Below are 114,635 nucleotides of genomic sequence, written 5' to 3'. Positions count from 1 at the left end.
ACCCCCTTCCTGTCTCCGTCCCGTCCTTCCTTCCCCCTCGGCACGACGCCCCCGGGGCCGCTGCAGTGCCGCCGGCAGGTGAGAGCTGAGGTGAGACCGAGGCGGGCCGTTGGGCCCTGGGGTCGGGTCTCATCGGGCCCGGCCCAGTCCAGTTTGAGTGCGGGAGTCGCTGCAGCGGGGCAGAGAGGGTCGCACCTCACCTCCCGCCCCGCCCCATCATACGTGTCGGACTGCGAGAGCGGCCTCCGCTTCCCCGGCAGCCCGTGGGTGCGGGAAGTGGGTGGCTGGGCCTGGTCACAGCCTTAGGACACCCCTTAGCCGCTTGCGGGGCCCGTCAGGGGGCTGCCCCAGCTGTCCAGGGTACGGTGCGGACTGGGGTCATCCTATCTCCTGGCTTGTGTGCGGGGTTCATGGCAGCGTTCTTGCTCCTGGGGAGTTGTGGGCACGCGGAGAGGGCGAGCCGGGTGTAGGTGGGTTTCGAGAGAGAGAGAAGGGGAATCAGTTTGTTGGTGGAAGAGGAAAACTTTAGATGCTATATGAATTTCATGCCCCTGGGACTTACTCCACGCCCTGACAATTACTGGTTTAAGTGTTACAATTTGTATTTTGCAGCTGGCTTTCTGTTCTCAAAACGTGGAAACGCTTTGGTGTTGTGTGACAAGCAGGTGTTGCATGTGGTATTCACAAACTAGAAGCAGTTCATGTGTTGCTTATAGTAGATCTTTGTTCAATCATTTTTTAACTGAAGCCCCCTTGCAGCCTTTTATCTTGCAACCTGAGTAGTTTCAATTTCTAATATGTGCATTTTTATACTTGGTGGAGCTGGTAAGAAGGAGCCCGTTAGTGGCACTAATTTGCAGTTAGTGTTTTTTTTATCGAAGTGTTGATTTTCTAGAAAAGGTAATGGAAGGATTCTTTTGTGGGGCTGAGGTAGGATGTCATTTGATCGCTGCAACTGCAAAACTAAACAACTGTCTGAATCATGTAGAAGTTTACTTCCATATAGAACCATAGAATTGTTTTGCTTGGAAAAGACCTTTAAGATTATGAAGTCCAATTGTATATGTACATGTCACTAAAATGTAAGGAATAAATAATACAGGAGAACAGTACACTGAAAAAAAAAAGGAATCTGAGGCATTATCTTGCTTCACTGTTCTGTTTTGGTAGCTAATTGAAACCATAATGGGAGACCATGCTTTGGCTATTCTGGAGACTCACAGAGCATTGAAGTGTTCTCTTTTATTTATGACAGGCAGAACTTACACTGACTAGAGTTAAAATTTGATGTATGTTTAAGGTGGGTTTACCCTGGTAGGGAAGGTTCTCAGTATTTCCTATCCTCTGTTCTACTCTGGTGTATGATTTGTGTGGATCTGTAGAATTAGAAGTCCAGAGTGGCAGGAGTGAAGGAGGGCAGGGTTTCAGGCTCAAATGCGTGTCAGAATATGGATCAAGCATGGGGTTTTTCCCATGTAGAACATCATCCAAAAAAATTGGTGGGGAGGAGGTTGTAAAACAAATGGTGAATTAATTTGGATTTTAATTATTTGGCTTTATGCAGTGCCTTCTGCATGGGTTTGTGAGATTGTTCATGCCTCTAGATAAGGTCATTAAGAGTTCCTAAGGCTATCAAGACAATATTTTTGCTGCTTCTAGCACTTAATAGTTTTAAGCAGCATTACCATGGTATGTAAGTTCGTATATGAGGTACAAACATAACTCCAGGATCATTAATGTGGTCAGACTGAGGTTCAGATTGTCTTAATCGAGACTGCACTACAAGATGAATTTAGTTTTCTTCTTGTTTAACCAGCAGAGCACATAAACTGCACTTACTCTTCTAGTCTATAATAAAAATATATTATCTACTGGGAAATAAGCTATTAAGTATGAAGGACATTTTCAGACATGAGCAGAGTTTGGACAGAACTGTGTGGGAAAACAGCACTTCTGCTCTATGGTCTTTCATATTCAAACGAACTCTAGAAAACTAAAGACATGTAAAGAAATTGTACTTCTTTCTTAGTTACTTCAAAAGAAATTTTGCATTGGTTAGTGAAAAACCTAACTTCATTCAGTGACAGCCCTGAATGAATTGTTTTTCTAAAGAAAAACTCTTACTTTACGTGTGTGGTTTTCCAAAGTAAAGTAATAGGTTATCCAGTGTAAAATGATCTAGATGATCTGGGTGATTCTGTGTCTCAGCCTTTCTGTCTTCATTTTATTTCCTCTGTCGTGGGAGCTGCTTACCTTATTACTTGCTTTAACTTAAATGTTTTATAACTTAGGAAATTGAAATACAATATAAATAGCCATCTCTATAATTTTTCTTATTGTGGTATGTGGCTGAACAGGTATAAAATGGTGAAAAACTTAATGAGATGAAGTCACATGTGATTATACTCAGTACTGTCAGACTCTGTTTAATTTTTTATGATTGGTTGTCTCCTTTTCTCACAGATGAATGAACTGCAGTATCACCTGTAGTTGCCAGCTATTTGAAATCCAATTTAGGTCTTTTTCTTATTTAAGCTGTATTAAGTATGTAACTTTCAGGATCACTATACTCACCAAGTTTGATTTCTTCTACATGTGCTCAGTGTTACTGTCTTTGTTTGCAGGATTTTTTTTTTTGTAAACAAAATGAAAGGGATTCTGTTTCTAGTTAGGTACAGCAGACTGAACAGCTTACTAGGTTTCAGTGGCTTATTATCAATATAAACTTGCACCATTTGTATAAGCTCATGTTTTAAAAAATTTCTCATCTTTGCAGTGGTAGATACAATCAGTGCATTATTGCAGGCAACAGTAAATATCAGCTGAGGAACCTTGTTTGGCTTCCTGAGTTTTATGTAGCAATCTTAGCTCTCTTTGCAGGGAAGATTGCTTTGTCTTCTGCTAGGCTGTATTCCTACTCTTGGTTAGATTTTGGAGAGCTAAAGACCTGGTTGTCATCAGAAGGGGGAGGTAGGGTTTTTTTACTTTAACAGAACTTGTAAAAGAAATGTTTTCTGAAAGCCTACTTCAGTTTCTTTAAGTGCAATGTCCAGCTCCTTTCACATCAATTAATGCATGCCAAACCTATTTTATTTTCAGGTATGTCAGAACACAACAGTGAATCCACAGTACTTGATGGATCTCATCCAGCTGCAGAAGAGGTCCAGTCTGACTCTGAGGTGACTGGATGATAGTTATATTAGTGAAAAATCAACCCATCCCAGCAACAGTCTCAGACTCCCAGGAATTCTGATATACATAGCACAATGAATTTAGTATGGGGAGATGAGTTCGTACACACTCTCTTGAGTGAGTGGAGTTGGTTTTGAGACACTGCTAAGAGCAACCCATTTAATTCATAACAAAGCATTATTTCAACCACTAGTGTATCAATGTGATATGATATTTGTTCTGTCGTTGAATAGATTTAGATGTGGTAGAATCTGAAAAAAAAAAGTGTGAGTGCTGCAGGAAGAAAGGGTTGGTTTTTAAAAGGCAGTAATCTTTGTGTAACTTCACTATAACAGGACATTCTATCTGCTGATGGAGTGGTGAATCTTTTTTTATCTTTTTTTCTTGGGAGTAGATATAGCTTGTACATTCTTTGTGGAGAAGTCTGTGACTTCTAAAAATTCCTCAAAATATGTAAGCAGTTGGACATGTTTGAGAGGCTGTTTTAGAAATATGAAGAGTAAAATTTCCATGAGTGTTCTAGACTAAGAATGAAAAAGGGTGATGCTGACTTTTATCACTGAGTTTCACATTTTATATCCAACTCTGATATTTGTAAACAAACATGTGTGAAGAAAATAGTGATTAACTTACTAAAGGTTGGTTTGTTTTTTTTTTTTTCCTAAATAAAATGTCCAGCTGAAACATTATGATTTTATGTAGTGCTTATGTCATGAATTCATGCCCAATAACATCAAGACAAATTTAGGAACTTCTTTGGATTTACTTTAGGATATACCTGTATACAATAATTTTTCTTTTGAGGATTCATTTTTTTATGTAGTTAGTAGCTGTGGGCTGTGCTTACTGAAGGAACACAGTCTGGCAATCATGCTTACTGTGGTAGTAGAAATACTATATGGTTTGTTGGGTTAGTTTTCTCTTAGGTCAGTAAGTCTGCCATGGTTGTGGGAGGCTGCAGGAACGTGCAGTGAGAGGTGAAGAGAAATGTCAGCTGGGTTTCTTGATGCATTATTAGCCCTCTGTTTCATAGGTACAGTTGTTGGAGCTGTGTGATGAATTGTTTTGGAGATCTGATTTGAGTGGAAAAATTACCTGTCCCTTTCTTGAGCATAGGTCACCTTCTTTTAATCTGTAGTGTTTCCACAGTCTTGTGTGCTGTACAAATACATTGTTCTGGCCCAGGGAAGAGTTTGGGGAATAGGGGAAGCTGATGAGGAGAACAGTTGGAGTAAAGGGCAGGAAAAAAGGGAAGAACTTGTTCTTGGCAGCAGTGCTGGTTTACTGTTGACTAAAATGCAGCTGGTGATTTCTTGTTATGGCTGAGCCAAATTAGCAATTTATCCCACTTCCCTTTTTCAGTTGCTCACTTCATGTGTTTGGTGCTTGTCTGACCTCATTGCAAACTGATTCAGTTCACTGAAACTGTGGAAAATTAACCTGGTGAAAAGGTCTGTTGCCAGGCCAGTGAGTTGAGTGTTTGCTGTGCAGTCAGGTGAGTAGCTGGGAGGTGGGACACTGTGGCTCACAGTAGGAACTGAAAAAGCAGAGTAGTGGAAACATCCTGCTTTCAGCAATGGAAAATGGTGTTTTATTTCAGACATAACATGAAACTGAAGTTAGCAAGTTGCTTTTTGCCTTCTCTGAACTTGATAGATAGGTTTGACTTAAGTAAGGAATGCTTAAAAAATGTGAATTGCTTCTGGGTTGTCTTGGGCTTGAAAAGCTGTCCGGAGAAGCTGATGAATTTTTGTTTTCAAACATGTATTTACTAGAGACACATATGCATATGTGTGAGCATGTATATCTGAATAAATGCATATGCTTGCATCATTGTACAATATTAGCAATACTATTGGAGATTCTGGATAAAAAGCACCCAAGCCAACTATTTGTTTTGCCTTTAACTAAATTTAGAGACGCAATTTTTTTGTGATCCCTGTCAAATGAAGCATATCCCCCCATGGTACAGGACTTCCCTGATTTATGACAATTTGTAGAAAGAATAGAAATAGCTATGGTAGCCTATGCTAATATTTCAGCATTATGCTGGTAGCTTTAAGAGGACAAGCATTTGGAAAAATACCTCACTTAACTGTGTCAAGTTCACTTCCTAGGGGTCTTGTAGTTTAAGCAGATGTGAGATTTAGAGCAAACTTAAGGAACTTGAGCTATTGGAGAGATTTCCTAAATTAAAGTCTAATATGAGAACATTTGATCTTCTGGTGCTGTATTAGCAGCTCTGTGAGGAATAGCGAGTTAGACTCCCTGATCCGTGTGGGTTCCTTCCAATTCAAGATATTCTGTTGTTTTTAAAGTATTCATAAATTAAACCTTTTGGTGTGCTTCAGTATTTTCATTTGCTTAAAGTCTGAGTTTTGAGTTTGTTGTATGAAGAATGACATTTCCCCCCCTTCTCCCCCCCCCCCCGAAAAAAAGCTGTTCTGTGTTCAAGCTGTGGGTAAAGTCAGTACTATACGGGGAATCAGATAAGCTTGGCCAATGTGACTATATGGAAAGTGACAATTCCTTTCTAGTGCTGAAAGGATGTTAAATGAGAGGGATTGATGAGGTAAGTTAGTGTGTTATAAAGTAACATTTTCTCAAATTTATAGCACACTTTTTTGCTGTAAATTATTTAAAATCTGTGCTCTGTATTTAGAGTTTGTTCAAAATCTGTACCAAAATGTTTAGCTTCTCTTTTCAGTGAAGTGTTTCTTAAAGCACCATTTTTGAAAGAGTAGCTTTTAACTTAGTTTTGCTGAGTTAGTTGTAGAGAAGGTTTTGGTCCTCAAAAGTAGAAAATATATCACTTTGGATATTACTTTTTTGGTATGCAACTCCTGGATTGTAGTTCATATGTATGGTTCTCAAGCATGGCTTGTTCTTGGCCTTTTTCTTTCTTTGTATGGGTAAAAGGCAGAATTTACTCAGAACTTGATGGGCTTCAATAGAGGTGAAGGCTCAGTAGTTTATAGTCTTTGGAAGTTGTGGCAACATAGCTTTGACAGTCATCAGGAGTTAGAGGAGCATGATAATTGGAGCCCACAGATAGTGACTTAGGAAAAAGATTGGAAGGCCTCAAAGCTTACAAAGGAGATCAGGGTTACTATTTTAACTACTCGATCCTGCTCTGGTAGGGGGATTGGACTAGATGATCTTTCAAGTTCCCTTCCAACCCCTAACATTACGTGATAAGTGAAGACCATAAGTGATGCGGGTGACGTATTAGCAATGGGGTGTGACAGAAGATGTTGCCAATTAAGAAGGATGCAGGCAACCCTGAGTAAATACCAGTAAAATCTCTGTGTTACGTGGATATCCTTTAAAAGCTACATGTGTGATTGAAGAAGCTGCTGGTGCTTCGACTAGGCCTCTTTCTGGCCCTTTGAAAAGAGCTGGTTCAGTTTGATTTAGGAGCTTTAGGGCAAGAAAGCACCTACTCTCAAGTACCTGTTGCTGGCATACCATATCTTGAATAGATAGGTACCTGGGTTGGCACTGAACAAATACTGCTTTGGTGGTATGTTGATTTTTCCATTGTTTACACTTTTTGTTGACTGATGAAGCTGTCACAGCAGAGTTGTCAGAGGGCTAACGTTTTTGGTGTCTTAGTTTTGGGTAGTAGTACAGAGCCATTCCCTCTTCAGGTGTTTGTAAGTGGTGTGCATTTCTTATAGAATCATAGAATCAGTCAGGGTTGGAAGGGACCACAAGGATCATCTAGTTCCAACCCCCCCTGCTGTGGGTAGGGACACCTCACACTACATCAGGCTGGCCAGAGCCTCATCCAGCCTGGCCTTAAACACCTCCAGGGATGGGGCCTCAACCACCTCCCTGGACAACCCATTCCAGGGTCTCACCACTCTCATGGTGAAGAACTTCTTCCTCACGTCCAGCCTGAATCTCCCCACTTCCAGCTTTATTCCATTCCCCCTAGTCCTATCACTACCTGATAGCCTAAGAAGTCCCTCCCCAGCTTTCTTGTAGGCCCCCTTCAGATACTGGAAAGCCACAGGAAGGTCACCTCAGAGCCTTCTCTTCCCCAGACTGAACAGCCCCAACTCATTCAGTCTCTCCTCACAGGAGAGCAGCTCCAGCCCTTTGATCATCCTGGTGGCCCTTCTCTGGATACCTTCCAGCATGTCCATATCCCTCTTGTAATAGGGGCTCCAGAACTGGACACAATACTCCAGGTGGGGTCTCACCAGAGCTGAGTAGAGGGGGAGAATCACCTCCCTTGATCTGCTGGCCACACTTCTCTTGATGGAACCCAGGATCTGGTTGGCTTTCTGGGCTGCAAGTACACATTGACAGCTCATGTTGAGCTTCTTGTCCACCAGCACCCCCAAGTCCCTCTCCTCAGAGCTGCTTTCTAGCCAGTCACTGCCCAGCCTGTATTTGTGCTTGGGATTGCCTCAACCCAGATGCAGGACCCTGCACTTGGTCTTGTTGAACCTCATGAGGTTGGCTTGTGCCCACCTCTCCAGCCTGTCCAGGTCCCTCTGGATGGCATCCCTTCCCTCCAGCGTGTCTGCTGCACCACACAGCTTGGTGTCATCAGCAGACTTGCTGAGGGTGCACTCAATGCCACTGTCCATGTCACCAACAAAGATGTTGAACAAGACTGGTCCCAGGAATGCCTCTTCTAGGTTATACTTGAGGTCATTCTTGAACACAGTCATTTTCCAGCTGCATTTTGAAACTGACTTGGATTATTGAATTGATGCTTTTAAGTTCTTGTTTCTGCATTTCACTTTACATTTATTGCTGTGGATGACATGGGAGTTGCATACCAGCAGTTTAGTCAGAAGGTGGCACTCTATTTTGATAAAACAAGAGGCAGTTACTATTTGTAACACATTTGCTTAAACTCATTGCCCTTCTCTAATACTTCTTATCATTAGCTAGTACAATATTTTTAATTTTTTTTTAAAACTAAGCTCACCTTTTTTATAGTTTGAGATACACAAACTTATTCTAAGGGTCATGTGCATAGAAAATATTTTGCTGGCCCCATGTCTCATTAGTGTCTTGACACCTTCCCACCCCCCGTTTCAATGGGTTAAATTTTAGTTTTCTTTTCTCTTGGATCTTGAAGCTTTAAGTTACTTTTGTCGGAGCTGTGCTAACATGTTAATGTGGTTTAGATATATGATTAAATATATACAGACCTAGCATATCAGGTATTACCAATAGGAGTTTGAAATAAAATCAACAGTTATGAAACCTATATATCCAAATATTTTCATGTAGGTCACTGATTGAATATTTAAGACAAATGCTAACCTGTTTCTTCTTATACTATAGGAAGGTGCAATGGCTCAAGAATCTCCAAAAAATTCTGCAGCAGAAATTCCTGTGACTAGCAATGGGCAGCTAGAAGATTCTCATGAGCACAGCTTTAACAGGGTAAGGATTTTCTTGACACCAACAAGGTACCATTATCGGAAATGCTAAAGTTGCAATGTGATGCAATACAGGCTTCACTTGACGTCATTTTCTAGAACTTTAATAGAAGAACTTATTTGAAGCTCAAAAATGTTGACTTAATATAATATGATGGCACATTGCAGTAACCTTTTTTGTGTAAAAGCACGTTAGTAGTGGCAAGTATTTCTGTAAAGAATTGGGTGCTCTGTAATGCATAATCAAGTGTATATGCTTCTACATTCTTGTCTCTGATCCTTGAGAATACTGATTTTATTTATTTACTTTTTTAATCCAGCTATTTTATTCATAAAGCACAACAACCACCACTTTTAAAATTTGAGACTTAACAGGTCCTGTGATTTCAGGCTGCTGTCATGTCCTACTTTGAAGTTGTAAACAGGAGAAAAGTAACTTTTCTTGTGTTGGAACTGAAAAGTTACTAGTGTATTGCTGTATGCTATGTAGGTGAGATGTGTCAGAATCCATCTTAATTGGTGTGTGTTGAAAAAAGTTGTACTTCCATAATCATCTGGGCCATTTTGAAGTCTTTCCTTTTAACCTTGATACGTTTTACTATCAATTCTTCTTCTATTTACGTGTCCAGCAGAGGGTGCTGTGGTATAGTTCATTGAATTTGGAGTTGGTTTTATTTTACTTTTCAGCTGAGGTTGACTACACTGAAGCAGATGCTGCACGTCGCAATAACTTTTTTGTTTGAAAGATATACTAGTAGTATACGTTTCTAGTTATTGATTCTAAACATTGAGGATACTGATTTTTTAATCCAACAATTTTATTAATAAAGCAGGAAATCAAGCATTTAAATATATAAAAATTATCATTTGAAATGTGTATTTATTCTATTATAAATGCATAAAGCTGTTCTAAATAAAAATGTTATTTAAATACTCAGAAGTATGTATTTTAAAATATTCAGACATAAAATACATGATGAGAACAGTGTCTGAGACCATTTGACTGTGATCACAGACTAGTTGTATAGTGAGCATGACTGTATAAAAAAGTATATAACTTCCTGAGGTGAAAACACATACATAATAGAGCTCTCACTAACAAAATACTGCCCTTATTATTAGGAATTTTTTTTCTATTTCTGCTGAATGGGCCATGATTTTTTTAGGAATAGCACTGCAGTGAGGGAGGACTTAGTTTCTTAAGATATGTCATTCCACTAAGATCTACCAGTAACAATGTAAAAATTAGGGCAACATTTAGTGAAACCAAGTTAAAGCTAAATTTTGCTAAAGATGTATCTCTGCTTAAGGGGCAAAACAGGAATAAACCTTGAAATGGTAATGAGTTTTGGTTCACGTGGAAGTAGAAAACCAGATTTACTATTTTTAAGCCTGATGACCTCGATGCTGCTGTGACTTGACTGTAAAGCTCTCTCTTCCTTAAATAATAATTGCTTCTTCAGTGTAGTGCATCTAATGCTTATAAATTAGTTATGGTAAATGGAACTTGTGCTGTTGTTGACTGGGTAGAGTCCTTGTGCAGTCAAAATATAATCACCATTTTCTATAGAAAGTGGAAATACCAAGGTAGTTTTTATCTGTGAACTCATATAAGAGCTGAAGTAGGTGTTTTCTGTCATGGTTATTATTTTGCTGGCCTGGAGTCAACTGTATTTTGAAACTGTCACAAAAATGAGTCAAATATTTGATGGAATTACAGAAAAAATATTCAACTCAAGCATAGATTATTGTGCTGCTATGTTTTTTTTTTCCCATAATGCTTATTCTGATATCAATGCAATGCATTTAAAAATTTTTTTCTTCTTTGAACTGTCTTGTACAAGTTCACACCTGCACGCGTTACCTAAACTCAGAATATGTTATAATTAAGACTTCTTATAAACAAAACAAAGAAAACAAACTCCTTGGAATTAACATCTAGCTCTCTTTACTAATCTGTTTGTCTCAAATTCTAAGGTTTAGCTTCTATTCATCTTGCTTTGTTTGTTATTTGTAGTGCTTAATGCTGTGCTTTCCCTTTTTTACCTTGCCAGGTAATTTTTTGTTTTATCCTAAAGCAGTATGCATTACACCACAAAATTTCGGTGCCAGGTATTCAGGGGTCTTTATTGACTTATGATAATGACAAGGCAAGTACTGATTTTGTAGGAGGTCAGTTCAGAAGGGGACGAGAAATCATTGCCACTTTGAGTTGTACTGCTGTCACAGTGTTCTGTAAGACTATGTGACCACAGCAGAGTTTAGAGCTCTTGCACTGCAATATACTGATTTCAATTGCAACTTCTTGGAAAAGTGCAATTTTAGTTTCTTGTTTTCTTCTTATGATCACGGAGCTGTTCATCTAGATGCTGTACAATTCAGATGTAAACAATGAAACATAATTTATCCTGTTGGTTTTTTTTTTGTGTGTGTGGCTTGGGTTTTTTTTTCTTCTACAGCTATTTTGCAGTAAACACTTGAGTAGCTTTGATAATAACTTTTGATAGACTAAGAGGTAGTTGTATAACCTTTTCTTCAGGGCTCTTTAATTGCAAAACTAAACTTTCCTCTGGACTCACTTTCTATTTAACACCTCACCTTATCACTAAGCTGCCCAAGCATGAAAATGCATATTTATTTTCCAGCAAATGCAGTATTTTTGCATACCCAAGCATGGGAAGTTTTTTATTTTGCAAGGCAATGCATTGCAAATGTGTTTACCTGCAAACAACAAATAGGGTTGCTCCTTCTTTGAAGAAAAATGCCTTTAGTTTTGCAGAACATCAGAAAAAAGATTGCCATAATGTCATTTCAGAAGGAAGGATATTAGCTTCATTCTTGTGGGAATGTAATGTATCACTACTCAATAAATCTTTTTGGTTCCTCATGTTGAAGAAAAAAACACAGCACTACATTCTGCCTTGTTTGTAATAATAAGAAATGCCTGTGGAATTCTGACAAGTTCTGTCCTGCCCATGTGATGGAAACTTTTTTTGACTAAAAGACTGTAGCTTCAGTCATCATTGGCTGAAACATCTAGTGTCCTTTTCATTAGAAAAAAAAGCTTGACTCGATGCTTTTAAGCTCTGTGTTCTGTTTAAACTCATTTAAGGCTTAAAAAACTAGTGTATAGAACCGTTTGCTGCCGATATTTGTCTTAACAGAGGACTTCAGCATTTCCTCATCAAATGTTTTTCTTCCTGCTTTATATAAGAAAACTCAGCATGCAAAACAGTTTTGCTGGTTTATATTCTTTGCTTATTTCAGTTATCCCTGAATTCTAGGAGAGTTTTCTTCCCATGCTATTACAATAACGTGATTAGAGTAGTGATGTTTTAATGTCACTGAGGGGACTGGAAGATGAGGACTACAGGAAAGAGTGAGGGAGTTTGTTACTGTTATTTCAGTAACATGCTGTATAGTGTGAAAGCTGCATGGGAATAAATTTAAACAAAAACACTGGTTGGTCTGCCTGTAAAGGTTTCTCAGGCAGCTGTAAGCTATTTGTTATGTTTAAACTATTGTACAAAAATCTATTAAAAGTTCTTATCAGACTTGAGTTTCTGAAATTGTTACAATTGTTTCTTTTCTTACTCATTATAAACTCTCTTCTCCTGGCCCTTTTTGTACTCTTAAGGGGACAAAACTGTTACTAAGCATGTATATAATACCACAAATAAACTTTAGGTTGCAAAAGATAAATTGAGTTTGTTGAGTCTTCCACTTACCTTACTAGAATCATGAAAAATCTCTGGGATCTGATTAATCAGAGTACATGTGCTCAGTGTCTTGTTCTGTAATTTAATTGCCAGACTGCACATATAATTAAGGTCTATACTTTTTTGTCTTTTTCCTTCTGGAAAAAAGTCCCCATCTTGTCATTCACATTCTACCTGAAGCATCTTCATCTCTTTTGCCATGTTTACTGCCATAGATAGATTTTTCACTTGGGGCTGTTATGTTTTAGGTAACTTAGGCTAATTTAAAATCTATTTCTGCATGTCAGTTCTAGAAAACTGTTTCCAGGAGGTGAAACAATTTAATAAAGCCTTCAGTTCTCTTCCCGTTTTTTTATGCCTTTGCTTCTTCGAGCCTTTAGCATGCTAAGTGGCAGAGAATGGGATAGATAGTCCAGCCTTTTGACTTGGTAATCTTCTGCGATGTAGGGGTTTTATACCTCTAGCTCTGGGTACAAGTGAAGTTGAAGTATGAAAATACTTCTGCTAGGTGATAATTGCATAAACATGCAATGGTTTTCAGCCTTACACAATTGAAAAATTATGAATTATGCTTTTGTGTGTGTGTGATGTGATCTCTTAACGGGTTTGTGGTTTTGAAACGTATCAACAGATTTTGATGAATTCGAAAGTCTTGATTTTCCTTTTACAAGTAAGAGAGGAAGTCACTAATGAGTTCGAAAGCAGATCTTCTGGTCATCAAAATCTTCCTTTAGCTAGAGGAACAATGTAGAGTCAAAAACTCAATTTCCGTGTTGTAATAATAAAACTACAAGAAAGGAGAACGATAAAGTGTTGCAGCGTTTTTACAACTCTAAAATGTAAATGCTGTTGTACAGTCTCTTAAATGTGAAGTTCTGTGCCCATCTTTTTTTCCTCTGTTTCCAAACTACCCTTTTTTGTAAATTATAGAAGGGATAAATTGCTTTGTAAACAATGAGAAGATAGTGTTTTGATGATCATTGAGTTTTTGATGACAAATCTGATCATGTAAAAATCAACAAATGGCAAATCATGTACAAGGGTATCTTTCTTCAGCAGGCTGTATTTCAACTGGTTAATTTAGGTGTTTAAAACCAGGTTGGAATGCAGTTCTTTACACCGAGCTTTGCCTTTTTGCCAATGAAAAAAATTGTAGATATCTTCAAATACTTGCCTGACTACATATACATATGTATATATTTATGTACCAAAAAAAAAAAAAAACCCTTATGTGTGTATATATACAGAATTATAGATCTCAATAATTTTCATTATTCAAATAACTTTTTATTTAAGAGAAAGATGTTTTACAATACTCTGGTTTATTCAACTCTGTTCACCCTATGTTTAGCTTCAAATTGGAATTGGTTTGAGTGTACAGCAGTAGTGTAGTTGTTTATATCTGAACTTTTATCTTCATGAAGCCCGTGTGCTGCGTTTTAACTTTAAATATAGATGATTGCTTAGACTGCTATTGCAAACATGCTTAAGCAGGTTGGCTGTCTGTGTTCATTCGGCTACAGATTCAGGTGTATTTCTGAAAACTCTGCAACATGCCATTGTGCCTTCAGGAAAAAAAAGAAAAAGAATACCATATCCTTTTTGTGAAATCAGTGCATCTTCTTTGCAATCTGTTTATCCTTTTTTCAAGTCTCTCTGCTACATTTTCAGTTAAATTGACTTTATTAGCTTAAACCAAGCTGAAGCAAAGGCTTTGCAGCATACCAACTGCAAATACTTAACATTGGTGCTTCCATTTAAGTCAGTTGCGAAGGCTGAAAACAGTGTGTATCCAATGTTGTAATATACTTAATTTACTTAATTTGTCAGATCAGGTTCTGCATGTGACAACTATTTGTTGTTCATGCTGTTTATCTATTGTTGTTACAATGCTTCAGACACACAAATATGGCATAATCTGTTACTAAATGTGAGTGGAAGTGTAGCCATAGGAATTGTTTACTCTGATTGCAGCAACATCCTGAGTTTTCAGTGTCACCAAGATTTCTGTTCTGCAATTCATCTGTTGATAGCTCTTCCTTTTTCCTTCTCCCAGGATTTTGTCTTAAACTAAAGACAATTATCTAAATCAGTGGAGAATGCAATCCAAAGCCACTTCTTGACAGCCTGAGCAGTATCTGAGGCAGTATCATTCTTGTGCTTTTGCTTGCATCTGGTTTATGGATCAAGCAACTACAGTAATAAGTCAAATATGGATTGGATTTTAGAGATTGTTTTCTTTGTAATTACAGGCATTGCATAGATCATAGTTTCTGCGCATGTCCAGACACCAACATCTTAAAGCTGTGTAGTTTTTCTCTGCAAGTTTCACTATTTCTTCTCCATACTTTTTCATCTCTTCTGCCACTCTGAGGAGGCAGAAGATGTGTAAAAGAGTACCTGACTCCAGAATCTGACTGTTTTCTGATTTCTTGATACTAAATTTTTTTATAAGCATGTTTTACCTTTTTGCTTTTACTTCCAGAAGAGCTATTCACTCACTTGTTACTTATGCAGATCAGTGGTTTTAAACTGCTTTGAATATCTGAATATTTTTTTAAGCACTAAATATATTCTCTTAGCAGCAGAGGCTGAAACTTAAATCATATAGCTGGAATCAACAGGGCAGAAAACCTTTGGGGGAGCTATTTGTAGAGGTCAGTAAAATAGCAAAAATGGGCAGTAACTGTGAATTATGGTGAATGAAGTCCTGGTTCAGTAACAGCCCTCCATTGGGTTTTTATGGATACTTCAGTTGATGAAAGTTGGTTGTAGTAGTTGAACTAGCTCTCAAACAAGGGCATCTCAGGCAATTTTAAATCAATGAAGTTCAAAAGCATAAAAGCTATTGAAGTAGGGTTTCTGGGTGTTTCATCCATGCCCAATATCAAAGAGATTTCCTCTACGATTTGTGGAAATTAAGAATGCCGTGAATTTGAATTTTGAGACTATTTCTTGTTTAATCTTTTTTTTATCCTTAACATTCTGATAGTTGCATCCATGTTTTTCTTTGTAAAATGTTGTCTGCTCATGGTCACAAGTCATTCTATATGCCTGACAGTTTTTAACTGGAAATACCATATAACTGATGTGGTTGGTTGTACCAGCTTTGGACCACATCACATGATGTTGTGGACCACATTTTTGGTAACTGCTGCTCTAAGAAATGGCATTCTAGTACATTAGTATAAAAAAAAATAGAATAAATACACAGGCTATACTTTCAGTGTTTCTCATTCATTTATGTTTTATTCGTGCATCAGAGTAAAATGATTTGACACCAATGAAGATATTCCAGCCTAAAAGCAGAATTGCTTGTCTGAGAACTGTTGAAACTGCATTATAATACTTTTGAGACACTTTTATCTTCTCTTTTTAAACATTAACTTTTCATTTTTATTCAAATATTTTTGAAGGACTTGAAACGCTCATTACCAGTTGGACTAGGACTTTCTGAAACCAAAATAACATCTCATGGGTTTGACAGCACCAAAGAGGGAGTTGTTGAGGCAGGACCATTTCCAGGTAAAGGTAAATGCTTTTTTTTTTTTTTTTTTTCCCCCTATTTCTTCATTTCAACTCTTTAGGGCTTTCCATCTGGTCAGAAACAGTGTTCTGTGTCTGCTTTGGTGTTAGTGTACACATTTGGATATGCATTAGCAACAACCTGTTTATCTTCTCTGGTAGCTGGCTTGTTAAAATAGAGAATATATGCCACGCTTTTGTAGCATCTCTCAGGGGACTAGAGGAAACTACTTACTGTTAAACTGATCTGCATTTAGAGGAAGAGAAGTCCTTGAGCACCTTGAAATAGTGTCAGACTGAAGAGTTTACATTGCATTGAAGTTTACTTCAATATTGCAGGTATTGTCCTGATGTGAAACATAACTGGAGGGTTGTTTATTTCTTGATACTATTGAACTCTTTCTTGATAGCTCACTCACCTGGAGCAAATTCATGAGTGGGATTCTCCTTTGTTGCCCCTGAGACTCATCTCTCTTTGGTTACAGCGCATACATTAAGGCATCGTCAGGAGTGATAATGCAGCGGGTCTTTTTATCAAGGTGCTACCTAATGAAAAAAGTGTTTGTTCTTGTATTTTCTCAGGCCAGAGTTGCTATTGTTCGTAGCAGAAGGTTTTCAGTTAATTGTTAATTCACTATGTAAATATTAATGCATGCTTTAGAGGATCTAAGCTAGTATTAGACAGTGAGAAATACAAAGTGATAAACTAGCCTGCAATGTCAGTATTTCCTATCTGTCTATAAACAAGAGTGCCACAATATAGTGACAGTGATATTTTTATTAATTATGTAGCTTTGACAGTTTCTGAATTTGAAAGGTTTGACATAATCTCAGATGAGCAGCTGTGAAAATCTCTTTGTAGTCATATATTTAATTTACATTTTGCTTCATTTCCTGTTTAGTAAAACTCTGCTTATGAAAACATTGATTTGCATGCTGTACTTTACATATATTACAAAGTAAATGCTGTGGGTTTGCTAAGTCTTTGAACTTAGCAAAATATGTAGCTAAGAACTGGGCAGATGGCAAACTGCTTGCCATTCTTCTGTTCTGTGTTCTGTTAGCAGGATAACTGTTGCAGCTGTTAAGTGCATTAGTCTGCAAGGGAGTTAGTGTCTTAAGTCACTGTTTCAAGCCACAGTAGTATGTCTGAAATACAAATCTTCTGTAGAAAATTATGTACACAAATGATGAGCTTTGGACACGTAATTTTTAACACTCCATACACCACAGTTTTTTCTAAGGATATTTTCTTCAGATTTTTCTTAATACTCTGACCAAATATGTGTGTGTGTGTGTGAGAAAGAGGTGGTAGGAACCTATACACCTTATGAAACTATAGACAAAAGTAGAATAACTGCCCTATTTCTGAAAAATTCTGTTTTCTGTTTGAGTGCCCTTATTAGGGATTCAATTTTTGAATGCCAAGTAGACAGTACTGGAGGAGGGAAGGGTTTCTAGGATTTGAGGGATGTTGAATGATGAAGCCTGCGTTAGGCTCTGTCAAATGATAAGGAATTCATTTTTTTTTTTTAGCTGCTTGTCTTGGCTTGCTTGCTGAAGTGATTCAGTCTTCAGGCCCTTAGCAGGATCTTGCAGTCAAACTTTTATGCCTGGCTGAATGCATTTGCAGCTCTTATGCAATGTGAGGACAAGTGAGCTTTCAATCTCATCTTCTCTGTGTCATTGGACCCAAACCATTGAATTCCTGTACCCCATGTGCTCTGTAGGATGTTTAAAAAGCAAAAACTAGTTGTTAATTCAGTTAAATTGTGTGATGGTTTCAGTGTTCCTGAGAACTAGATTTTGTGGAAAATATCTCAGAGTTATTCAGCAACAGCATTAATAAGGTCATTGTTCCCCCCCCCCCCCGCCCCATGATGGTTACTCATCACTACAGAGGAAAAAACTAGTTTGTTTGGGTTTTAAATCCTGAAAATTTCATAGGAGTTCTGCTTTAAATGATACAAAAGAGGGGGGTAAAGCTCTGAAAAGCATAATTGTAAACCAGCTTAGAGAGCACACATGGTAAAAGGTCATTTAAAGTTGTTAGTTGGGTTTTTTTTTAAAGAGAACAAGTGTGTGCTGTAAAATCTTTCTTTTGGGGTGGAGCCTGCACACCTTAACGGCTAATGGTTTGTCGGATATTCAGGACAGCTTATTGCTGAATGTTTACACAGACTTAAGAGCAGATGTTAATCAAGTGTATCTGAAACTGGCACAGATTTCAGAGCTTGCTTCACTCCTTACTGCTCTGAATACCATTCAGTGACAGTGCAGAATGAAATTTACTTAGACCTGAAAAAAAAGGTTTCAGCTGGGGAAGCCGCATAGAAGTCTTTCACAGGATTTTCTCTGGATAGTATCTACTTCACTGTTGAAGTTGTCAGTCATATTTTAATTAGTTTTACTGAGGAAAAAAAAAGGTTTGGCATCACAACCTAGAGAAAAAGATTAAATAATGAAAACTTGGAGTAGTTCACATGAACAGCTGCATCTCTTAAAAATCATTTCCATCAGAAATTCCAGCAACTTTTCCATGAATGCGTCTATTTAGAGTGTTGCTGAAGCAAATATTTTTGTTTTAAAAAACACTGTATAAAAGCGCATGTTGGCTTCTAAGGGAAGATGATGAATTTTCATTAAATGTGTCCCCTTTTCAGGTTCCTCAGCATCACCCAAATCATCTGTTATATCTCCTAGCAGTGCAGCAGCTAGCAGACTGGCTGGACAAGGTTGTGATTTAATTATTCCCACAGGTATCATAGCACTGAATGGATAATGCCCTTGTCTTCGCTGACACTGTACTAACTCCATGTCTCTAATGATTTGATTTATTGTTAGGTGGAAATACAACTTCTGGGGCTTCTTGATGGCTCTCATTTCTGCCTTTTAACAGTTGACAAAGTAACCTCTGCTTTCCTTTGTGTGCGCTGCATTTTGCTCCATAAAATTTTTAAAAATAGTTGTCAAATATCATTAATAACAAGCAGTAGCTAAAATGGGAGTAAGCAAAATCTTTTATTTAGGATAAAGCTGACTCTTTTGGCTTCTTTTCCAAAATGATGGTATATTCTAGCAGCATAGATTATGAGGTGTCCATTAGGAATTCACAACACCCAAACTAGGCTTTGCCACTTGACTCATTCTGTGCCTATGGGCAAATTACTTAACATCTTTGTCTGTTTCCTCCTATATAAAAGGAGAAAACCTACTCAGTTACCTCATAAGGGTGTTGAGAGGATTAATTACCAAATGTTTGCACAGCATTTTGAAGACGTAAAGAACATAGCAGAGCTTGATGCTAAAGGAGTATCTTGAGACATCTGCATATACTTTTTTCCAAAAACTTGTCTGCATAAATAATCTGGTAATGCTATAGTGACTGTAAGTAGCAGTAGAAACCAGAGTACCTGAATAAATGTTGCTTAAAAAGTGGTAGTGCTTTGCATTTTTTACTGTTTGGGACACTAGGAAATGTTCTTGCAAATTAAAATTTAGAATCCATGTGACATCCTATTCTAGCTTGAAAACGCTAAGTATTAGCAATTAATGTATGGTGGTTGACACTAGATATTTTAATTTGTTCATTGAGTCTTTCTTAGCTGCTGTTTCTACACTGGTGGTTTGTAGAAGTAATTATTTCTAATAAAGCTGAAATAAGTTAAATATTGGCTGAACATATCTTCTGGAAAGGATGACCTTCATTGGAAAAGATAAAAGAAAGCTGGTTTGAAGTATATTAGTTGTACTTTGTGACAATAGTTTTTGTGTCGATAATTTTCATTTAATGGTCACAGGCTTCAGCCAGACTTTTACATTGCATAAAGCCAAGAGAGTGTTCACTTGTTGGATTTTTAAAACATAGATTAAGGAATAAACATGTCTCAAAACCTGTTTTAAGTTTGATTAGTGAAACTGTGTGTTCAGGTAAGCTTTATTCGGCCTATTACTACATGAAACACTGAGATACATACATGCTTTGTGTCCATTTAAAAACAATTCTTTCTTTCTGGAATGTATTTTGAAAATCTGCTTATTCATCTTAAGCTCTTTCTAAGAGTCACCTTGCTCTGCTTCTTCATCTGCAGTTGCACAGATTTTTCCATACCTGCTATTAATCCCTTAAAACAAAAAAACCCCAAGGCCTTGAAGATTTGCTTTGTGTCTGACATAGGGGGCAGAGCGCAGCAGAGGAGTGGACCTGTTGTGTTAGCAGATGAAGTGAAAAACCCAGCAATGGAGAAACTGGAATTGGTGAGAAAATGGAGCCTAAACACCTACAAGGTATGCAAGTGTGTATGTATTCTAGAAATTTGCTACTAGATTGGACTGAAGTTTTCAAAGCATTGTACTACTGTATGAAAGGAACCTGTTGCAGTGAGGGTCACAAGAGGGTAACAGAGAATGCATGGGGAAGAATTAGTTTTCTTCCAAGTTATTCTTTGTAAGCTTTTTTAAATCCCTGATTTAGCGAAGTATAGACTGTTCCATTTCTCGTGTCCCCTTCAAAATACAGAATGTACATATTTCAGCATTAATGTTTTTAATTAAATCTTTTTGCTATCTTTGACTTGAGTGCTGACACAATAAATTCTTTTAGTTAACAGGGGAAAATGTCAGGCCCATCTAGAAGTTCCATACTTGTTCATCACTATTCTGATGTTTTTGCTCTGTCTTGGCTGATTTGTTTATTCTTAATGTTGGAACTGTTGCTTCCATTCATATGTCATCACGCTCATCATACTCTTGTATGGTGCTTCTTTGTGAACAATTGTGATTTGATAAAGTAGTAACAAAAGAATAAAGAAAAAGCACTTAAAGCACACCGGTTTCCAGAAGTGACTCTCAATAAAAAGCCATAGGATAAGGAACAATTGTCAGGGGATACATTGCTGTCAGAAGTTTTAAACAAAGGTAAGTTTTGAAAAATAGCTTTTATGTCTGCAACTCAAATCACAAAGGTGCAGACAGGTGGGTTGTACATCAGTAAGATGTACATCAGACCATGAAGAAATGAAGAATCTCTGGAAGAACTTCCCTTGTGAAGTACAGGTCTGAATCGCTCCAGCGTTCTTAAGTCCAGATAAGGACTTCTTTCCCAATGAGGATGGGAAACAGGGTTTGAGACATTCTGCAGTAAATGTTTATGCTGTTCTTTGTGTTATAATCAGAAATTGCTATCTCTTTTATGTCTAATGAAATGACTTCTAGAATTTTTACTTTTAATCTAAATTTTATAGCAACTGCAGAAGTCTGTCATCTATTCCTGGAATGCCTGGTGGTCTAACCAGAATATGTGCAATTCAGCTGAAGCTGTCCCTTAAAATTATCTGTTTAAGAAACATTGATGCTAGAGATTTAATCTGCAGTACCACAACTAAATAGAAAACTTGACCTTATTCTCTCTTTTTGGTGCCTTCACTTAGAAAACAAAACAAATTCCCATGACTTAATCGGAAACCCACTTACATGAAGTCATAGCCAGAGGACTAGTGAAAAATGCTGGGAAAAGTGATTGCAGAGCCTTGTTTAGAATATTATTTCTTCAGCAGTAGACTTTACAAAGCCTGGATTTTTAGATCTCTTTCTTGTCTTAAACTTCCCTCTCACTGAAATCCCACAGTTAGGGCATAGCAAACAGATTAGCACTTTCAGGAAACTAAATTAATCTTTTCATTAAGTCTATGATCTTGAAGTTATTTCATGGATATTCCTAAGGAGATGGGTCACTTTATGATCTTTCTAGAGAATCCTATACTTCTTGTATGGCTTTTTTTGAGGAATAGGATAATTCAAAGAGAGCTTATGAATTAATTCTGAGCTTCAGGGAGCATTATGCAAATGTCCCTGAAAATACTTTATATGTAGGCTACATACTAAAAGCATATTTTATTTGATTTAGCACAACATTTCAGTTAATGGACATACTGGCTTGCTTTGGTTCCCATTAGAATAGTTGTGGGAAGAAGTCTTCCTTATCTTGTAAGAGCTAACTGATCATAAGTTAGAAGATGCAGAAATAAAGGACAGGAATAAGTGGTTAGTGAGGGGAACTCAGCAGTTAAGTCTGAGCTGAAATCCATGCTATTGAATGTACCAGGCATTAATCTGCAAGTGGAGTTGGTGATGAAACTTGCTGCTAGGAGGCTCTTAAGGACTCTGACATGAGCAGTGCCTCTGTCACAGTATTAGTTGTGAAATTTGATTATTATTGAATGTGTTTCAAAAGCCATACCCATCTGTGAAGAGATGGTTAAGTATGCCTTCATAATCGTGGAATACCTTGCTTATTGTGTGTGAAACAATTGCTTTGATTACCTCCCATTTTTATTTCTGTTTTAAACTCCAGCTGAAAATCGGAGAAGGTTAAAGCTACTCTTCTGTCTAGCCAACCATAATTTTCATAGACGATATTTAACTTTTTTGTCACTTACAACCTGTTAAGATTATTCTGTTGCCTTTGTAGTATCCCTCTTTACTCTCTCCAACCTTGTGCTCGCTACTAATTGTGATTTTGCTTCAAAAGAAATTGCCCTACTGGAAAGAGCTTCCTGTTCTTTCCCTTTCCCCATCCCCTGCATCCCCTTTAGATGAGAAAAACATTTTCAGTTTAGCAAACAAGGCAGACACAAGAAAGTTGTGACTCCTCTTGACCTTGAGCAATTCTAATAAGAAGTGTATCTTTTTGTTTTCATACAGCTTCTCAAACTTGGAGGGGAATGAACTCAATATACCTGGTCTACAAGCCAAAATTTGCAAATTTTGCCTTGTGTGCCTTCTTTTTGAGGAGCACAGTCTTATTCAGAGTACCGTTCTTTATAGATATTTGTTTTGGAACAACACAAAATGAAATTTATGTGTGGCATTTTCTTTTTAACTGATGAGAATTTATAGCAACTTGTGTGTCTGTACTAGTGCACTTAGAACCATAGTAAATCAAAATACTTAGATGCATCTTCTTTCTCAGTTCTTGTTCAGCCACAGTTTTCAGCTGTAGCTACATCTCAGTTTAACAAAGTATGCAGTGTCTTTCCAATGATTACTTTTTCCTTGCTTGTCACTGCTGGAGTTTTTAGGTGTCTTACTGTAACTTCTGAAGCAAATACTCCTTGATTGAAAATATACATTCCTTCGTAATTTATTCTTGCTGCCAAACATTGAGGTGGGGAGAAGAGGGAGTATCTGATATTTCATTTTGGTTTTTTGTTTGTTTCGGTGGTTTTTGTTTGTTTCAGTGGTGTTTTTTTTTTTAATAAATAGCCAGACTTTGTCTATGATTCCATAGTTCCCAGTGATATGCTTACTGAACACTCTGATCACACTCATCACCAATATGTATCTGGCAATTTCTGTTGCAGACTAACAAGGTTGTATTTTGTGTTGGTATGATTTGTTATGCACTCTCAAATTTCTCAATCTTGACAGACATATGTCTCCTACATTAGCTGGGGTCTTTCTTGTTAATTGATTGAATCTAATTGAGCAACCCAAAGAGTCTGTAACTTCCAATCTAAACCTTATGAGTTACGACCATCTTGTCCTATCTGGTCATTCTTGCATTTTTTCTGTGTTTGTCTATTAAATGTGGAAAGGATATAAAGGTTCTGGCAGGTTTAAATGGTATCTCCTTTGGAAATAAGTAAAGACTAGATTAAAGTAGCTGAATTTGGAAACCCTGGGAAATCCAGTGCTGTCATATATTTGGGAATGTGATACAAGATAAGTTTGGGGATTGTTTCACCTAACTCAATAGCAGCTTTGTGCTTAGATTAAGTCCCTTCAGAGTAGTTGTGGGCTTGACTACTACCTTTGCATCCTTTTAATCCTGTTTCTAGCAGTAATTCTTCAGAGATATAACTTGGTTATCTCTTCAACTCTTGGGACCACAGATGAACTTGAAGTAACTTACTAAAACAATAAATTGTTTTTGCTTTGTGTAGAGGAAGTTGTATTGATTTGATACACATCTGCTTTCCAAATGGCTTCTCCTTTGTCTCAGTTAAGGGAAAGTCCAGTGTGCATCTTGGGAGGCTCACTGCCAAGTTGGGCTCAAATCTTTTAGAGAAGGTGTCACAGAAAAATGGAATGTGGTAGCAGCCTGAGCTGTCACAGTCAGTGACTGGGTGAAAGTGTCTGTAGCTTTTTCAGTTTTCTACTCGCTGTTTTCATGAACTGCAAATGTGTTCAGAATTTGACTTGGGACTGAAAAGAAAAAAATAAGCCATTCTGAGGCAGTCAGCTCTACTTTGCAGATGCATAAACAATGAGAAATGCGTTTTAATAGTTTAACATCTTTCTCAGTAAGAGTTCTTAGTTTCCCAGTCAGCTTTAAAATAACATCCTGAAACCCACCACATCTTTACCTTTTCCTTCCCCCCTCACCCTTCCTAAAAACCCCAAACAAATAACAAAAAACAAGGAACCAACCAAAACCCCCCAAAAAATAAAACCAAAAATAACATTCTTCTGAAGAGAAAATAACATGGATGGTCTGAGATTGGATGGTTGGTGGACAGAGAACCCAAAGATCACTAACTACTTTTATGCATAACCAGTAATACTCCCATTGACTGTCTTTCGTGCAGTGGGATAAATTGCTTCTTCTAATTTAATGAGATTCACCAAACTTAAAAAGAGATGTTTTCTTTTACTTGAGAAACAACTAGTTATGCTCTTGATTTGCTAACTTGAATATTCATCTTAGTAGGAGTTGAGACTTGTCCAACTGTTCTTGCTGAGTCCTGATAAACTTCTAAAGAGTGTGTTGTTTTTTCGGTTTGTTGTGCAAACTTATATTGGGAGGGGTTATTGTGAAAGAATTGTGTGTAATTATACGTCCCTTGAAGCTGAAAATGGGTGTATGCTCTGCTGTCCTGAATATGCTTGATTCTTTATAATTTAATTTTTTTTTCTCCAGTGTACACGTCAGATCATCTCTGAAAAACTGGGTCGTGGCTCAAGAACAGTAGATCTGGAACTAGAAGCTCAAATAGATATTTTGAGAGATAACAAAAAAAAATACGAAAATATCCTGAGACTGGCTCAGACACTGTCCACGCAACTCTTCCAGATGGTACATACCCAAAGGCAACTTGGAGATGCATTTGCTGACCTGAGTTTGAAATCATTGGAACTTCATGTAAGACTTTTATAGTGTTAAAAAATAAAATGGCAGAGATGAAGATAAAGCCTAATTGACTCATACAGGCTATACAGCAGTTAGCAGCTACTTTCCTAAACATTGTAGTTAAGTATATATTACATGCTGTTTGTGTTAAAAGCTTATGTAATTCACTTAAAAACTAGAAGAAATCATTGGAATTACTGTAGTTCTTTATTGTTTCTTAAATGCTTACCTGTAGTTGATGGCTGGACTCAAGAGCTGACACCTTTTCTTTGTATAGAAAATGCATTTTACTATAAATTTTCCTCCTGATGAAATGTCATCAGTGTTACAGAGTGTTATATCATTTCTTTGGGGAATATACATGAGAGTAAACAGTATAGGGCACATTACTTCACTTGTGCATATTGAATGTGAGCAAATTATTTTTTTGTAGCATGTTTAAGCATCAAGCTTTAATCTCAAAGTCCTTCTTGAAATACATTTTGCTGTTAATAGGACTAATCTGTACTCTTACGTTGTTTGTAGACTCTGAGCAAGAGAGGCAGTCTTTAGATATCAGCATTTGTCTTGTTAATGACTCCTTGGTTTAGAACTATATGTAACGCTGGCACATTTTGTGGCAAGTAATAAAACTGTCTGCTGTAAAGAGGGAGGAAGGTGTGCAATGAGCACAAAACATTGTAGCTGTCTTACTTCTGCACTGATTGTTCTGTATACCTCCAGAGTTAAAACAATTTGATACTGCTGCTGGTTCTTTGAAAAACCAATATTAAGGGGCTAAATAATTCCATAAAATGTAGCTGCTTGAAACAGCTCAAATTATCTTTGTGTGATTTAACTTAAAACCTCTTTCTGTTTATTCTTCCCTATTCATGATTGTCTATTCCCATTGAATTTTAAGGGAAGATGTACAGAGGAACCTTAACTAATAGCTAGTGGGAGCAGGGGAAATAAGAGACTTCTGCACTAGTGTGCAGGAATTCTAAATGTTACAGGCTGAAAGATCAAAATCTGTGAAAGTAAAGCACTTCTAGCAGCTAAGAAATTAAATCTGCTAAAAAGTTATTTTTCTATAATCAGTTTACCCTTGACACATATGGACATGTGGTTTGTGGCAGAACTTAGTAATTGTTATGAAGTATGTGCTGAAGCTGGATGTTTCTTCTGAAACTTGGATTAAATCTAGCATCATGTGTGTGTTTAATGATTCTTTTTCTTTCCCTTTTTTTTTCCCATGAGTAGCTTGTAACTTCTAATGGGAATACTGTTATTCCAGGTTATTTCAGCATCATATACTGATCTTGGAATTTGTTTCAGTCATTCATCTCTTGTGTGGATTACTGAATGGGGCTGTTGATGAAAATCAAATAAAGGTTTCTGCGGCTGTAATAAAAATTATCTAACTTTTGCCTCTTGGGAGACTTGCCTGGTTTGTCTCTTTCCTCTTTGTGTTTTCCCTTTGTTTAATCTGTCCTGTACTACCATCTGTAGCCTGGTCTATTCTTCTGGGATGTTTGGATAGCATTGTTGCCTCTGAAACTTGTGCAAGACTAAGACTGAGATTTCTGAAGCGTTAGTCTTTTAACGCTTAATGTGCTATCAGTATATACGTTTTAAAACAAAGGAAAAAAACCTCACAGTATTCTTAAATTTGTATTTCATATTTTATGCACGATAACAAAATAAGATCTCAATGGGATATCTGTGGAGGTATTACTGAATATAAATGTTTGGCTGTTTCTCTTTTGGATGCAAAGATAACTCCTGGTTCCAGGCTCATGTGCCTCCAATTATATAGACGGATGAATTCCAATTTTAATTGAGCTGTGCATTGAGTATGAACTGAGTGTAAACTCTTGATACAGAAAGGATTTATTGTCTCTTTCATAAGCGTTATCTGCAGAGGTCATGGACAAACTTCACAAGTTTTTAATATGAAACTGCATGAACCAGTAGAAGGACAGTTTTGGTGGCTAGCATTGTTTCTTTGTTAGTACTTCAGGCCACTGCAGAGCTGTCCTTCTTATCCTTCTCCTTTGAACTGGTAGTATTGCTCAGCCAGGTCTAGGATGATCTAGGTCAGAGGACCACCCAGAAAACATCGCAGTCTTGCTTGTGGGAGTGAAAAGAGATGGGACTAAGCATTGCTGAAGAGAGCAGTCCTGCTGTTGTCTTTGCCTATATGTTCTTATTTATTCCTTATTTTAGCACTTGTGTTACGGTGTTGCTGGCAATGTTAGAGCAAAACCATCTGAAAAATACTTCTTTTCAGCAAGATCTGTAGTGATTTGGCTGTCTGCTTTTGCCACCCAAGCAATGCAAAGCTGTCAGATCTTTAGTGGTGTTTGCAGGTCTTAGCTGGTGAAAACTTGCATTGAGTTCTCTTCCTTTTTTGTTCTTCAAATCATTCACTTCCACTACACCCCCCTTCTAGAAGATTCCTTCTTTACTATTGCGCATCACCCGTACTCTCATCAAGTCATTTATATGAAATATCATTTGGCTTTGGTGTGCATGTTCTAGACAGATGAAAGGAAACTAGAATACAGCACTTCTGAGTCAGTTGTTGGCAGTGTGCAAGCCTAAAAAGACCAAGCTTCAAATATGAACTTAGTGTTTTTCACAGCCATTGCCACCAGAGATTGTACTGTTTTGTGAGAACTCCCATCTGCAGGATACAAAGATGCCATATGGATGACATAAATGTAATAACTGAACTTGTTTGGCATCTGTGCATTAGAAAAGTCTTTGCAGACTTCGTCAGGGCTTACGCTGTTGCTAATAAAGAGACATGAACAAACGTATATCCAAATGTGACAGAAATGCTTTGGAAATAATTTCACGCTTGTTCCTTCAAAATTTATGGCTGAGCTAGATTATAATTTTTTATTTGCTGTCTATTATAATGCTCTGCTCTTCAATTATTTTCAGCCTATTGAACTGTGGTAGGTGTTTTTTTTTAATGGTTTTTTTTTTTTAGGTTTGGTTTGGGGCTTGTTTTTTGGTTGTTGTTTTTTTTTTTCCAGTAATCTTTTTCTGGAATGCAAGAAGAAAATTTCATAGCTAATTAATACTGTGTGCCCTTGTGAATTTACTTGTATTGCTGGATTTAATGTAGCAGTGTCTCTGATATTAAAGCATTAAATAGACAATCACATGAGAGATTCTGGATTGAAATCCTGCTGAATGACAATGGAAGGATTACATCAGTGCTTACTTCTTAAGTGACATTCAAGACTTCGAGTGCAGAAAAGTCCTGTTATAAATTAGGATTTAACATCACTTGGTAACAAAGTTGTAAACCGTGATTCACTGATACTAGATTTCCTAAAAACTGTGAACTGAATATCGTATTGAGGCTATGTTTAATCATAGTCATATCTGTGTGATTGGGTATTTTTTTTTTATATGTAGTTGCTGATGACTGTTATGATTTTAAATGATCTACAGTTTTGTTTTCTCTGCTTTTTGTTTGTAGGAGGAATTTGGCTACAATGCAGATACACAGAAACTTCTAGCTAAGAATGGAGAAACTCTACTTGGGGCTATTAACTTTTTTATTGCCAGTGTGACTACATTGGTGAATAAAACAATGGAAGACACGTTATTGACTGTGAAACAGTACGAAACTGCCAGGTAGCTATTCTGTATCCAGCTATTTTCATTACAAACTAATCTGCAGGAAACAGACTTTGTATGAGCTTATTCCTGGGATGTGAGTGACTAACCTGTCAGATAAAAACATTTTAACACAACTCTCATACAAATAGGATTACAGTTAACTGCCTCATTGCACATCACTTAATATTTTCTAAGTGTTCTGTGTAGACTTTATTCATTAGTTCTAGGAGTAATTATGGCTCATTTTTCCTGCGTAGTGGATTATGATGGCTTTCTTAGCAGCATGACATTGCAAAGTTAAGTCTTTTATCCAGGTGAAAGGTTATAAATAGGTAATAGGTGAAATAATCTCTTTGATTGAAAAACACTTATGCTTTCATTAATGGTCTATATGTGCAATTCACATTTCATTTTTTATGCAGAAGTTGCACACGTTTTTGGAAAGGGTAAAATAAAAAAAAAAGAAATTTTGTAGTAAGTGACATCTAGCAGTACATTGAGCTTTTATGCCCTGGAGAAGGTTACTTTTGGATATGGCATAGTACTCAGAAGCCTGGTTCCCTTTACCTGCTAGCGTTTGGACTTATGGTCATTTCTGGTGCTTGGTTCCATTATGATTTTTTTTTCCACTTAATAGTATGAAGTATATTAGTTTTAATTTGCCAAAGAAGGTAGTTCCTGCATGTTTTTTGTGTGTGGTTTTTTGTTTTTGTTGTAGCTTTTGTAAAAAAATTGCAAGCTGCTCGAGTTTTGAAGTTTTATCCCTCCTTTTTAATTGTTCTGTTCTAATGCTTATTTATAAGCAAAATAGCAAGTTATGGTTCTGATACTGAATTAAACTTTCAAAAGGTATGAAAGGCAGAATTAGTATGACTGTAACATACTGCTTTATTTTTGGCATGAAGGTATTTTTAAACATACCATCAGTTGACACGTTTTCCCGGTGTCTGTTGAAACTGTTTAAAATATCTGCCATGACTGCTCTTGCCAGTCATTTGGGGTATATGGCTCTTCTCTTATTAGATACCTTCATTACTTTGTTCATTAAAGTATTTTGCCATTTCAATAAGGCAAATAAATTACAGAAGTTCTTCACTTACCTAGCCAGTCCATCATTTTGCAATGTGAAAATAGGTGACATTTATTTCTGTGCTGCTTTGTCTCCAGTTGCACTTCAGTGTTCATCTGATCCCTTCTTCTATCAACTCTGTTTATTTCCTTCCTTGGAATTAAGTCACAAACTCTTTAAATAACACCTTAATCATATAGCAATGAAAATCATGGAGAGGCTCTCTGAATATTGCTCCTTTTACTTCAGTTATACCAACTGAAAAGTTGTAACAAATTTTGCATACTGATTTGTTTTCAGTTTGAGAAATGTCTGTGAGAAAGCATATTTTGGAAGTGAGGAATGGTCGGTTTGTTCCATTAAATGCAGCATCTCTCACATGCTCATGTGCTAGGTTCCCTTTTTTGAAAGCTACACAGAAGTATAGAAGGAAAAGGTGAAGCTTTGGGCCTTGGAGGGATTTCTGGCTCTTTCTGTTGCTTTACCTGGTCAAGTGCTAGATGGCTGTGAACAAATAGACACGTTTTGCATACTACTTTTGTATTATCCACTTGCAATAATGTCTTAAAATAAGATTTTACTGGCAAGGATCCAGTATTTGTTAGACTTATTTGTAATACTGGAAATCAGAAGATTAGTTTAGTGATACAATCTTCAAACTACTAACATTCCATAGGTGCCTTTCCCACTTAGGAATGCCGTGTTGATGATTAGAAAGCTTAACTTTTTAATCATCAGCATTGTTAGAAAACTTAAACTTTCTTTAATGGTTTTTAAGACAAAATTCAATGTGCTAGATTCTGTATTAAATAATTTTAAGACATTTTGTATTTTTACATTAAAATAAGAAAGAACATATGGTTTATTTATATTCATATATAATTAAATGGTGCAGTCTAATATAGAGGGATATCAAGGATGTTTATAGGGGGTTTTATATTTTTTTTGTCACAGTCATGGATGCTATCATGCAAGTATTTGCTTGTATTTACAAGCAAATCTACAATCTATGATGAAATGCAATGAATATGTACAAATACATACAATCAACAGAAAAGCACAACCAAGCTCCCTTTGCTTCCCCTGAGGGGACCTCCCAAGGGGCCTCCCCCCAGGCCACCCTGGCAGAAAGGAGAGAGATAGAAGCAGAGAAGCCTTTAACTTAGCTCGCCAAGGTCAGTGTGTTACTTCCAGCGAGAAGAGAAGCAGCAGCAGCAGCCAGACAGCCCAGCAAGTTGCCCCGACTGCCCCCAACCTTGTTTTGAGTAGTGGTTCTTGAACATTTCTATCTATTCAACGGAAGTGTTTAGAACAATCATTCTTTTGCTTTCTCGCACCCAATAGTGACTTGTTTACATTCTTTAGCTTTCTCTGCTTGAACTTTGTAAAGAAAAATTAAAAAGACGGTTTCAAACCATCACATTAATAAATAGTATATGTGGACTAGCTGGTTCAATTAGAACATTATCAGATATCTGTAGGCAAGAGCCTATACCATGACATCAATTCTGGTTTTGCTGTCAGTATTCAGGATAGGTAATTTGGAGAGAACAAGAATAAATTAGAAAATACTTTTAATCTGTCTTATCTAGAAGTAGGATATATACCTTTGGTATAAAGTTAGCTTAAATACATAGCCAGCCCTTAGTTTTAACTCTGTATTTCTCTGCCTTTATCTCCTTTAGTGGTGGTATTGATCCAGAATCTGACTTTCCTATGAAAATAAGATAGGCCCTCAGAAGAGTATAAATAATGCATCATTTTTTTGCAGCATGTTTATCCAGGGACAGACATGTTCTCACAAAACTACTTGTGGAAGGACTATGAAGTTGTTCCAGTGAATGCATGCAGAGAAGCCTAGAGCATGCTGAAAAAGCCTTGGGACAGAGCTTGGTAGAAATGAGCTGTTGCTCGGCTGCTTAAAGGAAATGTCTTGGTCTTGATGTTCTCTTGCTCTGAACATAAACTCTTCACTGAATTGAACAAGAGAAGAATAATGTGGAAAAAAGATCTACTAGGTTCATCTGAGTTAAGAAGCTAAGATATCTGAGCTAAGAACCTACGAAAAGCTCTGAGCACTGAAGCCACACAAAACAGAGGGTTGGGTGCACGTGGCTGAGACAGGGACAGAAGAAGGAGGGTATTTGTTGAGGCAGCTGTACTCTACTTACTGGTGGGTAATAGGAAGGGGGAAAGAGAGGAATCTTGCCCAGGTTTTTTATTTTTTACGTACTTCACTGTTTTGTTCATCTTCTGTTTTACTTGGCCTTCTCTATGAGGTCTGTTTTGAGACAGTCTGCCTTGAGGATTGTTTTTTCTTCCTCATTTTTCTTCTCAGAATTGAATATGATGCCTATCGAACAGACCTAGAAGAGTTGAATCTTGGCCCTCGTGATGCAAACACTCTGCCAAAGATTGAGCAATCACAACAACTGTTTCAAGTGCATAAAGAGAAATATGACAAAATGCGTAATGATGTATCTATCAAACTGAAATTTTTGGAAGAAAACAAGGTAAGTTACAACTTCTGATGTTACATTGAGGAGTTTTGTCCTGTAAGTTTCTGCATTGCTAGAAATACTTTTTAGATCTTAAAATATATTTTAAATTAAAAATAGAGTGTGTAAAGGGGGAAAAAAAGGCTTGATTTTTTCGCAGTTCTTGCTGTACCACTAGAAAACCCATTTTTAGAACAGGCAGCCTTGAAAGTCTGTAATCAGGCAGCTCCAGCTACAAATGGCAAACAGGGTACTAAATTTCTTGTTAATGTGGGAGGTTTCAAGTTCGGAAAAGGATTACTTTTTTCAGCTTCTTGCATATAATGATTAAATTAGTTGTACAGCTATTGATTTAAGATTGCTGGCAACACTTTCATCGCACAAAGATGAGAGAATTGTGAAGGAGCTTCTTGGGAATTTAAAATCATAACTCGACCTTAGAAAGACAACTTTCTATAATTAATGCGTTTATAGTTTCTTAAACCGGGCTCTTGAACTGTTGGTTTGAAGGATTTTTTTTTCCTCATCTGTTTCATCTATACCCTCTTAATGGACATTCTTATCCCTCTTACTGTTTGCCAGGCAGAAATAGATTTGCAATACAGAACACACTTTTAAACTGTGCTTTCTTTGGTAAACAAGTCCTTTTAAACTGCTTATAATCAGATCTTTAAAGACCTTAATTTTTGCATCTGATTTTTGCTTATACTCAGAGTAAAGGAAATGGTCATAATAATCTGTGACTATATTTCCCGTGTCTTCAGAGGGAGGAAAACGTTATCAAAACTTATGTCAAGATAGTGGTTTCTCAGTTTGTCTATGTCTACTAGTGGACAAACATTTTCAGTGTGGGTTAATTCATATATTTTAAAGATACGATGCAGGTAAAAACTGCTTGTTAGAGAACACAGAGGTGACCCTAAATGACAACAGTAACCAAGTATGCTCCTTGCATAGAAAGAGGAGACTTTGTAATGGAAAATCAAGGACACAAGCTAAACCAATTAAAACTGATTATTTATCTGAATTTTTGAATGCTACCACATAGGCAGTTGCTTCAGTTAATCAGAATAAGGATGAAAGGGAAGAAACATGAAGCATCAATAAATGAGAAGGAAAAAAAAGTGGAGAAAATCAGTAAATCTTTTGGTTTCAAGAACCATACATGCTTCAAATGTTGCTACTGAGCACTGTTTCTTCATACAGGCATTTGCGTTAGGACCAGGGGTCTGAATTGCATCACCATTAAGAGCTGATGAACCAGATCAACAGACGATTAAAAACTGGTATTGCTCTGGCTTCCATTTGTTGTTCTTGCTGAACTTGTAGCTCATTATCTTTCAAACTGAAAAAAATCCATGTTGAAATTAATTTTCTTGAACAAACTGAAGTCTGATTGAAATGCTGATGTTTAAGTTAACATTAGAAAATGGTGATAAGAATTGAGTTTTAAAAAAATATTAGGCTGAAAATGGATATACTAAAGGTGTCTTTTTTTTCTTCCCCTTTGTTTTCATTTTCTAGTAAGTTTTGTGCTGGTGATATAATGTACTACTTTTGAAATAATTGAATCCTTACCGCTCACACTCTATAGGAATTGTGATGCTTAAATTCAGATTGGTTGAAAACAGCACTTACCCTGCTTCCTCTTGGTTTTACATTAACTACATAGCAGACCAATCAGTTTGTTTATCCTGATAGGAAAGCTTCAGAGTGAAAGCATTGTATTTCCATCTTGTACAAAATTTTCCATATTTAAAAAAAAAAAAGTAATAAATTGAGTAATTTAGGGAGCATTAGCACTAGTTACAAGATGCTGTCTCTTCAGGTTCCCAGTACACCCTGAGTAGTCATCTACTCCAGAAGCATCTGCTGTGGCTGAAAGGGTGGTGTTTCCTAGGGAATGCCTAGTGTAAGCCTTGCTCGTCTCAACCCTGCTTATGTAACTTACACAAGAGGTACATTTGAAATGCTGGGAGAGCAGAGTGCTGCATCTCTGGTCATGAGATATCCCTTGCTTAGCTTGAGGGTAAAGTTCCTCTGTCTATTGTGCTCTAGTTCTCCCCATGGTTGACACAAAATACTTGCCTGGGAATCGCTTCTGAATTCCTCTGCTCAGTGCTCTAGACCTAAGCCTTTCCCCTCTGGGTCTGAGACCATTAGCACGGTCTTCCTAGTGACAGTCCTGAATTAGATCAAGCATCCTGTTAACAGTCACAGCCTACAAATCTTGTTTCTGAAAGAGATTGTTTTTCCCTTCCTGCCTTTTCTTTTAGATTAATAGTGGGGACTTTCACATGCTTAAGCCTTTTTATCACGGACTGACATTCCTCGGTTTTGACACTAGAGATGTCCAAATATTTACTTAAGAGTGTATTTAATTTTGTTCCCAAATAAGTCATAGAAAGGACTTCCTTTTCAGTCAAATACTGGCTTAAATAAAACTATCTACTGAGAGCTTTAGACTGGTAAGCTGTACTTTGGTCTTTTTGTTTGTTGTATAGGATTCTCCATAGTAAAGAACACGTAATCTTAATCCAAAATTTTTATTTCATTTCTTTTTTTTTCATCTGTCTCTGATAGGTTTTGTTCTTCTGTTACCCAGAATGCTTGCTGGGGTGTAGCCAGAGACAGTGATTGTTATCTCAGAGGTGATGGTCTTACTAGTCTGACATGTTTCTTTTTCTGGTGGCAGCCGTTTGTGTTTTTTTTTTTACTAATATCAGTGGAGGGGGAGCTTCTGTTAGACCTTGTACTTATCCTGCAGCTTGTATTAAGGTACTGGAATGTGCAATTGATTTGCCAAATAACTATATAATCATTATAAACATTACTTCTAATTTTTAGCTGCATACAGAGTGTGTGTGGCTGCTCTCAATTACATTTGATATTTTAAAGAGTTGTTAACTCAGTAAATATAGCATCACTAAGTATAGGAACTAGGTTTTAATTTCAGTTAGATTTAGTAATCCTGGATGTTCCACTTTTTTACAAAAGTGTATGATAACAATTGTGATCCATCATATTTTAAAGATTGTAAATGCAGCATGTGTGTGAAGGAAAAGGAAGAAAGAAGGAAGAACACAAAGGGAAGAAGCCAGCTGTATGACTATGTGTATAACTCAGCTGCTTCAGCTGCGGGAGTAGTGTACTGTTTAGGAGATGGCTTAAACCAGAGACCATATATGATGCTGAGTTCCCAAATGGAAGGATGATTTTGATATTGTTAAGCTGTTACTGTAGTCCCTGGGAGGAATTGTTATAAGAGCTTGTTTGTAGCTGGTTTTAGAAGCCTGTGTTGTTTCAGGCTTAATGCATAGAAGAGAAATGAGGGTTAGTATTTGAGCAGCTGTGTCAAGGTATGGCCTTACCAGACTCATGTTACAGCATACCAGAACTTGCAGATTCCTGATCATCAGCTTTATTAATACATATTGTCATGTTGCTGAATCCAGATGTGAATTAGTATTTTTTCTGAGGCTGAGAAGCCTTTTTAGGTAAGAAAATAATGCAGTAGCTCTATAATTTCTCTCTCTGGTAGACTATAAACCTTTGGGCTTCAAGCCTTGTATATATTGATACAGGCTGTAATACAGTGTGGTCTCAACCTTAGTTGTTATCACTTGTATGTTGAAAACAGAATTGTGTAATGAAGTCATTGCAAGGCAATTAAGCAATTTAGGGGTTAATTTTAGATTAGATAAATCAGTTCATGGTTATCTCCCAAAAATGATTTTACAGTCTGACCAGTATTTAAAAAAATGTAGTCAGACCAAAATGTAAATTTAATGTCAGAACAGAATCCTAGATATGCTTTTATAAACGTATCTGCACTAGATACACTCAGTTATGTTCTCACTGAAAAGTTTTGTCCCATATTTGGTTAAGCACGAGATGCAAGAAGAGCAGGGAAAACTGGGAGGTGATTCAAGCTGTCACTGCAAAGGAACTATAAAGGCAGTTTAACTGGTTGGTGGGCTCCAATTGGTCTGTGTTGCTGCAGGTGTCACCAAACAGCCATAATCTAGCTGGCCCTGTGTTGTGGGGGGAAAAAAGGTCTTATGTGGTTGCAATCTCGTTGTGCCTGTTCTCCTGGGTTCATGTTAATATTTTAATTTCAAGTCCCCCAAAGTTCAGAGAACTGCATTACAGTAAAGTTAGGATTACAATTTTCTCTGTGTAAAACCAAGATACACAAGATTGCTATTCACTTCGATTATACCATTTGATCTTGAAGTTAGAACTGATGTTGTTTGGTTGTTGTTTTCTGGGGGATTGTATTGGTGGTATCCCCAGGTGGTAGAGTTCTGTAGGAGTTTGTAGCATGGAGTAGTAAGAGTAGCTGCAGTCAACTCACAAATAGTTGGTGTTTTTGTTTGTTTTGTTTTGTTTGTTTGTTTAAAAAGGTGGTTGACCCATTCGTAGCTTAAAGTTTTCTGCCACTGAAAATTGATTGTTTTTAGGGTTTGGGGTTTTTTTTTGTGAAAGCATTGCCTTTATGAGAAAGGGGAAAAACTGTTACTTGTGTAGGTACTTGAGAAATGGCAAAGAGAATTCTGTGAACAGAAAGAAATTGAATGTTTGATGTTTAAATGCTTGCTACTACAAATGAAAGCAATATGCAATGTAATGGAAACCCAGATGACCAACTAACTTCAAATAAAGATAGCTAGAGGAAAGGGTTATGATAGTTGTAAGAAGGTAGAAACTGACAGAAAGATTGAAATGGGGATAGTCTTTGGTCATTGATGACTGAAACAATCTGATTGAGGAGAATGTAAACAAATCTGCACATTTGTGCCACAGAAAATACAGTGTCTAGAGGGAGGTGGGAGGAAGAGGACAATGTTTAAAAAGAGCAGCAGTGTTAAGAGCATCCAGAGGAAATGTGAAAGCTCAAATCCAACCCATAAAATCTTCTGTATATGCAAGTTAAGTCATCTGTTTAGGACATGCCTGTTCTTTTTGCTTATCCACAAAGTTTAGTTTTGGTTTGAGACTTGAAGTTTGTCACGTATGTTACAGAGTGCTTGCTCTGTTTGGAATTAGGAACAAAAAGGTGTATCTAGTTAATTAACAAGGAACAGTGATTTTTAAACTATGTTTAACTGTAATACATGATAGGCATGCTGGTCATATGTTGGGCCCTGTATTTTAGCAACATACCATGAACTTTCTTTGGTTGAAAGGCAGATCTTGAAATGCTCCTTTGCTGCAATAGGCACTACAGATTAATGTTCAAGAGTTGGCTTTTAGCACTGTAGTCTGGAAAAAGGTGATCCCTTCATCCTCTATGCCCCTACCATCACATTTCCTTCTCAGTTGTGTTTACAGAAGTGGTTTTGCAGCTGTGCAGAGAATCAGACTGGGGAACCAGTTCATGTTAACACAAATATGTTGTTGTCTCGTTAGTTTTAATCTAGATCTGTTCCCTGATTCAGCTGACTACATAACTTCATGAGAATTTTGCCAACAGAGTAGGGCTAAGGTGAAACAGTGTGGAAGTAAAAGTCAATGGCTGGATAGAGGAGTGAGTAAAGCTGAAATTCTTCCATGGGAAAAGTGGTTAGGTTTGAACTCGATTCTGTGTGAATACTTGTCCCGTTCTTAGCTGTGATTGCAGGTGCTTTTGCAGTTGACATCAGGTGATTTGAGATGTTACAGCTTTTTTCTCTTAGCTGGCTGCTGCTTCATAGTAGAGCTTTTTTGTACTGTGTCATGACAGTTTAAATGGCCTTTTCCTAAAAACTGAGTCTTTAAATTACCTGAATTAAGCTATGGATAAAAGAATCCCACCATTACTTCTGGAATTTACTTAACAATCTGCTTCTGAAAGAGGATAAGTTGTAACACCATGAACCTCAGCAACCAGCTTGATAATGATCACAAAATTTACACCACAGTGATCTGGCTTGGTGACAGAGCTTCATAAGATGAGTTAGCTCTGGTAAGTTAAAAAAAAACTCTACCAAAGTGCAACTTATTTTCATTCCAAATCATCTGCTTCTGCATGCGCATGTACACTTACTTGAGCTTAGGCCTGACTGAAATTATAAAATTGTCAGAAAAATTCAGGGCAGTTTACAGAAGCTTTGTGTTAAAAGCTAGCCTAACAAAGTACCAAATTGGGTCTCAAATTGATCAGTTTGGGCTGGGAAGGGTGTGTTAACTACCTGTTTGTGATGGTTTTAGCCTGGTTATTGTCGGTGTGGGGGGATTTCAGCTTTCACACTGTTACACTGTTTTGAGTTCCTATAAATAGTATGAATAAAACTCTTGTAGCATTTTGATATCCTAGAAGACTGAGTGCACAGTGAGAGACGGTAAATGCTAAATTTTTGTTCTTTAAACTTTTACAAGCTAAGCCTTCATGTTATTTTGGCATTTTCTACTGGTTTGACATGATATCTGGGAGATTAACATCATTAGATATTTTTTAAAAATGTGTCTATATGTGCATACTGAAAACAAACTGAAAGAGAGGCAGTCTTTTGTGACTCAGAAAAGCTGAACTATGTTTGTTAAACAAGTCTTGTTAACTAAATTCTGTCTCCTACATGTTAAAGTATTTAATTTTGTGAAGTCTATTGTAAATGAAAAAAGCAGTCTTAAGATATGATATGCATAGTGAACTCCTTTCTAGCCATACATACCTCTCATGTTTTTTCTTGGGAGAGTATTTTGACAGAAGCAAAAAGCCCATTCTTTTAACATGTATTTAGTTCAATTGTTCCAAATTACTAGGGAAGAAAATACAGGGATACTAGTTTTGGTCAAATAGCAACTTTGACCAAAATTTGGGTCACCAAACAGAACTTATCACTTAAGTAGGATACTAAAGTCTGTGCAGTTTATGGGCAAAACTTAATTCATGAAATGAGACTATTCAGATTGGGGGAAAAAAAATTTGTATACTCAAAAAGAAGTCTCAATTATCAGTGCTGAAACTGGTATATATAACTGAGTGTTTGCATGCGCACAGACTTGCTTAGCCCTTTTTCCTTAAAGTATTTTATTTTTAAAATATACTGCATTTCTGTGTAATAGTATAAAATGTTTCAGTTTTCTACTGTCTAACATATGTTAGGATTTTTTATTTTGGAATTTTTTCTTAAATGAAGGCAATAAAATATTTCCATACTGAGTAGCACATGTTTCAGAAAAGCATGTTAGGCAAATAACCTGTTAAAACAAGCATGGCCAATTGGTTGGCATGGACCAAATCTGGCCCAAAGACTATTTTGCTTCGCAGCATGACAGGAGTAGACTGTTCCTTGTGAACTGTGCTGAAAGATAAGGCACTGAGCCAAAATTTGAGTAGAGAAAGTTTAATCTGCTACCTACCGCATCTTCCCTATAGGTTTGGTCAGCCAACAGGCACAGGGCCACCATGTTAGGATTTGGATTTGAGCTCTAACACAAAAGTAAGGTTGTGCTAGGCTGAGAACACACTCAAGAACAATAAGAGCAGGTTTTGACTGCAGGAGGAGCTGGACAGATACCTTTTCAGCACACTACTGATCCTCATTCACAACGTCAGCCTTACTGGTGTACTGATACGGGAATGTAACGCTGTTTAGCTTCATCAGGGCTATAGACTTCATCAGTGCCATCATAGACTGGATTGGAAGACAAAAACAGTCATGCTTTCCAACTGCTCTTGTGGTTTCCTCCCCAAGTTTTGATTAGTGATATGATCTGTGTGTTCCATGATTTGCATAAATGTTATAATCAAGATATTGACCAAGTGCTTCTAAGTAGTCCTGAGTTACAGGAGATGGACATGAAATACTGCTGGGAAGAGAACATCAGTTTCATTTGACTTAGGTGTATATGAGCTGTAAAACTGCAAGGGGGAGGAGGGTGTGTGTGTGTGTAAACAAATGAACTGTATACTTAGATAATGCATTTGTCAGGAAAGTCCATTTGGCCTACAAGTAGGTGTCTTAGAGAGGTTTGGCATCTAATTACAGGGAATCAAGTACTTGTAGTCAAGTGTGTGGCATTATATGCTGTTCAGTGAATTGCTTTTGGTCTGTGCATACCAAGTTGGTATTGACTATTAAGCATACTTTATGAAAACTCTAAATCACTCCAATGTTAAAGAATTGTTTGGGTTTATTCAAAACAAAACAAAACAAAAAAAAACCTCAACACTTTTATTAAATAAACCTATATAAAATCTGAACATCTCAAATGCATCTTTTCTTTTTCAGTAACTGCTGTATGATGTTGTTAGCATCTGCTTCCTCCTTTTAATCTATCTCTATTCTTGCCGGCAGGTTAAGGTATTGCACAATCAGCTTGTTCTGTTCCACAATGCCATTGCAGCATACTTCTCCGGGAATCAAAAGCAGCTTGAACAGACTCTTAAAGAGTTCCACATCAAATTGAAAACTCCTGGAGCAGATGCCCCATCCTGGCTGGAAGAACAGTAATCAGATGAGAGGACCCAATGTTAACATGAAAACTTTAAATCTGATAATAATTCAAGGTTGGGGTTGAAAGACTGTTGTAGTGATTCTTGCACAGAGAGCTTTAATTAATCCCATCCCCACCCCCTGCCTTTTATAATACTGTACAACTGAGTTTGGTGGGAAAATGGATTACTTTAAGGTAACCAAACAATTTCTTTCCTTTCAAATACAGAGCACTCCTTTTGTATGTAAAAGTTGGTGGTTATTTCTGCAACCGGGATGGGGACAGTGGGGAGGGAAGGGAAACAAAACTTACAGATTTGCACTGACAAATGATGTTTGTGATTTCTGGTAATTTTGGTAGCTAGTCAAAATATTTGCAAATGAAGGTTTACATGATTTGTATCAACATCTGGTATTTTATTGATGAATATAGAAAACATCTTTAGTAATTTTCATATGTTTTTAAAAAGGAGAGAGTAAAAAGAACATTTTGCAGATTAATATAAGGCCTATATGTAATATCTGCATATAAGATAACAGTAGCAGTTGGCTCATTGACTAGTGGAATTGCAGGAAATGCCTTTTTAAAAGATGTACCTTTCCATCATACGTTCAAACAAACAAAAACACTAAAGCAAGAATCACTGTCAGTCTGAGGCTTCTAAGCACACGTTTTTGCTTTGCACCAAATGGTTGCTCAGTGAGGCCAACCATGAAATGTACTAATTTCATTTAAAATTTTACTTTCTCTATGAAACAAATACCGTACTAGCCTTAAATCACAGGTATGTGCCTTTTTATAAGATAATATTTTTTCCAGTGTACATAATCCAAAAATCCTTTCATGTAATGCTTTGTCAGTTCCCACCAAGGGGAAGGAGACTGTATAAATGGTGTTTCATTGTACACTTAGAGCAAGTTAAAGCTTTAGTTAACCTTCATGGACAGGTATGATTTGAGAGGTAAATGGGCCAGTATGGTTTTTCTTTCTGATTAAAAAGCATACTTAGGTAATGGGAGTAACATGGAGGATATTTTTTTTTAATTTCTCCATCAATCCTGTAGTCCTTAAATGTAAAATTGTATGTCTGTTTTACCATAGACATTTTAAATTCAATATATTTGCGTCCTCATTTGCACATATTACGTTGCTTTGTGTTCTCTTAAGTAAAATTAAATTCTTCAAATATGTTATTTACAACGGTGTGGATTGTATGATTTATGTACTGTATGTTTGAATGCCTTTCAGCTGACATTCTTAAAGTTTCAGTGCTTAACACAACTGTAATGTAACTGTAAATCAAACTTTTTAATCATTCCTCATTAAATTCTTGGCCTGACAAAGCCTTCTTTATGTTTTTGTTCCGTCAGATTCTCTCTTGTATTAGTTAATTTACGTTCCCCAGAATGTATATCCTATGTGAATGTTGTATTCATATTAAAGGTGTTTGCAGTCAAACTTCCTTGACTTGTGATGGTTCAGAGTAGAACTCAGCTTCTGCAGTGAACACTTAGTCCTGTTTTTCTGGGTTGCCATTGTTGCTGAAGCAGTACTAGGTGGTAACGCAGAGGCTATTTTGTTTCGGAATGATTTAAGAGTGTGTAAGTTCAACTTGAATGTAAATTCATAGTGAAACAAATCTTTCAGTTTGTATTTGTAATTGACTTAAACTTTTTAATGAAATTTCATTACAACTCTTATGAAGGCATTGATTTCCACTGTCTCTGACTCCTGCCATGTGTGGTATGATGGTGCAAGAAAGAAGCTGGCTTTATAACTATACAGTTGAGCTGGGAAATGCAGGTAGCATCGTTTATAGCAGGGCTGAAGAATGCAGACCTACTGACTACAGCTGAAATTGTCAGCTTTTAGAACACTAGAGGAAAAGAACATGTACTATTGTTTTCTCATGTGTCTCCTGCTGAGAACAGTTGCTGCCCAGTTAGAGCCGATCTGACGGAAACAGAGTGTAAACTTGAATCTGAAGTTGCTTTGTGCAGGGATGACCCATGTGTAACCCTCATGTTTTTGCAGTGGCTTAAAACTGCTAGAGCCTCTTCACCTGGAAGAAACGGTGGGACGACTGAGATGACTCTCTAAAATCTGTGTGATATTTAGTACTGGGAGAAGGAAGGATTACTTCCATTTTGTTCACCAAAGCAAATTTTGTTTTAATTGATCCAATTAATAGCCTCAGTGAGGAGGGTTCTGTGTTCAGCTGACTGACAAGATGTTGAACTCTTAGATTTCTTTGCCTCTATTCAAATGTGCTTACAAAATCATTTAAGCTCATATCTTATGTTCTAAATTAGCTCTTTAACCAAATTTAGAAACTTCTGCTTCTGGAGATCCTACAAGGAAGACACATCTGAAGTTTCTAATGGGAAGTAATTATGTTTATCAGGCATTCTGATACTGATAATAAAAAAAAAAGCTGTATCTTATGGTTGTAATGCTGGCATTTATCTAGGTATACAGTTGGCAGGGTGGATTTTTCTGTGAATAGGGGCCATACCCACCTGGTGGAGTCCTGCCTGTGAAAGATTTCATCTCTGTTACAAGTTACCACATTAGTCTTTTGTTGTGTGAGGTTTCTTGGGAAGAAGAATTTAAAGCAGTTAATAGTGTTTCAGAAATGCTATTGTAGCTGTTCCACCGGAGACCCAGGAAGCTGTTTCATTTCTCAGTGACTAAGTAATCTGCTGTCCTGGCTAATTTGACATTTGTAGCTCTTGTTGTTTTGTTTGCATGAATTCTCTTTTGCTCTAAAAATGTTCTTTGGTGTACTTCATCCTTTGTCAGTTCCTTACCAAATCTTTCTGGTTATAAAATATATCTATAGTTATATTTGAAGAGAGGTCTATGCAAGTACAGTAACATGCCAGTATCATTAAACTAACAGTTTGATCTCAATCTTCTGTGAACTGGTTTTCCCAACAACCTTATCTCTGTTCTGTGTCTGCTTCAAAGAAATTATCAAAGTAATATAAAGGGAAAGCTGAATGTTCTACTCAAATCTGTGTTGAACTGAACAGGGGGCAAAGTCAGTTTGTATTTTCTGCTTATCTGCTCTTGTTCCCTGTTGTGGTGGTACAAGTATAATAAGGTATTATAATTATTTAGCATTCCTCATCTGCAATTATCTTTAGAGTCACGTTTGGTTTGGTATTTTATTTTAGCCTGGTTATCTTTTCTGTGCTGTGTGCTTGATGTGGGGGGCTGTACTAGGCACAGATTTTTTAATTAGTAATTGTTTTTTTTTCATGTTTTGTGATTGCTTCCACCCCAAACTTATCCAACTACTGTCAGCTGTGTCAAATTGAAAATTTGGTGGGGGGGTGTTACTGATATTTTTTGGGCTTATTTTTGTTTTATTTATTTTGATGAGAAGATCCAGAGTTGACTGTTACTTGGCTTGTTTTTCTCTGTTCTTGGTACTTGGTCTTGGTAGTGGGTCTGGTACCTTTTTGTTCTTTCAGGCAGTTTTGGTGCTAATGCTAGTGATGCATAGAAAGCACAATTGTGTCTGTGAGAGCAGTCCTGTTCATGTCACTGCACCTATTTTCACCAAGGTCCATTCTCTTAATTTCTGTCAGTCTTCTATGGAAATCAAGTGGCCAGGTGGACTGGGGTGTGTTGACACTTTTTGTCATCATGGCAATGGTTAGAACTGAATTAAGGAAGTACTTTACCCTTTAACCTAAGTATAGCAAGTCGGATGGCTTGTTCCTGCATAAATTGATGGGAAAACAGTGGAGAAGAAAGGTGATGTGTTGCTGTGTTTCATCAAGAGTCCCTATACTAAAATGTAGAGGAGTATGTTACAAACCTTGCAGAGCCATGGCCTTGGACATAAAAGTTCAAATCTATGGTTTATGTATTTTTTGTTTCCTATGGCTGAGTGCTGGCACAAAAGCATTTCTTTTTGCATTTCACCTGCCTTTCTACAAAATCTTAGGGCAAGGCAAAATGTACCATGAAAGCCATTTTTCCCCTCTTATTTCTGAAATCTTCACTCCTATTTCTTTTTTCAGCTCCAACAATAATTATTATCACAAAATCAGCAAGAGGAACAACTCGAGAGGGGAATACATGGAATGCGAGTGAAGGTAGGGAGTTGTTTGACATCCCAAGTGTCCAGGCAGAAGTAATATGAGGACAACCACAAGATGACCCTGGAAGCAGTGACTTCAGTTCAGGTTTCAGGCTGCCTCTCCAGTGTTTCAGTTCATGACAGAGAATAAAGGGTTGACAAGTTTGAGGGCCAGCTCGTTTCAACTACATTGTCACCTGGGAAGGTTGTACCAGATGATCCTTGAGGTCCCTTCCAGCCTGGCCTTGTGTGATGCTTCTGCTTCACAGCTCAAGGAGTCATGACAAGGTCCCATTGCTGAAAAGGTTGTGTTAAATCAAGAAGTGAGACTATTGGATTGGCCTTGCTTTGAGTAGAGGATGTGAAGACAATGAATAAACACTCCCCTCTCCATCAGTGAGAACCCAGAGTGATTGCTGATCGGTGTTTAAAGGGTGGGTGTCAGGAGGATGGGACCAGTCTTTTTGCAGCGGTGCCCTTGACAGGACAGGGAGTATAGGGCACAAACTTGAGTTCCATCTAAATGTGAGGAGGAACTTCTTTAATTTAAGGTGATGGAGTCACTGGAGCAGGCTGCCCAAAGAGTGGTGGAGTCTTCATTTCTGGAGGCATTCAAGGCCCATCTGGATGCATTTCCTGTGTGACCTCTCTAGGTGAACCTGTCTTTGCAGGGGTTGGACTCCATGATCTGCAGAGGTCCCTTCCAATCCCTACCATTCTGTGTGATTGTATCCAAGCTGATACATCGAATGTTTAGGTATGATGGACAGGGCCTTGAGCAACCTGGTCTAGCCTGTCTCTGCCCATGGCCAGGAGGTTGAAACTAGATGAAGGAACTTCCCAATCCAAACCATTTTGTGATTCCATGAACAGTTCAGTGCTGTCCACTATTGGTAGCATACTCTGAAGTACTTATGTTCAGAAAAATGCACATTCAGTTTTTAACAACTGCTGTAGGTGAAAAAAGCCTTTGCTTTCTGAGCAAATACACTGTCTGATCTCACTATGAGAACCAGTTTTAAAGATAACAGCTATTAGAAGAATGGAAATATTTTATATTCTAGGAGAAGCATAGGAAGAGATCAACAGTATCTTTCAAGAGTTCCCTTGCATCATTAGTTGGTAGGACTGAGGTGGGTACCAGTGTGGCTGTATGATAACATTTCTTAATTAAGTACCGAGATCAGATATGGAACAGAGTAAACCTGAAACAAATGCTTTCTTTGGTTTTGCCTTGTTACTGTTTATGCCAGCAAAAACCCTTTGGTTCAGTCAGGGGCAGTTCAGCCATCAGCACTGTGTTCCTAGTAAATGGTATTGAACAGATGGCATGCCCTACTGTTCTAATTAAAAATAGTTACACGCTTTGCTGTCTTCTAAAGAATAATGAAGGCTATAAATTCAAGCATTTAAGAGTTAATGCTAAAAACTAGTTTTGCCTGTTGGGTCTTGATTTGTCTTTCTTACATATGTGTATGCATCATGCTAGTTTTATGTGATAGTAGTAATTAGTTGCAAGGATTTGAGAGGTTAACTACCATAGTGCTTCATTTTGAAACCAAGTAAAACTTGGGGTTTAGTGTGACTTGAGTGTCGCAGTTAACTCTCTCCTGCCTTTGTCTGAACATTGCAGAAAAAAGGGCTTGTAATTAAGATGGTAAATTTTGATCAGATGGTATAAATGCTTAGTTCCCATTAGATCTGTTCAGTCATCAGACTCATGTTCAGTCTGTAGCATTAGAAACTTTTTGTGCTCTAAGCAAAAGCAAGGTTTACAAAAGACTCTTTTTCCTCTCTTAAAAGAAGATCATGCCTTAAAAGAAGTAGTCATCTTGAAAACTGTCTTGAGCATTTCATTAACTAGAAATGTTGAGATATTCACAACAGGACTTGTCATAGTATACCAAACTATCTAAATGCTATCTGTTCTAGGGAGGTGCATTGTTGCTTATTATAGGTGGAGCTGCTATGATTAAAGTTGCTTAATACTTCCTACTGTAAAGACCTGTTTTCAGTTGTTTGCAACTCAGATTTCAGCCATGTGGGCAAAATCTGTCTGCTGAGCATTCACTTTTTTTTCTTTTTTTTTTTTTTTGTGGCGGCATGGGGGAGAAATCAGCTGAAAACTTCACCTTAATTTGCTATTGGAACAGTTCTGATGTAAAAAAACAAACAAAAAAAACCTCAGCCACCACTGGGTGAAAAAAAGTTAAGAATTTAGCTTCGCATCCAGACTGGCTCCCAGGTCCTCTGCTGCCCTGTTCGGGTTTTGGGGTTTTTTGAGATGAATTGCCATTTACTGCAGCTGGACCATTTTCACTCAGTTAATTTTGAGTGTAAATGACCAGATTCTGGCATTGTATTCCTTAAATTTTCCTTTTATCGTTTTTTTGTTTTGTTTTGTTTTGTTTTTAATTAAATGACTCAGGCTGTGTTGCCAGACCAGTAGGTCAGATTTCTGGCTGCAGAACTGTAAGCTAGGATGGTGTAACCTCAGCAACCATGAGCCTGGGCTCCAGATCTGGGACCAGAAGAGGCTGCCTGGCCTCTCACTGTTCCTCTGGTTCCAGCCTCCTGAATCCTGGGCAGAGGCAGCAGTGCAGGGGTGGCACTCCACACCAAGATGAGACACATTTCAGTCTTCCTGCTCCTGCCTGCCCACCTCTGGCCGTGCCAAGGTATTACTCTCTCTCTGGTATACTCAGCTCAAGCTCTGGTGGATGATTGTGCAAGGCTAGAAGTGAGACTCTCCCTCCTCAGAGAAGTTTCTGATTTTGTCTCCGAATTGACCTCATGTAGAAATCAGTGTTGAGGTGTAGGGGATTGTGTTTGTTCCTTACAGTCCTGACTATTTATTTCCGTGAGTGAAGATCTTCACCTTTACTCTTTTTGCAAAAATGGTTTTATTTTGGCAAAATATTTTAGAAGTGTTTGTTTCCTATATCATTTGTGGATGGTACTTTGGCTTTTAGGTGTCCCTAAGTCCTGTGAGCTGCATGCACCGTATAACCGAGGGCTGTGATCACCTCTTAAACTTGTCTGCTTTGGAGACACTGTCAGCAGGGGATCCAAGGTGTGCTGGGCTTGCTCCTTTTGCCGGCCGGCTCCCTCCAGGCTTGCTTGGCTGACCCAGCAGGTACTGCCGGGGTGAGGAGGCGGTGGGGATTGGGATTGAAAAAAGGTTGAGTGAGGAAGTGAGGGCAGAGGACAAAGGCTTCGGTCATGGATGGATTAAAGGGAAATTCTACAATCTTCCTTCTATGCGGGAGCGTGGGTCCCAGCACCCCTGCCCTGTTCTTATAGAAATAGGTGCTAGGATGTCCGTACCTGTCGGAGCTTGTCTGGACGGAGACCCACCGGGGACGCCACGGAGACACACACCTCCGCACGCCGCGGAGCCGGTAGCACCCAGCGCCGAGGAGCCGGTCCCCCTCCACCCGTGCAGGCGTTTCGGTACCATCGGCCGCGGATGGAAGAGGCCGGGGCGCCGGGCTCCCGCGGGCGAAAGCCGGCGCGACTTCGCAGACCGCCACCGTAGCCGCCGTCACCTGCCGCGGCTCCGCCCGCGTCGCGCAAGCGCGCAGCCCCGCCCCTGCCCGCTCCGGCGGCGCGGCGGCGGCGCGATGGGAGGAGGTGGCGGTACCGGGCTCTGCTGCGCGCGGCGCCGCGTGCTCCCGCGGGCGCGGAGGTGAGCGGCAGCGGCGGCAACGGAGGTGGGGGGCTCCGGGCGAGTCTCCCGCTGGCTGGGCGGGGGCTCCGCATTGCCGGGGGGCGCGCGGCTGGGGAACGCTGGGGAGGTCGCTGTCTGCGTGAGTCCTTCTACAAGGGTAGAGCTTGAGACCGTGGAGGGCGAGGGTGCCCCCGGAGTAAAGGGCTGGGGTTCGGTGTCCCCCGCTGTTTCCTTGGTCTCTTCGCCTGGCCGTGTCAGCGGGCGGGAGCTGCTGCCGCTTGTTTCGCACAGCGGGCGTGTGCGGTGAGGCTGGGGCTGCCCTGGAGACTGCCTCCTCCTTCCGCCAGGGCCAAGCTGGTGGTTCCCCTCGGTGGTCCTGCGAGGGGTGGTCGGGCAGCTCCCGCCGCCAAGTGACGGGCGCAAGGGCGCCCCCTGCGGGCAGGGCCGAGCCCGGCGGCTGGGGCGGGACGCGAGGGAGCGGCGGGAGCGAGGCGCCTGCCTGAGATCCGGCGGGAGCCCGGACTGAGCGGGTCGCGGCTGCACACTGGGTTCAGCCTAGCTACTGGAGCAGCATCACTCCCACGCTCTTTCCCCTTGAAAATCCCTCGGCGCTCCCCCGTGGCCTACGGCATCTGTCGAAGGCCCTCACGCAGTCAGGATCGCTCTCCGAGCAAGAGCGGCGGCGGTAAGGCTGTGGGCTGCGCTCCTGGCGTCCTCTGCCCTGCGGCGAGGTGAGTGCAGCGATTGGGAGCCCAAGCGAAAAAACAGCTGGAATTGAGCCCCCTGACAAAACCCCTCAGGTCCCTGACTGGCAGAGCACCCCTTTGGCTGCTGCCCATCCCGTTGCAGGGTGAAACCGCCTGGGTTTCCCTCCCCGGGCTGTCTGGACGGGCAGTCGTGCTGGGGGAGTTGTTGGATGCATTAAATGGTTTAACGCTTAAGCTGCTGTGATAGCGCAAGCTGCTTCTCCTTTGTAACCCATGAGATTTGGCAAGATCAGCAGCTGGTTATCTGAGGCAGCATTAGCAGTGCCTTTATCTGCAGTTAGCAACTAGTTGCACCTTTTACCTTTTTGTGTGGCTGTTGTTGAGACCCAGACAGCCAAATAGTGTGGTTGGACTTTGGTGTCAGTATCGGCGTTGTTCTCATGAGAATTTGGAGGAGCCCTGACATAGAAACGTGGGCAGCAGAGAACATAAGGTGTAAGTTAAAGGGAGTAATATCTTGCAGTATGAATTATGAAATGCCCTTCAGCGCACTGTGCGTTTCACCTGTTAATTTGTGTACGCAAATATAGTGTATGTCTGTCTTGGTGGCACTGCCTGTTTTTGCAAGAAACAAATTACTTTAGAGTGTTTGTCATCTTACCTGGGGAGAAAGTTGTCCCCGTCCTCTAACTTTGAAATACATTTCCAAGTTAGATTAAGTTGACTAAAACAATGAATGAGACAATGACATAAAATACTTTATGCCAAATATGGACACAATTAAAACGTGCAGTGAAGATGTTACTTTAGAGCTCTCGTGCTTCTTGGGATATTTTGGATAACAAATATGCAGTAAGGAAGTGTAATTAAGGCATCTTAAATCTTTGTTCTTGTGTCTCTTTTTTCCCTTTAATCCTTTGAAAAGTGTTTAGAGGCTCCCTAGGAGTTAACATTTTGCTTGGGTTTTGTTAACACATCTCAGTCCCAGTGAGTCTTGGCAAATTGTAGTTCACAGTTGAAACAGCTGTGTTGTTCCCTATCTCCTCTTGCTGTGCATCCTACTGGAAGGCACCTGCGCATACCAACAAGCAGCCCAGGGCATGTCCTGGCTGTCAGCTTCTCTCCTCTCCCACCCACGGTAATGGTGGGGGCACTGGGAACATTTTTGAGTCCCTCCTCTAAGAGGCAGCAGAAGAAGAGAATTTTGACCAGTCTCCAGGTATCTGGTAACTTGAGACCGCCGTCCTCTTACAAGCAGGTGACCTCTGTCACCTGCATCTTGCTTATCTGCCAAAAGACAAAGCTGAATGCCAGCCTTTATGCAGTGCCTTTCCTTTCACGCCTTCCTTCTAGATGCCAGTTTTTCCTTTTTCCTGGTTCTGGGTGACGGTTACCTCATCTGAAGCAGTACAAGGCTGGTTGGCTTGAAAACAGTTTTTCCTGTTCTATCTATTGATTTATCTTTACATCTAGGTTGGGATGTTTTCTTCCCCTTATATTCTTCCACTCCTTTCACTAGGAGTGTCCCTTGTCTAGTTCAGAAGCGTCAGGATTGAGATCAGTCGTTTTCCACTCTTATGTGTTAGCGCTGGGACTCTGATGATTCATCACCTACAACTTTGTTTCATTAGGATTCGAACCCATTTTTCTTAAAGCATCTAAATTTATTGGAAATTTCAAAATGAGGTTCTTGCACATTGCCTAGGGGCATGATTGTTTGGTCAGTCTGTCTGTCTCCTTTTTTCTTTTTTTTAAACTCTGTGGGAACCCAACTTAGAAAGTAATAACTGTTGAATACTGCTTTGTGATTATGGAAGAGTAATACATTTTTCATTTTTAAATGAGTGCTGGGGAGGAAAACATTTTTTCCTAGTTGGATATTTCTTTAATGCAACACTTAATTGTTTTGAGTGGTAATCACTTTCTACCACTTCACACCTGTCTTTTTACGCTTCTCTGCCTCTATGATCATGAGCTTCATAGGAGACACATGAACATACAGAGCGCTGTAATAGCAGCTGGGTATTGATGCTGCCTTAAATTTGAAACCCTCTATCCTGATCCACTTTCTTTGTAGTTCTTCCCCTTTTTAACCTGCCATTAAAATATTTTCCATCATTACTATGACTTAAACTTCACAGAGGTTATTATAGATTTTTTTTTTTCCTATTCTTGGAAATACCTTGGTGATGTATGGTATAAGGTTAGAAAATCAGAAGCAGGGAAAAGGAGTTCATTGTTATTTATGCAAGTTTTTGAGAAGAGAAGGTGCAGAGGACCATTTTGTCAGTTTCCATTGATTTCAACAAAGCTGAGTGGCTGAGTCTTTGCAGATCAAGAGAGAATTTGCCCTAAGGCTTGTTTTGTGACTTATGTCTGTTTGTTCCTGTACACTCTTAATGATGGATCTCTGGCAAAAACAGCAAAGGTTTTTCATCACTATTATTCAATGTCAAATTGATCTGGGTTGCTATTAGCTCTATGCAAACCCTGCTGAAGAGGCGTACAACTAAATCAGTGCCAAATTTCTGATTTGATATTGTTCTTGTGCCAGTCCATTACTTCAGCTTTTTCTGTTGAGGTTTCCCATGTCTGATTTTTGTTCAGAGGCTGTCTTTCTTCTATCTAAATTTGTATTGAGTGGTGTATCTGATTTTTCTGCTAATTTCTGAGAGTTTTTTGAGATAATTTACGCATTTCCATAGAACCATGGAATTCTTCATTGGTCTTTATTCAAAACGCTTTAATTTGTGTTCTGAGAGAGTTATGAAGTAAATCTGTTTTAATAGATCTGGTTTGTCAAAACTGTGCTTTTTGCAGAAGTCATACTCTTGAAGATTTACTGTCGGTATCAGAGTCTTCATTTAGTTGGTGACCACATAAGAGAGATTGCTCAAAACTATAGCCATTCCTGTTAAGCTGCTTCATGAGGTAATCTAGATGTAAAAGGTTCCCTAAATACTTAAAGCTTTCTGTATGTACTGTACTTAGGATGTGTGGGTTACTGTTACAGTCAGCTCCTCTGTCCTTTCTGTTCCTGCTTTTTGAACCAGCTGTGTTAACCTAGACACTGAAGCAATTTAGATGGGGCAGCTTCATCAAACTGTGGTCTTTCCTTTCTCTCTGCATTTTGGGAGGTGGTGTAATTAGACCAGTAATGATAAAGTGCAATAAAATACTGTAAGTTTATGCTCAGTGAACATAGAGAGTTTAGGGACTGTTGGCTGGTTTTCCCTTAATTGACAACTGAGTGAAAAACATGAAGGTAAAAGAGCATACAATAGACTAGATTGTTAAATCTTCAAAATAGTGTTCATTATTTTAATGCAGCTTGGACTTCACCCATGAATTAAAAGGATTCAAACACGGTCTGTGTGATCCAGTTAGTCCACCACCATAGTCAGTACTTGTATTTTCGAACTGTGTGTAATCACCTTTAAAAAAACCCCTTAAGATTAGAAGTGGAATAAATGTTTGTTTTAGTAATTTGAGAAATAAACATGTTCTCTTACAAAATTGCACCGAACTGTAATAGGTGGGTTTGAGAAATACTGTGGATGATTTAAGAGGTACCTTTATTTTTGTATATGTTCTTGAAGTCCAAGTACCTAAAGCTGTTTGAAATCATGGTGTGGATAAATTTTATACAATTACCCTGGGAAAGACTTTTGACTCACTGAATTGCATTTCTGGATTAAAAACTTGATATACCTTAATTTTAGTGCCTTTTTAGTGCAAGGGACAATAGACATTCTCTCTGATCTGAGTCTCCCTATTGTTCTTTGTTGTAGGTTGCGAAGATGGTACAGTCCCCTCTCGTGTTGCTGCTGCTGGCAGACTAGCGTTTGAGAGAGCGTGGTATCAGTTGCTGCTGTGCTTGCTATTCAATGTTTCAAACTGATCTAAGGAAGTAACACTCTCCTCTTTGGAGAGGACATAAAATGCATGTTATGAATTGTCTCTCCTTGGTCAATGACAAAGAAAATGGGGCTATTCCAGTTGCAACGGGATTGATGAATGAGGACACGACATCATCTCAACTTGCTCAGCCTGAAGCACCACCACCGCCTCTGCCATGTCCCCTCACAGGGGCACCCCCAGCCCCTCCGCCTCCCCCAGGGATGCCTCCCCCACCACCCCCTCCTCCTCCATTGCCTGGGCCAAGCATACCTCTGCCACCACAGCTAACAAATGGGCATGACAGCCATGGCAAAAAAAAACGAATACGGAGCTTTTTCTGGAAAACTATCCCTGAAGAACAAGTCCGTGGTAAAAACAACATCTGGACAATTGCTGCAAGATCACAATATCAGATTGATACAAAGACTATTGAGGAACTTTTTGGGCAGCAGGAAGAAACCAAGCCCCAGGACCTCCGAAGTCGATCTTTGAAATCTTCATTTAAGGAGACTAAAGAGGAGGTAAGAACTGAAGTTAAACTTCTCTTTTATGTAATGCTGTAGGAACTGACATGAATTCTGATTTGCCTTATCTCTTTCTCTGTCATGCTTCATCCTTAAGGCAAATTTGTCTTGATTTGAAGTAAAGGGGAACAACAGGGAGGATAAACTCTTTGTTTTAGTGGACACGTTTATTTTTTAAAGAGCTAGTAGTGTTTTATTATTTTAACTTGGTAAGTGCTGTGATTTGATGACACGTTGAATAGAAATGTGCAGTAAGAGGTGAAGGCATCTCTTTCTGCTCATGTTGAATATCCCTTGAGTTTTCACTGTGGAACACAGGTGTATCCTAACTGTTCTCTTCAGCTGTTCCACTATGTCTTTTTTGCAAGCAAAATGCTCTCCATGTGCACGTATACCAGGTGGGAGGGAAAAGAATCCTATTGCAAACATTAATGCTGTATATACCCTTGATGTCCTAGAGATACCAAGAAGGGAAGTACCAGTATGACAGCAAGGAAATAAATAATAATACACTGATTAAGAGAATTTGTTATTTAATTGAGATAATTTAAAAGTTTCAACTTTTATAAACCTTACTTTCCTGCTAATGAAAACTTTATTTCATCTACCCTGCTTTCTCTGGATGCTAAAATAAACTTCCAAGAAGGTCTGAAGATTGTTACTGATTTCTGTTGTTGTAGTGAGAAAGTATATAGCAAGCACTTCCAGGTTCAAACACCCTCTGGTGAACTGCTAAGTAGCTTTTCTAGTTCCTAATCCTGATTTATAGACAGGCTGTTTGTGAAGCCTGAATTGAATTGTCTCAAGTGATCTTTCTGTGAAGTAATTGGAAGGTTGACATGCAGATTTAATTACTGGTGTATGTCTACGTACATGTCAGTTTAGAAACAAAATACAGAGGGTGTGGAATCAAGAGGTACAACAATGTATCAGTTTTTAGTGAGAAAACAGGGACTTGATGTTATCTTACAGGGTTCAGGAGATGTCAAAATAAGATTTGCAGGGGCAAGGTGTGAAACCCATGTACTGATAGTATGCATGTTGTACGTAGGCCAAAACAAGGGGTTTAAAAGAGGGATATGTATTGCAGACTCTGAAGCCCTGACATAGGGAAGGAGTAATTAGGACCATCATCAGATGTAGTCATTAACCTCTGCGTTATTTTCAGGCTATGTTCATCTTCAAATCAGGATTGCAGTGAGTGGACTTCCTGTGCTGCATACACATGTACGCAACTCTGGCCTCCTGTGTTTCCTTAGAAACTCCTCCTTTCAGAACTACTAGTTCTAGTAAAACCATGATAAGCTTCATAAACTGAACATGGTACTTGGTGTTCAGTAGCAGGTGTGGAGAAAGCTTCAACACGCTACATGTGTTTTCATGTACAGCTTGAAACTCAAGGGCATCCTGGGGAGCTTAAGATTAAAATTACAGACCTGCCAAACAAGGGTTTCTTCAAAAAAACAAAAGCCTGCTTTGCTTCAAGTTAATGTTTTGGTACATCCATCTGGAGCTGATAGGGTGTAACAGTGCATGTCTACTGCATGATGCCTCTCCACCCTGGTTCAGGGCTCCCGGGGTGCCTTTGCACGTGGCAGGCAGTGAGGCAACAGGACTTGCCTTTGAGTTATGCTGCTTAAGTGACAAAATGTTCAACGCTGTTGCTAAGCTTCCTCAAATGTGACACAGCAGTGTGTCAGACAGTGATGAGCAATTCCTTGTGAGTTAATGGACTTTGTAGTACTAGCTGCTTAGGAAGGAGATAATCCTGAAGAGCTATGTGTTATTGGAAGTGCGGAAGCACAGATAGGCAACAGTTCACATGCTTGATGTTACTCTGGGCATCATTCAGCAAGAGCGGGGAGATTGGAGGAATAGGCATGTTAGTAATTTCCATCATCAGTGCTGTTGGCTGCTGCTCACATGCTTTAACCCATGATGGTTATTCGGTGGCCTTGTGGAGAGCACATTAGTGTAGGGGTGAGGAAGCTGTAGTTCTGTTCCTGGCTGCATCGCCAGCCTGACAGCAAAAGGTGGGCAAGACATTTTGTGTTTCTGTACCTCTCTTCCTTTTGTGTAAAACACAATTAATTTTAGATAGTGCTTTATGGTCTAGCATTGAAAAATGTTCTTTAAAATTTAAACAGTGGGATTAGCCTCCTTCGGTAGGTCATTTTAGTAGGTCAACAACAAAATTTCAACAAAACTTTAAGTTCATGAATTCAAGCATTGCTTAGATCCAAAGTTGTACAACCAGCACATGTCCAAAGTGCTATACAGAAGTGCATGGCTGGAGAGTCTGCTCTTTTGGCTCCGTGGTGTTCCTCTTGCTGCAGTGGCGTATCTTCAGTGGCAGTGGTGAAGAGTGACTCTCCAGCTAGTGTTGAGGGCATCCCCCAGAAACTGTGGTGGAGATAGGAGTTTCCTACCTTCTCCAGATAGCACTGTTCAGTATGAAGTTGTAAATTTTGGGTAAAGCTCTCTCTTCGTGTAGGGGCTTACAATGCTGCATGTCCTTTTAATTCCTCCCTTTTCACTGATTTAGACAGAAAAATTAGATACCTAACTCAGGTTATTGAATTCCAGCTCTGGAGGACTAGGACAGTCATGTTGTTCAAATGTAAGGAGTTACTACTACCTAGTGAGTGATCTTTTTGTGTCAAAAAGGCAGTGTTTCAGTGGAGAGTGCTCACAGAAAGCAGGCCAGCAGGAGGAACGCTGTTGGCAGGGGCTGAGACAGGGACTCCACATCTCCTTGAGTCTAGTTGAGAAGTGTCCCTGCCCATGGCAGAGAGGTTGGAGTAGATGATCTCTGAGGTCCCTTCCAACCAAAGCCATTCTATAAACAGAAGTCCCTTTTGAGATTGAGTCACTCCTACAGCAAATGCTTTCCTTTTTGTAAACACTCACCAAACCCCTAGGAGGTTAATTAACGAGTTTTCTTGACTAAAGGTTTAATTTGTCCTGTGGTTTCATGTAATTTAAGCCTCTGAAAAAGATAGGGGTGTAAAGTTTATATACCAATTTACTTTCCCCTTCCTTTAGTAGTGTCACAGTATGGCATAACATACACTCATCTAGGCTATAGCTAGCCTGGCATCAGAGCAGACAGATCAGCTGGTTACCAGCCAGGGGTGCTGGTCTTGATTTCTCCATCGAACTGTTCCTCTCCTTCTGTCCCCCACCTCACCCTATTCGTGTGCTGGAGAGAAAAGGAAGATAGAAGAGGTAACAGAATGTCTCTTGTCCCCTCTCCTAGACATGCCCTCTCTCTGTTTCCCATGTGCTGGATCAGATGCTCATTCCCATCTTACTGAGAGCAAATTCAACCTGTTAATCCAACAGAGGACTAACACACCAAAAAAAACAATGAGATGAGTAGCAGGCTAGGAATGTGACAAGGAAAGATGACATGGAGTGGGATAGCCCTCCAGTAAACTGCTAGATTCACTCTGTCACACTGTGGAAGTGCACCTTCCCTTAACCACTCCAGGCACTGCATTAAACTCATCAGTCATGGTTAGTGTGTTGTGTAGTGAAGTGGAAGTTGAAGCAGGAAGTTGTTTATATCCTTCCTAACCTACAGCACAGAGCCTGCTCCACTGGGCTGGTGCATGCTTGCTGTAATTTATTAAACAGTATCCCACCATGTGAAACCCCGTTGTTCTTAACAATTGTTAGCTTTCAATAATCTGTCATAAATCCATTTTGTTGAGTTCCTGTTCCTCACTGACAGTCTTATGGCAAGGAATTCCTATTGCATTTCTGCGGTCAGTGTTGATATGGGGCTCTTTGTGTCATCCAGAGCACTCCTCTGAATCTTTTGTACTGATTGCAAATTTGTCAGAGTTCTGAAGTAGTTTTCCTCTTACCATCATCACAACTTCACTGTGGCACTCAAGTTAGTTTTCCTCTTTCCTTAATGCATCTAAATCAGCAAATTTTTCAGTAGTGGATTAATATTTGTTGAACCGATGCTGTTATTATCCCACATGGTCTGTGCCTCCTGCAGGTTTCAGAAAAACACTGAGCTGGGTAGTGTGGTGATGAGAAGCAGATTCCTGAGCGAATCAGCTGTCCTTGTTTCAAAGATTGAGCTGTTTATGAAGGAGGAATGGCAGGTTTGTAAGGCAGTGACACTTGCATTTGTTGGCAAAGTGCAGGATCTGAGATGGTGCAAAATATCTGAGAGAACTGTAATATTTGCAGAGTAGGATGAACAAAGATTTAATAGTTTTCTCTGTCAGGATGGTTGAAGAAGATGACAATGGGGAAAGCTCTCCTGAATTTATCTAAAGTAAATCATAAGAAACTGTATGAGAGTTTTCTTTGGTATGGAGATTCCCAGGAAGACTGGGAAAGCCTGCTCTTAATTCTTTGATCACAGTTCAGTGAATGTTTTTGGGTCAGGAAGACCAAGGGTGTTACTGGTGGACAGCACTTTGAAATCTCTTAAGGTGGCAAACGGAGATGTGGAACATGCTGTGCTGACACCAGTGCCAAAGGTGTATTTGAACAGAAGATAGGAGCAGACTGAGAAGAATTTATAAAAAGCTAGGGTAATGTTTAAAGGGTAAAAATCAACAACTTGGTAGGATGTCATAGTGCAGACAGCTTTTTGCAAGGACAAAATCAAATGAAAGTTCAGTGGGGAAGAAGAGTACACATTACAAACGGATGTTAAGACTGAGATTATGAAACTTAATACACAGCTGAATGTGAGATGCTAGGTACTGCATTTGTGTGCAAAAAGTAGCAACTTGTATTTATAGAGTGTCTGCCAGGTTCCCCTTTTGTCTTCATCACTCTGCCACCTAGAAACCCTTTGAAGGTAGTTACATAGTGACAGCTTTTCCAAACATATTTTATAATTTTGAAGTGGATATCAATCAAAGAGTGACCAGTAACTGAGCCATGTCTTTTGGTTGTGTACTTGAACAAGAAGTCAGAATAAATAAAGAGTATTGTCATATACAGAAGAAGTGTATGTATAAGATCCTTGTACTTAAGAACAGCAATGACATTTTTATGTTGTCCTGGTAAGACAAATGCAGCTGTATATGTTGCCATCTGTTGCTTTTGTTCAAGGGAAGATGTTTAAAAAAAAAAAAAAAAATCTCTACTTTTGCTGAGGTTGTACTGTAAATCTGAGTCTGAGTTTTGCCATGGAAACCAAAGGTTTACCCAGCTGGTGGTCACTCTTAATGTAACTGTTGTGGACTGAGACTGAAAATAATACCTGCAGAAGGTTAACTGTTAATATACTTTAAAAAACAATTGGGAAAAAAAGAACCCAAACCAACAAAGCACCACAAAAAAAAAAAAAAAGCCAAAAAGCCTCCCACAAACAAAAAGCCAAATCAGGATGGCAAACCTTAAAGGCTTAAACTTGTGCAGAGAAATCAGAGAATTAGGAGTGACCAGAGCAATTGGAAATTGAAGCTGCAGTTTGTGAGAGGTCAGTGAGAGGTCCCTGCTGTAAAACATTTGAAAAAGATTAGATATTTCAGGGGGAGAGATAGTTGAACCTGTCTTATGGTAAGGACTTTCCCCTAATGATCTGTTGGGGGGACTCTCAGCTCCTAAGATAACAGGAGAATAAACCACAATCTGTCCTCTTATCTTCGCACATGCTAAAACTTTAGGGCAATTATCTAATTAAAGCTGATACACTGGTATTTCCTATGTTTTCTAGTCTTTGCTGGGTTTGGAAGAGAGGAAACTCCAAAAATGACAGAAAATTTTAATACTTGAGCCTCTCTTTTTGAGCAGATGAGGAAGCTGTCTCCTGGGTTTATGTTGAGGATAGCACATTAATCATGCCTGTATTTTCACTGTCACCTGCTGACTGCAGGCTAGTTCCATTTTGTGGTGACAAAACATTGCATTTCTCTATGTATTTCTAATTTGTGCACTGTCACAGGGGTCAGGACACCTTTCCAGTTTTCAAACCCTCAAACATCATGTGAGTCCAACAGCAGTCTTCAACATCTGTGTGTACTGAGCTTTTTTTATTGTAGCAGTCAGGTGTCACTGGTAGTGTGAAACAATTCTCTTGTCCTTGTAAATCTCATGACTTTTGTAGCTGTTATCACCAAAATAGCTGTGGTAAAATTTTAACCTTAAGGACATGATTTGCTGAAAGAGGGCAAACATCTCAGATTTGAACTTGTGTGTCATTATAGGAAGAAAAGCTAGTGTAAAAAGAAATATCACTTCTATTTAAAAATTTATAAAATAGGGGGAAAACCACCACCTCCCTGTTCTTATTCTCCAGAGATGTACAATGTTGCAATTCAGCTTAAAAACATGAAGTGGAAGGAGGCTACTGTTTCGTTTCTATTCACTTCTAGATAAAGCAAACAGATTTGAGCCTTATGTGTCTCAGGTTTGATTCAAGGTGGACCTACTTATCTGTCTCTGGATCAGCACAGCTATTAGTTGGCATGAATTAAATCAGGAGTGCATACTGATCTCTGCTTAGAAAGCCCAGCCACACATTTGTTATAAAAACTCTGAAATACAGAGGTTTTCAAGTGTAGAGCTCACTAACTGTGGGGCCTCAGAATGCAAGCAAGAAGAGTATTTTTATATTGTATGAAATAGAATCTATTGTGATTTCATTCTTCTTTAAATGTTACTAAGGTGGAGTTTTTTTGCTTCACTTATAAAAGGTATGGATGTGCTGTGTATTTCCCTGGTAAAAACTAGTTCTGTAATATATTTGTTGATAAGAAGTAACTCTTGTCTATTCATTTGGCCTGCAATTTGCAAACAATCATCTACAGATTGCAGTATAAGAAACTATATCTGCATCACATGGTATTTTCTTAGGTAGTGGTAGATTAATCTCTCTTGCTTTCTCTCTCAGGTTTCCATTTTGGATGCAAAAAGAAGTATGAACATTGGGATATTTCTCAAACAATTCAAAAAGTAAGATCTGATTTTTTTCCATGCAGCTAGTGCAAGCTGCAGATGTGTTAAATTCTTTGTAGTTTTTGTCAAGTATATTGCCTGTTTTGCTCTGTTCTTTGTGGAGTTTACAGTTCTACACAGGTTTGTCCAAAGTAACTGCATTTCATAATTGGTTTTCAAATATGTTTGAATTTGAGCCATTATGACAGCTCCAAAGATTTAGAGTTTGCTACTGTTAACCAGTTGAAGTGATTTTTCAGGTGTATATAAAGGAAGCCTTTATATCTCATGTAATACTGCATGAGAACTGGTTTTCATTGCCTTCCTTTCTTCGTAAAGAACTAATAGAAAGGGCTGAGGAATTTTTATTTTTTTTTAAAGCAAGCTGGTTCAGTGCTGTCTTTATTCAACTGGTGATGTTCACAGGATCACAGTTGTCCTTCAGTAAAAGCATCAATCACTTTGAGTAGCCCAGGCATGTTTTTGTTTTTAATTCATGTAACTATCAGCCTGCAAGTGTTAGAAATATGTATGCTCAATTGTTTTTTCAAGGTCTGCTGAATCCATCATTGAAGATATTTATCATGGAAGAAGTGAGCCCTATAGTTCTGAACTGCTGCATGAATTTCTTAAATTGTTACCAGAAGCAGAGGAGGTAAATAATGATTTTACATGGAACTTACTTGTAGAGTTCTGCTGCCTGGGATTCCATTAGGAAAGTGCGTAAAATCGGAATACCAAAATCTTCCTGAGGCCACGGGATTAGAAACCACTGAGTGCGAAAGTTTAATCTTCATTTGATGTGTGATATTGAGGATGCAGTGTAGTCATTCCCTTCCCATCAAGTAATTATAAAAAAATACTTTTAAGATAATTCTTAATAAAAGTGATGATAAGGTATTCTTGTTTCTCTGATGTCCCTTATGATGTCCCTTTTGTTCCTTAAAAGTTTTAACAAGACATGAAACCCTCCTGCAAGTAGGTAACTCTGCTCTGTGAGGGTTAGGAAACCCAGAATCAGAAGTGTATCTTAACTCAAACAAAGTTTCACTTCTTTGGCACCTGCCTCATCCTTTCCCTCTGCAGTGCCTGTGAATCGAATATTGGTAGCCCTCTGCCATTGTTTCATCTCCCTTCTCGTTTGGTGCCTGCCTGGTGCATTGGGGATCTGCCTGTTCCTGGGCCTGGGTCATTTGGTTCCAGCAGGGTTGAAAGTCTGCTGTGCAGCAGCCATAGAATACTATGGCTTAGTGCTTCAAGGGAGACGTGCTAGAAGGCACAGAATTATCACCAGCAATTTCTGCAGCATCCCTGTGCTTGCTGTATGACCAACATGCTAAGTGTTCCTTTCCCCTCCCAGTCCCAACCTTCGAGTCCATTCAGATGATTAAAGAGTTGAAGCTTCATGGACTGACCTGGGAGCCCTGCTTAATGATGCATGGTTCCTGGACTGCTCAAGTATTTGCACTGACCCATTTGTATATACTTGAGATAAATGTATACCACAAACTTGACAAAATTAGCATTAGAATTGCTTGAGTGCTTCACATCAAAGTGATGGCTGCAACCTAGGAAATTGCTAGTTAGCATCCACACACAGATCAACTTCATCTTGCTGTGCTTTACCACTCCAAGGTTATGCTGTCAAAGGCACTTTGTTTCCTCTGTGCAGCAGCAAATCTCTGATCCAGTCAAATATGTAACCCTTAAACAGGGCTGCCTTTCCAGGGCATCTTGTAAAAATTGTTATTGTATTTAATGTATTTTTTGGGTTGGGTAGATACCAGCAAGTTGCAATATAATTTGTCTGAAAAAAAACTAAAAGTGATAATAGTACATCTATGAGTGCAAAACTATGCCTCTTTCCCTCTTTGTATGAATTTCAGTATGTATTCTTGTATTTAAGCAGAATTTATCTCCTTCCTCTGAAAGAGTCAGAGGAAAACAGTGAAATACTAACTTAAGAAGAAAGTGATTTCTGGTTAACATTGTGTGTGCTCATCAAATTAGGCTGATAGAAAGGGGTTTTTTTCCTTCTTTTCCTCTTTCTGATTTAGATTGTGGTTGTTATTTTGCAACAAGTAGAAAATCTGTCTGATATAAATGTAATTCAGCTAGAACTGCAACAAAAGTTGTTGAATTTTGTCAGAATTTTGTCTGTAATACTCAGCTAGATGCTTTAGATATCCAATAGGTGTGCTACGAGTGAAAATGTTATTTCCTAGCAGATTATTTGACAGCAGGTCTGTCTGTTAAGATAGTCAGGCCAGAGCACTTAAGAAGTGTGTTTAAGGAGGCATTTGATAGATAGAAGAGATTTTATGGTGCAGAGGAGTATTAGAAATTAAGGGACATTGGACATTAGATTTGTTGTTGCTCCCAGGGGAAGGCTGGGAAGAGACTTGTTCCCAGTGTGCAGGTATTTGTATGTATTTAGTTAGTTCTGTGCTTGAGAGATCTCATTGCTCACCATCAGGAAAAGGAAAGCCCCTCTTTCCCTTTGTTGTTCCCACTGTAATTGTTTAACCTCTTGGGAGTTTTCTCAGGGAGGGTTGGGGTGGAGAGGCAAGACAGGGAGAAGATCCCAAGGGTGAGGGTCTGGTGGTTCTGCTGGCATGCAAAACTATTTCAGTACCTTCATGTCCTCATGTTTCAGGTGTTCAAAGATTAAGTGGGTCCCATAACTTGTTTACTACTGTGGCTTCTAAGATTTTTAGTGTAGCCAGTTGAAAAATTCATTCCTTGGAGCTTTTGTTGTTCATCTTTCTCAGTGTGTTTTTTTCCCTAAATGTATGTTTATGGTTCCTCTTGTATGTCCCTTTCTTTTTGTTAGTTTATTGCTTCGCTCCTATAGTCTCCTAGAATAGTGATTCACTGTTTCCTAAGTGGAAGCCGTCAGAACTAAGAGGTAGCCCTCAGAACTACACAGCCTCTCTCCGCCTACACAGAAGTAATCCCAACTCACTACAGGTGTAGCAGTTGAAGTGATGTTACTTATTCTACTGTTCCCTATTCTGTTTAATAGTTCCTAATTTCTTTTTAATCTGACATTGACCTTTCCCGGCAGAATGTTGCACTTGTCCACAGCAAGAGTTCCCTGGGTTAGCCTTAGATGCATCCTGTTCTCATAAAGACCTGCTTTGTTGCAGGGGCTAAGCAGTCAGATCCTAAGAGGTTAGTTGTTATTCAGTTTTCAGTGAGGACTGTTCTGGTGTAACCATGGGTGTAATTCTGCAGTTCCTCTTTGTATCAGGTATTTACAGTCACATATCCCAGTAGCACAGTTGTCTTGCAGGTTGGAATGAGAGCCAGGTACCCCCTGGCAGGCATGTGCTTCACTTCAATAAATGTGTTTGGAGATGGCTCTTCCTTTTTCACAGTATCATAAATCCTAAGTCTGTAAAAGTGAAAGGAGAATGGAACCACCATTCCTGGTCATAACTGCAGAAAGGGCAACTCTGGACTGTCACATTTCTTTTTTAATAACAATGTTTCCAGTTTATCTGATGTGAATAAACATTAGATTTGTGCTTCGGTCTTATCTAGAAGTGTTGTGATATATAGCCACATTACCTGAGTGTTTCCCTCATTACTAGTTTGACATATGTGGCATATCTTACATCATTTCCATCCGTATTATCTCAGGCATCTGATAGACATTCCAGCTATTTGACAGTGGAGGCTCTCTGCATGGGCTAACAAATACATTCAATATCTTGTCTTTACAGTTGTTCTTTCTTTTCTTAATATTGTAATATGGCAACTCTGTTTACATGCAGGTGTCAGTGCTAGTAATTTTCTAGCTTTTTTCCCATAAAAAATCCCAACAACTATGAAAGTTGTTGGGATTTCTCTGTATAAGTGGCAATCACTGGCTCTTTACTGGATGATTTTATCAAACTGAATAAGACCATTATTGAAATATTGGCAGTACTGTGAAGTCTTTTGTCGAACTGAAAACTTTGGAGTATTTTCAAATGCTTAATTTTGAAAACTGGGCAAATTCTTGAAAGTGGCAAACCTGGACCTTGCTGCAGGGTTCCGCTCAATGTTTTGTTCAGGGCCATGAGTGTGGCACCAGCCTAGCCATCATAGAGTGGTTCAAATAAAGACCAATCAAAGGTATAGAAGTTCTTAATACATTAGCAAGTACAATGACATCACTGATTTTGTTTAAGCCTTGTTAGAAGTCCTGCTGTTTGTACCTTACTTTGATTAGCTGTTTTGTAAGATGTAATGGCAGACAGCTGTCATTTATTGGCATCCTGGCCAAGACAGAGAAGAAGCTTTTAGCTGCTTTTATGTGCATGTCTTCAGCAGGCCCAGACTGGTGAACGTTGAGAGAGCTCAGTGTTTAATGAGGTAGAATAGCCAGAATTTGTACTTCAGAAGGGAGCATATCATACTGCTAGTCATCTGTCACTTGTTTTACTGGAATTGTTTCTGTTGGTAAGCTCTGCTCTTTTCAAACCATGTTGGTGTGGTTAACTGCCATTAGGGTTTTGCTGCTTCTGATAGCTGCAGGATTTTCTTTTTGTCGTTTACTGACGGAGGTTTGCCACTGCCCAGGCACGTGCCCATGGTGCCTCCCCAGCTAGCATATTAGCTGATTTCCCATATGCCCTTGTAGTTGGATTTCCCTCTTGGACCTCTTGGGATTTTGGTGTATTTTAACTCTGTTTTAGTTCAGCACCCTGAATGTTTGCATTCAGTAGAGAAATATAAAAACAAACCCAAAACAAACAGAGAAAATGTTTATTTCTTTGGACTATTGCACTTGGCTTTACTTATTTGCAGCGTGGGGAATATTTCACTTATTTGATTGGAATGTGGGGAAAAACGCATTTGCAAGCATATATGAGGATGAGTAGTGTGCTGTTCTATACTTCTCTTCAAAGATCCTCCATGGGAGTGCAACGTACTTGTTCTATGCTATACAGTAAAATCCTACTAGTTGTAAGTGGTGTTGTGGATTGCATAGAAATGACAGAAAACTTGAGTTGCATGAATGCAGTACCTTTCCTGGCTGTGAGGGATAACGAGATACTGGAAACAGACACATCTACTCCAATTGTTCACAAACCAAAGATCAGACTTTCTGTGTTTCATAATGAAGCAAATTGCATCTGTGAGAACCTTCTGTATCTAAAATCTGGTTTAGTGTGCATAGGCATGCATGGACAGTGTCAAATTTATATTCCATATATAAATGGAATGGAAAATTAAATCACTTCACCCAATTTGAGTAATACAGAACTGAGCATACAATGTAATTGTATTCTGTATATATATGCTAGACTACCATATGTGCATGAAGGGAGAAGGTCAGGGCCAAAAGTGGTAGTTATTCATGGTTATTTTAAAATAAACCACATTTTTTAGCTCTTTTGTGATCTCAGACTAATTATAGGCCTGTCTGTATCTGTTCACTTGATTAACAGTGAACATTGTTTTCAGTCCCCATAGTTTCTTTGCAGTTCTTGGCTGTGTTTGGTTTTTAAATTTGACCTCTGCTTCTAGGAGCCGTCAGTGAATCTCAGTTCCCTTTAGAAAGATGTGGACACCATGACTGCAAAGAGAAGAGCCTTTTGAGTAACCTTCCTTGGAACATATAGGAGCAGCCATCCAAAATGTGTTTCAGTAGTTTTTAACTTTGAGGTTCAGAAGATGTTCCTTTTAGTTTATATAATATGTTTTGTTGTTTGTTTTATTTTTCCTCTGCTTCATAGTGAGATAACTGGTCTTTTTCAGTTACGAACTTTGTATTTATGAGTGAATACAAAATAAATTGTTGTCCTAACTTAGCTGTTCCCCAGACTATTTCCTGTTTTAAGGCTGAGTTAATAGAGGATTTTGTCTCTTGAGTTGAAAACCTAGACATGTATGGAGAACCAGGTTACGCTGTGCTGAGTTCCAGGATGAGAAGGACCTTAGAACTGTTTTGTGTTTCTGTTTTGTCTCTTTGTGGAATAGGTCACTATTCTCCACCTTGCTTGGGTTCATGGCTTGTCAGATGAGCTTCTTTGCTGCTTCTCTACCTTTGTAGGTAGAGTTAGACATCTAAGGCAAAGGCAGTAGAGGCTAAGATGGCTGATGCTTTTGGCAGGTGGCTTGGACTCAATGATCTCTGGAGGTCCCTTCCAAACTCTGTGATTCTGTTATGTGGACTGGAAAAAGTGTATCCAGGCAGCAAGAAAAGTCTTTGTTTTAAAGCTGAATAAACGGACTGTATTTTGAGTTTACTAGTGCCCAAAACTTCTTTCATTGTGACATTCACACCTTAGTTACCCATCTGAAAGTAGCCTTGTCAATGTCCTCTTGTGCATGTATAGAAAAGATTCTCCTCTGGATGATTCTAAGATTTAGAACTCCCTTGTGCAAATCCAAGCATTTTTCCTAATATAATAGGGTAGAAGAAAGAGGATTTCATCTATTATCTCTAAAACTAATATTTCACACAGATATCATTGCTTGCTACTTACTACCAAAAGTACAGGTGCTATGAGTAAGTTGTTATCCCTATTACTATCTCATAATGTCTCATTGTTCACTTCTTGTGCATTTAAATCTTAAAATTGCATCTTTCTATACTTGCCTGTGGTTTCTATAATCTTGATTTTGGTGATTTGGGGTGGGTTTTCTGGTGGGCTGCTTTTTGGTTTGGTTTGATTTGGTTTTCTCCACCCTCTCTCTCCCTACTCCAAATCTGAATGCCTATATCCTTTTCTAGGCAAACTTTGGTAGTTGCAACATATTAAAATGAGGCTGGAGAATTTGCAATCTTTGTTGTTGAAGTTGCAGAACACTATTTTTGGAAGCTAGGTTAAAGAACACCTGCAAAGACTAACTAAGATATCGATGTCTCTGACTCCCTACTTTATTAAAAAAGAGGGAAAAAAAAAGTGTTGTTTATTTTGTTTTTTTCTTGCTCATTTAACACCTTAAAAATATCAGGAATGTCAAGTCTGATCTTTCCTGTTTTTTGTTGGCAGACTTCTTAAATTACCCTGTAAATTAGGAGTTTTCTTAGGCCTCAAAAGTGGGTATACTGTTTATCTTAGAAGGAGCTTTTGTCTGAGTGTCTTGAGTTAAATGGTGGAGGGGGAGGGTGTTAGGAGGTAGAGTTAGATACCATTAATAAAAACTGTTCTTTACTTAGGGTTCTCTTTCTCAGGATTAAGGTTTTCTTGGTGTTTCTTTTTGGTGTTAGATTTGGTGTTTGTTTTTATATTGAAAAGGAAGGTTTTCCTATGCTAGGATTAAGTTGGAAATTTTCTTTTACCTTTCTTATTATGCTCTCAACATTTCTTTTTTTTTTTTGTGATGTGGAAAAAGAATAAAAATAAAGCAGAACAAAACTGTTAAAAGAATCACTCTGCTACTCCAATTTTTATTTTAAATCTCTGATTTAGCATAGCATATGTTGTCTTCCACTACAAATCACTGAATTTTTTACTGTGAAACCAGAAAAAATAACTTAAGTGATTCATTTGGAACCTGGAGCTTAAAAAAACGCTATGGATGTCTTTCTAAATCATGGCAACCTCATCACTATGGATGCCTTGGTGTAATGTGCATCTCTACAGGATAGTTTAATACGCTTTCTAAAACTGAAGACTGTCAGTGTAAATGTGGTTGTGAATGGGCTTTAAGTGTAGTGTTATGAAAAGGAAGGATGATGGTGTGTAAATTGATGGAAACAGAAATGATACTGGGTGTGAACTTGTTGGTTGCATGAAGAAGTAGTGTAACCGAGAGCGAGTTCTGCTTTTGCTGTGTTGGAAGATGTGGAAGAAATTCCAGTTACACTTAAACATGTGGATGTATTTTTCCAGTTCTCCTATTTAAATAAATAGTAAATATGTGGGCAGGTCAGTGACTTCCAGATCATGCAGATGGATTTTGGTGGAGCTCGGAAGGAAGAATGACAAAATTAATGCAGTGGTATTTCCTTTGCATAGAAATGATGTTCTCAATGTACTGACAACAAATAAAATGCAAGATTGTGTTTATCTTTAACATATTCCAATTGAATGAAAAAAAAACCCAAAACCCAAACCCCACAAAAACCCCAAAACAACAACGACAACAACAACAACAAAAAGCTCAAGAGCAAGAAATTTACCCTTAAAAGGTTTTAGAGGAAATGGTTGAAGAAAAAAAAACAAAAACCCTGTAACTTAAACCTTAGCTGCATTGTGCCAGAGAGATCTAGGCAATCCTAAAATGGACATATTGTACACAGTTAACTTCAAGCTATTCCAAAGTGTATATCATAGTAGCTGAAGAGTCTAGGATCATTTTTCACATGATCACTTAAGCAGGTATTTCCTGGGGGAACAGCTAGAGAACAGCAAATGGACCAGCTGGTAAGAAAAGAGCTCAGTTTAGAACAGCAGTCTTCTAAACAAAGTGATGAGAGCAATCATTAACCAGAAATCAGAATGATGAATCTGAAATCAGAAATCAGAATTGATGGGGTTGTTGCTAGGTTTTTGAGAGAAGAGTAATGTTACTGAGTTGGTTTTTTTTTTTTTGTGGTTGGGGTGTGTGCAAATTACAAGAGCTTGGACAGTGAAGCCAGTCAGTCACTGAATAGATTTTCTAATGCCTCCTGGTAAGTTAACTGCTTTTCAAGGTGTTTCCTTCCAAAGTGAAGTTAATCTTGAACTTTGGTAGAATTCTTTGCTAGTTTGTATTTTGTTTTTCTTTTCTAGGTGAAGAAATTAAAAGCCTTTGATGGAGATGTATCAAAACTGTCTCAAGCTGATTCCTTCATGTATTTACTAATCCAGGTGCCAAAGTAAGGATATAGTAGGTGTATTCTGTTCATGATAGATGTTCTCTTTTGGCTGTCAGTTCTAAACCTGTTTGTTTGTGTGCTTCAGCTATGCTCTTAGGATTGAAGCCATGGTGTTAGAGAGGGAGTTCTCACCCTCCTGTGCTTCTCTGCAGGATGACATGAAAATTATAAGACGGGCAACAAAAGGTAATTAAACGTGCCAGGACATGCATAATACTCTTGTTTTTGTTAGCATGTTAATTAGTCTGCATTATGGAGACTAGAGCTTGAATTTCAGGTACCTTAGCTATTAAGAGGAAGCTAACTCCCCTCTGACAGATGCCATCAGGGTGTGTCTGGTGAAATTTTGCTTCCAAAATCAAAAATCTGGAGACTTTGGACGCTGGTGATGAGTTGATGGCCAGAGTGTACAAGCTGTGTGTGCAAAACTGACAGAAGAAAAGATGTTCATGGGCAAATTAGAATAAATTGTCTTTTGAGTAGAGTTTGTTCATTTGTGCTCATCACTGCTGATTGAATGTGGTTATTACCCCTCTCTGCTCACGCTTTCAGAGATACCATGGTATAGTTTCCAGATTCCTGTATATGCTGATGTCTTTTGAGATGGCAGTATCAATAGGCTAAAATCATTAATGTGGAGACTTAATACTGTTGCTGTTCCTTTGGTTTCTGGTTTTGTTCTTCATGTTTCTCTACATTTCTCTTCTGTCCTCTGCATTTCATGAGTTTTGCGGTGCTGCAGCAGGTTATTAAAAAAGTAATCTGCTGTCTTCTACTTTGCAGGAAGATAGCTGATTTCCTAGTCTCAGTTAAACATCAGTGTTGACCTTTTCAAATGCCTTGAGTGCCTATTTGTTCTGTACCTCAATAGGAAATTCCTATTTCATGCTAGCAAATTGTTCAACAGGCTTCTACAGCACTACTTAGACTTCTTCTAGTAGCATAAAAGGGCACTGTGGTAAAAATAGCCAACTGTGAGCACCAGTGCTTAGGATAGTCACTTTCAGTGAAAGGGAGAAAAGCCTGGTGTGTTTTTTTCATCAGTGGAGGTTGAACTAGTTCTTCCTGACTCAAACCCAAAAACCAAACCAACGAAAAACAACAACAACAAAACTTAGCTTGGGCTGAGGTTTGAGTTTAGCTTTTTATTTGAATCTCTTTCAAATCATTATTCTTTGTTTTGAGCAATAGACACTTGCAAGGGAATGTGTTACATATAAAAGCAGCCACGCCCTGCTGTCCTTCATGTCCTTCACCCAGGACATCTGTGAACTGATTAATTTGTTCTCTCCAGAGGAGACACTTTGGTCTCCAGCTCCTGCATCAGGCCAGTCATGCAAATCAGACTGAGTGAGCTTCCCTGTGCTTAGTCCACTTGTGTCATGTGCTCTTTCCCATTTGGTCTTTTCACTGCAGGCTTTGTCAATAGCCTGAAGTTGTTTAGGAATCATCTCTACTTTTGTATTCCTATCTCCTGTGTTTCTTTCCTTGTAATTAAGCTGAGAGAATATTTACTTAAAGCCTAATGCTGGGGTGGTCTAAATAGCCTTATGGATTCTCATCTAGCCAGCAAGTGGTTGTAGGCTTTTACTATGCAACATCTTTAGAAGCTTCCTTCTCTTGGCCTTATGAAATTTGGTATTCTCTTTTGTATTTTCTCCTCTTTCTTCCTCCTCACTTCCTCACCTATAGATTGTTAGATCAAAGGTTATTTTATTAGTTCTATGGGTTTAGGCTGCTAACACAAATGACACAAGGGCTGTCTGCTTTCAAAATGATAGATGAGTGCATTATGTTGAGCAGTTAAATGCAGGGTAAGCTATAAAATGTGAATTTGGAAGCAAAATAGTTTTAAAAAATATTTATACTGCAATCAAAAGGATTCCACCTTCTGTGAAGGTCATCAGTGTAAAATGCAGTACCTTACACTGAAACCAGCTCATGTTACTTTTCTTGCTATATGGTCATTGGCAGATTCAGACTTGGTTTGCTGTGCCACTTGCATAATACTAATTTATTAACACTTTACAGGTCTGAATGTCTGTGTCTTGTTTTTAAGGCAATCCCTCTGGTGACTTTTAAGCACATGTATTGTTTTCTGTTCATATGTGGCTGGGTGAAAAGGTGTGTGAATTCAGACAGAGCACTGATGTGCATTTGGCAAAAAATGGAAATATCTGTCAGGTGTGCTTCTGTGATGGAAAAGCCTTGAAAGGCAATTTTATTCCACTTGATTCTTTCCATCACCTGGAGTATAATGTTGTGCTAAATTGTCTTTGATGTGACTGAAGTAAAATAAATGCTTCTTCAAGCTGGCGATCACACAGAAATGATGATTCATAGTGGGAGTGGGATAAGCAAGGAAATTTAAACATTGACTGTTATCTGTTCAAGCCTGATGGCTAAATCTCCCAAAAGAAAAAAGGTGTAGTTGTTCAAAAGCCCAATCCCAGCAGAAGGCAAACGGATCATGCAGGGCCCAGAACACTTGCCTCATGCTGGAATTAGTAGGTGGTGAGGATACTTGACCACTTTGCACATTGCAGGACTGGACAACAATGTTTTGTTAGCTGCTAGGGGTTGCCTTGGAAATAGTACTCTTGCTAAGCTTAAGTCTGAACATGTACATGTGCTTGAGGTTTGTCAGCTGAGCTTGTGAATTTGAATTACATAGTACCATTTCTTTTTCCTATGACCTTTTCAGTTTATTGTAGTTTCATGATAAAATAGACCATTCACCTTTAAAAGCTTGAGGTGAAGAGTTTTGCAACTGTGTGTATTTCTAAACAAACAATTGTTAGACAGCAATTGTCTTGTTCCTCACAGAGTTGATGACTTGTGAGGAGCTGCATTCCATATTGCACTTGGTCCTTCAGGCTGGGAATATTATGAATGCGGTAAGTGACATCCAAAATGGAGATGGCTGATTGTCCAAACTTCCTTGTTGGTATTACAGTCCATTGATGTCATGCCTCAGCTGTTTGCTCTTTTCATTTTAGGGAGGTTATGCTGGCAATGCTGTTGGATTTAAGCTGTCGTCACTGCTCAAGCTGGCGGACACAAAAGCAAACAAACCTGGGATGAGTCTGCTGCATTTTGTTGCTCTGGTATAGAAAAGCTGTGTTGCACCTGCTACAAATGTAGAGCCATAGATGATAAACAAGCAATAGAATGGGGCATGTACCTCAGAAAAAGCAGCTTTTTTACAGTTTTGATTCCAGTCTTCACCTTTTTTTGATCCTGACACAAAATTCACCAGTTTACCCATGACTGATCATCCTATCCACAAACTCATGGAAGATTGAAAGTTTTTATATCACATAAAATTTTACCTTCATCTGACATCTTCAATGTGACATTTCTTTTATTGTCCTGAATTCTTGCTCTGTGGAAGTGATTTATTTTGATAAATATTCTTTCAGCCACCCTGTTGAATCTTTTGAGTGGTATTTTTGGTAGAGGGTTTTTTTTTCCCCTCCCTCAGTGACTGACATGCATTTTTAAGCTGCTGAAGACGTTTTGTTTGTTTTTTTTCAAATGACCCTTGTTCCCTTTCAAACTTTCTGATTTTATCAGAGAGAGAATTTCTGATAATAAGGAATTAATTGGTGTTTGTGCAGGAAACATTGTGTCTTCTTGAACAATGGGCATCAGTAAATTGTCTTTTCCTGACTTTCCCTGTTAATACGTGTGGCTTGCGTTTACTAGCAGAAACAGTTGTAATCATACACTGCAAAATGGAAGCTGTTGTTTGAAGTTTCCAGTTCTGATCTCTGCCTTTTGTTCAGGGGTGTCCTCTGCTCAATTGTATTGTTAGGATTGTGTTAGGATTGAACAGGAGGAAAAACAACATGGGAGAGAAACCTTTTAAATGCCCCCCCAGAGGCTTTAGAACTGCTGGATTCAGGGACTTTGCCATGGTGTTGGAATGTTAATGGATTGTATGTGTTTTGGCTTTGTTCTGTTTATTTTAGGAAGCCCAAAAGAAAGATGCAGCTCTTCTCAACTTTTCAGAAAAAATTAGGGACGTTCATGATGCTGCCAGGTAAGTCAAAAGAAAACAGCGAACCGTGACTTGGAATTTTCTTACTTGTGGAGCAACAAGATTTGTTCAGAGAAGTCTTGGCACCAAAACTGAGATCTTTACAATTGTTTACTGTAGCTTTGAGGATTTCATTTCTATTTGCTAGCAGAAGTATTCCTGCAATGTGCCTTCAGGTGTGAGGTTTTTTATGGCACACTTTCCATAGTTTTTTGGTAGTTTTGTCTCTGTCAAATACATGTGCGTGTATATTGTTTTTAAGGGATTGAACTAAAAGCATGTTACTGGTTTTCCTTGAGCAAATTTTCATCTGTCTCTGAGCAGGCGACAATACTGTTCCAAATCTGATACCAGGTACAGTTACTGGCCCTGGTTTCTATTAGATGCTTTTTTTGATATTTTGTTTGCTTTTCTGTTTCTGTTTTGGATGGAAAATCTGAAGTTTTTGGGGCCTTGTGTTGTTTTCATCTGAAAGTCTCTAGCTGCATAATTTTAAACTGTACCTGATTTGTACCTTTCTCACAAAAGCAAGAAAAGCAAGTACAGTTAGCAAGTGCAATCTAAGACCCAAAAAATGGAAGCTAGCAGTGCTGGAGTTCAGTTCCCCAGTTTTGCAGTTTCCTTACTCTTGAGCTTTGGCCAGTCTATTTACATTCTTTTCTAGTTATAAAGTGGGTCCAATCTCTTAGATCTAATGCAGGGCTAAGTTATGTCTGCAAAGGACTCTGAAATCTTCAGAGGAAAGGAGTGGCCATAGAGTTAATCAGAAAATTTTTGAGAGACCACCTGTGTGGCTTTCTGCCATCCAACCCACACATCTTTCTGGCAGTCTGCCATGTGGCCTGCTGGGGAATGTAGCCTCTCTATGCATCCAAGCCCCCTGGCAAACAGCAGGGGAACAGGCAGAATCCCAAATATGGTGATTTTGGTTTTTTTCAACCACTTTGTTCTTTGATCACATTTGTGTTTGAAAATATTCTGTTGTAACTCATTTTGAAATCTATTCAGAGAATGCACTCTGTACAGGAAAATGAAACAAAACGAAATTCATGTCTCACCATTGGGCATGAGGAAAATCTTTATTAGAGCCAACTGTCATGTACAAGTTGCTCATAAATCCTCCCAATTAGAGCATGTTAAAACAACTGCCAGTATGTTCTTTACTTTTTTTATCTTCCCTTCTTTACTTGTAGACCATCTTCTTCCTTGTCGTGATCATAAAAATACAACCTGTATCTTCTACTGCTTTTCTTACTTGCAAAACCACCCATGGTCTGCCCAGAACAGGGAACTAACCTTTGCAGGTGAAGTAAGCACACTAAAACCAGCACACATTATATTTATTTGTGTGTTCACTGACAAACTTAAGCATGCTGCCACTATCCACTGCCATGTGGACTTCAATCTGTCTGCCACAAATTCTGCAACAGCTTCACTGTTTTTAAGTCATACTGCTGGTGAACTTACCTTAGTTAGGAGGAAGTACACAGTTATTTATCATTTTAGAAATTGTAGTGCCTCGATTCCTAGGCAAAGCTCAGATCTCTTGTGAGGGAAATGCCATAGATTTAGAAGCATCTGCCTTCAAATGACTGAGAGATTTGGGTGGGAGCTCCCATTTTATGTAGTATGGGTCTCCCATGATAAAGCTTAGATTGCAACAGCTTTTTCCTATGGATTTCAGTTTCTGAGTTCTCCACAGGAGCAGCTCTACTGCTGTTATGTGGTAGAAGGATTAAATGTTGCTGAGACAGCTTAGAAGAACTTTCTGTGCAATTTCGTGATGCCAAATGCTACTACCAGAATGGGTAGCCTTGGCTGACAAGTCCCTTGTGACTCCTTTTTTGTGCCAGCTCCTGTACTTAAACAGCCATGTTAGCAGCTGGAGCAAGTGAGTTATCCATCTGGAAGCAAATTGTTTTTTCCTTTTTCTAGTTAATTTTCAGTACACAGACATGGCTGGCCATCTAGAAAATGAGTGCCAGGCACCAGGCAGAGAAAAGGAACACCTGGTCAGTGGCAGGGCAGCATTACCTTTTCTCATGGTAAGGTTGGATGGGACTGGCTGGAGTTAATTGTGAAACCACACCCCATGGGAATCTTTTCAGGTTGCAAATAAGAAGAAATGTGCTTATCTCTCTCATAACTTTTAGTGTCTACTCTGGAAAGATTTCCTGAACAGGTAGGTCTTGTTTGATAGCCAGGTTGCACCTCATATTAAACATCCACTTTTGAAGCGTATTGTGGCTAACCTGTGGGTAACTCCCTCCTCCTTGATAAGCATTCTTTATATATGCTATTTTTAGGTTATCCATTGATAATATAGAAGCAGAGCTCCACTCACTGTCTTTCAAGGCAAGATCTGTTAGAGACAGCATTCGGAGAGACCCAAAACTCTTTCACCAGATGGAAAGCTTTCTCCAGGTTTGTAGGATATCCATGTAACTGTTGCTCGAATACAGGAGCATTCCTCAGCTGAATGTAATCTGTGTGAACATGTTAGTAAACAGAAGTGTTGTGCTAATACATCTAGCCTATCAGTTGTACAAAGGTGTTTCAACTGCATGATGTTTGTCAAGTAAGAATGTTGGAAGGACTGTATTTTTACAGGGAGGGATATTGAGTGTACGTTGCCCCAGGCTTGTTAGGCAAGCATGTTTAATGCCTGTGAAATGGCTGATGAAGATCAGTAGTTAAAATATGAGACAGTTTGGGCTGGTTTCTGGTTTTGTACTTTGCAGCTGCCCAAAATGTGGTATCTCCATGTTAAGTTATACTGGGGCATGCCAGTTTTAGCTGAGGCTGTGCTGTGTATCTGAATCCTGATTGTTGGGGGACTGAAGAGATTTTGTTAGAACCTGGAAGGTTAGTTTTCTCTGCTAATTTACCTTTAGCACAGATTTTTTCTTTATTCTGGGCCATACCATTACTTCTGGGTGGTTTCTTTTTATTTAGAACTGCAATGATTTTATGAAGAAGAATATGTATAGCGCTGAGTACATGTGATGATGCTTGGAGAAACACATCGTATACTTCAATTAAATAATTTTTCTGGTTTGTACTATAGATAATTAGTAAAAGTAAGAAAGCAGGTGTTGATCTGGAACTTAATCCACCCTGATCTTCAACTTGCAAATGCAGTTAATAGTCCCTGCAGTATTTCAGGAGATGAGAAGCTGGTGAAGAGGGGGGTGGGTGAAGATTAAAATACCTGTCCTCATTCACTCTGAATTGTTGGCTTGTATCCATCACACCCAGACTCTTTAATGTTATGTTCTAACATGTTCAGGATTTTTTTTTTTTCATTTAATAGCTGGGTTTATATAAGACTACAACCTTGTTTAGGCCACATTCCAAAAGAAATGTTGGAGAAAAAAATCATTTTAAGAATGCATACCTTACATAAACACTTCCGGTTTTTGTTCCTAAATTATAGGTGATAACCAAGCTGATTTAAAAGTCAGCTTTCATTATCTCAGCCTTGTGAATAAATTACTGAAATATGTGGGAGGAACTAATTTTCTATGGATGCTTTTATCAATTGTCCAGTTTATCTCCAGTCCAGCTTTTTATTGGGTGCTTTTTTTCGGTTTGGTCTGGCTTTTTTTTTTAAAGACCAACAAGTAAGATTTGTTCCTACCCTGCTTACTGGCATACTTAGCCAAGTAACTTTCTGATAGCAGGGTTGGCTTAAATGATCACCAGTGCCTCAGCTGCCTATTGGCATCTTGGGGTTGCAGTATCAAAAGTATTTAGGTGATCATAACTTAGTGTCAGAGAACACTTTTCTTCCCAGATTACTTTGAGCCACATGTGGTCTCAGATCTGGAATTGTGCAAGAATGGGAGTGAATGGTGATGTGGATAGGGGAGACAGAAGCAACTGCTGAAAGCATGTAAAGTAGTTCTGCTCAAATTCTAACCACAGCCTTATTTTCTTCCTCCTGAACTTTTTCCCACTAATCTCCTCCAAACCTATCTGTATAGCTCTGCACTTAACGATTCAAAGATCTACTTTATGGGGACATTTTCTGGATGTCTCAATTCCTTATCTTTCTGATCTGAAAACCTTTTTTATTTTGGTCTAGGATTATCTTAGGAACAAGTCGATTCTGTAATGTATATCTATGAATGTATGTACATGGTTTTGGGAGAAGAGTGAGGGTGGAGGAATATTCTGTTTATGTTTAGTCGAAAGGTTCAGGAATAATGGAAAAATAAGTCATGCGGAACTTCCAAGGAGTTCCAGGTAGTCTGTCAGTGTTCTAGTACAGTATTTTATTTTACTCATCTAAAAATTAAAGTTGTAGGTTTGTTCAAGGGCTTTTGAAGTTTTGCCTGGCTTTCCCTGACCTTCTTTACTCAGTTTGCTGAAATGACATGTTTCCTTTTGTGAATAAGACTTCTCCTTCAAAGTGTTAATATTCTGGGCTCTATAAGTTGCTAATATATACATGACCTCTTGTGACTTTAATTTTTCTGCCTGGTTCGTATCATAATGTGTTTTTTGCTACAGTTTGCTGTAAGACATCTAAAGGAGCTTGAACACCAGAAACGGGAATTACAAAAGGAGGGAAATGCTCTCATTGATTTTTTCTGTGAAGACAAAGAAACTATGAAGTTGGATGAATGTTTCCAGATATTTAGGGACTTCTGCATAAGATTCGACAAGGCTGTTAAGGTGAGAGTAGTGAATGAGTTTCTCACACATCTGAAATAGGTCTTGGCTCACTGGAATTGAATTGTTTCTTCTGCTCAAGGGACGTTTTATATCTCGCGGTATTTGATGTATTTGCTCAAACAGCTACAGCAAACTGCCCTCCTGTAGGCATTCCTTGCCAGAAGGCAGGTGTGAAATGGTTGTTCTGCCAAGCTCCATGTGCAGTCCCATGGCTCTGCAGGTGGGACCAGGCCATTGAGATGATACGTCAGGGTAGTCTATTGGTGTGCTTGTAAGTGGGCTCTTTCCTCTTCTTTTAGTGAGGTCAGATGAGCAGTGAGACAGATTGCACAGACTTCTTGGCTAATACTCACTGTTCAGGGATTGGACTGGTAATGTTAGATGACTGGAAAGGCCTTGAGATATGTCACTCCATTATATAGATATACCAAACTAAATTGGCACTAGCTCAGGCTTCCCACTGCCCTCTTTTACATGGCCAGACACGCTGTGCCAAATAAGGACTGCGTATTCTACTTTGCTCTTTCAAATGTTTTTTTTAGGTGAAAACTCAAGAAATGAGACAGGTGTACGACACCAACATACCTCAGCCCCAGTGTGACCATTCATTTGCAAAGTATCCCAAATTGGTCCTAAATAATTGCAGAAATATGCTAAGACAAAAGAGAAGTATTGGCATTGGCTCCAGATTTGATTCATCAAAGTTTGCATATTGTTACAAATAATATTTTTTAGACCTCCTAAATAGCATGAATTAAGATGTATCCACACATTTCTTTATTTTTCTGCCTTAGGTAATCTGCATTTGACAGCACTTTGTGTAAGAGCTTTAGTTCACAAAAGAGAGAACAGGCTTGATTTGTAGCAAGCTGACAGGATGTTCAGCTGGCATGCCTAGTGTACCATTAGCTTACCTAACCTTTACCACCCAAAGCAGCAAGCAGTTAGTCATGTGTGTGAATGTTACACAAATACATAAACCCAACTGGTGGTAACTGTTGCAGACATTGTAGAGAGAGGTGACTGCACGCATAGATGTTTGTTTATTTGGGATTGGGGATTTAATTCATAGTCACACATTGCGAGTGGTTGTGGGACAGCTCTTAATTTGAGGTCCAATGGGGATCCTTCCTCTTTGTCTCCGTAGTAAGTGGTTACACTCTAGAAATGACAAATTGGTCTCTTATTTGCAAATACAGAGAAGACTTGCTTACTATGTATTTTGTGGGGATTTAGCTCTTTGGTAGGGGTTCCCTACAAAATTATCAGAATAATTCAGGATAAAGATTGCACTTCTGACAAGTGCATGTGATGTTGGGACCGCACGGCCAGCAGTTTAAAAGGATGGCTCATCCCACAGTGGCCTTGTGTGCATATTTTGCATCTTTAAACATATTTTAAAAGTTTTTAACATGTCTGTCTGTGCTTAAAATAGATGTTTCATTTGAATAAAGTCTTCTGAAATATGTTTGGGTGAGGTTAAAATGCTCTGTGTCTAATGTGGAATATGATAATAATATCTACAATTATTTTTAACCATTTATTTTTACAATGGGGTGTTTAAAGTTGAGCTTTAGCGTTTGGCAAGAATTCATTCTGTAATTCCATACCTGTGAAGGAAAGCTCCCTGTCACAGACATTTTTCCTGAAATGCAAGTTTTTTTCCTTTTTCCTTTCATAAGTGTTCAGGTTTCTTAGGTCTTTCCTGCATCTTAGCTTTCAGAACTCAGTGTGTCTCAGGAGGTGTAAATTAACCCATTCATCAAAAAGAGGTTCAGCATTAGGCTTTTGTTTACTGAAAGCTTTCAGGCAATTTTTTCTAGTTGTGCAGCACCTCTGTTTTCACAACAAAGGGAAGATCAAACTAGACAGTGCTTCAGACAAATAAAGGTGTGGGTTTTTTAAACAGTGTATAATTACTTAGAACAGATTTAACAACATACTGGAAAATCATGTAATTTTTGAGTCCTCTCTCAAGACTCATCTCCTCCTCCTTTTGCTACAGCTGTACTGGCTCTAGAAAATGAGGTTCTCCATTTTAGAAAATAACCTGGAAAGTTCAACCAAAGGTTCAGCTAGATTAAATCTAAAGCCTAGGGGTGGCAGAATGTTGATATTTGCAGTAATGCACTCCTAATGATTTTAGTAAAAAGGTGTTACTATGTTGTATTTCAAATACAAACTAGCTCTTCTTATGGCTTCCTAAACCAAAGCCCCTCAGCCTAGCTGCCAAAATCTCCAGCCTGCCCTGAGCAACCTCTGTGCAGTAGTTGCCAGCATTTGAAGCCAACAATGAATGCAAGATCCAAAACTGGAGTGAGGCATTGATTAATAGTCCTTGAGTGCTATCAGTTGACGTCTCAGTAATGATGATTAAGACATTGTGTAAGCTTTTGGTTTTGTTTTCATATGCAATTAAGTAATGTCTTTTCCCAAAATTTCTAATTGATTGTGTTCAAGTCATAGGTTAGTAGCACCCTGTAGAAACTGCGTGTGCTGAGGAACAATTGCAATTGTAATACGGGAGGATGGAAGGAAAATACTGGCTGGGTACTCTTCAGGCAAATTTCTCTTAAAATATCAATGCTGTGATCAGGTAGAGGTTTACTCACCTGATAAAATTGACAGCTTTAAACCTAGTGGGGACTAAATGCTCTCCATCCTATAGCCAGAACTATTTGCCTGCAATTGACACCCAGTTGGCTTTGATAGGTCACATTCTTGGTCTCTGCAGGCATTTGTGCATTTTTTTTCTTATGCTGACCAGACTGATGAGTTGCCAGCATTAGTTATGCAGGGAACTGCTCTCCATGCAGGCTGTGGTTGCCATGGTTATTTCTTGTGTGTATTTATTGGGGGTTGGAGAGGAAGGTGATAGTAGTAGGAGCTAACTGCATGGGAAGATAAAGGACTTGTTCTCATGCATAGGATACTGTCCTCTGAGACATGTGTTTATGCTTTTCCTCATCAGGAAAATAGAGAACGAGAGATCCAGGAGCTTCATAGTCTGCAAAGGCGAAAGGAGCTGGAGGAAAAACGTCGATCCTGGGCAGCTGGAGAGCTTGGGAGCTTTGGGCGGAGCAGCAGTGAAAATGATGTGGAGATGCTGGCCAAAAAAGGACTTGAAGAATTTCTTCCCTTCTTGCAGCAGAGACCTCAAAGCCCTTCATACAGAAACCCTAATTCTAGACGCTCTCGACTTTCTTTGGGGATTACTGCAGACAGGGAGCTGCAGAGTTTCCTGGAAATCGCAAAAGATGAGGATGCAAACAAGTTTAACAGCCTTCCCCGTGCAAACACCCGACAGGCAAGACCAAACACAGCCTGGGAAGAATCCAAAGAAACAAGAGATCTCAACTTAAATACCTTGCACTTACACGAACAGTCTGAAACCAAAGTGAAAAGTGGTGGCCTACTGAAGGTGCCTCCAGCTCAGCCCAGTCACTTGAGTGGCTCAACCAGTCCTGGTGCCCGTTACTCACAACGAAATACCGACCACAACATGCACACTTCCAATGTGTCCTGCGAGGAGTCCACAGATATAAACGCACTGGCCCTTGCAATTGAAGAGCATGAACTTGTTAAAGGATTGTGTAAGTTTGATATTCAAGGAGCAAAGCCTACAGAGGATACACCTTTACTGTATGTGGAGGATGCTGGTGGAACAGACTTGGAGACTTTAGATGATCTAAGTTTTCATTCCCTTAGCACTGCCGATGATGACCTGCCCCCAGTTGGCGGAAGTTCCAGAGAGGCCCACGACCATAAGGCCAAGACAGCGGAGTGCAAAAGTGAAGCTTCAGAGCCCAGCAGCAGCAGCCAAGTGTCTATGGATACAAGTGTTTCAGGAAGTAGGGAAGATGGGCCAGTGTTCTACATGTCAGATACAACAACCGATTGTTCTTTGATACTGGACTCTGAAGAGGGCAATGATTTTAAATCAGCAGGCAATGGAATAAGAAGTGAGGCTGTCAAAGCACACTTTTCTGGGAATGATACTCAGGACAGGGCTCGAACGTTCTTTTCAAACCTGAATTCTTCTTCTGCCAAGGATCTGTCTCTTCACGCTTCCACAAATGATAAGGATGATGCCAATATCAAGCATGCCCTTCCTAAAGAAAAGACCATAAAAGCTAAAGATGCAGCAGGACCAAAGAGAAACTCTCTAAAAGACAGATCTCCAAGCTCCTCAAAACCTATTGGCACTCGCCCTAGCCACACAGCTCCTTCCAGACCTGTAAGAACTTTGAATGCCTCTGAGAATGAAAGTATGAGGAAAGTGGTGCCTATTTCTCGGTCAAACAGAGCACCGAGCAGCATGAAAAAGCCAGAAGCCAAGCCGGCGCTTCGTGAAACCAGTACAGTGGAAAGTCGACTGTCCCGTCGCAGCTCTGTCCGAGGCACAACAGACACCCTGCCAAGAAGTCCTTACAGGCATAGCATATCAGTAGAAGAGCCAAAGTTACAAAGAGGTACTGTCACCTCAAGCAGTGCTCATTTTGAGAGGGATAGAGTATCTCTCAAGAAGCCAAGCTCTAAACCTGTTAGGAATAATGTCAAATCAAAGGTAGATGAAGCAAAGATGTGTCGCTCCAGTGTAAAACCCCAGACTCCCACAGATGACACTAAGGTTGCCCCAGTCAGTGTTCCCAAAACACCATCCACTGTCCCAAACTTTGCAAGGAATACAGTGGCTTCTTCTTCAAAGCGTGCAAAAGTGGATCTATCCAGCTCGTCAAGACCTCCAGCCATCACAAGGTCTGTGTCCCAGAGACTGCCTAAGGTGAAAGCAGCAGTGACCTCTGATGATCCAAGTCCAAAGGAGAACAGTGTGAGTACCTTGAAGAGAGCAAGTAGTGCCAGAATGGTTGGAAGAAGCATCCTGCAGGGAGAAGCTGTTAGCACTAAACTAGAGCCTGCACCAGAGGAGCAGGGAGCAGGAGAAAAGGCCTCTCTTAAACTGAAGGATGCAAACAGGACCACAATTGGTAAAATACTGAAGCCACTACTGAAATAAAGGAGTTTTTCGAGTCTTGGAATGTGAACATTTGTTCAACCACTGGATGTCTGTTATGAAATTCCTTAAAACAGTAACATTGCCAATAAGCAGCATCATGTGCTCATGAAGTACAGCACACTGCTGGAAAAGAGCAAGTAGTTGTGTTCTGGTCTTAATCCTTTTTAATGAATATGAATGTATTTGAAGCTACTGTGACAGAATGTGAGTGTAACAGCCAAACTTTACATATTTGTGGTACAGAAGGTCACCAAAAGCCAAGAAGTTTTAAGAAGTTAAACTACAAGCTTTGCGACAGAAAACATGGATAAAGGCCAGTTTTTGTGTATATAAAATTATTGCTTAAGACTCCAGCCCTTGTGCAGGTTGGTTCCTTATTTGACGTCAAAGTGAATCCTGTGGAACAGTACTGAAAACAAACTTAGGTGATTGTGCTTTCCGTTGCTTTCAACTCCTTGGATTCAGGAACTCTTCTTGCCTGTTGCAAAGTCCATTGCTGGCAATTGGACAGACTGGGAACTGCTGGCCAAAAAATAGTAAACCAAGACATTTGCTGTTTGTGGCTGTCTTTAACCTCACTGAAGAATTTATAGCATGTTTTATGAATGTGTATGTGTGCCTGGAGGTGGCTTTCTGCTGGGCAGGAGGTTTATTCTCCAAGAATGTGGCAGCATTGTCTTGCATGCACAAATAATATGGCTGGTGCTGCATTGAGTAGCACAGCTGGAGGCTGTGCCTGTTGGAAGGGCCATTGGTAACCATTGGGATGATGACTACTCCTGACTAGTTTTGGTTACAAACAAACTTGCCAGCTTTTGGTCATAGAGAAGTGCCATATATTTATGATACATATCAAGGATGTATGCAGTTCAGCTCTTGAGGGCTGCAATGTAGTGCTGAGCACTTTCTTACCAATCTGTGTTTCCACTGGTTTATCCACTACCAAATTACTTGAATGTTACAATGGCTCTGACTGAGCCATTAATTTCCCTGCCTCCTCCTCCTGCCCTCTCTTTCCTTGTCAACATGAATATTTAGCATGAAACACAGAGCTTACGCATGTCAATGTTTTTGTAGACTTCCTTGGTTGCTTTGAATGTGGATTTTAATGTTTAAAGACTCTAAAGGATGAATTAAACTAGTATTTTATAAGCTTTTTACAAAATAAAAACACCTCTTCTTTTTTCCTGCAGATACAAATTTTAACTCCTGTCAGACTAAAGTACAGAGAATGAGGGAAAACTTGTTCAGCATGCTGTGCATCTTCTCAAAAGAAATGTATGTAGGTGAGGAAACTGATCACTGTTCTCCTAAGCATTTTGTTTAAAGAGTTGCCTTTCTATTCACTTATGAGTGAAGCCTCATTTAAGTACAAAATAAAAAAAAATTAAAGGAAAATCTCTTTGGACAAGTGGCATTGACTTACTAGTAATAGATCTGTTTGTCTGCTCTATCCCTATCTCCCTGCTGGGAGAGTGTAATTCAATGAGAAAGAGCCATTTAATTGCTCACATGCTTCTCATGGGCTACTATCAGGGACAGCTAGCTTTCTGTTTTGAAGTTGGCAAGGAGCATTTAGCTCTTCCCATGTACCAGCAAATCTTGATGCAGACATCATACCCAAACACCCTGAAGTATTGCATAGGGCCTCTTGTCTGAGTCTGTCCCACAGGAATAATTTCTACAGCTTGATTTTTGGCAAGGGAGAATTTTTGCTGTAAGTTTTTTGGATACTGCCTGCCTTGTGGGGTAGATACAAAAGCATCTCCTTTCTATTTGTATCTGTGTGTGTGTATGTGCATCTGCAAGAGCAGATGATTGACTTTTTTCTTTTTTTTTAATTTTAAAAATTTTAAAAATTATTGGTAGCAAGCTTGAAAAATAATTTAAATGTTTGGAATATGTAAATAAATTTCTATAACTCTGTGTAAAAGAAAACTGAATGTATTTAATGGGACATTTATACATTTCGGAGTAACTTGGTAGTTTAATAAAGTTCCCATTTACTGGGTATGAGGTTTGTACTTTCTCATCCCTGTTTTACTCTTGTCTTTGGTCCTGGAGATCTCCAGCAACTGGAGTCTGCATGCAGTCACTGTGGAAGAGTCCCAGAAGGAAGGACTTTGCATCAGAAAACCTGGCATTTAAAATGCTAGGGGTTTTTTTGTACTAAGACATGCAACTTAGCTTCAGTTTCTGAACATTTCTGACACAGGACTTTCTGCTTGGGTTTAGGCTTAACATGGAAGGCATTAGATGGTAGATGCAGTACTTTGTGTGCTGTGGCCAAGACAAATGTTCATGGCACTAACAAGTCTGGATCTGTCGCTGTCTTCATGCCTTTTAGCTTAGCACACTTTATTGAGAAATCCTGGTTTATGACTCCCAGGACTTTGGAAAGAAAGAGTAGCTTGTTTTGCAGCAGCAGGTGGTGACTTTTAGACTACAATCCTGAATTTTTACATTTCATCCCATTCTGCCATTATTTTTCCTTTACTACATACAAAAGAACATCTCTGTAGCAAAAGAAAAGCGAAAGCCTAGCCAGCCTCCTTTTCCTCAGGGAGCACTTCCTCCCCTCTGCTATGGAAATGATTTTTTGGTCTGGAATTGCTGCTATTTGCAAACTTGTTTAGCCCCTGACTTTTCTCGTTTGGTGAGTGTGTCTTCCCTTGTACGGAGGGGCCAGCACCTGCTGTCTGCCAGTGCTGAGTGACGGCTGCTGGTAGAAGCTACGTGGGAAAGCCCTTCACCATCCAAAGGTGTGTCTCAGAAGTTTATGGGTTTTTTTAAACTTCATTTTTATTTCAAAAGGGATTATAATTACCAATTCATTATTTAAACTACCAGCTGTCAGAGGCTGTGATGCCCTGTGGGTTTAATTTCCCATGTCATGCAATTTTCCCAAACACTAGCAGGCTGCAGGGTGAGCCTGGTTGCAGTTGGTTTTCAAGAAAGAGCCAAGACCTGTTGTCCAGCTTTGCTCTACCAAATGGCTGATTCTTCTGACTGTGAGGAGGGACGGATCTCTCTCCTTACGTGGCTGTTCGGGTGCCAGTGAAGCGGGGGAACCCAGGGGACCATGAGGGGATCTGGAGCTGTGGAGCTGGTGGAGATTGAGAGATAGGGGGAAGAGCTGTGGGAGTAAGAGGTGCTGATTCATACTTAGAGGAATTTAATATTCACATCCCATGTGGGAACTGCATACAAATGAGGGGCTCGGTGCATCCCTCATTACAACAGCTCATTAAATTATCAAGAAAGACAGAAAGGGTTCCCACCACACCTCCCACATTGTACAAGTCTGGGCTATGTCATTCAAAATAAGCTATCAGTATCTTTCTAATCTTGGGGTATGTCTGTGTGGACGGATGCAGACAGCCACACGTTTGCTCCAACCTAACCAGACCTGAGCCAACTCCAGGCTGGAGGCATCCAGCACGTTAGCTTGGTGCTGACCCCGAGCTCGTATCCCACGGCTGTAATTGCAAACCTTCGGCCAAGCTCACTGCCTCCAGCTCTCTGCATGCCGGCAGGACTATGCTGCTTCAGCAGCAGTGCAGCAGAGCCCCATCTGTCCACCCCCAGGAAGAAGTGTCATCCAAAAACCATCGCTGCTGCTGCTGCTACATGAGAGAACATAATCCCTGCGAGAGGCCTAGCTCAACACAGCTCCTTTCAGATTTGACTACTCAGTGTTTTCCATTAACTTGATACTGTTTACATCCTATTGCTGCCAATGCCAAAGATAACTGCCTTGGGAACAGCTCCCTACAGGTATTGTTAACAGCTGCTGAAAACAAAGGAGTTTGTTTTAGCCACGTCACTATCTAAACAGCCAGAAATACATTACTTTATTGCTCATAAGCCAATATTAAAAAATCTGTCTTGCTTTCCTGGCTGAAAGATGCGTTCTGGAAACCTTGCATACTGTTAGAGCTGGCAGCTAAGCAAATATCCTTGCAACTGTAGAGGAAAGTGACACTGAGGTAAAGAACATGTGAAGGTTCTTGTTGCAAGAAAGCATGCTTCTCTTCTCGACGTGTCATCACCACCAGCATGAACTACTTGCACTTGGAGAGAATTATTTGGAGCCAACAGTTCTTCTTTGCCATGTAGTTGGTTTCTGTCTTGGTTTCAGGCTGAAGGCTGAGGCTGCAGGATATGCACTGCCTCACCTAGAAATTTATTCTGATTAGTGAAAAAAAAATCAAAAATCCTCGCTAACCTCTAGCTGCTGCTATCTGTCCTTTTACCACTGAACCACTGGGGAGCAGGGAGGGGACCTTAGCACGTTGATTTTATTGGTGGGGTTTGCAGAGGCTGAGCAAACAGCAAGGGTGGCCTTGTCAGCATGGAGGGGATGGGGTTACCCACATTTCTGAGACCATTCACCCCATCTGAAGCAGAGGCTCTGGATAGATTGCCTTTGAACAGAGATGTGCCTCTTTGCTTTTGATCAGGTCTGAACAATAGCTCCTTGTTTATCCTATTCCATTCTTACTTACTGGGAAGAGAAGAAAAAAACTTGCCTCCTGTTAGATCAAATGGAGGAAAGATATGAACTCTACCTACTTGCTCTGTTTTGTTTTGTTTTTTAAACAATAGGACTTTGACTGATAAATAGAGCTGGTGGCTTCAAATAACTCTCTGCTGCACAGGGGCACCAGATAGTTTCACTGTCTGCAGTGATCCAGCAGAAAAATAGACATAAAAGCAAGAACTCTTGTTTAGCTCCAGAGTACATCCAAGTGGCAATTTCTTCTTTGCTCTGAAATATCTGTCCCAGCAAATGAACACTGGCAATGTTCATTTGGGCTGCAGCATTCCAAAGAAGCTGGCTAGAAAATGTTTTATTTCACTTTTAAATAGCTGTTTAACATAGATTTTATTACCCATTACTCTTCCATTTCAACAGAGAGCAGTACAGAAGGGCTGGTGGGTGCAAACCCACAACCCCAGCTCCATAATTTCCCTGGTACTTACTCCTCATGGCCCTTTTCTGTAGTGTTAGGGGGGAAAAAAGTGAGTTAACTATGTATCTGCACTTTTGATAGTTTCTTCAAGAAATTAAGATTTTAAATCTTTCCAGTGGCCTAGCACGAGTTCTGGGAAGAAACCTGCATACATTTCTAAGATGGATACATGCACAGCAGGCGTTAGGAATTACTTCAGCCCAGTAACTGATGTGCTGCCTTTGGAAATAAGGGGAAATGTAGGTAAGGGGAAATGTACATAAGGGAAAATGTGATGACAATGAATGGACAGGCACAACTGGAGACAAGTTTTCAAAAACTATATTAATCTTTTTCTCTCTGTCATTAGCATCCTCATACTTCCTTACGTGTCTGCTGTTTCTGGCAAGTCCAGGTTTAAACCACAGTCTCCAGGAGAAAGGAGACTTCCTTGTGCCTGACTCCATTGAATCACTGCAGAACCACTGGAGTCACTTGAGTTCTTGTGCTGAAAACATGACATGTTACTAGCTTCGTGGTTTGGGTTCTGGTGTTTCTCACACAGCATTTTAAACTGATGTAGACATATCCCCCATGCAAATCTTTATAATCTCATTTTTTAGGATGAAAAATGGGTGTAAATGTGGTTTTGATTTTCCCCCACCCTTTTACAGCTGTACTTGCCCCTTTACATCCCACAACAGCTTCCTCCCACTCCTATTTCTCTATTATAATTTTCTATCCTACTCAAATTTTCCATTCTCCACTAATAACTCATCCCTTTTCTTTATCTTCTTTTCATGTGGCAGGCTTTCTGTATTCTTCTGTTCACTCCATTCTAATTTCTCTCCATTTCTTGACTCCAGTGGCCATTTTGTTCTGTTGCTTGCTTTCTGCCAATGTGAGTCTTTCCACAAATGTCTGCAGAATCTGCAAGCTGAGACTTTTCACTGCCAGCTTCCAGTAAGATGTGGGAATAGAGCAACAAATGGACTCAATTTTTAAGGTTTATGTGTATGTATTTTGCAGCTTTGCCTTGTCACTGCAAGCAAGTAGCTGGAGGAGGCTATTACCAAGCAGAAGTGCATCTTTGTGTCTTTTGTATGTGAACATTGCTTACCTCCTACACTAAGAAGCCCATGGGGAGGTAGGAGGGTGAGCAGAGGAGCTGAGGGCATGGGGTGATTTTGTAGAGGTAGGTGAGGAAAGTCTGTTCAAATAAAGGAGTGTGTAATTTAGTTTTGTGGTTCAAGTCTAAAAAACCCTAATGAAAAACTCAACAGCTTGAGAAAACATTTGAAGTTATTTCTAAACCTACCCATAATCTTGGTAGCACAAGAAAATAGATTTATGCAGTCAGATCTGTGCTGTTATCCTGTGCATCAGAGCAAAATAATTGTGTTATTGTTTCTTAAATTAGCATGTAGCTTTTCATGGTGCAGATTAAGCCTCCAGTAGAGTTCAGTTTTCACTCGTAGTGCAAGGACCAAGAACTTTTTACAACAAAAGATAGCATCTGGAAGCCTAAAGATGTTTTTTGGAGAATAGGAACTTAGTTTTTATTCTGTTGGAAGTAAATAATCACTACATAAAATGGGGAGCACTTGGAAGGCATGTATTTGGTATTCACATAAGTTCTTTCTAAAAAGAACCGAATCCTGGTTAAGATGATCTTTCCTCCCAGGAAGTTATAGCCTAAGTCATTGAATAGTTGAGCTAAGGAGGCATCTCTGGAGGTCAGCCAGCGCAGCCTTCTGCTCCAAGAAAAGCTAACTTCACAGGTAGGTCACTTTGCTGAGGGACATGGGATATTGTTCTTAGGACAAAGTGGTTATAAGAGAGAAGCATGTGGTTTTGCTATTGAAACAAGGGTACTGAAGGTGGGAAAACAGTAAGGAAAGTGCTGGTGTATAGGCTATGGCTTGGAAATGGTTTGCCACCTACCCCACAGAATATATTGCAACTTTTAGGTGGCTGAAGGTGATGTGAACTAAGTAAAGAATGTGAAGACAGAAGTCAGGAAAGAAATTTGAGGGAAACCTACTGGGTACAAGAAAGAAAGATGTTTGTGGCTTAAACAAGAAAGGAAAAGTGACTAAAATTTGTAGAGGCTTGTGAGAAAGGGCAGACATTTTCAGTTTGGATGAAGACAAAGAAGTAGAGGTGAGAGATGTTCAGTAGCCAGATTATTAATTGGTCCAGTGCTGTTAATCTGAGCACAGAGAGGGCTGCTGAATGCAGGCAGCAGCTGGCAGCACCATAATCGATCCATGGGAAAGCCAGGAATGACCCTTGTAAGCTCAATAGTTCAAATCTTCCTGGCAGATATTTGCTTACCTTCTTAAAGGAATTAAGGGCCAAACAGAAGAGCAAGTTTGTATTCTTCATGAAAGTATTCTTCATGACTAGCTTATGTCCTGCAGGATGGGGTGCCTGTACTTGCATATACAACTAAGCAACAACTCTCCTGATAAATGTGATAGTTTTGATGCGTGTCTTTTCATGCAGCATGGTTTTACTGATGAAATCAGCACCTCCACACTTACAGCAGAGCTGCTGTGGTCATCCCAACTAATACAAATGTTCATAATGAATGTATAAAGCAGCAGCTAACTAGCAAGTATTTTTTCACTGCAGCAAAACAGTGCCTGGGTTGCTCTGTAGGATTTGATGCAATCTGTTGCTGGAGGCTTGTACCTCAGCTGGAGGGAGCATGAGCTAGAGCACGGAGCAGCTTCTGCTGGTGTTTTTTGTGCACTATGTGAGACTGATACGTACCCCAGTGGAGATGGTTCCACATCAGGGCTCAGGCTCTGAAGGCCTATATGTTTATGGCAGCAAAAGATGACTACAGAGAAAACACGAATGCATAAGTTAAATCTTAACCCATACCCTCCCCGTGTATACCTTGTAGGAGCATAACCAATTCTCACTGACCACTTGGACTCACTTGGCAACCAGCCATAACCAGACTCCTGCAAGACCACTTACAGATGAGTTTCAAGCTGAAGATACAGTGCAGAGGCAGGGATGACTGGCCAGGAGTGGGGTGTTAGCAGGGAGAACTCTTTAAACTATTTTGAGAAATATGACTGAAATCATCAGCTGCTCTTCAGCTGTGCAACAAGTAAAGAAGCAAGGCCACCAGGCACAGCCTTGTACCCCTGGCATCCCAGCAGACAGGGTGTCCTCAGCACACACAAAGACAGTAATCTGAAATAATGTGGAATGTGGCATAAGTAACCCTTGGGAGAAGGGCATTCAGCAGAATTCAGTAGAAATTCATCAAGAGACATTTTGTAGAAGCAACTGACAGTATTATAAGAGACTACAAAGCAGAGATTTGAAAGAATGTGTAGCTTGAAAATGCTGCATGAATTGGCCAAGTGGGTCCATGACTAATCAAAGAGGTCCATTGTATGATCAAGTCTAACCTCTTGTTTAATGAAAATACTTTTCTGAATGTCTCATTTAAACTACAGTAAATATCTCTGAATAAAATGTCCAGCCTTAATCTACAACATTTTAAATGACAGAGAAGTCACCCTAATCTTTGGTAAATAGTTCCAATAGATAATCAAGCTCTCTGTCTAAAACTGTCATAGTTTTTCTAGCACAAATTAATCGGGGTGGAGTGTCTAATTGCTGGTAACTGGATCTGTTACAATGCTGGGTGCCAAACTGGCAAGCTCTTGTTATCAGATTTCTGCTTCTCAGATTAAGTCTTTGCAGGAAAGGAGCTATGATTTCCCCTGGTGAAGACCCTCAGTGGCAATCCAGGGACAGCACAGGGTGCAGAAATATGTGGGGAAAGGTGTCCCACTCTGCTCCCACTGCCAAGCAGAGGCAGGGGGAACATTGTTCCTACCAGGGCACAGTGGCTTTTGGCATCAGAGGCAGTTTTTCTACTCGCAGGCACTGGCGCTCTGTCTCTGGCCAGTCCCACTGTTGAATATGTGTGGCTGGAGGCTGCCCTGGGAGAGTGGCTCTGGCCAGCAAGCTGCCACATGCCCACTGGCCTTGGGAGAGACCCACAGGAACTCTTTAGAAACCTGTTCAGCAGAGTTTATTTTCACATAAGGTGAAAGCTCTGGAAGGTTGGACCTGTGTTTGCTGCAGTGGTTTCCCAAAACTGCTCTTGGTAAACCTAGTTTAGACTCTGTCACATTAAAAACGTGACTAACAAAGGCACTTGCCTCAGAACTGTGTGATGGTTGTGTTTAGATGTTTGTTTAACAGGCATCCACTATCTGGCCAATTACAGAGCCGAATGTTGCTGGAAATCACCAGGGCTCTCTTTGTTCAGACCTGTTGTACTCGCTGTTCCTTTCTAACTGATGGGGACAATGTGGACACTGATAAACCCTATCGACTCACCCTTTTATTGTTCTGCAGCTGGCCTGCAGCTCTTTGGCCTTGTCCTGCTGTTCCTTAAGCTAGGAATATCCATTTTTAACACAACTCTCTCCCTCCCTCTGTGGGACTGTGTCAATCATTTGGTAATTAAGGGGGCAGAGATAACGTCAAGTAGTTCATTTACTGACATTCTTTTAAAAGGGAAGTCTGACTGTCCCCTCTTCTCCTCGGTTTCCTTCCCTCCTTCCCTTAAGTTAAGGTTTACAAGGAGCCTAGAGCTATTCTGTGGACCAAATGGTAGCTTTCCTACCTGTCTCTCAATTGACCATTTTTTTGACTGTGTTGACCGTTTTCTCTAACGCTGCCTCTTATTTATTTATTTTCATTTTTTTTCCCCACAATCTTTTTCCTTTATTGAGCCTACATGAGCTGTGCTGCTCCCTGATCACTCACGTTTGCTGTGCCACAGTTGTGAAGCTTAGTCAAGCACACCACCTTTGCTGCAGCACCTGAGGGGACCATTAGACAGGTGGCCTCAACCCAGGTAATTTTTCATTATTGATGTTATTGTGGAGTCCCATGCTATGGCAACCAAAGGAGTTGTACTCTTTGGAACTGGAGTGGGGTGGAGGGAGGGAGGACGCTGGAGCTGCTGTTGGGCACCAGCCTTGCTCCAGCAGCCGCAGCTTGGTTGGCACTGGCGCTCTGCCAGCTCACTGTGGCGCATGTTTATCCAGCACGGTGGTGACTCATGGGTGCCATGCTCCACCAAAGCCACCTCCGGCAGCTTCCCCATGAATCACTGCAGCCTGAGAAGACTTGCAGCAATTCCTGGGCCACCAGAAGGATGATCTCATTGCCTGCTGAGGGGAGTAAGTCACATGGAGCTCTGCTCTTGGAGCTGGGGAAAATGGCATTCCAGCAAAGAGCTTGTAGGTGATCTAACTGGACATGTGATTCTGTATTTTGGGACCAAACAAGGCAAAGATCCTTCTTGCAGGGAAGAAAGACATTGCAAGATACATACAAATAATTTCAGGTGACTTTCATAACAAAACCTATAAGGCAAGGAGAGGAATGATAGGGCACAGGGTCCACAAAGGATTAGATTTTACGTATTTCTCTTTGCATTGTCTCTTTTCACTTACTTTTATGATTCTTCAAGCAGTATTGCCTATCATGGGTTGTCACCATGTTAAGTCTGATCTTTGCATAACATGTTCTGTTCGTGGAGCTGAATTACTGTGATACTGGTTCAAACTCGCTCACCAAACCCAGATGAAGGAGTTATTCAGGTTTAACAGCAGCTGAAATCAAGTGCTTTTGCCTCTTCTGAAAAATAAGTTCATGACAGTTTTCCATTTCCATTGGATTTGCTATTATTTCAAAGAGATTGCCAACTTCTGAGCAAGCATCAAGTGGTCTTTTCTTATTTCAAATACAAAAAAAACTAAACTTCTGTTCCTCCCCCTAAAACAAATCTCAAAATGCTGTGAAAAGTGCTAGTTACTTATTTTACATGTGTTGTCTTGTAAAATCAAGACCAGTGCAGAAAATTGGTAGTTTTAATCATCTTGAAGTTGTACAGGGCTGAGAACTTCATCCAAATTAAAAATCAACTTGGTTTTTGTTGAGAAAGGCTGGTGGGGTGCATTTGATGAAGCTGGAATTTGCATCTGTGCCAGTGAAGCAGCTCAGAGCCGCTCCTTGCCTCTCTTGCTGGCAGCTGGAGCTCAGATCTCAGGAAAAAGAGGAGGAAACTTCATCCCAGAAATTCCTGTGGTTTCCAGATGCCACATCTGTTGGCTCCAAAGTGTGTGCCTAGGCTGTGGGAAGCCAGTGGGCTGCTACAAGGAGCAGTCAGCGGGGACCAACTCCCACATGTAATTGCTCCTTGAGCTGTGAGCACAACGGCCATCATCCTTCTTCCCAGGCAAGGCATCCCCATGCGTCGTTGCTAATTGGACAGTGCTGACAATCCTCAAAGCAATATTTCATCAGCTACTTTCCATTCCTTGACTCTTAGGTGTATGTTGTTGGCTAACTACATTTAACAGTGTAGGTTAGGTAATGAAACTGCTGTTGCTAAGTGCTGATAGACTGAAAAAAACAATCCCAGGTGGCACTTTCTCAGTGTAGACCATCACACACTGTACCATGAAGTCCACGTCCACTCATGTCCATTACTTTTCCCTTCCCCAGACCTGGTGTTGCTGTGTGTCATGGAGAAGCCTTCTAAAAATCTCAGCTGAGGATGAACACTGTGGTCCCCCATGGCATGCTGGTCCAAAGGCATCAACCCTCCATCAAGTACTTTTGAAAATCGGCCTCTTTCTGTTCAGTTTACACGTTTGTTTTTAAAATCTCTCCATTTGGGGACAGCCCTATTGCTTCCCTGCTAAAATGGACAGGCTGCTAAAGTGGGGCAAAGAATCCCTTCTGCTCATATGGGGTGCACTGCTTGACCTGGGAAGCTCTCTAAAGATCTTGCAGGTAAAATGGAATTTGGCAGATAAAAGGCTCTTTGCCTTTTCCAGAACAACTACTTCAGCAGTGCAAGTCTGCATCTGAGCACGGCCCATGTTGGAGCAGGAGCACCAAGGGAATGATTTGCACGCCCTCCCTGAATTCCAGCTCTGTTCTGGCTTGCAGAGTTTTAAGGAAGTGAGCTGCAATCACGATGACATCAGGCAGCGAACACCAAATTTGGGATTGGTGAACTCTGAATGTGCCTGCTCTTTGAAGGTGAATCTGGAGCCTTTTGAAAGAACTTTCCTTAGCCGCTGTACTTGCTCATTTGAGTCATAACTGCAGCGTGCATGGTGCTGCCCAAATGCAGCAAATGACACAAGTCTTGCTCTTTGAGAGAGTGTTTCAGCAGCTTTCAGTGTGGGGTGCTGGGTAATCTTGGAAACAGATATTTTCCTATTGAGCTTTATAAAATTGGAGCGTGTGTGCATGGGAAAGGGTGTGGGGTGGTTGCTGCTCTCCATGGCTCATTCCAATGGGATCTGAAAGGGTGGCACCTGCAGCAGGTTCCCTGAGATGCTCCTTGCTCTCTGAAAGATTTAGAGATGAGCTAAAATTTTTGAATCACAGCTATAAATGGAAGAAGGCTTTTGAGATTTTCTCCAGTCAAGCAGCTGAAAAGCAAAATTGTTTGGAAATGTTCTGAGTGCCATGGAAATAAGTTGTTTATTGCATCTCAGCTCTCCCAGGCCTGCTTTATATATAAAAGTGGCCAAAAATTATTTTTGGAGAGCTACATGGTGATGAGAAAAGACAAAGAAGCAAGATCTATTGGTCTGTTGCCCTGCTCATCAGAGGGAAAAATAAGCCCTGTGGTGGAAGGGATGCTCTTGGGGGACTGTAGGTGGCCAGAGGTGAAGCACAGCTTGTGTATCTCTCATATTTGCTGTAATACAGCCGAAGGACCCTGCTCTTAGTCCTTCACCAACACCTGAGTTTCATCTGTAGCCTGTGCTGCCTGTTGTGACATCAGTCATTGATGTGTTGGCAGTGGCCACGCCAAGGTCTCACCAGGCACAGGAGGCAGCATAGCTCCTGCCTCTGCTTTCTGCAGAAAGGTGGGAATGTGGCAGTCTGGTAGTGCCTTCAGCCATCCCAGAAAACCCAGCCTCTGTGCCCCTAAATCAGTTCTCAGCCCTGTAAGCTGGGTACGAGCACCTTGTTTTCGTGAATGGGAAAGCTCAGAGCTCAGTGTGCACCAACACTTTCTTTTTTATCTCCCCTGTCTTTTATCAGTTAATGTTCACCTTGGCCAAATCCCAGGGGTGCCTTACATCCACTAGGAACAACCAAAGGCCAACACCAAACACTTGGTGTTTCAGGGCAGATATCTGGGGCCTCATGAATTGCACACCTAAAATTAACTGTGTGACTACAGGACTCCTCACTATCGATGTGATGTCTTAATCGCTGTGACTTCAGCACAGCCCAGCATCTGAACCAAAGGCTTCCCTTTGTATGGGTCTGAAACGCACCACGAGGCATACAAAATACAAATGAGAGGTCTAGACAAAGCGTTTTACAAGGCACTTCGAATGAAGGAAATATGCTGTATGGATATGGTATCTAATTAAAAATATCCTAAAGACTCCTTCCTTTCCTTAGAGTGTTTTGCATCGTTTGTTGTATACAGAGCTGTGCTGCCTCTCTGGCAGTTTCCGATTTTCTGAGCTTTTGAGAAGTAGAATGCTGATGCTTTCTAGTGCGGAATCAGCCTCCACTGCCATGTGTTGAAAACAAAGCTTTGCTATTTATTTCATTTTATTAAAGAGAGGAAGAAGAAGGGGGGGGGAGCAGGAGGTGTGAGATGAGCAAAGACAAGCAGAGCCAAAAGCATTGTTGAGTAGTGACCAAGAAGTGTGAAATGTCCTCAGCTGGGAGCAGGTGTCCAATGTGATTCCTTGCAGAAGTTGCTCCAGGAGCAGTCGGGTTGAGGCATGCACCATGTAAGTGGTGAGTTGTTCACCATTACTCAGGGGAGCAAGACAAATGAGAAATCAATTGAACATCAAACCATTGTTACTGATTGCCTATGTTGAAAATAAATGATTCATCGAATGCTTTAATTGATTCATATACGTGACAAGGAGTTCCAGTCTTGATTTATGGATCTCTCCACCAGTCGGGCAGGAAAGTCTTGCTCCCACTCACTTTATTTGTGCAACAAATATCCTTTTCTCTTGGCATAGATTAAGCCAATCCATTTACAACCTTTTTTTTTTTTTTTTTGTCTCTCTGACTGTTTACTTTTCCTTTAAGTGATTGGTAATTCCACTCACTTACATGGTGTGCCTTTTTTCCCCCCTTATTTATTTATTTATTTATTTATTTATTTATTCTGTAGCAGTGGAGCCCAGAAAGGATGTGGATGTCTGTGTGCAAAGTGCCAGGCTCTGTGCCCAGCAGGGCAAGCAGATGACCCCGTTGTCAGAGAGCTACAGTGTACAGAGCACCGTGGATTTACTGTGTCCACTGCCGAACCAGTGGGAAAGGGGACACTGAGTAACTTAAAAGCCTTTTCTACCTCCTTGTGCAATATACTGTGGAGTGCTTTGTGCCTTCAGATCTGCATGCCCTCTGTAGATAGGAGTGGTTGCTCACAGAGGTGGAAGGAGACTGTGCCTCCACCCTGCCACAGAGCCTCTGTTTACTTACCAGCCTGAGGAGGAGGTGTTGGACATCTGCCTCTGCTTTTCCACAGCAGTTTGATAGGGTCGTCAAAACAGAAGGGAAACAAGGGGGTGTTTGCTCTAGGTCAGAGAAAGGGACGGGTAGGGAGATGTATCCCAGCTTGTGCAACCAGTAGGTGGTATTGCAGTGGGGAAAGGCATCTGGAGAGCTGCAGGAGCAGAGGGGTCCTCCCTGGCTGATCAGGGAGTGCAGGTGTCTGGTGGTGCTGGTTGGAGGGAGCATTATCCAAAAAAAAAGACAAAAAAAAAATTAACAGTTGTCTCCAAGTTTATTAGGTAGCAGAGGCAGCATCTTGTTAGCCCTGCATGCCCCTACAGTGCAAAGAGGAAATGACCTGTCAGCCCCTTCACCACCTGACCCATGTCATGGCAGCTGTTGGCATTGGATTGCATGGTTTTGCCTAGGCTTCTCTGCATGCCCTGAGGCCGGCTGCAAGGAAGCAGTGCACGTTATCTAGGGAGAGCCTTTTCCAGTCAAAAATGCCAACATGCCAACATGCTCCCTGATCTGCCAGCCACCACAAAAGAGATGGCTAACAGCAAACTGGGGCTGAAACAGCAAAAGAAAAACAACAAAACAGCAGCAATTTTTTTCTTGATTTGCCACCAAGTAACTCAGTTGTCCAGAGAATGGTGGCAGGTGGGGTCTGACAAGCTTTTAACTTGATACAACCCATAGGTGCTGCTATAGGATTAACTGGATTGCAGTGTTAATTTTTTTTTTTTACAATCTGGATTTTTTTTTTCCCCCATCCAGCTCTCTGCACCAGCACTGGGGCTGGGGGGGAAGAAGGAGCAGTGCAGAAGATGGGAGCAGTAGGGGTGTGCAGTGTAACAGTGCTGTAACAGTGTAACTTTTTCTGTAAAAGTGCTGTTTCACTTCATACCATCACTGCTGGGGGTTTGTCTGGCAGCAGCTGTACCAGCCTGGTATAAGGGGTCTCCAACCTCTGTATGCACAGGACTCCTTTGTGATTTGATCAACTGATGTTTTGGCTTGATCTGTTTGGGGATGAAAAAGATAACAGTGTTCCCATATACATTTGTCTATTTTTGGAGGGATATATTTTTGAATTGTACTGGAAGACAGCATGGATTGTGTATAGTGATGCAGAGCAGGATTAAGGATTGGGAACTTTGACTTCAAAACTGTATTTTTTTAAGGGGGAAAGGTAGCTTGGGAGTTCAGAAGAAGCAATATGTGGTGAAAAGAAAGAAGATGAAGAAAAGAAAGCGATGATGAGGATGGTACTGAGCAGATAGACGTTGTGACGAGGTAGCCACAGACAGGGACCAAAACCAGGGAGGATGCTGACTGTGCATGTGCTGCTTGTTATTTCTATTTTTGCTACAGGTTAAAAGTTAGCGATGTACCTCTGGGAAGGATTTGGCATTCCCCAACTGAAGGACACACATTAGCAGAGAAGCATCTCTGTAAGCATTGCTTCAGTGCTGGTTCTGCAAAGAGGTTGCAGGAACTCATTATTCATGATTTTTATCTTGCTACCTGAAATACATAAATAGCCTAAAGGTTCTTCTGATGGACTTGTTCCAGCTCTTTGATGTGCCAAAGATAATTTCTGTACATACTCCCTCAACCTGTCCCCACTCCCTACCTAAGGTTTAATGTTTCTACTTGTTATGTTTACCTGTCTGTACTAGACTGTAAGCTCTCCGAGGCATGGACCTTGCCATCTTTCATGCTGAAGTACCTTGAAAGACTTGTAACATCAACAGCTATAAAATGTGATATAAATTATCAAAGCACTGTTAACTAACACAACTCAACTCTGGCCTCTTCTGTGCCAGGCAAGTTTTCTGTGGGGCTGCCAGCAGCTTTTGACACCAACTTGGCACAATCTGTGCTAGCAGCCTGGCCCTAACGGGCAGCCACTCTCATGAGAGTGCACAGTGCCTTGTAAGTGAGTCCCATGGCTGTTGTGATGAGTGGGGTGATAGAGCCTGTGCCTGACTCGAGCTGTGCTCCTGATGAGGCACCAGCAGTGGCAAGGCTTTTTGGAAATTGCATTGCCAGCAGCAGGACCTCATACCTCCATTGGTTTCAGAACTCAGAACTATATCCCAGAACTTTTAATAACTCAAAAGCCTCATGGTGCTCTGGATTTAAGTATCATTGTGTGATACTGTAACGGTGGAAGCAAATGGATGCATCTCTGCCTATGTGTCCTAATGAAAGAAATAGAGCCAAGCAACCTGCATTCCCCCTGCCCCAGCTCCTGCATAACTCCAGCACACCCCTGGGTCCAGAGCCACTGTCTCACAGCATTTCTGGGAGCCTGCTGCTCAGATCCACAGTCCACAGTGCTTTTGCATTCAGATCCCTCTTGCCTTCCCTTCTTTGGAGCTGGTTTCTTTTTGCAGCTTGGGATGTGTCAGGGGGAGACCTTGTTTTTATAACCTCCTGTTATGGCTGGAGGTAATGCCTCTGTGGTAACAGCTGGAAAGCAGACTTTGATCTGGTGCATAGATGCCTCCTCTGGGAATTCAGGCCTCTGAGTCTTATTTGCCCTGGGCAATAGTCAAGAGTATTTCCCCTAAGTTAAGAGCCATCAAACCTTATCAGCTGTCTTGCTATTCTTGTGTCACCACCCCTTCAAGACAGCATCTGCCATAGAAAGGTCAGGCAGAGAAATCTCTGAGTAAAAGCTCAGTGTACAGCCAAAGCAGCACAGAACTGGAAAGGCATGTCCTGGGATTATCCCAGCCCTATGAGGAAGGAAACTGGCAGCCACTAGCCCAAGAACTCAAGTTCCAGCTAACTCCCTGCCAAGCACATAGCTTTTCTGTCCTCCCTTTAGTTTGCAGTATGTGTGGGCAAGGTGTCATCAGCAGGGTCTCACCAGCATTGAGTGGATCCCACACATCTAGGAAAAAACCTCACACAGAGCTCACTGAGCCCTGGCCAGCAGGCGAGGGGGCAAGATGGGCCAAGGTGTTTGGTCCTGCACTTGGGCCCTGGCACCCACTGGTAACAACCTGAGGTTAGACTGAGCTGCTGTGGCTGCAGCACACCTTTTGAATTTTGCATCTCTCTTCACTGCAGCACTCCAGAAATCAGAGGAATGAGGACTGGTTGAAAAGTAGGGTCCAGATTACAGACTGGAAATTAGGACATCCAAATTCTGCTTCTGGCTTTAATATACCTGCAAAAAAATGCTGTTAATACCTTCATGTTTTTCATGCCAGTTTGGTTTCTGAAGTGTTGGCTGTGACATTTGGTGGTAAACTAAGCTGAATTCTAATGCTATTGCAAATATAGGTTGCTTGCTTCTTCAGTGAAGCATATTTCCACAGGCAGGGGAGTGGCATGCTGTTAAAGGCCCCATAAACTGATTCACACAGGGAGCTGCAGACCCTACGCCCAGCCAGGCTGCCTGGCTCAGCGCTGGCTCTACATTAGACCTCAGAAGTGCCTGCAGTTTTGGTTACTCCTTTTACACATCTGCTCCTGTAGAGTGCTCAAGACTCTTCCATGTTTCTTTCAAACAGAGGTATTGTTTCACTGTCCCAGCCCCACTGTTCACTGCTGAATTGGATGCTGTTCACTGCAGCTTGAAATGCTATTTTACTACTCTTAATGCTTCCCATTCATTTACTGTGGCAATCAGCTTCATAACAGCAGATATGCAGCTTTCATTGATGAAGCAGAAATGCCCTAAGCAAAAGCCTTTTTGTACATAAGGCTCCAAACCTTTCAACTACTCATGGAAAGCCATAATGTCCCTTTTCTGCACTGCCCCTAGCCACCTGCAGCCCCTGAAAGAGCACATTGTTTCTCCAATTAAAGACACAACACGGGCAGTGTCTGCACTGGTTGCAAGGGAGGGCTCCACACAATCTCTTTTTGCCCTGCCCCCATACGGTTTGAGTCTGAATTTTGTCCTCACTGCTGTTTGAAACTAAATGGAAGGATAATTGTAGGATGGGTTCTTTTAGCTGCTAAATGGGCCTCCTGATGTTATGCAACCAGGTGGAGTTGACTCTCCTGGGATGGCAGTCCTGCTAGGAACGATTGCTGGGTGCTGGGGTTTTACATGTACAGCCACAATTTTTGGAGTTCTGTCTCTCGAAAAATCATACACCTCTCTCTGACCAGTGGGGAGTGGTTTTTTTTTTCCTTCTCTTCTCTATTTTCCAAAAAAAGAACTTGTGTGTGGGGTAGGTGCTGCATTACGTTTTGCTGAGAGAAAAGGAGTCTGACAGCTTAGCGCTGCTCAGAGACAGGAAAATTACTTTGTCTAGTGAATATTCTAAAGAGATGAAATAACAGGGCACACTCAAAATCCTCTGCTTAAAAGAAGAGCTGTCTCACTTCTGCTAAGCCACAATTTCATTGTTTTGCTCATCTTTTGCAGAATAAGATAAGGGAAGGAAAGGTGGAAACATCTGCAAACACTTTTTCATAAAGACAGGGAAGAGTTAGGCTGTAATACATATTGGCAATCAGAGGAAAAATCTCTGCCCCAACAGAAAAGTCGTGGTTTGTTATGGGCATACCTTTGCTGGCACTTGCCTGTTTCACCCACTGGAAAAAGGAGTTGTCACCCACAGCTCGGAGCTGTCAAGCGCCACCCAGCAGCAAGGCGGCTGCCATTTGGCGTGGTGTGATACCAACCCTTGCTTGTTTTCAATAAACAGATCTATGTTTTGCAGGGAATGGTAACCTTGTTTAAGAAAAACAGAGTACTTAAAGAAAGATGGATTATATGATGAGTTAGAAAAGTGCCAGAGATTATAAAGATAGTCTCTGAGCTGGCACACTGCAGATCCCCCAGTTTCATGTCACGGGGAGAAGTGGCTGACAGGTTGTTATCCCACAGCCAAGAGCTACAGGGAAATGGGCATAGTGCTTTGAATCAGCGCTTTTTCTTTGCTCCACATTTTGTCTTTCCTCCTTGTGGCTATCTTGGAGCAGCTAGAAAGTTGGGATCACCTCTGTATCTCAGGAGCAAGAGAAAGTCACCTTATGTGCCCAGGCCTTGTAAATATTCACCGCCTCCTTTCAAAAGCCATGCCTACGTTTCCGTTTTGCTCTGTTTCAGAGCAACCGCTGACAGGTGTGCAGGGCTTGGGGGAAGGAGTTCTGGGGACATTGAGGTATGGTAGCGTTGCTGTCTGGGCTGCTGCAGGCAAGCAGGGTTGAGACTATCAGACACCATTCCAGCTAAAGTCCAGAAAAAAAAAAAAAAAGAAAAAGAAAAAGAAAAAGGCACAGGACTAGCTCTCAGGGATTCCACTTTCCTGCTATTCCACTCAAGGGCTGAGCCACTTGTTTATCTTGTGGGAGAAGTCTGCAGCCACAGTTAGCTTTGCATATTTGATCCTGTCTGAGGTAATTTCTTTTCCTATCTGCAATATTTCTGTTGTAAGCACCTATAATTGTTTCATTGAGGCAACGCTTACAATTGCTCAATGAATGTATTTCCTCCACTGTCCCCATGATCTCAGATACAAATGTTGTGGCAGTCACCTATTGTTTGTGGGCTTAGTGACAGAGGTGCCAATATACAAGTGCCAGAGCTAGACACAGCTGACCCTTCAGAGCCAATGTCTGCAGAAGCCCTAGAAGCCAGGCATGGGGCCACCACCCCTCCACCAATCCAGGCTGTACTTGAATGGGAAGAGACATTTGATGGGAATCATCAGAGATGTGCAATGCTACCCATATAGGATGAGACTGAATTAATCAAGTTCAGCTTAGAAAAGGGATACAGAAGCAGAATAACAGGAGGAATGGCAGCAGTTGTTTGTAAGACAAGAGCTGAGGGATGTTAAATGAAATCATAACACAGATATTTTTTAAGACATAGAGAAGGAAGTCTTTTTTTTTTTTCCGTACAACCTTAATTAATTGGTGGAACTCATTGCCATGGGATGCTTTAGGTGCTGTGACTATACATCAGTTCAAAAAGCAATTAGGCAAATTAATGTGACAGCAGTCTATGGAGGCCTGTTGGAGCTGCTGCTGCAGATGCAGCCTGTGGCTTGGGAAGTCCCTGGGCTGCTGAGTGCTGAGGTTTGCAGTGTTGCATCAGGCTTGCCACACTCTTCCCCCAGTAACCCCTATGGGCCAGAGCCAGAGAACAGCTATTGGGTGTCTTTTCTTCCCAGGGCTCACCATGCCAGGCTGGAAATACTCCTTCTGTAAGGATTTTTCTCAAATGTAAAAAATCAAAGTACTTACGAGTATCATAATGAGGTACTCAGAGGGAGGAGAGCTTGGCAGATCTCACTTCTCTGAAGTACTTTACTGTGGGAGCATAAGCTGGCTGCCTTTAGAGAGATGCGTTTTTCTTTTCTTCTCCACCCCAAGTTCATGCTGGCAGCAGTGCTGCCTGACCAAGGGCAAGCTGAGCCACAAGGAAAGCCAACAGCTTTGGGTGCCGACACCAAGCATGCAAGGCTGTTTGAGCAGTAGGACAGAGCAGAGAGGCAGGGTCGTGTTAGCTGCCCTAGACACACCCTCCACCTCGCATCCTACAGCTGGACACCTCCTCTGTCACCTTGGAACTCTCTGTTTATCTGTGGGATGTGAAAGTGTCACTAGATGCAGGTGCAATGTCAAGGCACTGCAAGGCAACAGCCCCCATGTATACACAGATGGAGAGAGAGAGGGGGTAAGCTGCAGGCTGTGATTAAAGCTCAGTGCATTTACATTTTAAATGCTTCACTACCCAGTCCGTTTAGCTAGCTGAATCTTTGAGAATGATATAGCTTAATTAGACAGAAATAGACACTGCACAAAGAAAGCTCCATAAAACCCCAGGGCTCTAGGTATGGCAGCCCCAAGTTTGACTTCATTTTTGTTTAATGCAGCAGTTGGCTAGGCACATTTAAGACAAGCATAAAGACAAAGTGCCGGAAAGAGATTTCATGTGTCGAGTTATGTAAAACAAGACCTGGGATTTGTTTATTATATTGAAGATTACAGCCAGAGCTTTAGGATAAAAGGGTATAAAATAAATTGCATGGGAACCAAAATGGCAGCATTTTTTTGCCTGGCAAAGAGAGACACAACCTGGGTTGTGTCAGGTTGCCTCTTTTGCCTCTGCTTGGGGTTAAAGTGATGCTAACACTGGCCCTGGGTCTGCCCTACCCGAAGGTCTCCTGGTACTTTGCAAGGAGTCATGGTTTTGAGGAGGGCTTTCATATAGCAATTACGACCCATTGCGGTACATGTAGGACATGGGAAACCTGTTGGGGTGTTTTCTATGGCTGCAGCAGGTATGTCTCAGGGGTTACAGGCTTGGCATCACAAGGCCACTGACTGCCCCGATAAGTGGACAGTCAATGGATATGATCTACAGAGAATAAATCCAGAGTGACTTATTGCAAACCAAAATTTACCATTGAAAATTGGTCTTGGAAAATAAGTTATTCACCCAGGAGTTATTCACCCAAGAAAAACGTACTCACCCCAAAGTGTGCAAGCATGGGATTATTTACTGGTGCCAGAAGGGCACAGATGTTCCATGAAGGGGTGGGCAGATGGGGGTGGGTACATGGGCCCTGTGGGTAAACCCTGTGCAGGCAATGGGGAGGCCATGCTCAGCCTTTCCACCACTGGACAACAGGTGCCTATTTTGCAGAACTGAGAGAATTTATTGTAAGGAAATACTGGAAGGATTTCCAAAGTGCAGGAGCATCTACTGTGTGCCCTCCATTCATCTCTTGAGTTTTTGGGGTTTAAACTCTCCATCCAGTTAATATTGTACGTCTTCCCTCATTGTTTCTTTCCTCTGCTTATTGTCTTTTTTCTCTCATTTTCCTCTAGAGGTGATTGAGAATCATCAGAGAAACACTCATTTCAGGCATTCTCTTCCCCCTTGTCCTTCCTTGCTCACTCCAAGAGCAGTCAGCTAGGTTCCTTCTCCTTCCCCTTTACCTGTCATCTGCTTTGAGGGCAGCCCCAGCGTTTGTCTCTGCAAACGAGCCACCTCCAGCAGGGTGATGTGAGCTCCTTGGGATGCAGCACTACGTCATCACCCCTCTGTCCTCCCACCAAAGCTGAAGCTGTGCTTTGAGGCCTGAAGTGTGTCAAAAATCTCTGCAGTTTCCATCCCCAGCCGGATAGCACAAGGCAGTGAGGCAAGAGAGAGGCTAATCTATTCAGGTCATGAAGATGTGGGCAGAACTCAGCCTGTCCTAACGATCCCCTTTGAAATCCTATATGTACATAATTCATCTTGTGCTCTGGTGGATCCTGCCTGAAACTGGTATTGCAATTCTAAGCATCTGCTTTTGTATTCACTGCTTTGAGGTAGTTTACATAAATGGGTGGCTTTAGTTTGTGTTCCCATTGTGATTGCCTTCCAGCTGTGTGGGGCTGGGGCCCCTCCACCCAATTTTTGACAGGGGCGGACTTACTGAGGGCATAAGGGGCCATGGCTCTAGCCCAAAGCCCTCCAGGCAGCAGGCATGACATGCGCTCTATGACAGAGAATCAGGCAGCCCTACAGGGTTCCCCATAGCCCTCCTTACTTGTCAGAGTCTGTGACACCCTCACTGTGCAGAGCAGGACCACATAGGCAATGACAGTCTATGTCAACCCATGAGGGACACTAGGAGCTGGCTGCAATAGCTTTCAAAGCCTACTGGGTCTATTTGTACAAGGGTTTGTTTGATTTCCTTTATGAGTAATTTTGAAGGATCAGATTGTTCCCAGAACATGCTTTCCAGGCTAATTGGATTGCCATTACCCATGACCTTCCCTGCTGCCAGTTCTTGGCTCCCCTGTCTTGTTCCTCATCAGGGTGGAAACAGTTTGTGGCAGGGGTGTGGGACTTCCTGCACCAGCATATCACTCTACAGTATCTACCACAGCCCCGCTCAAATCTTGATTTGGGGTCTTTGGATGTGACCACAACAGACACCTCAGGAGCGACAAAGTGGGTCACTTCCAGGACATGAACATTTCTGCTGTTGAGAGGCACCAGCTTTATATGGGCCAGGCAAATACAGTTTTTGCATGCTAAGGCAGGACAGCAAGATGCTTCCCTGACAGTTGTGCTCTCATTGTTACCCAGTGAAAGGGTCCTGGGAAAAAGACACTATCCTGCTGCCTCCAGGGTGTTTCACACTGCTCTAACCAGCTTTAATTTTAGCAGCTTGGCATAACTTGTGTGTGTGTGTGTCTTTCATGTTTCTCTTTGCAGTCCATCTCTGCAGGCTTTGCTGAAGCTTGTGGCCTGGAGCCTGAGCACAAGGCAGATGAACACTAACAAAGGACATGAAGATTTGAGATAACTGAATGCTTTCTGCAATACTTAGAGTAACCGCATTGAACTCAGGTCAAAGATGAAGCTTTTACTGTAAAAATATATAAGAATTGTCAGACTTAAAAATAATATCTCATCTGTCTTGAGAGGACACACAATTCCTTTATGAGTGCAGGAACCTGTCCTGGGGGTTTTGGAGCAGAGAAGGCGGCAAGGAAGGGAGTTAAAAACAGCACCACCACATTTAGGGCTGAACCGGTGGTGAACATGGTGAACAAGCCAACACACACACACACAGAAAAGACACCTCGCCTCACATCTTTCCTGGTTAGGATTTCAAATAGCTGTTAATGCTGGCTAAAAATTTGAATTTGGAGGTTGGCAGCCAAAGAGAAAACTCAATATACAAAATGTTGTTTCTGGCAGATGCAAAAAGTAAGGAGTTACTCTGTCACCAGCTTGGTCACCTCTCCTCAGTGCCACCTGTAAGCTGAGCAGCAGAGACAAAACAACCTTTTGCCATATCATACAGGGGACCCTTCTTGTGTGCCAGCAGGTTTTAGCCAGTTTTTGCTCTCCTCCAGGCATAGAGCAGTGCTTTTCCCAGCTGAACCCTGGTATCCAACAGCACTGGCCTGGTGGTGGCCTGGTACCAACCACACAGCTTCCTCTGCACCTGACTGTACTCATGATTTTGGCAAGTGACTACTATGGGCCAGAGGATGCTTTTACAGCTCTCCCTCCAGCTGCCTGTGCTGGAAGGTAGGGAACTGTATCTAGGCAATGGTTATAAGGGTCACTGTGCTCCCATCAGTGCTTGGACTCTTGAGAGATAATACCTGAGCCCAGGTCATCAGTTTGGAGTAAACCTGTCAGAGGACAAGGGATTTATAAGTTTCCCTACCCACTGCATCAGCCACTGGGCAAATCCAGCCTGCCTTTTAGTGAGGAAGAGTGGTTTGCACAACTCTCCAACTAACTGGAAGGTGCTGCAAACAATGGCCTTGTGGCAGAGATTTGACAGTTTTAGAAGTCCTCCTGCTGCTGAAAGAGCTTCTCTTACTCCTCCTGCCAGGACAGACCACTGGCCTCCCATTAAAAAAGTACCTTTAATTCCATTTACTGTAACACGCCCTATACTCAGCTATGGTGTGTCAGTGAGGGTCCCTGGGTGGAAACAGACACCAGCACTTGAGCTTCTCCCTGCATGCTGCAACTCAACAGCTCTCCCTTTTTGTTACCCATCAGGGGTACAAGACAAAATTCCTGAAGATCAATATTATTTATGCTTGAATTTTTTACTCAAAGTCACAGTAAGGTGTTGCAGCTCATAGACACAACTGCCTTTTAAATGAAAGGTGATCTGAAACTGTCAGAAATCCTTCAGTTGCTCACTGCCATGTCCCTAGCACAGGTGCCAGTGGCCCCCAACGCATTCACTTTTCATTTCTCTCCTTCTTCCATTTCTTGCACTGAGCTCTGTGGCTGAACAAGGCTGTATAGACTTGTAGTAGAATTCACATGACTTAAAGCCTGAGGCTATATTCAGCTCACATTCATGTCAAAAGGCGCAGGAACGCTAAAAAGCAAGCTGGCTGGCAGCAGCTGAAAGTGCTCATCATCACCACTGCAGAGTGGATGTGCAGGAGATAATGTCAGGCTTGGGGGGGGGAAGGAGCTGGGGATCCACTGGACAGGACACTCACATCCTCCTCTGTCTCAATTCCATGCTGCCACCATCCCTTGTGCTGCTGAGGATGAGGGAGGATCTTCTTCATAGGCTCTATGAACTGAGATCAAACTGAGCTTTTGGGCAGTGAGGCTCCATGTGGCTGCTCTGAGCCCCCATAAAACTGGTAAGTGCCAGAGACACAGAGGGCCTCCAGAAGCAAAAGGCTACCATGTATTTCTTACAGGACAAAGCTCTCAAAATCCCTTGGGCCACATCTCTGCTTGGGGCAGGCTTCTGCCAGCTCAGCTCTGCAACTTGCATGCTCTTGTGGAGAGTCACCTTGGGCTGCCAGCTGACTGGCTGGGATGTGTGGGGGTTGGTGCCACCTGTGTCCAGCTCCTCTGGCACTGCAGTCTTGATGGGCTGGGCTGGCATAAGGGTGTTTGAGTTTTACCTCTCCTAAGAGTGCCCTGGGGCAGCTCTAAATCCTAACCTAAAGCTGTTGTGTGAGCATGCTGGGTGGCCAATGAGTCTCAGCAAGTCTCAAGGCAAGCCTCCTTGGTGGCATGGGCAATGGTGCAACGTGGGACCTGGGAAACGGAGCACCTCCACGTGTTTCAGGGGACAGCCAAGGAAATTTTAAAGTGACAGCACTGCATCACGGCTTCCATTTGCCTAAGTCAGGTGGCACAGCTGAAGTCAAAGACTGAATTACCCCTGGCTAATAATGGCATCTAAGTTTGCCTAAAGCCCAATAGAGTAGAAAAAAAATTATTTTTCATTATTTTTCATTATTTTTCATTATTTTTTATTTTTCAGCTTCTCAGCATCAAATTTCAACTACAGTAGGTACCGCTTTGCTTTATGAAGACAAAATTAATTATCAAATTAGATCAGAAATAATTAAAAAGCTATGTCTGTTCATTACAGTGGGGTAATATATGGTTAGACTCTTGAAAGTTATCAGTCTTCTCAAAACTGTTCACCAGGCACAGAGAACCCAGTTTTTCTCAGACTATAATCCTACAGTTTTAGTCTTGTGTGCTCCTTGAAGCTTTCTGTAAGGGATGGGATGATCATGTCACACTTCAGTGCCTGCATTTAGCAAGGCTCACTCATAATTCTGTTTAGTAATAATGTGGCTACCAAATGTCACCTGTCACAAGCACCTAAGCAATGTGACATTTGTGATTCAACCCACATTCCTGGGAACACCTTGGCCTCAGACACACTTTTGTAAGTGCACCACACCCTTTCCTGCAGGCTTTAACACACCTTGACTGAAAAGCATCTTAGTATTGCTGGCTTGAGAAAAGTGGTCCTCAGACACATTAGCCACTTGGCTAGCATTCTAGAAGCCTTCAGCTATACAACTCATTTTGCATAATGTTCCGTTAAAACACCTTAATGGTGTTTGCCAGCAAACATCTGCCATGTAAAGAGCTGGGAGGGAGAAAGAATTCATTTTACAATAATCTAAAGCAAAGGTTACCACTATGTATGACACAGACATGGAATAAAGAAAGTGAAAGATGATATACTAGATCTCTATGGATCACCTGATTAGGTAAATGGGAAAATAGGCTCATTTTGAATAATACATCAAGGTTTGGACATAAACAGTGTATTAATTAAATCTGTAGGCAGATTTTTCCAGTGATTTATAATGACTTTTTTTTCCTCATGTAAACATGAAAGCTGTATTAGTGCATTGTAGAGTGTAAGATTTGATTCTGTTTTCACAGTAGTTTCTCCAAAGTTTATACTGGACCCACTGTAGTGCACGTTTAGCAAATCCCTCTTCCCATTTCATCATATAAGCTAAATAATGTTAAATGGTATAAGCCACGGTTGTATTTGCATTCTGCTCCTAGCTCAGTGCTGTCCATGATATTTGTCAACAGATATAATTCGTGTTTAGCCTGGACAATCTGCATCCTAAAAAAAAATTTAGATGTTGCCATTATTCAGTTTGCAAATGTCTATGATTTTTACCTTTCACCCCTTTCATTTTTATACTCGTTTATCTCCTCTGCTTATAACATCTTTACAAAGTTCCAAGCAGATTCCCTGCCACCATACTTGTTTAGATATGGAAGAGTTTATAGGTAAACTAGCTGACAAAATAAACAGGATGGTTTTAACCACCTTTATGGTGGGATAATCCCTTCCGCTGTGGAGAGCTGAGTGTACAACTCTGCCTGCCTCTGATGAGGTGGAGACAGATCACTGCCAGTGCTCTGTGTAAACAAGACCTGGCAATGTCACTTCTCTCCGGTGAAGCATCACAAGGCTGCATGTTTCTACAGCACCAGGTTTTAGCCTCTCCACATCACTACCCTTGCAAGATGAGAGTGACAGCTCTTTTGATACCAGATGTGCCTGCATTTTCATTGTTTCCCTAAAATTTCTGCTCTGTATGGACCATAAGGTTGGGGTGTTATTTTACTACTGCTTTTCTCTGTATTTCTGTTGTGGTACCCCTCACTAAGGAAGACAGTTTTCTGCCCAGTTTGCTGTCACTAAATCATTTGAAAGGACAGAGAGACAGCCATGGGGAAGCAGAGATGGCTCCCATCTGTCTCTTAGGCTCTCAGGAGACTGTTGATGAGCAGAAGTGTTTCACCATAAGGGTCAAGAGCTACCAGACCCCCTGTTCCTTAGATAACCAAAAGAAACTACTACAAAGGAGGCTTTTATATCTCAGAGACAGTGGGGCATGCAAAAGCTGCTCCTTTTGTTTCCCAAACTAATTTCTGGCTGCCAAATCTACCTGGTCTAGCATCATCCTCTACTAAGGGTGAATCAGGGCGGCTGGGGAGTACGGTTTTGCAATTTCTTAATGACAGTTCGCCACAGCTTGCCCCTGTACCAACTGGCCAGGGAAACAACATTAGTGCCCGGTAAGCAAGAAGCATGTTTAGACCTGCGTCTTGGGCAATGCGGCGGCTGCCGCGGCTGTGCAGATAAGCCTGGCAGGAATTCTGTCGCTCAGCTCCACCTAGTGGCACCGTCTCTGGAAAGCTCCCTGTGTGCGTGTGGCCGCGGCAGCCTGCGCGGCCCAAGCGGACGGTGGGCGTCCGGCAGGCGTATTTAATACCTTTTGTGCTTTTAGATAGCCTGCTTATTGGCGGGGTAGGGGGTGTCGCTACAGTGAGACATACACAAAACAGTGCAGCAGAGGTGAAATGATACAGAACCACCCAAATTAGGCACAAAGCTGCTCTACGTAACCCTTTGTTCTCCTGAACTGTTCTGCTCTTTAGGGGAAATTTTGCTCAGCTGGTGCATCTTGTCTCAGTCAGAAGATGAGCTGTGGGACCACCACTGGGTGTGCCTGGGTGACACTTCATGAGGCAGGCCCTTAATCTTGAGCTAGGGTGCTCCCTGATTCTGCAACACAGTAAATAATATCCAAAAGAGGTGGTGAGGTGTGAGGGCAACTAAAGCAAATGTGATCCTACGTAGCAGTTTGGATCTGGAATGTCTGGGGAGCATTTGAATTGGGTCTCAGCTCTGGCCCTGGAAAGGACCTGGCCAGCAAGCTTGGATATGGAGTCACAAAACTCTCTTTTTTCCTGGCCAGGAATCTTCTGTGCTTCAGTGAATCTTGGAATGTTAGTTCATCTCCAGGAGCCAGAATGAATAAGATTCATGTCAACCTGTTGGCAGGTTGTAACATTTTTTTCTTTGAATTTTTGTAATTTCCCATGGCAACTTAACATAGAAGAATCAGAAAGCAAGAGCAACTCATAGCAATGGAGGATGGATAATGCCAAAATCAGCAGGATTGTGAAAAGCCTATTTGCATTTTTCCCCAGGGATGCTGATTTTTAATATAATGAAGTGCTAAAAGTAAAGATATTTGCTTATAATGACAGGGGGGTTACTAATGACATCCTCAAATAGGAATTTCTTGGACACGCTATTCCATTTGGAGATTGGAGTGTGTGGCAGGGTTTTGCACTTCAATTCACTGAGTAGAGGCATGTTCTGAGTGGCTTCACAAATCCTCAAAATCAGTGAATCTGTATGAAAGTAATGCTCAGCTTTTACATGCTGCAGAACCTTTCAACTTCAAAGTGCATTGCACACATTAACTCATCCGAGATGCGTTGTGTCATGAAACTGTTATACTTTTTTTTTTTTCACCACACTATTATTATATGCATTTACCTGGTGCCTAGAGGCCCATCTGAGCTCAGGGCTCTGCCATGCATAGACAGAAGAAGAAAACAGCTTCTCTCTGTATGAGTTCACAATCTATAAAAGTAGCAATGGGTGCAAAAGGAAAGTGAGGCACAAGGAAATGAAGTACACCCTGTGTCACTCAGCTGGCAGCCTGAGGTGCACAGGCTTTCTGAGCTGGAGGCCCTCATGCAATCTCTGCACTTCCCTGCCTCTTGTTAGTATTGAAGTTAGTAATAAAGTCTGGTAGTCATTTTGTCTCCAGCTCAGAACAAGCTAATGCAGACAAAACTGTACGTGATAACCTCTCACTAGCCTTTTGCTTAGGTTATTTCCTTCTGGTCCCTTAATCTAAACTAAGGGCTATTTTCATTGAAATCATTCTTTGCACATCATATATTTAAACCCCCCTCAGTTACAGTGTTTATCCTCTGTGAGCTCAGATGGAAAACTCACATATCTAATTTACAGGGTTGCGTATACATACACGTGTGCTGAAATGGAGATTATGTCATCTGACATTTTTCTTCTATAGATTACCATCATACCTACACTGAGAGCTTGGACACAAGAGGAAAAGCATGGCTTTCTGAAATACTTCTAGAAAAGCTTTTCCAGCAGCTTAGATAATTAATGTGTTTGATGCTTTGAAGAAACAAAGGAACATAAAAATAACAACTGTTATTATTACTAGCAGTATTTGACATAAGGGACTTGCCCATGGCAGTGAGAAGCAGTACTATATATCCACAGTAAATTCAGGGCTGTGCAACCTTGGGCATCCTGCGGGCTGGGAGAGGAAAGGGAACCAAACAAAATAAACAACCAAGGAAGCTCAAATACAAATAAGTTGGATGCAATCCATGTATTATTGCAAATAATATGTCAGGAGACAATAGGTATTAATACAAACACAAATGTCCAGGATATTGAGTATTAAACTGCATGGCAGGTTTGGAGGCTTGCTACCAGGACCCTTGAAGTAAGGAGACCATTAGTTTACTAAGATTCATTCTGTGGAAAATCAGCCCCAAGGATAAGATAAATACTAGGAATTTGCTGCAGGCCTTCTTGTGGGATTTGACACTGATTTCAAACTACCTAGGTAGACACTTTCCTCTCAGAATAAATTCCAGTGTGTTTTAGCACAGTTGAAATTGAATTAGAAAATTAACTAGAACTTTGTTCTTGTTCATTCATCTTATAGTTTATCCTCCTCTCTCTTACCATGTACAGGAAGAGCGTAAGTCTTCTTGGGGCAGAGACTTGTCCTGCTTTTATGTGCCTAACATAATAAGGCCCCACCTTGAGGGGCCCTAGGCACTGCCCTGATAAATAAGATGAATTAATCGTGTGATCATCGCCTTTACCCATGTGGGACGAATAATGCTACTGGACCTTTTCTTCTGTTGTCAGTTTTCCAAAGTTTGCTTTGGATGTTCATGGCAATTCAGGCATGTGCCACAGAACTTGCCCATGCAATCTATCTTGCTGAAGAGACCCTCTCCTATGGCTTGTATCTTTCCTGGGAGTTGACACCACTTTTTAAAAGCAGGCTTTCTGGTGATTTGATTCCTTTTGACAGCTATCTGTCCCTCTGACTAATGTTACACTGGCTTGTCAATGTCAGTCAGGAACAAACAGCAAAGCCACAAATTCTCTAAGTTGTGGAGAAGAAAATAAATACTTGCAAAGTTTTTGCTTCATTTGCAATTTGTCTTTATGTAATTTATCATCTTTCAACAACTCACCTGCATGTTTTAATTACTGTAACCCTTCCATCATTTTTGTAATTAAAAAAAAAAAGCCAATTATACGGCAATCTTCATTGCCTAATAGTCATAGTAAACTGTGCACATGCATAAGTAGGGATGATTGTTCTTTCTTGTTTGTTTTTGTGCTATTCACCTTTTAGATTTCTAGGTTATATAATTGTTCCTTTTGGCCTGTGATCAAGTTTTCAGATTAACGATGGCTCTGCTGTAGCGCACTGGGGACTTGACATATGGCTAATCCACCTGACAGGCTCTGGCTCCTCATTCCTTAAAAGCATGTGGATGGAGGATTTTGCT

The 114,635-nt window shown here is 40.4% G+C and overlaps 2 protein-coding genes across 6 annotated transcripts; both read left to right on the top strand.

Moving 5' to 3' along the window:
• Positions 1–8,502: 8,502 nt before the first annotated feature.
• ARFIP1 (ADP ribosylation factor interacting protein 1) lies at positions 8,503–40,766 on the top strand. Of its 5 annotated transcripts, none has more exons than XM_054382892.1 (8): positions 8,503–8,604; positions 15,736–15,850; positions 18,508–18,603; positions 20,022–20,131; positions 24,765–24,986; positions 28,453–28,610; positions 32,003–32,177; positions 40,445–40,766. In XM_054382892.1, the coding sequence occupies exons 1-8, from the start codon at positions 8,512–8,514 to the stop codon at positions 40,598–40,600; spliced, it is 1,125 nt and encodes a 374-aa protein (XP_054238867.1). In that variant the 5' UTR covers positions 8,503–8,511; the 3' UTR covers positions 40,601–40,766. The 5 variants fall into 5 exon arrangements, with proteins under 5 accessions (XP_054238867.1, XP_054238869.1, XP_054238868.1 ...); XM_054382894.1 differs by having other exon boundaries at positions 8,512–8,604; positions 15,736–15,844; positions 18,508–18,579; XM_054382893.1 differs by having other exon boundaries at positions 8,512–8,604; positions 15,736–15,844.
• Positions 40,767–52,994: 12,228 nt separating this feature from the next.
• FHDC1 (FH2 domain containing 1) lies at positions 52,995–82,934 on the top strand. Its single transcript, XM_054383175.1, has 11 exons — positions 52,995–53,474; positions 60,349–60,410; positions 60,945–61,047; positions 69,110–69,195; positions 69,281–69,381; positions 72,022–72,092; positions 72,195–72,302; positions 73,170–73,240; positions 75,544–75,661; positions 77,753–77,917; positions 80,889–82,934. Exons 1-11 carry the CDS (start codon positions 52,995–52,997, stop codon positions 82,932–82,934), a joined length of 3,411 nt encoding a protein of 1,136 aa, XP_054239150.1.
• Positions 82,935–114,635: the final 31,701 nt, after the last annotated feature.

The sequence above is a fragment of the Indicator indicator genome, chromosome 8, assembly GCF_027791375.1.
Source record: "Indicator indicator isolate 239-I01 chromosome 8, UM_Iind_1.1, whole genome shotgun sequence".
Lineage (NCBI taxonomy): Eukaryota > Metazoa > Chordata > Aves > Piciformes > Indicatoridae > Indicator > Indicator indicator.
This window is presented reverse-complemented; position numbering and strand designations above follow the sequence as displayed.

Bases quoted from the DNA above. Each gene is read 5' to 3' on its own strand.
- FHDC1 (XM_054383175.1), top strand. From the start codon at position 52,995: ATGCATGTTATGAATTGTCTCTCCTTGGTCAATGACAAAGAAAATGGG. The intron at 53,475-60,348 runs GTAAGAACTGAA...TTTCTCTCTCAG, and splicing joins TTAAGGAGACTAAAGAGGAG to GTTTCCATTTTGGATGCAAA. The intron at 61,048-69,109 runs GTAAATAATGAT...TTTCTTTTCTAG, and splicing joins TGTTACCAGAAGCAGAGGAG to GTGAAGAAATTAAAAGCCTT.
- ARFIP1 (XM_054382892.1), top strand. From the start codon at position 8,512: ATGGCTCAAGAATCTCCAAAAAATTCTGCAGCAGAAATTCCTGTGACT. The intron at 28,611-32,002 runs GTAGCTATTCTG...TTTTCTTCTCAG, and splicing joins AAACAGTACGAAACTGCCAG to AATTGAATATGATGCCTATC. The intron at 32,178-40,444 runs GTAAGTTACAAC...TCTTGCCGGCAG, and splicing joins AATTTTTGGAAGAAAACAAG to GTTAAGGTATTGCACAATCA.